General features: G+C 40.4%; 3 protein-coding genes across 3 annotated transcripts; 2 read left to right on the plus strand and 1 right to left on the minus strand.

Moving 5' to 3' along the window:
* Positions 1–8,402: 8,402 nt before the first annotated feature.
* Positions 8,403–89,784, minus strand: LOC135703995 (uncharacterized). Its single transcript, XM_065225356.1, has 6 exons — positions 89,612–89,784; positions 17,887–18,205; positions 17,679–17,824; positions 16,798–17,554; positions 16,530–16,617; positions 8,403–8,702 (listed from the first exon to the last, which is right to left on the minus strand). Exons 1-6 carry the CDS (start codon positions 89,691–89,693, stop codon positions 8,535–8,537), a joined length of 1,560 nt encoding a protein of 519 aa, XP_065081428.1. The 5' UTR covers positions 89,694–89,784; the 3' UTR covers positions 8,403–8,534.
* Positions 81,437–87,563, plus strand: LOC135704008 (uncharacterized). Its single transcript, XM_065225373.1, has 4 exons — positions 81,437–81,872; positions 86,428–87,032; positions 87,111–87,342; positions 87,397–87,563. Exons 1-4 carry the CDS (start codon positions 81,437–81,439, stop codon positions 87,561–87,563), a joined length of 1,440 nt encoding a protein of 479 aa, XP_065081445.1.
* Positions 89,785–112,289: 22,505 nt separating the features above from the next.
* Positions 112,290–118,489, plus strand: LOC135703968 (uncharacterized). The gene is made up of 5 exons (XM_065225324.1): positions 112,290–112,629; positions 113,222–113,414; positions 115,878–115,988; positions 116,912–117,121; positions 118,215–118,489. Exons 1-4 carry the CDS (start codon positions 112,627–112,629, stop codon positions 117,043–117,045), a joined length of 441 nt encoding a protein of 146 aa, XP_065081396.1. The 5' UTR covers positions 112,290–112,626; the 3' UTR covers positions 117,046–117,121; positions 118,215–118,489.
* The last annotated feature ends 25,690 nt before the right edge of the window (positions 118,490–144,179 follow it).

A 144,179-nucleotide genomic window follows, 5' to 3' on the forward strand; every position in this document is an offset into this window, starting at 1 on the left:
GCGTAAGATAGAGATAGACATAGATAAAGATAGAGATAGAGATAGAAATTAAAGAGTAAGATGCCAATTGTCACCTCTTCCTCTTAGAGCCAAATATAAGATCGATCCTTCAAGATCGATCTTTCTCTGAAGATCGCCCAATCCTAGATGGTTCCATCTTTAATAAATGTGTATGTATAATGTATAAGTGATTAAGTTTTGATTTGCGAGTCAATCAGCGGTGTGAGTGCAAAGCGACCTGTACACTGTACCAAACCACCGTCCTCTATTCAAATGAAACCTCAGACCATTCAAATCGAAACATCGGAATCGCCTTTTCGAATGACAGCTGCAACCGGATGACGGTTGTTTTGAAATCAGATGATTTTCCTCTCGATTATAGGATGAACATTGTTATGAGATGGGATAGGGCCTTCAGTTGGAATGTGTAATGCTCTCTGCAGAATGATAGTCATCCTAAATTGAAGTGCATTTGGTATTTCTTAACGCAAATCATTCAAAACGATGATGTAAATAATTCTACCGAACACCATTTGCTACTCTGAGCAGACAAACGAGGTGGAAGCATAGCCATCGCTATCAGAAGTGGTACGAACAACAATCAATTCGAAACTAACGATTTAAAATCGGCTCACTACTTGACTAGCCTATTGGTCCCAAGCAAATCGATTAACGTACCCCATTCTAGTCGAAATACTAGTACTACACTATGTTTGTTTTGATTTGCTATGTTGGAGGCGAACCAGCCCCAGGCTGAAAGCCTCCCTAATAAAGATAAATTAATTAATTAATTGATTTGCTATGAAAATTTGACAGATAAAATGTGGGGTTCGTGGACAGTTTTTATTCTTGCCCCCCCCCCCCTCCCCCTGCGTAGACAATTGACCATACATTTTTTTTTTAAATATGTATGGGCCGTGGATAATTGTCAAACCAGACCCCCCCCCCACATAAACTGTCTACGTAGTTTATGAACAGCCCCTAATGCAATAATCATTCGAAGTATTGCGTATTCTTTCGTTCAGTGTATATTGTTTGATTGACTTGCGTGAAAAAAATCGTTACACGTTTACTTCTGGTTGCTCACCGGGTTAGTCGATCGTACTCAATTTCGTCTGAAGCTTACACGGAACCGAAAAATTACCCAAAATTAAGTTCTTTTCACTCATCTCGCATGTTCCGTTCAATAAGCTAATTTTCAGTAAACCGCTTAAAGTAGTTTACATTTGACTACGGCAAAAATATTTACTTACTCGTGAGTATTTTCTACCCAAAATTAAGTTCAATTGACTCAAATTTGAGAATATCTCATATACTCACTAATAGCTTATTGAACGATAGCATGAGAAAGTCGAATCTCTCGTTCCGTTTTTGACAACAACAAAAAGTGAGAGTGGGATGCAAAACTCAAAATTACCTAAAATTAAGTAAAAAGAACTTAAATTTAGGGTAATTTTTTTTTCTCTGTGTAGGGTGTCAAAATCTGAGTAAACGAGAAATCTCGATGAACATTTCAAATTCGACAGTGAGCATGCATAAGGGCGTATACGCGATGATCGATTCTCTTCGTCGATTTTCTCTTTTGTTAATAACTCGCTAGATTTAACGTTTCTCGGTGCGTTTGCTGTTGCTTTTGATAGACAATACAACCTGTTACTACTCTGCATTGAACAAATTCTAGAAAATTGTGTCGCTTAGCTGTAGCAATGCAAAGAGAAAATCGATGAAGAGAATCGATCATCGCGTATTCGCCCTTATGCATGCTCACTGTCGAATTGTCCTATTTGCTTTGATCGATTCTCTTCATCGATTTTTTCTTTTGATAACCACTGCTATGCAAACAGATTTCGCACTTATTTTACAACATAGTTTGATAAATGAGATTCTTATCTATAGAATCCAAAACGTCAAATACAACAGGGAAAGGTTTTGCAGCTGAGTTATTAACGGAAGAGAAAGTCGATGAAGAGAATCGATCAATGCAGATAGGACCTTTTGAAATGTTTATCTAGAAATGTCAAACTGAGCAAAAGTCCACACGCTTATTCTGGTCAACTCAAAATTGAGTAAACGACGTTCTCACGTAAACTGATTCAAATCCACTCAGCGATATTTTCAGTTGGTTTTTGTTTTGATTTTATTTAAGGAAATTAAAATTGTCTGCTCCGGATTCATTCTACCGGAGCCAAGGGGTTGGTCACTCTACACAGTGTGCCAAAATCAAACTTGGGCACCCCCGGGCGTCGTCATTGACGCTGTTTGGCACCCATGGTTACAATTTTTATGATCTTTAAAGTTACTGGCAACACTGAACATTTTCTGTGCTTCAGTGTGCATGTGTCAAAATTTGTTATTGATGTTGCCACAATATAATCTAATTATTTTCAAAACAACCGTGAATCTCCACCAAGTCTCGCCATGGATTCTCAAAATCGTTACACCCGTGACGGCAGTCGCATCCACATTTCCTCCCAGACGAAGAACAGATGACAGCGGTATCTTGACCTGACCGAGGTTATGGCCATGGCTACACGAACTAGCGATGCAGCTCTCGCGGCTGTGGCTGCTTCCAATTCTGCTGCTGGTCCGTCTTTTTTTTAATGAATTTTAGAGGAGACGGACCAGCAGAAGGAACAGCAGCAGCAGCAACTTAAGCAGAAGCAGCATAGGAAGCAGCCGCAGCCGTGGGAGCTGAATAGCTAATTCGTGTAGCTGTGGCCGACGCTGGAAATCTCGGGCCGGTCACGCCAAGCGGTGCTTGAGTTTTAATCGGAAAGACAACCAAACAAAAACTATACCATCCGACCATAAGAACTGCTCGAATACATCCATCGCCACCGCTACTACACCACCAGCACTTCATGGTGGCGTTCACCGCCAGGGCTACGCTCGGGAACTCGACCAATCCGTAGGAGGAAATTACCGATATCAGCGGGAACATTCGCACTTGCGACGGGTGGCAGTCCTTGGTGGTGAATGCAGTCAGCAGCAGATCCTCGGACGGCATACGGGTGGGGTATTGAAGAAGTGGAGAATGCGATTTTTGCTGACCTGGGAAGTGATTGTTCTTGGAGGCGTTGTAGACCTTGAAGCTGATTGAATTGCGCGGCAGGGTGTACGTTGTCGACTGCGATGGCGTTCCCATCTAAATCATGGCGGCGCCCTCTTTGGTCCTTCATCAGTTCAAAGTGTGTTCCGGCCGGTGTTGGTTTCCAGTTCTCCGACGGTTGATACCCGGGCGGTGACAAATTCCGTGCAAATCCTCCGCCGGCTCCCAGAAGGACTGGTTGACTAATGATTCGTTGTGCGGGGTCGGCCTTCCGCCAAAGATGGATGTGTTTGAAAACATTGAAAATCAAAACAAAAACAAGAGTTGTTAAAATACCGGGTTGCCAAACAAGGCATTATTCACAAGCAAACAAAAGTCAGTTCAATGACTTTTCTTCTACTTCATGGCACTGCCGATACAGTTGCGGCACACTGAGGTACACTGAGAAAAATGTTGGCGCAAAATAAGTGTGTAGAGTGACCACCCCTTGACCGGAGCAGAAAATGGTTCAACACTATTGCCCTAAGCAATTTCTACTTACCTGCAGGAATTTCCACCCGTTTTGAGTGAAACATTCACCCGTTTTCTATGACGTTTCCTCCAACATGGTTGACTTTTTTTCTAAGTCCAGGATTTTGCTGACTGAGTGGCTTTTACTCAGCTTGACATTTCTCGTTTACTTAGTTTTTGACAACTCGATACATCGGACGAAAGTGAGTACGATCGACTCACCCGGTGAGTAAACTGAAGTTATCGTGCAGGACTTAAAAAAAAATACCAGCCGTGTCGGAGCCAACGCTCTAAGGCTCTGAACCATTTGGTGGATTATTTTAACTTTTAGTTAAAATTTGACAGATGGAAAGTTATCGATGAACCCTGCTATCCGAGCTTTGTTATTTCTGACAGACAAAAAGTTAAATTTTGATAAACGTGGGTTGAAAACCGGTCGATTTTCGAACATAGAAAATAACTTTCGAAATGTCACTTTTAACCACGAGTTAAATTTAACTTGGCAAATGGTTCACAGCCTAATAGCGAATTTGTTTATTATTCAGTTCCAACCTGGATCGGGTATCAAGATCGGGTCTGCTTGTTTTCTGTCAAACGTCAATTTGATCGTTTGTTTTTAAAACCTAACTCAGGTTGAGGTTCGCACTGGCAAAAAGTTCGGTTTCGCACTGGGTTGGAACTGGTTCCAACCCCGATAATAAACAAATTCGCTATAAGAAACGGCGAAATTATTGTATAACACCGGCCGAAAGGTTTAAAGGTAAGTATGAATTGCGTGCGGAGACGGTTTTCAGTTGTCTTCAGCTCCAGTTAATGAATCTGGAGCAGGTAATTTCAATTTCTTATCAAAACAAAACAAAAACAAACTTTTCGGCTGAAAATATCACAGAGTGGTTTTGACTCACTCTGCGCAAGAACTTTGTTTACTCAAAAGTGAGTAAAAGTGCGTCTACTCACTATTGAGTAGCTGAAATGAGCATGTTCGACTCAATTTTGAGTTGTTGCGAGTTACTGTGAAGATGATATTTTTTTCCATGATTTGTTTTCCTTCCTTTGACAAAATACCGACGGCACCGATTGGGCTGGCAAATGTCATTTTCAATGAAAAATCTCACGCGATATTTACAGATATACTTCACTCACTATCATCGCACGAGAAAACGATGATAGAGATTTTTTCAAAATCTCATCAATTTTTTTTTCACGGCAGAACGTGACAGTTTTAAGATCATAGTAATTAAAAGGTCAACAAGTAAGGTTAACTATCCCATTTCCGGCCTATGAAGCACAACCCGCACTTAGTCTTTCTTAATCCAGCGCAGTTTAGCACCAAACGAAATGTTATTATTACTGATGGCTTCCAAATTTATTTACCTTTCAGTATGAACCGAAAGATTTGGTAAAGAGAAAACAATCGTTGAGATGATGTTAAAAGTCTAACACTGCTTCTTGACGCCAAACTCGGCCTACGGATTCTAAACTCGGCCTAACGCATTGAAACGCCAATGAACTCACTTCGGCCTATCAGATGAAGATAAAAATTGATTCGGTCGAAGCGCTTCTTTTGTTTTTGGGAATAATGGGTGCAAACCTTCATATCACGCGTTCTCATTGACCTCGTTCCGTAGCTTATTAACTAAAGTATCACACCAAACGCATAATTCACTTGTTAAATCTGAAATCATGAATTTATTGGAAGTTTTCTGTTCGATAGGCCAAAAATGGACGATTAGGCCGAAGTAGTTCTCTACCCTACCGAGGAAACCTTAATAAAGGGCGAACACGAAATTATTGCGACACATTCAACAGGGCATAACTTTTATACCATTGGGTAAAAATCAACCAAATTTTGCACACTTTCTCATTGATGTGTATTGTGTACATGCTGTCAAACTCGAAGTCGTGTTTTTCGTTTCGACGAAAATGGAGGTGAACCAACGCGAGTTGAGAGAACAAATTCTTTTCAAACACCTGGAATTTCCTGACCTGTCGCACCAGCAGTTGGGAAAAATGTTGAACATTCACCATTCAACCGTCTCCAGAGTGTTGAAGCGGTTCCAGGAGCGGTTGACGTTGGACCACGGCAAAGGAGCTGGAAGAAAACCGGGACCGGAGATCAAAAAGACGGAGGGAAAGGTGAAGCGGATGATTAAAGCAAATCCCAACGTCTCAAGCCGTGATTTCGCTAAAAAGATCGGCATGTCGCAGAGCTACGTCCAGAATGCAAAGAAGAGAGCTGGACTACATACATACAAGGTACAGAACTTCCCAAACCGCGATGAGCGGCAACAATCGACGGCTAAAACTCGGGCACGGAAGCTCTACGAGAAGATGCTGACAAAATATGGCTGCTGTGTGATGGACGACGAAACGTATATAAAAGCCGATTTTAAGCAAATTCCGGGGTTGGAGTTTTTCACCGGCAAGAGCAAGTTCGATGTGGACGACAAATTTAAGAAGAAGAAAATGTCGAAGTTCGCCTCCAAATATCTCATTTGGCAGGCCATCTGCTCTTGCGGACTGAGGAGTGAGCCTTTCGTGACAAAGGGCACAGTAAATGGCGAGATCTACAAATCTGAGTGCCTCGAGAAGCGCCTTTTGCCGTTCTTGCAGCAGCACGACGAAGCTCCGCTATTTTGGCCAGATTTGACATCATGCCACTATTCGAAAAGTGTCCTGGAGTGGTATGAGGCCAATTCTGTCCATTTTGTTCCAAAGGACATGAATCCGCCAAACTGTGCTTGATCATTGAAAAATGACAAGAAAGCTAATGATATATAGTTTCGTCTGGTGACAGTGAGAGGGCTTCTTTTCTCATTATCAAATGACGGCCCTTTGGAGTGAGAGGAGGCAATCCCGCTTACCATTACACCACCAGCGCCGCTAGCAGATAACATATGTTCACACATCAAATTTCAAAGGCATGTAAACAAATCTTTTATTCAATACGCCACCCTGCAATGCATCCTCGCTCTTGAAACTCGTAGCATCGAAACCATCCAATATAGTTATGTTGAAAGCGGTGAGAACATTTTGTGGTGTGACAAAATTATATTGCTGGGGATCTAATCTGGGACAAAATGAGCAATACTTGAAGTCCTTAAATGGACCTCTATATCATGAAAAACAACCTTCTCCTGGAAGTGTCACAATATGTCCAATATCCAAGGTGAAATTCTTAGCACTAATTGTTGCTTCAGATCATTGTACGTTATATGGTTATAATAATACGATCAGTTCCTGCCTCTGAGCTGAGTTGAAAACAAATGAAAAACAAACAATAATAAACAAAGCAAAAATTGTGGTTTCGGATATCATAAAATCACATCAGCCATTTAATTTACACATTTATTTAAATAAAAACTTCTTTACAACAAAATTTATTTGCATTTGTACAACAGCTTAATTCATTGATAACCATGACCAACACACTACAATGCAGATGCTGCTTTCATTGTTGGTTTTCATGTATACAGTAAAAACTGACTCTCCCCATCCGGGAGCATCATGGCAATGAAATCATAGCATAAACCTACTATAATCCGCAAAAATTATCAACCAAAGCTGTGGTTATTACACTTCTGTACTTTCCCGAGGGGAAATCTAAAAGCCAGCTGGTAGGATTTCAAGGGTTCGCTATCTGTGTGTACCTACATACGTATGGAGCAGTGGTAGCACCCTCGATCAGTGCGGTTTTAATAAAATTCAACATAAATACATACAACAAAACGAAAACAATTTCGGGGGATACAAAATACCATAAAAATAAATATAACTACGTACGTTTAACAAACAGTAATAACAAACAATAACGGAATGAAAAAAAAAAAACAAAAACCCTAACAAAATCAACAACAACAAAAAATGGTACGAGGAGGCAAAACCCCACTGGGAGGAAATAAAGGAGCCCCAAACGGGCTGAACACAGTGGTGGCAGGAGAAGAGGAAGTGCGGAAAAATGTATGCTGTCAATGGAGAAAACAAGCTGCTCCCATCCACGGGCAGTAAACGCATTTGGTGCAGCAATGAAAAAAAAAATCAGTTCAAATAAATACAGCAGCAAATTGAAACTGGAGACCGACTTCACAGCCTGATACCTCGGTGCTTGGAGTATTAAAGAGTACTTATAGTATTAGGTTCACTATTTCATTCGGTGCTGACACAATATGCATGTTTTGAACACCCCAAAATTGACGATGTGCATGTTTGGAACATTTCTAGGTAGAGCTGGAATTAGGGCGTAAAAGAGTTTGTAAACAATGAGTTCTCTCGATGATTTTTCCGGAAGTCATGGCTCTCCTTGGCAAGTCGACATCACCATCGAGTAGAGGAAGACTTCTCTTACTCGATAGAAATGTTGATTTGCGTAGGCATGCCTTGAATTTCGAGAAATCAACGTGAGAATTCATTGTTTACAAAGGCTGTTACGCCCTAATTCCAGCTCTATCTAGAGGAGAAAAGGGATCTTATCTGGGAAATGGAGAACCATGCTCCATCACTGATCCATTGCATGGAAGAAAAAACTTTAGAGCTGGAGCGTTCCCTACATTCAATTCACAGATATGACCCTTTTCACTCAATACAATGAATCGTATTGCTCCATAAAAAAAACATCGTCAATTTTGGGTGAATATATGTAGTGGTTATAGGCTTTTTCAAAGAAGCAGAACACATTTGTTTGATTTGAAATTCAACATAAAAATGAGCTTATGATGCAGCTCACATCGATCCCAAGTAACATTACAAGTCTTATCGAGGTTTTAAAGCACGCTATAAGTCTAGATTATGGTCTGCGGAAGCATCGTAAATCCAAAATTGTTTCTTGGAATATTCTCCAACCAATTTGACATTTTCCCAGTGCGATTTGCCCTTACGACTAAATATTAATATCACAATATTTGGTTTTCCAAAGCAGGTGGTAACAGCTATAGTAACTTCTAATTCAACAGGAAACGCCACGTCTCTTCATTTCCAGTTAGTTGTTTGATATCGTGTCCATTATCCACTGACGATAGAATGCGATCTTGGTGTACACGTCCGGGTAGTTCTTGAAGGCACAACCGGATCCGAATGAAGTGATCCCAACCAGTATCCACGGTCCATGTTTGGTGATGCGGCACTGCAACGGGCCACCAGAGTCGCCCTAAAAAGAAAAAAAAAAGATCGGTTACTGTTTAGCGGAAACAATATTTGAAGTTTATGTTTGGAACAATTCGCATCTTGAACAAAATTGAGATGTTTTTTTTTTCATTCATTGAGTTGACATAATCATTTTTAAGTTCACGATCAATATAAATCTATCGTTTGGATTATTCTCGCTTATACAATTGAATGTGGTTCATGAATAGCCAGTTTGAATAGGGTTTAATCATGATTTGTTGTCTTTTATGATTAACTGAAAGAGATATGTATTATGATTCTTCTGGGTTCCAGGCCAAATAGGATTTAAAAAGACACAACCGTATGGTTAATGTAGACTACGTTAAGCTGTTTAGTGAAATTCTCGTGCATTTTTCTAGATATTGATGTAAAATACATTAGAAGTAACCTATGATTCCAGTCCTATGTATATGTTTTGAATTTCCTGCTTAGTGAAACTTGATTAAATTAATGAACTCATAAAAATTAGAATACATATTGTCACCAGATGTCCCACCGGAAGAACTGGAACATCCGTTAAAATTATTGTGATGAATATTGGATCAAAGTATGCCTTGATTTATGTATGTTACCATAGACGAGTGCACGGATGGATTTGAGTTCACTCACTCGACAAAAGGTGACACAACAGCGGGGCCCTGTTTACTAAAAATGAACACATATATGTTCATTTCTAGTAAACATGGCCCCGCTGTTATGTCACTTTTTGTCGAGTGAGTGAACTCAAATCCATCCGTGCACTCGTCTATACGGAATGCAGGCCAATGGTGATTTATGAAATACCAACTCGTCATTGACTCCAATTGGTCACCAGATGGCCCACGGGAACATGGAACTGCAAATCGCTCGGCTTCCCAGGCTGCGATAGGTTTACCTATGACGAACTTCGAAGTCGTAGCACTGCAGGAACTTTGCTGGCCGAGACAAAAGGTATGGAAAAGCGGACATCGAGTGGCTACTTTCTACCAGAGCTGTGGCACCACCAACGGGCTGAGGACCGGCTTTGTAGTGCTGGGTAAGATGCGCCAACGCGTGATTGGTTGGCAGCCAATCAACGCGATGATGTGCAAGTTGAGGATTAAGGGCTGTGAAGCGTTCTATGCGCAGCTGGAGCAGGTGTACGACGGCTGTTCGCAACGGGCCGTCAAAATCGTCATCGGCGACATGAACGCTCAGGTAGGACGGGAGGCAATGTATAGACCGGCAATCGGGCCAAACAGCCTGCATGCCGTATCAACGGCCAACGATGCGTGAACTTTGCAGCTTCTCGGGGTATGGTATTTCAAAGTACCTTTTTCCCCCGCTAGGCCTTGTGGATATCCTAGCGGGGGAAAAAGGTACTGATCAACACACAGAAAACCAAATCGATTACGTTCTAATAGACGGGAAATTCTTCTCCGACATTATCAACGTCCACACGTACCGCAGTGCGAACATAGATTCGGACCACTACCCAGTTGCAGTATTCATGCGCTCAAAACTATCGACGGTGCAAAACACCCGTAGAAGTCGAACGCCGCGACCCAACATTAAGCAATTACGGAACGCCAGTGTTGCCCAGGACTACGCGTAGCAGCTAGAAGTTGCACTACCCACGGAAGAGCAACTTGGTGCAGCTTCTCTTGAAGATGGCTGGAGGGATATCCGTTCCGCCATAGGTAGTACAGCTGTAGCGGCACTAGTTAGGTACTGCGGTCCCGGACCGACGAATTTACTGTTTTGACGGCGAATGCAAACTGTTAGTAGAGGAGAATAATGCTGCAATACCATACGAGATTGAATAAGGAGGAATACAGACAAGCGCGGAACAGACAAAATCGGGTTTCCGAAGGAAGAAGCATCAGCAGGAAGATCGAGATCGCGAGGCGATGGAAAATCTGTAGACACACGGAAGTTCTGCGAGAAGCTAAATAGTTCACGCAAAGGCTACGTGCCGCAAGCCGATATGTGCAAGGACTTGGACGGAAACCTTCTCACGAACGAGTGCGAGGTGATTGAGAGGTGGAAGCAGTACTATCAACAATCAATACGAAACTAACGATTTTAAATTGGCTCACTACTTGACTAGCCTATTGGTCCCAAGCAAACGGTTAACGTATCCCATTCTAGTCGAAATTCTAGTACTACGCAATGTTTGTTTTGATTCGCTATGAAAGTTTGACAGATAAAATGAGGGGTTATTGGTTTTTCCTATGTTACGAGGGGTAAATCGATTAGCTTGGGACCGAAGAGAGTACCAGAGCTGAGCCAAAAAGTTGAGCACGTTATTTCGGGACCTTCTAGTCTTAGAGTTACCTCTATGGTACTATCATTGAGGTAACTCTAAGACTAGAAGGTCCCGAAGAAACGTTCTCAACTTTTTGGCTCCGCTTCGGTACTATTTTTGGTCCCAAGCTAATCGATTCACCCCTCGAAACATGGGAAAATCCACGAACCCCTCATTTTATCTGTCAAACTTTCATAGCTAATAAAAAAAAGTGTAGTACTAGAACTTCGACTACAATGGGGTACGTTAGTCGATTTGCTTGGGACCAATAGGCTAGTCAAGTAGTGAGCCAATTTAAAATCGTTAGTTTCGTATTGATTGTTGGTACTATGACGAGCTCCTCAACGGTGAAGCAGCAGAAAACGAAGGTGACACGGCAACAGACCTTGGAGCACGCACAGAAAACGACAGGCTACCGGGTCCTGATCTTCAAGAAGTTGAGGAGGAGATCGGTCGGCTGAAGAACAACAAAGCAACTGGTGTAGATCAACTACCAAGTGAGCTATTCACTGGCTAGAGCGCTGCACTGGGCAATTGCCAAGATTTGGGAGGAGGAGATATTACCGGAGGAGTGGATGGAAGGTGTCGTATGCCCAATCTACAAAAACGGCGACAAGTTGGATTGCTGCAACTACCGCGCGATCACACTGCCTACAAGGTACTCTCCTAAATTCTAATCGACATCTTGGCACGGAATTTTGAGACGATGGTGGAAACGCACATCAGACTGAAGGCTGAAGCTAGGTGGGTTGGACTTGCCCTCAACACATCAAAGACAAAATACATGAAAGGAAGAGGTTCTAGGGAAGACAATGTTAGCCTCCCACCCGAGTTCATATTGACGGTGACGAAATCGAGGTGGTCGATGAGTTCGTGTATTTGGGCTCACACGTGACCGCTGAAAATGATACAAGCAGAGAAATTCAAAGAAGCATTATGGCAAGAAATCATGTCTACTTAGGACTCCGGTCGAATAAAATTCACCGCCGCACGAAGTTGACTGTCTACTAGACGCTGATTAGACCGGTGGTCATCTACGGCCACGAGACCTGGACTATGCCCGTGGAGGACCAACGCTCTTGGTGTTTTTGAACGGAAGGTATTGCAGATGGATGACGGAACGTGGAGGAGACGAATGAACCACAAATTGCACCAGCTGCTGGGAGAACCATCCATCGTCCACATTGCAAAAATTGGAAGACTACGGTGGGCTGGGCACGTCGTAAGAATGTCGCACGACGACCCAGTGAAAATGGTTCTAGAAAGCGACCCGACAGGAACAAGAAGAAGAGGCGCGCAGCGGGCAAGGTGGATCGACCAAGTAGAAGGCGACCTGCGGACCCTTCGTAGACTACGAGGCTGGCGCGAAGTGTGGCCATGGATCGAGTAGAGTGGAGACGACTTCTCCGGACAGCAGAGGACAGCAAGGCCTTAGCCTGATTGGTAAGGTAAGGTAAGCGTAAAAGTAAAACTTAGTGAATGGATAAGTGCTTTTAGTAGCTCATGTCTCCCGATTTGACAGATCGTGGGTTGCCACGGCTTGTTCTGATATAAAGAGCTCCACATTCAACCCTCGTTAGTTGCCTCTTTTCTTTGTATACTTAACCATTTTATCCAACATCCCAGCGATTTCTCGTGGACGTGCAGAGGTCAAGACCCAATCCTTTCTTGACCTACATTCAGACGCTGCCGGCACTGGTATTGCTTTATTTTAGAGCACCAATTTTAACACATTGAGGATGATTGATAGTCCCTGTTGGTTCTATGTGTAATTACAGCTGATTTGGCAATAACGGAGTAGCATCCGTGAGCGATCAATCATGACCATGCTTACCGAAGTAACAATTCAGGAGCCATTTGGCATCCAATCTGATTTATGATGGTTTTAAGACGGCAATGAACAATCCATTCAGTTTAAATACAGCATTTCAAAGTGCAAAGAGGCAACAGGCAAATTGAACCCACGCCAACATGCCTTTCGTGCCGGCAAGGGCGTCGACTAACACCTCGCCAAGCTTGAGTTCCTTATCAGCCTTGAAGAAAACGATATATCGAAGGCCTACGATTCAACATACAGACCCAAAATATTATGTACCTTAGCAGGATGGAGAATTTCTGGACGAATGATGAATATTCTGTCCAGTTTCCTTACTGACAGATACTTTCAAGTAGCTGCCAACGGATCACTCTCAAGTATCAGAAAAGCTAAAACGGAGTGCCACAAGGCTAAATCCTTTCTGTAACTCTGTTAATCGTAGCTATGCAGCCAATTTTCAATGTCACACCAAGTGGAGTTGAAATCCTCCTATACGCAGACGATTTCATTCTCATAGCAAGAGGAACCAAGCATGAAACTATTCGTACGGTTCTTAGAAAAGCTGATGTAGCAGCTTGTGACAATTTCCTTGTAACTTGGATTATTGTCGGATAATTAAGTTATCGATAATACTGAACGCAAATAGGGTCAATTCAATAGCGCATCGGTACCACATAAGAAGAACGTAAAGTCTTCATTCATCAAACATAACTCAATGACAAAAGATAGAGGAAGGTGGGGTGTGCTGCTAAATAATAGTAACGGATTGCACAGTAAGCTTACGTCTATTCTTTAACCATACATACGATTTTCTCCTCTCACAAAAGCATTTCTACTTTGCACCAGCGGTGGGGGCCCCGTGATGATGATGCAAGTGCACTTCTGCCACCGATGTCACTCGTCGCACTGTTGACTGTTGCGCAACATCCATGTCGTGGCGTTGCTTGCGCTGCTGCACCGTCGCGTGATGTTGTCGTGTACCACCAATTGTCGCGTAACAACTCACTGTTGCACGAATTTCGCACGTTCCGGTGCTCTCCAACAGCTAATCGGTCGCAAGCGACGGCAGTCGCAATGCACTACCCACGACCACGTATTGCGAGTTCCTCTGTGCGATGCGGTTTAACCGCTCTTCTGTCGTCTCGATACCGCTATTCTGGTCTCCTGCAGTCTTCCACGACGACAGAGAATCGCCACGGATATCGTATGGGCCGAAGCTGTCAATAAAAGGCCCTTTTTAGAAGGCCTTTCGTATTGTACGTAGCTCACGGTCTTTCCTGACCAGCACATGCGTTTATTGAGCACTAATGGCGATGATACGAGCTCCTGCGTCCATTTATGATTGTGATGTATGGAGTCATCCTCTTATTGCTTCAGGAATGGCGGTCTGATCATGAGGGAGGGTGCATGCAACTATCCTTGAGAGACAGATCACGCTAATTACTCCTTCTGTCAATCAGGTGTGTGGTCCTCCTTCACGGGAACTTGATCTATCGCCACGCACTTTCAGCAATCACCGAAATTATTTCGCCAGCACTTTTGACGCCAACCACACGATAGTAGTGCTTTAACAACAATACCCCTCCCATTGTCTACTACGGGTATTTGTTCTTGCAAAACGGCTGTGTGGACAGGAGCCGATCTCTTCCTATCGATGTAGGGGAAAAGTTGGCTTCGGCAATGCCTTAACCTATTATCGTCAGGGGGGTAAACAACGTCCTTGAGAGCTCAATTTTAGCATGTGGATACATTGTGTTTCAGAGCAACTATTGGCCAAATTTAAGTGCTCTAGGACTTTGTTTACCCCCCTGACAATAATAGGTTAAGGTATTTCCGAAGTCAACTTTTCCCCTATTTGATAACGCCGTGAGAGAGGATGCATAACAGATGATGAGTTGGGTAATTGGTTACCATAAACGGGATACACTTGAAGAAATTGGTGGCGCATTTTGTCGGCATCATCTCGAATTTTTTTGTAACAAGCTGTTGAGTGGGTAACTACTGTTGGCCTTGCCCTCGCTCCAAGCAAATCCAAACACCTGCCACCTTCGCCACCGAAAACGCGGTCGGGCTATAAAAATCAACAGAACTCCAATCCCACTAGTGAGAAGTATGACAATTTCTGGGGTCCTCCTCGACTCTAAATTAAATTTTTAAGGCACTTTGTAGCCACTAAACAAAGCCGTCGCAGGAGAATCAACATTCTACGAATACTCGGACATCGCCTCAAAAGGAGTAATCGATCAACTCTGCTTAGAATAAGATCAGCACTGGTCTTATCGAAACTTTTTTATGGCCTGGGAATCACGAGCGCCAACATCGAAGCAATAGAACGAATCCTAGGGCCCACTTACAATGACGTAGTTCGCCAGGCATCTGGTGCATTTCCAACTAGCCCCATCATTTCTATAATGGCTGAGGCTAGTTGTCTCCCCTTCCGTATTTCACTTATCCAACGTTTATGTCAGCTAACTGTCCGACTAACGGGAAAAAAAAAATCCATGAAGAACCCGAGTATCCTTTGACAAAAAAAAATAAAAAACCTTCTTCTTGAAACAACCGCATTTTTCCCAGATGTATGCAGAATTCTAAGAACTGCCGATAGAGAGTGGTATGCACCAGTATGGAATAGTTGTGTAAACACAAACGTTAGTTTCGGCTTGCCTGACATATGCAGCGTATTCTCAGCCGATGCATTTGCCCTAAAAACAGCTGTATCGAATATCCAAGACCAAGAAAAAACCCCTAACCGATTCTGCTAGTTGCCTCGATGCACTAGGTGGTCGGTCCAATCACCCATGGATACAGTTCATCGAAAAAAAAAAAAAAAACATATAGGAACGAGACATTACGTTTAGCTGGATCCCTGGCCATTCCGGTATCGCTGGCAACAAAACAGCTGACGAACTGGTCGAACAAGGACGAAGCCAACCGCAACTCGAAATTCCGGTACCATCCCAAGATGTTGTACATGCGATAAAAAGTAGGATTTGGGCAGTAAGGGGATTGGAATGGCATCAAAGTCAGGCCCAATTGCAACGAATTAAGTCAACACCTGATAGATACAACGATCGAAAATGCACCTCAGAACAACGAGTCCTAACTCGAATTAGAATAGGACATACCCGGCTTACCAACTCACATTTGATGAACCACAACCCCCCACCTGTATGTAGGTTCTGCGGAGTGCAGATATCAGTTCACCATATACTAGTGGAATGCAGAGGATATGCACAAACTAGGAAATCTTGCGGTATCAATGGATCACTATGCATGATATGTACTAGCTAACACTACCGACAAAGAAGAAGCAATATTAAAATTTCTAAGGGATAGCAACTTGTTCAATGAAATCTGATTAGGTAGAGTAATCTAGTGTAGTATTAATTATCCTGACACGAATGCCACACAATAATGTGGTAAAGTGTCGTAAATAAATTATAATAATAATAATGGGATTCTTACCCAAATCACTCGAAAATTGAATGGACCAATCACCAATTCTGTTATTATTAGTGACTTATTCCCACCGCGTGATTAAAAAAAAATGATTTGAAATTAATAATACAAATACATCAATAGTAGCAATTGAATTATACAATCCTTACGCAGGTTCACTTACGGAAACCTTGATACGACTCTTACTTCCTCTAAATCATCAAGTTTGATCAACTTCAGTGAGAAAATGTCAATAAATGAGCTTTAATATTTCTCAAACAAATAGTTACCACGCAAGTGCCACCAGTCCCATCGACGTTTCCCGCGCAAAGATGGCCTCGATGCAGTTTGATGAAATCTCCGTACGCTTCTTCGCATCTAAATGAATAAACATCACAGAAAAAAAATAGCAATTAAAAGAGAGTGAACAAGTTGCATTGCACGATGTTCAAAAAAACACGATGGCAATTGGCAAAAAAAGCGTGTTGAATCGATGACATTCGATTCCAGTTAAAAGCAAGCGACGAGAACAAAAGCATCGGAAACAAAATGCAATACTTTTTACTGCTCTGGATGGGGGCCTTAGTCTGCAGCAGGATGTCAGTTAATTCATCATCGATAGTCGATTTGCCCCAACCTGTTGCCAGGCAGTCCACATACTGGGACGTATCGGGCATGGCACTGATCCCTGCTCTATTGTCCTGCTCTCCACCGTACTCGTTTCGGTAGTTGTCATTCCGATAGAAGGCCCCATGGGCAAATTTATCGTTTCGTCGCCGTTTTCCACCGTGACGCGTCCCTCGACGCAGCTCATCGTCATCGTATTCGTCGTCATTTCCATTGTCATCATTGAAATCGGTCGTCTGGTATAGCCGACGCCCCCTTCGGTTTGATTTTGGTATACTCCTGGGCCTGGTAGAATTTCCCCTGTTCAGCAGGTGTTCTCGTATCAGAGTGCTCACCACGATTCGTGCCGTTCGAGGTCGACGGGGTAGCTCCCCTAGGAGTCGTAACCGCCGAAGGTAATTGTCTTCCCGCTCGGGGAGTGGCTCAGGGAAGCTGGATTCCATTTCACCATCAACGTTTATGTTACCATCACCTTCCATTGTAGAACTTCCGCTACCCTTATCCGGTGGGCGGCCTAGATAGTCATAGAAAAATAATGGCCCAGCGCTTGGTTTCGACTTTGAGCGGTCTAGTTCTGGCCGGGGATCGTTGACTAAGGTATTGACTTTGATGTCGGCGAATGGCAGACAGATTTTCTTAACTCGTGAATTTGGTGCAATGTTTGCCGGTTTGTTCAACTTCATGAGCACTGAAAATAGACGTAAAGAAGTTTTGAAAGAATATCGATACCACAGAATAAGCTATGAAAGGACCAGCAACATCCCCATGCAGAGGGGGGCATGATTGAACCGACTTCCATCGTTACCACATACCAAGGTCATGCTTGAAATTGTGATACTTGTCGTGTAGGATAATCTTGTCAACGGAAATCCGCTGCTCATATCCAGATTCCTGCGACCTATCGTACTCGCCCAGTACTACAGTCCAAAGCGGTGGTAGTGGCAAATTGAATAGGTCACTAAAATGTTTCCAAAGTTGTAAAGTAGTAAATCGGGAACTAAATAATACGATAATTGTTACTTGTGAATACAATGCGCCGCCGAAAGGACCCAATTGTGGTCGATGAGAACCCCTCCACACCAGTGACCGATGAATCCATACGAGGGATGCATCAGCTCTAGCGAGACCTGCCAGGGATACTGTCCTTCCAGCGTAGGAACTCCGTGCATAATCTTTGGATTGCGGTTTGCATCATCCGAATCGTTGTCCATATCGGATTGTTGCTGTTCTGAGGAAACTGTCGAAGATCTATTGTAAAAGCTGCTCCATTCGTTGTCGTTCTCCAGATTGCTGCTGCTGCTGCTTCGAGGTTGTCGACGAGATGTGCGAACTCCGCAATCTGTTGAGGATTTGATAGAATAAAAAAAAAAGGATTATTTTTCATGGAACTAAACAAAAACGACACTGCATCGATATAGTACTATTTATTAATGTAGAATTGATTTTTAAGACTATCTGCTTAAAACTTCTAATACTGGTAAACCCTCCCCATGGACATGGAGGTTGACGGTACTGAAGCAAAGGGTTATGTTTAATTTCTTTATATTTGCAACGATGATGATTTCCTATAGTGACACATATCACCTTCTTAATGCTTCAGTATGCCTCAAACGATTAATTCTTGGTTGTTAATAGAACTTTCTTGATGAAATCGGCTGCTTCATGCAGACTGAGCAATTCTGATTGTAGTATCAGATTTGTTCTGTATACAGAGGAACTGGGAGGGCTTATTAGAAACTTCTCACCAATAAAGTAATGATCTTCTAGTAAATATTGCATATCATTTTATTAATATTTTATTTTATTTAAGCATATTATTTTTGTTACAGTCAATTTGCATTAGCATATCATACAAGAGATTTAATATTACTTGCTCGGTTTTGCGTAAAATAATCAATATTTATTTTACTTGTAATTACCTTTGAAAGTTTTTTTTTCAAGTTTTTTTTTGTGATCTGAAAATTTACCCAGATTGGTAAGAAGTTTCGAAGCTAACGCATGTCCACAGGCCTAATAGAAAGATAGACAGAAAAAGTGTATCATGAAGAATGGTTGCATGCAGGGTTGCTTCCACTCACTTGCTATAGATGAGTGATTTTCGGAGTTTTGAATTCGTTAGATATTGTAATGGAGATTTGTGTTGTTAGATGCGGGGGGAGATTGGAGGGCGGGTGTTTGACGCATAGAGCCTGTCAATTTCGCTTTCAGAGTGTCGCAGTCAGCGGTTTTATGATTCGTGAGCGCTCGCGATTCGTAGAATCGTTGATTGTGACTGCAAGTGGATCTGGCGGGTTTTGTGTGTCGGACGCTTGCTTTTTGGCCTCTTCTTGTGTCTAACATGTGCAGATTATCATTATAGCGTCTAATGGTTTTGAAATTCCTGGTTGCGTGAAATATATTTGTGAGAATATCTTTTTGAGATTTTAGTAGTCACGTTTTGTTTGTAGTTTATATTTTATTTATTTCATGTAATTATCGTAAATAATAGTTATTCAATAATAGATAGTTCATCCATATATTCGTACTTTGACGCGAAGCGCTGTGGATTATAAGATGCTCGATGACCCTCGAGGGATCGATTTTGCTTACTGAGCAGAAAATCATGGATTTAACCCCAAGCTCTTCCACAGCACAATGAATCGCCACCATCATTTATATATTTGATATTGAACACTAACCTCGGAAGCTATTTGCATATCAAGCGAAAACGTAGTCCTGTATTGTCGCGAAGCGTTATGGTTCTGAGATGCTCGATGACCCTGGAGGAATCGTGTTTGCTTACTGAGCAGAAAATCATGGGTTTAATCCCAAGCTCTCCGTCATTACTCTTAAAATTCATTATCACTAAACAAAATTAATATGTTCTTTCGATAGATTAAATAAATAACAAATAAACAATACATACTTTTGGTTGCATCGCCAACTTGAGGTGAATCCTAACCGAATACCCTACCCAACCCTCCAACTCCGTAGCACTTATGAGGGTGTCGCTAAGTCGGTGGCCTCTCGTTAAGTAAGTACTACATCAACATTTCCTTCCCTATCCCTAGTTATGGTAAAGATGGGCGTGGCCGGGAATAACGACAGTCATGCTTCTGTTACTCTTGTTTAGATTGGAACCAATGTTTACTCCTCAGCATTATTCCTGAAAGTAGTCTAACTGAGAATTTCAGAAGAGACGTGAGTGTCGCTAGTATCCAATCTACGAAGTATATCATAACAACGCTAACGCTAACGCTAACGCTAAAACTTCTAATACTGGTAAACCTCACCAAACGAATTGAAAAAATCAGCAGTTATTCTCCAGAGAAGCGTTTCTCAATCTAAACGTCCCCAGCTGCTTCTTTGGAAAAAAAAAAATGTTTTTACTGCTGGTAAATAATAGCAAGCATAATAGCTAATTTTACAACATCCATTACCATTCACCCCCTCCCCCTCTAGATTTCGCCACGAGATTTTATGAACCATCCAGAGTTGCGACCTATCACGCTTGGTGCATTCCTATCAATGTGCTTGTAGAAGTACCGTGCCGATTCAAATTTCGGACACTTAAACTCGAATTTCGGACACTTTTAAAAGTTGATTATCTCGGTCGAATATGATCCACATGTCTTGTAAATTTTAAATTTTTTTGACTAGTGCCCTCCACGATCATCTAACATTATTACTTTGTTTCTAACTGGATGTAATATTTAATTAAAAATGAAAGTGTCCGAAATTTGAATCGTCCGAAATTTGAATCGGAACGGTACTCTCCATGACCATCCATCAAGTTGACGAAAGAAGTACGAAGCAATTGGTGAATGTCGTCTTCTGTGGTGATCCATCACCGATCTGGTCATTCCCGACAATCATCTGTGCTCGTTTTGAACCAGTTGCTGCTTTGCTTGTTTATATGAGTATGTTGGTGAGTGAGCCCAATAGCTTTCGTTTAATTTTGCCAGCTTTTATTGTAACTCACACAGTCGTGAGTGCCGAGACGAACTTGGAATGCGTGGGCATTGTTTTCTTTTTCTTCTGTCGTTTCGCTTTTTTCATCATCGTACTGCAGAAGTCTTCACTGTTTTCGTTGTACTTTACATCGTCAGCAGCGAGTGTTACGTTTTGCCTGTGAGCAGCGACTATTACTGGCGATTGTTGTTTGCCATGACCTCTCACTGCGTGACAAATCGTCTGTCAGCGATAGTCGGTTGATGCGTTGACGAGTGTCGAGTGAGTGTCATGATATTTTGCATCACTGGAACCATCATTTAAATTTTTACTTTGTGCGGCATGTTATTTTTTTTTCCAGACGCCCGAAAACAAATTAAAGATATTGGAAGCTTTCGATTTTCTCCAGTGCCTGCTCAGCTACCGTGAAATTGGAACGGTTTTCCGTGTTGACATCCAACGATTTGGTCTTGTTGACGTTGATGGTTAGACCTGCTTCAGAGGAGCGTTCCACAAGGTCGTCGAGCTTACTAATATCGCAACATCATCAGCCAAATCGAAGTCGTTGAGATGCTCCATAGTAATAGGCTGCCACAGCAATCCATGGTTCGGCACACGGTCACCGGCTCCAACCATGATCTCGTCGATTACGATGAGGAACAGTAGCGGTGATAATATACACCCTTGCCTCACACCCGCGATTACCCGAATCGGGTCAGACAAAGCTCCGTTGTGCAACACTCTGCATGAGAAAGCCTCGTACTGCACTTCGATGAGGTTGACGCTCTTATCAGGGACTTCCTTGCGTCTCAGAGCGCCCCACAAGTTTTCGTGGTTTAGTCGGTCGAAAGCTTTTTTTGTAGTCAATGAATACTAAGTACAGGGACTCTTGGAACCCATTGACTGACAGGGACTCTTGGAATGCTGCCTGCTGTCGTCGGAGAGTCGCGTCGATCTTCTCCTGTATCCGATTGAGGATAACTTTATACATAGCTTTGAGAGCAATACACAGTAACATGATGCCTCGCCAGTTGTCGCATACAGTTGGATCCCTCTTCTTGGGGACTTTTACCAAGATGCCCTGCATCCAGTCAGTCAGAAAAGTCGGGGTGTTCTAGATATTGACGAATAGTTGATGCAAAATTTGTGAGGATAGCATGGCGTCAGCTTTGAGCATCTCTGCTGACATGCGATCGACCCCTGGGGCTTTGTTGAACTTCATACTTCGGATGGCTGCTTCTATCTCCTGCAATGATGGAGCTTCAGTGTTGACGCGAGTAACGCGCCTCACCCTTGGCGGATCATGCCGAGATGTTGATGGTTGGTTGACCGTTGAAACTTCGAGTAGTTGTTCAAAGTGCTCAAAACAACCTTTAAACTGGTCAGTGTGTTCGGTGAGCAACTGTCCAGTCGCGTCTTTCACAGGCATCCTTAGGTTCATCCTTGCCCCGCACAGGCGTCGTGAAACATCATAGAGAGGGGCAGATAACACCAGTTGCTGCGGTTTTCTCCCCTTCATCAGCCAACCACCCACGCTCGCTTGTCCCGTATACAGGAACGCTTAACTTCCCTCTCTAGAGCCGAATACCACTGACAGGCCTCGTTCTTGGGTCCTCGGGTCCTTGCTCGCTCTATCGCGGCTTTTGCTTCTCTCCGCTCCTCGATATTCCTCCAGGTTTCATCGGCGATCCACTCCTTCCTCTGAGTGTGCAGCTCACCCAGGTTGTTCTCGCTTGTTTCAATAAAGGCATTCTTGATGCTCGTCCACTGTTCTTCTACGCTGCCACCTTCCGGAATATTAGCTGCGCAAGCCTCGAGTTATTCAACGAACGCTTCACTGCTGGGTCTTCCAGTCGGCGTGTGTTGAATTGCCGCCCGAGTCTCTCTTCCCGCATGCGTAGGCGGATCTCACCGACCAGGAGATGATGGTCAGACGCGATGTCAGCGCTGCGTTTATTCCGAACATCAAGAAGGCTTCGTATCCATTTTCGGCTGATGCAGATGTGTATATCCATCACGGGAGACCCATGTGACTTTATGCACTGGGCGATGGGGGAAGAGCGAACCCCCGATCACCATGTCGTTGTTGGCATCAAACTCTGCAAGCAGCTCGCCGTTCTCGCTGATATCTCCGAGACCACGGCGTCCCATAATGCGCTCATAGTCCGAGTTGTCGGAGCCGATCTTCGCATTGAAGTCGTCTGTGTAGATCTTGATATCACCTTCTGCAGTCTTATCCACGACAGCATTCAGTTGACTGTAAAAGTTCTCTTTGTCCTGCAATTCGGCCGCATCGGTTGGCGCATAACATTGGATTATGGTAAGGTTTCGGACCCGTGTTCTGAATCTGGCAACGATTATTTTCTCATTGATAGATTCCCACTTGATGAGCGCAGGGTGTTAAGCAGAAAGCCAACTCCATGATGTCGCGGAGCGTTTTCACCTCGCATACCAGAACATAAAAGAACCTGTCCCGAAGGCAGCGTTTGTTCTCCAAAGTTCGGCTAGCGGACTTCATTAAGTCCCAGAATTTCTAGCTTCATATAGCGGGCCTCACTGGCAAATTGTGCCAGTTTACCCTGTTGGGCTAGCGTCGTTGTCGTTGCCATAAAATCAGTTCGTAATCTTTCACTATAGGTTTCTGTAACAATTTGAAGGTTTCACAATAGACACCGGGACTCACCTGCCACGAGAAACAAGAATCACTGTTCATTCAGTCAACCAATCACTACAATAGACACTACGAATTAACTTCTTGTCCAGTCAACGGTTCAGTACAAATTAGAATTTGGAATCAAAACATTTGCCCTCGCTTTTACCGCGCGCTGCTTTGCAACACATACCCCAAGGTGACTACATATAGGTGTTCTAATGTGTCAAATTCATGATTCAGCCATGTTGGATTTTTGTATGGGACAGCTACCGAGTTTGTTTACAATTTGCTCTAAACCCGCACTTTTCCCCCCCGCGACCTCCTCGCCTATATAGTGACAAAGCTGTATCACCATTTATATACCCACCATGACATACCCTTTTTTGCATGCCTACATCGATTTAACACCAAAAGTAAGTGACGTAATAAGGAGCTGCTCTACACGGTAAGAAAAAAGTACCCAAAAGTAAGTTCTTTTCCCTCATCTCGGCACTATAGTGCAGGAACCCAAAAGTAGGTAAAGCGGGCCAAAGTAATTTTCATTAACTTGTGTTCAATTCGTATGGAATTTTAAATTAGATTTCTACCCAAAAGTAAGTTAGTTGTATCCGAAAGTAGGTAAATATGATTATACTCAACGTTGAGTTCCCACACTTTGCTACCCCTGTTGGGTGGTTTTGCTACTCCGTTTTTGACAACATTAGAAGGAGAAAAGGAGACAAACTAGTCAAAAGTAGGTAAAAGTGAACTGACCGTTGGGTACTTTTTTCTAACCGTGTATGTATGCAAGAAAAAGATTATCTGTGCACGGTTTACTATAGTTTGGTAATAAGCAGATCGGCAGAGAATACTAAAGAACTAATGATTTGGTATGCATTGGGTAGCATATTAAGTATACTTTCAAATGTAATTAGCCTGGTTTGCCCAATTTTGCCCAACTTCAAGCTGTTGGCCTTGGAAATGGTGCTAATTTTGGGTCAAAACCTTGAATATCTTAAGAAATATTGACGATAGGAACTTGCATCCCAAAACAAAATGGCGAATTTTAAAAAACAAACATACTAATGTCTAAAATTGCTTCCTGAAAATTTATTTGCGAAACATTGATTTTCTGAACGCTCTTACCAAAAAAATTACGTATCACGGTAAACATAAGAGATAGTGGGTTGACCAGGCATACCAAAAGTACCGCCTCATAACAGTATTCCAACGGCTGTTGCTTTATTTTTCCTACGACAGCCTTGAGATTGAGCTATAAGCGACAGCCCACAGTGAGGCTGTCATACGACATGCTACGTTGCCGTCTTGTGCAGTACACGACAGCTCGTTCTTATTCATGTATTTTGTTCGTTCTGCTATGACAGCTTCGGATGGTCATTCGTAGCGTTCCTCGTACATACAACAAACAGTTCGTCAAACCATAGAGGTAACTCTAAGACTAGAAGGTCCCGAAGAAACGTGCTCAACTTTTTGGCTCAGCTCTGGTACTCTCTTCGGTCCCAAGCTAATCGATTCACCCCTCGAAACATAGGAAAATCCACTAACCCCTCATTTTATCTGTCAAGCTTTCATAGCGAATCAAAACAAACATTGTGTAGTACTAGAATTTCGACTAGAATGGAGTAAGTTAATCGTTTGCTTGGGACCAATAGGCTAGTCTAGTAGTGAGCCAATTTAAAATCGTTAGTTTCGTATTGATTGTTGGTCAAACTGCCTATTCGTTGCTGCTGTCTTTGAAATTTTGTTCATATGTCGTGAGACTGCTACTACACTACCAGTGTGACGCCGAAGCTCGGTCGGTTACTATCACGGTCGTGCTGCCCATTGCAAAATTTTCATCCGATATTTTTTTAAAACGCGTGATCTTGAGCAGATTAGACATTCCGACATTCCGGCGAAAAATATAAGCCTACCCGACACCAACCTGACTTCTACCAAACCCCAACCCGATGTTGACCTGACATTGACTCGACATAAACACAGAATTGACCCGACATCGACCCGAAATTTGGCTGACTTCTTCTTCTTCTTCTTCTTCTTCTTCGCATTTCAAGCTAATTGCATATCGCATATTTAGCTTATTGTGTGCTCTCAACTTAGTGTTCTAGATGCACTTCCACAGTTGTGAATTGAGAGCTTTCGATGCCTGTACCATTTTTGCATTGGTATAATTGTGTGGCAAGTCCAATCATACTTCTATGCCCAGGGAAGTTGAGAAATTTTTCAACCCGAAAAATTCCTAGACCGGACCGGGAATCGAACCCAGCCACCTCCAGCATGGTCTTGCTTTGTAGCTGCGCCTTTACCGACTGAGCTAAGGGAGGCCCCGGAGGCCAACATCGATCGTAAATTGACCTTACATTGATCCGACATCGGGCCGACATGTCTATTCGGGATAATTTTTCTGGGTTTCTTTCATACTCCACTGCCGTATATCAATTGTATACAATGTCTCGTGACAGCCTTTTCGTGACAGCCACTTGGGTAAGCTGCGGGATGTCGTCGGTTTGTAAAGGCTGTCATGATGACAGAAACATTGAAAACCTGGTCATACAGAAATGTATTTCAGTTCACTACGTTCCAAGCACGATGATTTTAGAAAAGTAGGTATAGATGCAACTGTTCTAATACAGCTTTCATTCGTTCGTGCGTGTGCCAATACACCTCTAATTCAGATCTGTACGTACGGTAGCAAGTGGTAGTAAAGCTCACAAAGCAACAGTCAATTCAGGTATAAACCAACTGTTGCGAGAATGCTTTATTATTTGGAAGCCTGGGGTGGACATCTTCAGCATAAATGTTTGTTTTGATATTGTCTAAAACTTTGCTGAAGATACCAATTTACTACCTCGACAAACAAACAAAAATATCTCCCTGCTAGGTAAATTAATCATGAAATGGCTAAGCCCAAAAGAAGGGGTTTTTAAGTGCACAAACTTCTCTCAAGACACTATATGGCTTAAATTTACCGTTTTTTGATAATCTAAAAAACGCACGTTTTGGCACTTTTAGCCCACTGTGCGCTGTTGCGCATTTTTACTGCAATGGCAACTCGTCAAATCTGGCCAAAACTGGATGATGGGACCAGTGCTGCAAAATCTCGAAAATACACGGTGATATTGACAATTTTGCTTTGGTCATTAATTTGAGCTAACAGTGACAGTCAAGGCAAACTTTGTCAATTGTCAATGACAATGATGTCAGTGACGAACATGAGGAGTTTTTTTTTTATTAACTAAATTTGTAACGAAATTAGATGACTTGAGCAACATAATTACATGGAACCGTTGAAGTAAACAAGCATCTACGTCCTGAACTACTTGGATAACAATAATGTGACACAGAACGCACGAAATTACACTTTTTGTTACCAGGTGAATCTTTGTCATTGACGATATTAATGATATTTTGACGAAGGTTTTTTTGAGAATCAAGACTGTCAGTGACTATGTGATTGTCAATATCGTGTGAAAGTCTGTCATTGACAATGACAAATCTCAGCACTAGGTGGGATCTAATGAAGTTCAATTTGACATACGTTTTATCGTCCATAAGTTTGCTTATTTAAGAGTCTTTCAGCCTAAAGGCTGGTTCGCCTAGGATCGCCCATAAAGATGCATCCGTTGAATTTGGTCAGCACCTGGTCATAAAGCTATCGAGCCCGCGTTTTGGCTGTAATGTTTTGCTTTACTACTTAATACCCCAACACTTCAAGAAACCTTCCCGAATGCATATATTCCAAAGTGTACTGCGAACAGCGTCCGAAAGCTCTGGATTGGCTTTGAAAGCCTTCATGACGTTCTGACGCAGTTTCCGGTCCACTGTACCACTTCGACGCCTTGATTGCACCTTCCAGGAAACAGAAAAACGTTCGTTGAAACGTTTCAGCACTGCACAGACGGTGGTTTTGGTCATTTTCAACTTCTTTGTGATCCTCGTACCCGACCATGCCGGGTTTCCATATCTTGTGTACAGCGTTGATTCTCTATTTTTTTCTTCACGCGGCACTTGGGTTCTTTAATTTTGAAAAATATATCGGTTTTTAATATGTCATCTGAAAGAGCTTCGTTTTCTGAGCACAGCGATATTTTTTTCGTACCTACACCTTTTCATCTCGATTTTTAAATCAAGATTTGAACTTCACTGTTTGACACTAAACTAACAAACTGACAGCTCGCTTCCATACAAAGTGACACCGAGGGGCGCTAATAAGGTGATTTTTGCAAATGTAATCGTTCTTATTTAAAATATATCAAGTGTACCAAAATTGATGAAATTGTAAGCGTGGGTTCCATTTTTAATGCAGATTACAAATATGCATTTACCTCAATACCCTTAAAGAATCCAATTCAAGAAAACATAAACTTTTTTTAAAATGTTTGCATAGGATTTCAACACAAAGACATTGTAAACAAATTTCTGTCAAAAGATTCCAGAGCTGACCACTAGGAGCGCTGTACCGGACAAAAAACAGCATGCCTATCCTAAAATAGCAGGGCTTTATGAATTTCCAAATGACTAAAACTGCAACATCGTTTTACGCACTCATCCAACTAAGTTCAAAATTAAGCCGATAAAAGTGTACCCATCAAGCATTCAGTATTAGAGCATATCCGTGAACATTATGCGCGGATACTGCATATCCGCAAAAAAAAAAACAGGTCTTTAAACCTTTCCACGAGTAGAAAAGAGTTCGTTGTTATACACTAAGGCCAGTATTAAAGGTAGAGAAGTAGATTTCCATGTGTAGTCGATTCCAGAGATGCCTGCGGTAATCGATAATTGACCAGATACGTGATGCAGGATGATAACAAATGTGTTGGCACTCAGACAGTGGGGAAAAGGTTGAACTTTTTCCTGTTGTTAGTTAGGCTCACATAAATTGGCATTACACGATTCCGGGTGTCAGACGACGCACAGTGGGGTATTTTGTCATTCTAGCTGCCCAAAAATATTAATGCACCCCTACTTGTTAAAAGCACCCTTTTATTATAGAATTATCAGGTGCGGGGTTGTGTTTTGGGAGAGAGGTTTTTATTTTGAAGAAGTTATTTAATACATCGATAAGAGTTTTTCGAATTAAGTTGCTGTCTAAAGACGTAGTGTTGAGAGCAGGTTTTGAAATAATTTTAAAATGTAAATTTTATCCAAAATAACGTACTAAAATCCTATCTCTCAGACTGTTATTTTGTTTTCAACCTAATTAATTATAAATGAAAAGTATAGAGCATCAAAGAATTTGAGTGTACAATGCAATTTTGCTTAATTTTGAATCAATTTTGCTTAATTTTGAAAAATCGACATTTGGCCAGCTAGATTGAAGAAATACCCCTCTGTGCGGCGACGCTTGTTCGTTTCGACAAGCCTACCAGGGGTACTCCCACATGTCTGATATCTCTCTTTCCCTCTTTACACCTCTAATATATGCAATCGAGTGGAACATCTGTGATAGATGGTTATTGGTTTGATCAGGACGTATGTACATACTACGATTTCGGCTCGGCCGAAGCAGGTTTAAATGCCCTTTACTACCACCTGACGTTCAAAACCGTTAAGTACGCGCAAGATCAGCTGGCACAGGAGAATCATCCGCGTGAGGTAACAACTTGTTTTCTTTTGCTTTCGTTTGCTTCGTCTGGTATGAGGCTAGAAAGGAAAAGTGAATTTCGTAATTTTCATCGCACGCCCGCTGCTGCAGCTGAGGAATGTTTATGCTAAACGATTAGGAAACTCGTTACCAGGTTTGCTCACTTTGTTTGTAATCAGATAGTGGAGCCATGGTGATGATAATGAGATGCATTTACGCGACTTGGCTTGATAGCTGGGTATAGAGAGGGCCAGTTTTAGCTGTGATGTAACTGAGTGCAATCTACCTTGGTGGGGTAGGCCTACGTGGGCAAGGGCACCGTGATCACCTCGGCTGGTTTGCTCAGAAGTGGTCGCTAATGATCGTAAAAATCGTGCAAAGCGATCATCGGCTGCATATCACTTCCTTTGGAAACATTGTGGATTTAGTCTTGATAAGTGGACATGATGATAGATTGGCGAAAGACGGAAGTAGGTATCAACTAGTGAATGCAATTTAGAAGAAGTGAAAGCAGTATTTGTACGATGGTCCTACTGGTTGAAAGAGTAACATGAATAATTATGCTAAGTTTTGAAGGTTAACATTAAGCATGTCTTTATATAGTTATTATGGTAAATTGAATTTAATCACTCAGAATGTTCAATAAACATGCTGATAGCTGCGCATTGACGTAGCTTGTAAAAATTGTATTGGAGTGATTGACTGTAATGTTTCACCTTGCTTAGTTACGGCTTTGCAGTGTGGTAATCTAAGATTAGAACGAATGAACGGACGGCATAAAATTCGTTCGTTCTAATCTTCCATTACCAGACTGCAAGCCGTAACTAAGCAAGGTATCTAGGAAATATTTCTGAATAGTGCTAAGGAGGAGCAATTTTACAAACAACGTGGATCATTCGCCTCTTCCACGTTTCGTCTTCCATCTGCACTCTACCGTAAATGGTCCGCATCACCTTCCGTTCGAAAACACCAAGGTGCGTTGGTCCTCCACGAGCATAGTCCAGGTCTAACCAGCGTCTTGTACATAGTTAACGTCGTGCCATAAAGCGTCTTTGAATTTGTCTGCTTGATTTTTGGCGGTCACCAGTGAGCCCAAACCCACTCGTCGACCACCTTGATTTCGTCATCATCAATCTGAACTCAGGGTGGGAGGCTAAAATTGTCTTCCCTAGAACCTCTTCTTCTCATGTATTTCGTCTTCGATGCGTTGATAGCAGGCTTGCCTAAACTCCTCGAACTCAGATTTTGCCGTATAGATGCTCATTCATCGTGAGCTAGTTCATCTCTCACATATAAAGAGCAATGGTCAAATCCAAAGAGCGCAAAAGAGCTCGAGCTCAAATTGATGCTCAAGCTGGACTGGTTCGTTCTTGAGTGAGGCGTGATTTACATCGGCTCTGCTCACCAAACAACATTTTGAACTTCGGGATGGACTCGGTGAAACCGTAAATATAGAGCTTCGTTATGCATTCGGAGAGAGCTCGCACGGGCTTTGATTTATGCACGGTTCTTCCTTCCATTCAATATTATGATACCCAACAATACATACAATGGACTTTAGGATCATTCCCAGAGAACGTAACATTTTCAAAGATTGATGTTTTTTTTAACTCGGGGACCACTTTTTGGGTTACTCAAACTCAGTCACAAAAATCTTTGATCGTTTTTTTCCGCTAAGTGCTTTATGAGTGGATAAACGAAATTATATTTCTGACTTAGAATGTACGAGGGAAAAACTAGTAAAAGCACTAATTACTCCGTTTATGGATTATCCCTTGATGCTGTCTTTGTATTCTCCTGTTGTCTTATAACATGTTCATTAATTCAATTCACTACCCTCGCTGCACACACGGTAGCTCGGAAATCTTTCTGTCCAACAATTGAAATAGGCAGAACAACCAAACGTTAGCAATGGCTTTAAACACAAACTTCTTGAGAATCAAAACACTACTACGTAAACTAAAATTTCCATTTGATAAAGGAAGTTTACTCCATCAGATGATGGCGTTAGATTTTTTGGATGTCCTTTGATTTTCGAAGAATTTATGTTTAGAGCCATTGTTTACATTTTGTTTTTCCGCCTATTTCAATTGTTGGTCTAGCGTTGTTTAAATCAGGTGGAGTCTGAATCGATTAATTCATAACCTTCATTGGTTGCAAGATGTCTCAGAAACGCAAATTAAATTTTGATACGGCTCTGTTCTTCATCAAGTTAGGAGATTCAGCAGATGGTGAATTAAAGTGTAAATCTTGTGAGAAAAAAATTAAAACAAAACACAACTCTAAACATATGAATTATTCAAAGTAAATTGAAAGCATGTTTTAAACTAAAATATTGATGTTTGAATTAAATTCAAAAACATGTTAATTTCAACAATATAGGATTTGTGTAAACGGTTTTTAGCGTGTAATGCCTTTTTATTTTCTTCTTGTTTACATTCGGAAACAAGTTGCCCCAAGGGTCCAAAATCTTCATCTTCAGGAAGTTCATTGAGATTTTTAAGATCTCTGACAAACTGCTATGAAGTTCCCTAAACTTAAACGAAGATCCCTGAAGTCTTCAATATTCACGAAATTCCCTGAACTTTTTCAAAATGCCTTGTACTTCTATGAAGTTATACGCAGTTCCTCGAATTATTACGCAGTCCACAAAACTTCATCAAAGCTTGCTTCACGTCTACGTTTCTCGTTGATTTTCCGCAAAGTTCGACGACGAAATTTCCTGAATATGTGCGGAATTCTCTGAACTATTTCAAGTCCATGAGGTTTCATCAAAGCTCTGAAGTTATAAAAAAGGTCCCTGAATAATAAAGAGGTTCCCTGCCATTAAACAATAAACTTCTACGAAGATACCTAAACTTGTATAAAGTTCCCACTTCTACGAAGTTTTCTGAACTTTTCCATGATCTCAGAACTTCAAATAATTTCACTAAATTTAGGTCATGATTCATCTGCAGATGTTGGTCTTAATGCATAAAACAAAATATAATAATAATACCAAAGAAACATTCAAAATTCAGTTAAAGGCACATTAGAGTCAAACGAAGCATAAGTGTCACTAATCACATTAGCGACAGTATGAATAGCCTCATTCAGCCCATACTGTCAATTACGAGCTGCGAGATGTATGAAGTGTCGTTGTCTTATAACTTTTTCAGGTACGTAGAAGAAGAGTTACCGAAGCAGTTCGATGAAACTCTACGAAGTTCACTGAAGTTCGGTGAGCTTCTACAAAGTTAGCTGAACTTTAAAGAAAAATCTGCACTTCAAGAAAGTTTCCTGAACTTTTAAAAAGTTCCCTGAAGTACCACGAAGTTTCTCGAAGAACTACAAAATTCCTTGCAACTCGGATAGCAGTTCGTACCCTGGTGTAGTGGCTATAGGTGCATTGTATGACAGCACCAGCAAATCAACAGAGGAAGTGGTAGAGGTGCTGCATGAAGAGGTGGTGATAATGGACGTGCCCTCAGGAGGCCGATAAAGCATGCAAAAACGAACATCAGCATCCTCGGCAGAAAGGGTTTGTGGATCTGTCGAGATTCGATGCGTTGTAATCACAAAAAAATATAGGAAATCGATTTAGATCTCCATTGTAATATTTGTTTAGTCCTTCGGCTCCGCAGAGCTTTAAAAGATATTGAGCCTACTAAATAAACATTTTGGAAAACATGGTTTTCGATTCAGATACTGACCGTTGAGTGTGACAAATATGTTGGATTCATCCCAAACTTTACAATCCAGTTTTCTTATTTCTCATCATATTTTCAGGTTGACTACTACTTGGAACGAACACACCATGCTTTTTGTCTAAATATATTTGAACAGTTCTCAAATTTAAGTACATGTTTGAATTAACTAGTGATGTCGGCTACAGCTTGAAAGGCTGAAAATACTGATGGATAAAGTCACACGAATCAATTTCAACAACGAAGTTTTTTTAAAGGGCTCTCCGAACTATTGGTTCTCTGCCAGCTGCAAAATACCTATCAATTTGATCCACCAAGATTAATCGAATCCAAATTAGGCTGATCAATATCCCAAAATTTGAGCAAATTTGGTGGCGAACTGATTCTGCACTGGCTCTTTGAAGTTTATATGGGAATTACTATAAGAAAAGTGTATTTTTTGTCCTCATCGTTCTAGCCCTGCACCATAATGATTTACGGAAAAGTTGTCCATCAGAGCCCCCCCCCCCATTCCCCCCCTCTTACGTGAAAATTTCCCAGCTACAACTTTGTTGAAAACCACTTTGTCAAGAAAATTTGTATTAATTAATTTCCAAGTTGATAACTTGCTGGTAGGATTAATCGGCTGTTTTCAGGGCAACACTGCATTTTACTCTTATGACATAATAGCCCCGATGTTTTGTCCTATTATTCCAATGTTGTCTGCTGAGTAGAAAATGAACCATGTCAGAAGAACATCATTTTCCTAATCAATTAATAACTAATAACGTTCAATTTTTCAAGTCCCACATAAACTTCAAAGGGCCAAGTGCAGTATGAGTTCGCATCTTAATGAGAACAAATTTTGTGAGAATGATCAGGAGCTGATTTGAAATCGTTTGAACTTGGTGGAGCTAATCAATATTTTGAACCATGAAAATTCCATGCGCATGGATCGGTAACAAATAACCCCGCCGGTAATTGGTTCGTAATCGTTTAACTCATCTTCCGCTTGAAATACTGCTATAAAACCACAATCTCTCAACCCTCAAAAACTGAATACCAACTGATTGAAATCAATCAGTTGTACCAGCAACACGAGAATGTGACAGGACTACTCGATCAACAGTTCTCTGTTGTTTTCTTTAGCACCAACCAGCCACTTTTAGCATGCACGCAGGACGTAGGTACGCTGCCGATCTCCCTGGAGCTCGCCGAGCTTAGCTCATGAGACACAGCACATGTGACACGAATGAGGCACGTAGGAACAAAAAAGAAACGCGAAATAATACGTCTCGAAATGTACCAGGCACCTACGATCTTATAGAAAGCGTGTCTCTATCACGCGGGATGGATGCACGTGTACATTAACTCTGCTTGTGACACTGTACCGGCGAACTTATTCCACTGTAAACGCATTTGTTGTGCATTTGTCACTTCTTTACCGCATCCTCGAAGTTTTCGCTAGATTTTGCCCAATATTTTTCGATCAGTGTGAACTCAGGGCAATTCGGAGGATTAATCTCTTTGACGACGAAATTAACATTGTTTGCAGCAAACTATTCTAGTACCTCCATAGAGTAGTGGAAGCTGGCTGGATCCCGCCAAAACATAACGTTGGTCTTGTGTTGCCGAATGGAGGGTAAAATCCGCTTTTTCAGTCACTCTTTAATATAAACCTTCGACGTCATTGTATGAGATGTGATGAAAACCTTAGTTTTGAGGCCACAACTGCAGATTCCTTGCCAAATCATTAGTTTCCGAGCAAACTTATCAGCAAAAACAAATTTATACCTGGAAGGGACATCCCCACGACCAGTTGCCAGGTAAAATTTTCGTCCGGGTATTTGTTTATAATCCATTTTGACATACACACTTAGAAATACCTAATTTAACACGTGACGGAATCCATCTTTGACAAAAAGGAAGAGACGTAAACAAACATGTCATGAAAAATTAAGTGCTCCGAGACTCAAAAGTTCGTTACTCGACGAAAAATACCATTGATTGAGCTAATTTTCGCGTTTATTATGACACAGTTTTATCTCAAATTTGACGCTCGTATATGTCAGTCTCAGAGCACCTAAATTTACATGAATTTTTCTAAGTGTGTATGTTTCGGCATCCATTAAAATACAGCCATCAAATTTCGTCAAAACTCGTTCGTATAGTAATCGTGCTCGCTTTTTGGCCACTAAATTTTGTTTCAGGGAGCAATTCGGATGTTTACTGGCACAAAAAGACTTATATCCTTCTCTTAAAAGGATGTTACGTACGGTGGAAAAGTTGAAATCGTATTTCTTCGCCAAATCACGTATGGAGACACCTGGGTTGCTCTTCACGTACCCCAACACCTTTCTCTTCAGCTCTTTGTCCCTAGTGCCACTTTTATGATAGATGCGCTGTGCTCTAACCACATTCAGAGTATCCTTGTAACGCGGTGGTGTATTAAACCGTGCGTCCAGATTTACTTTGAATCGAGCTTTAGTAGTGCGGGCACCCATGAATCCCGCCTGATATTGCCCCACGAACTCTTTTGCAAATGGTGTCAGGCGTCGCTCATCAGTGTGATTTGTTTATTTTGTTTCTTTGTATATTGAAAAATTCAACTGAAAATTATTGTCTAAATGAATAAAACTTATACTAAATAGTTACGGTCAACGGTACGGAAAAGGCCAAGTAACCGATGACGAAACACGTCAACTAATACATTGAAGTCGAACATATAAAAGAAGTTGTTGAATTGCCGGCTGATTGCTCGAATTGGCTCGTGTTGTGTATAATTTCGGCGCCGTGGTTCCAAAAACAGAAAGTCGCGTTGACGTAGAGACCTCTCAGGGGCATACATATTTAGCTGAAACAGTAGTGTTGGGCAGTCAATGTGGCAGGTTCGTTGGGTCACGCCAGTTGAGTAAACGAAGTTGACTCCAATAAGGATCGCACAAGCGAGCAGTAGAGTGACCTGAGGCATACCCGAGCAAAGTCGGTTAACAAAATGAAAGTAAATCGATATTAAAGTTTGCAGTTCCTATCATAATGAAAACTAATTTTGATTTCAATTGTCACGAGAGAAGTCTGATTTCATATTGTGCTTTCATTATGCAGTCAACTAACTAACCTAACTTGAAGTTCTGCTGTTAATTTCTTGTTTAAAATTTGATTTAAGTTCATCTGTCGTTGAACTAACGATTATTGTTTATTTGTTTTGTTTAACACATTTACGTCATACGTGACTAAACCTTGGTGAAATTTGAGATCAAGTCTTTCAGCGTAAAAAGCATGGATGCTAACCATTAACGCCGTATTCAGTTAAACATTATGAATGCAAAATCAGTAATCAAATTGATTTCATTGAAAGCAGGATTAGTTTTCCGTTTGATTCAACAGTGTAAAATGTTGGTCTCAATGAGATCAAATGGAGTATTCAAAATAAGTTACTTCATAATAGCAAATTCTGTTTTCAATTTGATCTCTAACTTTGCTCTGGTAGCGGGTCACGGAACTCGTCGGCAATTTTGAAAATAATTGATCGCGCGGTAGTTGCAGCAATTCAAATCTGCTCCTCTCAAATCAACCGAACCCAGTGCAGCGCTCTAGCCAGTGCTTCACCACCATATTTTAATGGTTCACTTGGTAGTTGATCTACACCAGTTGCTTTGTTGCTTTTCATCCGATCGATCTCCTCCTCAACTTCTTTGAGATCAGAGACTTATAGTCTGCCGTCTTCTGCGCGTGCTCTAAGGTCTGTTGTCGTGCCACCTTCGTTTTCTGCTGCATCACCGTTGAGATGCTCGTCATAGTACTGCTTCCTGCTCTCAATCACCTCACACTCGTTCGTGAGAAGGCTGCCGTCCAAGTCCTTGCACATATCGGCTTGCGGCACGTAGCCTTTGCGCGAACTGTTTAGCTTCTCGTAGAACTTCCGTGGGTCGTTTACGCAGATGTTGAATCGCCACGCGATCTCGGTCTTACTGCTGGCGCTTCTTCCTTCGAAAAACCGATTTTGTCTGTTACGCGCTTGTCTGTATCCCTCCACATTCAATCTTCCAATTTTGAGGCATTCTTGCTGTGCTGCGTTCTTCTCTTCTACTAACAGTTTGCATTCGCCGTCAAACCAGGCAATCGGTCTGGGATCGCAGTACCTAGTGACGCTGCAACAGTACTACCTATGGCGGAACGGATGTCCCTCCAGCTATCTTCAAGAGAAGCTGCACCAAACTGCTCTTCCGTGGGTAGTGCACTTTCCGGCTGCTGCGCGCAATCCTGGGAAACTCCAGCGTCCGATAATTGCTCAACTGATTATAGCTTTAAAAAATATCAATAAATTTACAAGGATATTTTAGATATTTGAAAGAGAATTTCACTTCGTAACGTCAACGGCCATTTTCTCAAAGCCTCCTTTTTCCATATGGGCTGATATGCGATTATAAGCGTTGAAGGTATGCGAAATACCAATGGTAAGCTTTGTCCAGCCCATATGATTTGTCGTATTCAAGGAAGCAAATAAACGGAAAATCACTTGCCTGCCACTGTTACGGGGACAAGATAATGATTTGAGGACCACGCTACAGATGTATTTAATCGGCATTATGCAAAACATTGTCTGAATTAATTTAACAACTAACATTATTGCAAGGGTTGTTATACACGTGACCGAATCAATTGGTTTTCTTTATTCACTTACAAGTGATATAACCAATGGATTTTCCCGTTTCACAACTCAAAAGCCTTGCCAATAAAATCGATTCAGTAAATAAAATAAAACCAAAATCACCGAATCTTAAATTGCTTTGACTGATATCGAGCAGTAGGTTACTGGTGGGAACACCATTATCACTGCTTACTTCTTCCATTGCCGCACGATAATTAGCTATACTATAACAAAACCACGCGTCCATTTCCTACCAATTCGTACCATATCGCACTGACTGACTGGCCTACAGAAATGCACGTAAAACAGTCGACGGAAAAGAAGCAACGATAACACACTTTTCTTCAATAATGGTAGAAAACCCGAAACACAACGAAACGATAAAAAAAAACGCTTACACTGCAACATTGATTGTTTTTAAATTTGCTCGCATAATTCCAGAGCAATTGAATGATTAATCTATTACACAATTGGACCTAAAAGCGTACAGGCGTAAGAGATGAAAAAGTGTTTTTTTTTTTTGTTGGCCTAGGCATGTTGCATTTCTGATCAGCGATGGGTCTGTCAGTCAACAGGGTGTTAACGAGCTACAAAAACAAAAGAGTAAAGCAAGAAACGTAGAAGGAAAAAAAAAATAGAGAAGAAAAAAGCCGGATTGAGCTTTGGCGGATCATTTCTGTTGTTGATGCACACACGTACGTCTGATTGAATGATGATGATACGGGTCGAAATTACTGCTTTTCAGTGGATTGATTGATTGATTGATTGGTTTGTTTAGTGTTTTCGGTTGTTTTTTGTTTACTTTCTTTGTCGGTTTGTCGGATGCAATGAGACACAAAATGAGTTTAAATGATGTTAATGGAAATTATATAATCAATTTGCATTTTATAAACTGGGTTAAGAGGTGACAGGATAATTTTTCCCACTAGTGCAGCTCCAGGCTGAATAGCGAAAAAAATAGTCAAATTTCAGATTTTACCTCTCACAATTCCATGAAACTTCGCACAATCTTTGTTCGCTAGGGACAACGAACCAAGATTGTACATGAATTCGGCCATTTTGACACACGTCTAATTTTTCCAAACGGTGTATTCGATATTTTTCAGTAAAACATAGCACAAACACGACTCATCTAATTGAAATTGGTTACGACAAAAGTTGTAGGAAACTGGAATCCCTTTTCAAAACATATACACACTGAAAAACAAATCACAAATTTTCGTCAAAACATTAAAAAAAAAACACTGATGAAAACTTCAATCACAGAAAAGGGAATTTATAAGATTTATAAACTTATGTTTATCAAAACTGCTAACCTTTCAGAAGTGGACACAGTGGACGCTTCAAAATTTACCAAAATATGATGTGATTTGTGCATAAGATTCGATTTTCTGGACAAACAAATTTGTTTTTGGCATAAAAAAAAATATTTTTGGGAAAAAGTACAAACTTTGTAATAAGTTTTCAACAGTTTTTTTTCATAATTCAACTCGAGATTTTTTTCCAGTGCTTTTTTCCTGAAAAGGTTATCCTGTTTCCTAAAGTTTTGTTTCAAAAATCATTTCCATTAAAATGGATCGAAGAGTGCTGTGCTTGAAGACGGAAGCGAAATTTTTTCCTTGCGTCATATTTTTGGATTTTGCGCTTTTCCGGATTTAGGCATAGTAAAGTGATATTGGTGCAGTACAGAGACTTGAATTTTCTGAGTATCGATCCTACATTCACGATGTTCTATAGAAGCTCTACCACAAACCGGATTAGTTCATATCGGTCCCCGTGAAGCAAACCGTCTACAATTGGGACATCTTCTTCAACAAACACATAAAGGCAGCTTGTTAGGTTTACTTGACCAGATTTCGTGAGTTCGTTCCATTTTTTTTTCTTTTAATACTTAATTTCCGAGTACTAGTGATATCGGCGGTGGAATGGAACGTGTTCGCTATCTAGGTCGGAATCGGAAATCATGTTGATTTTCTCTCAGGAGGTCATTCCAAGTGAATGGCTTCTACCGTGCGGGACCGAAATCCGTACAGCACCGAAATCCGTACACCGTGTTGAATTTTTTTTATTTGTATGCATCATAACAATGTAAATATTTCTCATGAATACATATTCATGTTCATTCATGCGTTAGCTTGATGTTTACGTCAACAATTAAGCAGTAGGTCATGCAATTAAAATAAGAAAAATAAAACCCTTTTTACGTGTCGGGCTTTTCTGTCAATCGGTTGCGCTTTTAACGATTTTCTAAGAAAATCTCTATGATTTACTTCCAGTTGTTAAGCGTATTTAAGTGATTTTTGCAAGTAGTTTCCTGAAGGTCGATCGGAAAGGTAAGTGTACAGGGTGCGTGACGAATTTTTGCAGTAAATGGCATATTTGAGAAAAAATACACCAGTTAGTTATTCTAGCAATGACTTTTGTGCGATGTTTTTCTTTCGCAACATATGGAAGTTGTAAGTAAATTTATTCAAAAAAAAAATTGCCTTCCCTTTCGACGACTGTAGTTAGACGCTTCCGGAAACTGCAGTATGCACGTTTTAAAAAGTTTCGATCCATAGATGTCATCACTGCCTTATTTTAGCTTTTAGCGACTTAAGTGTGGTGTGAGGGGTTCTATTGGTATCCCGTTGGACGACGCCCTATACAAAATAATCCAACGGATTGATATCGGGACTGCTTGGGGGCCAAATTTCTTCCTCCCAAATTTACGAAATATTTTCCGTAAGCAATTTCTGTGCTTTATTAGCAGTATGAGCAGGTGCTCCGTCTTATCACTTTCCCAAGCCTTTTTTAATAATATACACTGTTCTTTCAGACACATTTACCGACCGAATTATTTCTTTCATGCATACTCCGGCGCGCAACAAAGCGATAACGGCTGACATATTGCTCTCTTGTTTCGACATCTTTACGTTTACTCAACATTGTTTGTTTAAATCTTACACCTAACATTATAAGCTATCCAGTGCTGCCAAATATATCTAAATCATGATGCACAAGCATGAGAAATTACTATTTGAAATTTACTGCAAAAATTCGTCACGCACCCTGTATATCGTTTTATATCTTAATTCTAAGCAATGGATCATTCATATGGTATTTATTTATCAAAACTCGATCCATATTTAACAGCTAATTCTAGATCCGTAGGTGAAATGGGGGTAAAATGCCCAGTCGGGGCAAAACACCCCATTGCTATGTTTGGCGAAAGAAACATTTTCAAACGGTGTGTGATGTGCCAATCTCTTCTTTTTAACAATAAAAAGACGGTTTTGATAACATAAACATTTTATATAAGATGAATCCTTGCAAAAATGAAAAACATTTTTTTCGGCCTTTTTTATACAATTTTCACGATGCCTTGCGTAAGGTTTTACGCTTAAAACAATCAAATGACATACCTGTGCATTGTCCTCCTCACGAACAGTGGCCCTGGTATTCAATTGCCAGCAACAAATCTTTCTCGTTTATCAGTTTTGGTTTTAATTGATCGAATTTACTTCAACGACTCTAGGCGGGTCAAAATGCACCATGCAAAAATAAAATAAATCTAATAATGGTTGCAGTGCAACCAAACATTTACATATTGTTTAATTTACACTTGCATCATTACATTGTTCAATATCTTTAAGGTTTTACATAGCAGATGATGTAAGAATTATATCAATACGTTTAAAATATTTCACAAATTTAACAGAATTTGTTTTAAAAGTAAAAAGTTTTCCAATATGACACTTTAATCTGGATTCAGATTGCATCCGATAAAAAAAAAATCTTCATAAATCATCATTCTAGCAGCACTGCGCGTAGCAATACATAGTGCGCGTAGCAATGCAACTCAAGGCAAACGTCAAATTGTAAAAGAAAGTTGATTATTTTAGGCTCTGAACCATTTGGTGGATTATTTTAACTTTTGGTTAAAATTTGACAGATGGAAAGTTATCGATGAACCCTGCTATCCGAGCATGGTTATTTCTGACAGACAAGAAGTTAAATTTTGACAATGGTGGGTCGAAAACCGGTCGATTGACAACACGGGGATTTTCGAAAATAGAAAATAACTTTCGAAATGTCGCTTTTAACCACGAGTTAATTTTAACTCGGCAAATGGTTCACAGCCTTAATCGGTCAAAATGCCGCGGAAATACATACGAAAAACGGACCGGCGGCTTTGGACCGAGGTCACACTTATGGCGGCAGTGAACGTGGTCAGGATGGGTCTGTCGAAAAGGCAGGCCGCAATCATCTATAAGATTCCGAGGAAAACACTTTCACGGTACCTAAGTATCGACTCCCGCAACGAACACGGACTGAAGTTTTTGCCGCTTTTCTCCTGTCTTCAATACGGTCCAGGAACAGGAGCTGGTGCAGTTCATCATTGAAATGAACCAGTATGGCCTTGGTGTGCCAAGACAAGAATTGAGGAGCGTCGCTTTTCAATTAGCGGAAAAAATCTAGTGAACCATCCCTTCTGTCGTGAAACGGAGCTTACAGGACGTGATTGTTTGGAGGGATTCCTGAAGCGACATTCGGAGCTTTCACTGAGGTCTCCAGAGCCGACGTCTCTTGCTCGATTGAAGGGATTCAACCGGGTCAGTGTTGATCGGTTTTATGAGCTTCTTAAATATATATATATATATGACAGCGCCGATTTTCCACCTATCCGTATGTGGAACGCAGATGAGACAGGTTTTAGTACTGTAAGTAATTGATTGATAAAACTGACGATTATTTCAATTATTTACATATACCTTTGGTTTACGGTCTCCGGTGAGCGAGGAGTAAACACAACAACCATAATGGCCATGTCAGCAGCTGGACAGTTCCTTCCTCCCCTGTTGATTTTTCCGCGAATACGTATGAACGAGGCTTTGCAGGTTGGAGCACCTCAGGAGACTATTTTTGCGTGCAACACGAGTGGTTGGAGTACAACAAAAACATGTTCAATGTGGTTTGACCATTTTTTAGCATACACACGACCAACGGCAGATGCTCCACTGCTCCTTATTCTCGATGGACATTCAAGCCACACAAGGAATCTGGAAATGCTTGAAAAAGCAAAGAAAAACCATGTTCGGATTCTAGCCATACCATCTCATACCTCGCATAAGCTGCAGCCTTTAGACGTGGCCTTCATGGGGCCGCTTAAGGCTAATTATATCAAGGCCATCAACAAGCTTCAAAAGCAAAAATCCGGAAAAGCTGTTGCCATCTACAACGTCTATGCCTTGATAAATGAGGCATTCATTGCAAGCTCGTCTGTCACGACCGCTCAAAACGGTTTTCGAGCGACCGGAATTCTCCCAATCAACCGCCACATTTTTTCGGGAAGTGATTTCGCAGCGTCTGAGTTTTTGAATAGGGATCCTTCCAACGACGTCATGGTTGAACTTGCTGTTGGAAATAACGAGGCATGTCCTGAGGCTCAAGGCATTGTTGATTCTGCGTATTCCGTAGATTTCACCGAATCGTTTGAGTAAAACATTGTTTATACCAGCCGAGACAATGATCTTCAATATACACATCATATATATATCTGATATGCTTGTTTTGGATCCAAATGTGTACTACAGTGTAGAAGAAAACGGAAACATCGTTGTCCATTCCATAGTTAGGGGAGAACAGTACATAACGCACCCCTGGGGTAAGACGCACTTTTTCATTTTATTTTCAGTTTTTCTTGGAATTTTTAATCCAAATCTAGGATTTATCATGCAGGATTTTGAGTTTAGATGCTATGCTAGAAGTGCTGCTTGATAAGATAACAAAAAAAAAATACATAAAGGCCATGAAAAACACAAATGAAAGTCAGCTGGTGCGTTCTGCCCAGGGGTGCGTTGTATACCGTTCTCCCCTACTGATGATCACATTGTTGAAAACAGCCCATGTGGATTGGAATCCCACAGCTGTTTCGGAAGAAGAGAAGGAATTTACTGCTGATAAGCTACTAAGCAACGGCGTTGGGATTACAATAGAGTGCCAACAAAAGGAGAGTTGAAGAGATTTGATGTTCCACCCATCGCAACTGCACCAGTAACGACGGGTCATAGCGTTAAACGAGGCAGAAAACCTAGAAAGCAACAGAGTGAAGAATTGACATCATCTCCGTACCGCAAGAAACTGTTGAAAGATAACGCATCCAAGGAAATCAAGATCATTAAAAAGAAGGATGTGAAAAGACAAGGCCGGCAACGCAAATCTGTAGCATGTAATACGATGGATGATATTTTATGCTCTTTCTGAGGAAATGTTTTCAGCTCGTCCGAAGATGGGGAGGGTTCGATGATGTGCATTCAATGCAAAACATAGTTCCACACTGAGTGTGCAACTAACCCTGATTCAATAACATGTGACATGTGCGTTTGAAGCAGAGGCCGGTTTTCGAACTTGTAGTTTTTTTTTATGAATTTAATATTCTGAACTTTCAAAGAACCTATACTTAATTAATTATTTTCAAACCCCAAATATATATGAATTTCAGCTGAAACTGTCTTATTTTAATGTATTTGTCACAATTTCCAGGTCCTTTTCATATAATTACATCAAACTGCCCGCAGATGTTTGTACCTAACGAGGAAATTACATGCGGTGCATTTTGCCCCTTTATTGTGGGGCGTTTTGCCCCTTTGTTGTGGTTCGTTTTGTACATACATATGCGCCTTTTACCCCTAAAGTATCTTAAAACGAAATTTTATGATTTCAACCAATTAAATTAAACTTTCTTACCTCAGCAGCAGTATATAAAACGCAAAATTGTCTTATCTTTCAGACACACGTGTTAATTCTTGACACGATTTTTTTATTTACAAGGAATAAGAGCTCCTTCTTAAGGTGGGCATTTTACCCCCTCCTCCCCTACACTTGTGCATTAACAATAACGATTCGACTTTATGCAATGTTTTCAGCAGATCATGGAAGTTAAATACACACCGGAGGATTCGGAGAAGGCTGTGGCAATTATGCGTGCGAGGAAATCTTACCGGGAAGCATCCAGGGATTTAGCCGTTCCATTCACCACCATAATATATGCTGTATTGAATCACTACTCTCTAATTAGATTCGTATTGTAAATGTTATATTAGTAATATCTTTTAATGAAGAGCGTCAAGAACCAGCCGAAAAGAAAAACAACGCAGCTCCTCTACAGGATATCACCAACACGCATAAACAAATTTCAGTAGCCACCAGCGAGAAATGGGCGGAAATATACATGAAAGGAGAACGGGAGAAAATTTATTAAGAGAACGCAAAGAAACGAAGGATTGTGGAACGACAAAAGAAAAAAAGGTTGAGTGACAGAAAGAGGAGGAAAGAAAGTTGGCAGCAAACAGAAGAAAGCATTAAAACTTGAAAAAGCAATGGCAACAAAGGAGAAGAAGCAGAAGAAAGCTGCGGAAAAAAAGCAATGAAAGATTTGAATTTTTATGATTGTTACTCTCTTGACGTTTTAAATTAAATTAAGTTATAGTCGTTAACTTACCAATTTTATTTTTCATGCACAAAACAAAAAACTAATCCTTGATACTTTAACTATATGTTTTGTATTACTTTTGCGTGAAGTCAACGATTTACATGGTTGACGATGCTAATTTCAAATAACAGACTAAAGTAGCAATTTTTATACGATAGATGAGGAGATGAAAGTATAGAGTTGATAGTTCCGTTAGAGTACGGCAGTGTGAAAATTGTATATAGAGAGTAAAAAGTGAGCAAGGACAACTTTTTAAGAAAGTACAAATCGGATTGATCATCTCTGTTTACCAAACTCCCCCGTTGGAGAGGGATGGTGAGGGGTATTCCTCCAGGCCACCACTGGCGTAAAAGAGATGATCGCCGACTCGCTCATGTACTGACGATGTGTTTGAAACAGTTCTATCGATTTACCGCACCTTTGAATCAAACTCTGTATTATGATGTCCATACCAGTCAACTTAGTCAGCTAGGATCGAAGCAATTCAGAGAAAATTCGTGAGATATGCCATACGACGACTCCCGTAGCGTGATCCGTGAAACCAACCACAATACTGAGATCGATGCACATTATTGAGACTACAGACACTGGAATAGAGAAGGAATTTGCCCAAGCTGTGTTCGTTTTGAAAATTCTGACAGGAGAAACTAACTCACCGGAACTCAATCTGTACGCGCCTGAACGTTCGCTTCGCCGTTTGAATTTTTTGCTGCTTGAGCCCCGAAACTCCCTATATGGTCTTCTATCCGCTTCATGTCGGCTAGGTATAACGAAAGGTGTATATTTTAACATTACTGTGAAAACATTTAAGCGCAGACTGACTGAAAGGCATTGTCTTCCACCATGACAGAATGGACGTTGTTTCCTTAGCAAATAGGCGAGTAATATTCCGAGCAGGAACGAATATCTCGATATTGTAATTTGGTATGGATTAGGCTGACATAAGAGGTAAAATACCAAACAATAATACCAATATCAAATTATGCAAATGTAATACCAAAACAATACAATGTACGTATTCATCTGGTACCGTAAGACGGGGTGGCATTGGGCCAGAATTGATTTTTTTTTATTGATGCCGATATCTTGAATATAAAGAAAATGATTGCTAGAATATGTTCCTTTAATTCCTGAAGTAAAGTGTAGATAACATTAATCAGTTGTTTTATTTAAATAGTGCTGTAAATTAAAATGTCATAAATAGCAGCGAAAACATGTTTTCAAAAATGTCCAGAGGCAAACAAAAGATTGAACCAAGGGGTTGGTAGCTCGGCACAGTGTGGCGAAAACATATTCGGTACCATATGGGCACATCTGGGCACACTAATTGGCACCCATGGTCAAAAATTTACATTACATGTAAACCAAACTAGCAACACTACTATATTACTATCATTGTTTACATTCCGGTTGATTTTGCAGAAAGAAAAAGGTGTTTCAAACAACTAAAATTGGATTCGTTCAGAAACATTTTCACATTAAAGCCACTTTCAAGGCCAAGATGGAAACAGTATTCTGCATTTTTCAATCGTAAAAAAGAATATGATTATATATTTACTAGAAATAAAATTAAACTGAGCTGGAAAAACTGAGTGGGGTTGGAGAAACCGGTATGGGAGTGGTTAGTCAAAACCTGAGTCGTGAAGCATAATGTTCCGGATATAAAGGGATTACTGTGGTGGTGGCTGATATCATTTGTGTTGGTCAGCGTGTTTGTTATTCTTAATGCTACTATTGTCCTCCCCAGTCCTTATCAATTCCACTAGCAACCAGTTGAAATTTAAGCAAAGTTTCGTAGCAATTCCAGTCTCGTGCTGCTTCGAATCCGTTTCAAAACATTCGAACTGTCAGAAATACCGGGTTGCCAAGCATACCCAAATGTTCACAATACACTAAAAAATACAATAGGTACAATGACCGGCACAGCTGCGGCACAGAACGCTCGGTGCGGTTAGTAATATCAAATAGTGTTACATGCAAACGAAAAAGAGATACAACCACAGGAAATAAGGCTACTAGAAACTCAAATATCTAATGGACGCCCTAATAAACAAATACCATAAAAGAACTGTATCCCGGATGGGTAAACTATCCCACAAATGGTTTGGACGATACCCCGAACACGTCGTTAAGCTCTCTTTTATGGTTATTGTTATTAGGGCGTAGGGTTACTAGAAGATCAAATTAAAAATGAACCCCATTAATATGCACGAAGTGTCGTTCAGATTAACGAGGGTCCACGGTATTGTAAGATATTTAGACAGCGCACAAAACTCCCTTTCATACCGGTGCCATTGTAAATTTAAGAAACATGCAATTAAAACCAGTTGCGCAGAACCTGGGTAGATTTTACTCATCATAAAAAAACTAGTTGACGCAGATTTTGGCTCACTACTTGACTAGTCTATTGGTCCCAAGTCTATTGGTCCCAAGCAAATCGATTAGCGTACCCCATTCTAGTCGAAATTTTAGTACTACACTATGTTTCTTTTGATTCGCTATGAAATTTTGACAGATAAAATGAGGAGTTCGTTGATTTTCCTATGTTTCGAGGGGTGCATCGATTAGTTTGGGACCGAAGAGAGTACCAGCATAGAAGTAACTCTAAGACCAGAAGGTCGTGAAGAAACGTGCTCAACCGGTAATAGAACAGCTGTTTAACACGTAGTTCAAATGGAAAGCTTGCCGAGGAAAAAGAGTTGCCGACAATAGTCGTGAGTATTGGAGAAGTTTGGAGAGTTGTAAAAACGTGTTTAAACCGTTTTGGACAATTCTGTTGATTGGAATGGATAAAATAGCAAGGTGCAGATAAATGTAAACATCTTCTTTTTCCTTGTCTTTATAAATGTAAACAGACAAACACGTTATATGTGTGCGTGACGCTGAGAAATTGCTTCTAGAACTGCTGAAGCTGCTTAGATAGACGAGAATTCGTAAATTCCCCTAAAACCTTTTTTTTTTGATTTTTTGAAACAATTGCCATTATGTTTGATTGCAATTTGAGGTCAAACATAGGGACGAAAAAAATCGAGTTAAAACAGAATTGAGTGTATTTAGGTATTAGCGAAAACTACAAATCAAGCAAACTGGCAACTCTGCCAAAAATTCAGGAGACAGTAACAGTAACGCCTCTTCTGAGCAAAAGTGGAACCTGTTTATTATGGTGTGTGTTAATTCACGAGTGCATTCACACACATAGGTAGAAATAAAAATAATAGAAAGATGGTTTTGTTATGATTGTCGTAAATAGTGAAACGTTTCTTTTTTTGCTTTATGCTGACAACGAGTAAAATTCCAGCTGAAATTGAAGAGAAGCGTAAGTAAATTTGTTTAGAAAATTAAAACTATGGCAATGATGCCATTCACAATGATGCTGGGACCTACCTCGATCATTAATTTCCTATCTCAGAACTATCTTCCACTTTTCCTAAGCCTTTTAGTGATGCATTTATGGACACATCTGCACGACTTTGCCACCTGGCTACAGCGGGGGAGCTAAGTTGTGACTTGGCACAGTACTCGCTAACCCTTTGAATGTCACTGGCGAATCCAAAACTGTTGGTATCATTCTCTGGAAGGGGTCGGTCGATTCCAAGAATTGTTAAAGCATACAGAGGATCACTATCCGGTGGTTTCATGTTCTGACAAAATGAAGAGATGAACTAGCCTATGGCTAAAAATCTCTTAAATAAAGATTTAAAAAAAAAATGTTCTGACAACATCTAAAATAGAACTATAATCTTTATCATTACATATCGTTTGGGATTGTAGTCCTTCAAGCTTTCATTTTCATTTTGTGCAACATTAGATCCCGCTACGCCTTTCGTTGGATCGTGATGTAGGAACCGGATCTTTCTTCTTTTTGAATCCTTCAATTTTCAGCAGCTTCCGAATGACGATAGTTCACTCAATGGTGGTGGAAGCTGCCAATTCCTTAGAATTGATTGCTTCCAACAAGCAAAATAAACAATATTTCGGTTCCTCGTTCACAAGTAAAATTTACATTCACTAGGTATCGATCCGAGTTTCAATCCTCTACTTGATCCACCATGACAAGTTTTTCGGTTTGGAGTTGGAAAACCACCGGTTTGCTGGGATTAGGATACAAATTGACGTGAAATTTTGTAGAGCGAAATAAAAACAACGAGTACCGTGTATTTTTCGGTATTAGTAAAGATTGTTTTTCAAACTAGCGAAAATCACCTGACAAATTTAAGAGCCAGTGCAGTGCACAATAAGTTTTTTTTTTCAAGCTATGCCATTTGATTCAATATATCAAAATGTGGCTAGATATGATGGGAATTGATACACCAAAAGCTAGCTTTTTATGAGTAATTGAATGTCTAGTTGGTTGTTGACGGCCCGAATAGTTTTTTGGTAGTTTGTGGCAAAAATAGAGGTATAACCTCCTTCGCGTCGGTAGCACTGGTACTCAGTACGAAAAACAAGATCGACGGAAAACAAAACAAAAGACAAAATTATGATGCGATGTTTTTATTTCAAAGAAAGCTTTTACTATGAAAGAAATAATGGCCTAGGTGGTTGTCCACGGCCGGAATCATTTTCGGGTTGTTTGAGATTGAACCCAAGCCCTTTGGAGTGAGAGGCAATCACGCATTTTGAGGTATTGAATTTAAACTTGTATTGAAAAAAATACCCATTGTGCAGTGGGTAAACAAAAGTAATGTTTGATAATGTAACACTGTTTTCATTATTTGCTTTTGTAAGATGTAAGAATCAGAAGACATGTAAAAACCTTTATTCAATAACAACAACAATTAAAGTCAGACCCTTTCTGCTCTACAAGGATAAAAATGAATGCTTTAGTTGCATAGTTAGTTAAATAATAAGAATAAAATACACTCGTGACCTCATTTTGCCCAAACCAAATATCATGTTTTGTTCCTTAGGGCTAGTTAAATAATGTACTAATGGCAACTCTACCGTACTCGATCTCTCTCTAACTTGATATTTTCCCTAACTCGATGGAAATTTCCAAGATTTGCCTAAGTAATTCGATATCCTCCATAACTCTCAAAGGTCCCTTCAATATCGTGATACGGATGGGATCGGACTTTTTTTTTTTAAATTTAACCAAATTGTATAAAATATTACTGGCTTCCATTATCAATTTCTGAAAACTTTGCTCAAGACTGCATTTTTTTTAGGAATTCATAAAAAAAGTTACATATTGATTAGGTCCAACAAACATGTGCAAATAATCGACGCTTTAAGGTAAAATCTCACAAATCTTGAAATGGCTGTATCTTGTGAAACCCTTAACTGAGGAGAATACACAGATTACGTTGCACATTATTTGTTGATAATATTGGTTTTAGAGACACTGTGAAAACGGAAGTGCTATTGGTCAGTAATTACAAAGTAGTGCAGCTGGCAGAAACCACCGTTGGGTGATGATCGACAACCAGCTTAACTCCAACAGCCACTATGTCTGCGAAAAGTCTACGAAGTAGTTGGAATCATGCCAAATAACTATGGATTAAGCAGTAGCAAGAGGCGCCTTCTGGCTAGCGTATCTTTGTCAATATTTAGGTAAAGAGGTCCAGCCTAGGTTACATAAGTGGAATGCGTATGCGTTATTGCCAGAATGATCCCTATATGTATCACCTTAGGGCTGTCCAAATTCATCGTGGACAGTTTTTGAGTGATTTTAAACCCCCCAGCGTGGACAATCATCCACATATCATTTTTTTATTTATATGCACCGTGGATATTTTTCAACCCCCTCGCCCATGAAGTGTCCTCGCGGTATATGAACTGTGCCCCTTAGTGGAGTAAAGGGACATGGTGCAGAATAGTGGATGGATCCATAGTCTAATACCGAAACTCCCAACCTGGGATAGCAGAAAGCACGGAGAGGTAAATTTCATTTTGCAGATGTTATCTTCTTGCTACAAAACAGAACACACATGCACACATTTCTCGTCCGTGGTGATTGGTATATGATACATGGCCCTGCGGGATTAGGATTGAAAGTAGTTTTTCCAAGTGACATGCAAACCCTTCTTTGAAAATAGAAGCGTAAATAGATACATTTACCTTTTTGGAAAATCAAATCCTCACTCCATGGCATACATCATACGTTCTTAACCGCGAACCTTGAACTAACTTTGTTGAATTTACTAACAAAAAAACAGAATATTGTAAACTTAGCTCCCAACCACAAGCATATTTAATGCAAAGCATTTTCTAATGACACAATGTGCTTAAATGCACATCAATCATTCACGCTATCACCAACTTATAACCATAAATACACCGATGAACTCCTGTTTAAGAAGCACCTAAAAAAGTGATAAAGTGTTTTTCATTTATTTTTTTTTATCTATCTTGCCCCCAGCTTCGTTGAACCAACCACCTTCAAGTGCAAACTCTGTTATTATGTTTTCACACACTTTTCTTCTTTCTCGAGGCCATCCAAATCTCCAGAAGCTGGTCAGTCGTGTGTAACCCATTATCCGACATCATTACCGCTATCATCTACCAATCGTGATTGCTAGTGCACCCCAAGGTGTTACAGCATCGTTGAAAATCCGTGTCAATGGCAAACCTCCCAACCCACCCGCGTCATTCCCACTCGGCCAACCGATTGAATTACGTCAATTTGGCTCACGTTTGGCGTGGATTTTTCTTGCACTGCTTTCGTTTTCATTCATAACGCGGTGGAAAATTATGACCGGATCGGATATGGTACATTTTTTTTTCTGGGCTCGACCCAAATTATGGGGTTCCCCTCTTGATGACACAGCAGCTATTAATAATGATCTAATGGTGCGAAGTACTAGGGAACAGCTATTTCTGAGGAGCTGTGCGATGCGGTAATTCACAATTAGGTGATTCTATGCAAGCCGACTACTTATCGGGTTGTAGCAACATATGCCCCTACAGAGGGTGGGGCCTTAAGGCTTATGGGACACGGAAATCGCATTTCGTCACTGCACTGATACTCAAATTAATGACAAAACTTCCAGTTCATTGATTTTAGACATCCTTTTGAAGAATGTTTTTATTTATTTTTCTAATGCATCGTTACCGAATTTGAAAATGAGCGAACTGTGAATGCATGTGTAGGTTATAATGTCATATACATATATGATTTTACAGTGGTAAAATTCAAACCCCAATAGGGTAGAGCGCTTCTTCGTCGTAATCGCCCATTTACGTTCTATCGAGCATAAATCATCAATAATATCCATGATTTCCCCGTACACAAATCAATAATACATTTGTTTCGATGCGTTAGCTCATAAGCTACAACACAAAGCTTATACGAGAGCGTTGTATGAATATTTAAACTCATTGTTCTCAAAACAAAAGAAGCGCTCCTAGCAAATCCAGTTTTTCTGTCTTGATTCGTAGAACGAAGAAAAACATAGACAAACCAATGGCGTTTAATTGCGTTACGACGGAATTGAAACTCGTAGAACGAATTTGCAATCAAGAAGCAGTATTAGATTTCTTACAATATCTCAATTAATTTGTAACTCTTGATCAAATCCAACGGTACGTATAGAAAGGTAAATAAATTTGGAAGTCATCTAGAAACACTCTATTTTTAAGTTCATATCCGTTCGAAAAAGAGAGATGAAGTGTGGGTTATGCTTAGTAGGACGAAAATTAGATTAAAAACCCTACTTTCTATATTTCCAAACTGCTCACATGAGAAACAAATATCTGCATTTCACACCTGATACTGCTACACTTTTAATGAAATATAGCGCTACGCTTATCAATGGTATGTTTTTTCAACATACTTGTTTTGATAGAGGTTTGATTATGATCAATTTAAATCATTTGAAAATTTTATTGGAATAATTTTAGTACAGAAGTCTTATATGTGGTCATTTGTAAGATTCTATTACAGATTTGCATGAAAAGTATCCTGATGAATGTGGGAGTCTTAGTGGAATAGTTGTATAAAGAGAGAGAAGCAAAGTATTAGTAATTTCAATTAAATTCCTCTACCTTATTTGCTCATCCTAGACAAATATGCGTATTTCGTCTACAATATGCAGACTTCTTCAGTATCTTGTACCAATTCTCGACGAAGACGAAATACGCGTATCAGTCAAGGATAAGCAAATAAGTAGTGGAATCAAAAGGAAATTACTAATCATTCTCTCTCTCTCTCCTTTTTATTTATGAAAAGTATGTAGAACTTGCAAGACCATACTGGAGCTGGCTGGGTTCGATTCCCAGTCCGGTCTAGGAATTCTTGACTTCCCTGTGCAAGAGTATTATTGTACTTGGTACACATTATACTAATGCAAAAATGGAACAGGCATCGATAGCTCTCAATTAATAGGGATACCATATCAAAAACTTGAAAAGGAGCACATTTCATTTGAGGTTTTGAGGAGATTAAGGAGGACAATGATTCCTTTTCTTAACATTAAAGTTTAACATTGAATTTTTATCAAACGTTTTAATAATATGTGCACTATCACAAATTTATGATTTGCAAAGGTTCAATTGAGATTGTCATAATTTGTATTCGTTACCAATTCAATTAATCTTCTCGTTATACTCATGAAAAATGCATCAAACTAGCCTTCATAATTCATTTTTGATACTTGGAAATGCTCAAGTCTAGCTGATTTGCATGAAAACTACAGCTTTACAGCCTTAAACCCATCCCAACTATTATCATGTACAGACGTTAGGATACATGTCATCGCTGATTGAAACCAATATGGAACATCTAAACAACTTGCTACTTTTACCATTGATTCAGCATAGGACTCCAGACCGCTGCCATAGAGGGAGCGAAGAGGCGTGCTTAGCGTTCTATACAAATGAATTCCTATTATTTATATTATTCCTTACATTCGATTCCACGCTTCGTGCCACTTCACTCTCAGTATGACAGCGGCCTAAACAAATCAAGCGTAACTAATCAAATCGACGTATCTGCTTTTGTAAACATTTTTTGTCCTAACTGCTAACTCACACACGCAAACAAACACCATCATCAGGTAGGGGAAACTTTCGCCTACTAGCTGGTGTTGTTAGTTTCTGTGAGTGAACTTGCAGTTGCCACAAATCGTCGATTGAAGTGATTGTTTACAAAATCAGATACGTTGAATAGTTATGCTTGAATTAACTAAAACCCCATAGAACCAGAATGTCAAAATCGAACGCATGTTGGATTCAATCTGTGTGGCTGTGTTCCATTTGGTGAATTTTAATTTAATTTTGACAGATAGAAAATTTTCAATTAAACCTGCTATTAAACCAGATTTTATTCTGGCAGACCAGGAATCAATTTTGACAAAAAAATTTCGAAAATCACACGATCAACATCAGAAAGATTTTCGAACATTATAATTTATTTTCGAAATGAAAATTTAAGTTAAAAAATAATTACAATGTTCGAAAATCTCCGATTTTCGAGAAATTGTTTATCTAATAAGCAATAAGCAATTAGCTTGAAATGCGAATAAGAAGAAGAAGAATATGTAGTACTTGCAATGTTCCACGACAGGAATAAATTATGTAATGTAGTCGTCAGAAGGTTTTTTGAAAATTTTTGGATTTTTTACCCAAATGCATGACATCTAGAAAATCATCTCGTGAAGGTCGTCAAAGATATGCATTCTGAAAAAACTTGCTGGTACACTGCAGTCGATTACAAAAACTGCCAGTATATTAGATGTATAAAACATATGCAGAGGATGTAATAAATCCAACCTTACATTGAATGTAAGAGAAATTTGTGGTTTGTGTTCGATTGACTTGAGTTCCTCGTTTCTTAAAACTGATTCTTATGTTATAAGGGCTACTTGCATGTGTCGGTTGCCTACAATGTTTCGAATTCATGAATTAATTTATTAGTTTTTGGGCACATGAAGTGCAACATTCTTTTTTAATTGATTAGTACTCCGTGATTGAAATCAGTTAAATTTTTCCGTGAATAAATTGTATTCTTCAGAGCATAGGCGGGGCTTCAGGCCTCAAACAAAACAAAAGGGAAAGGTACAATCCTAATGGAAATGATCCGTCCCTTCATAATATTTGATTAACTTTTTACTTTGCTTGGAATGTCGCAGCTTATTTTAAATCACAAATCTCCAAAAAATCCAAAGACTCTAAGTTTTGAGTTTTTGTTGGAATCTGATTTCCATACAACCGTTCGTCTATTTTCTCCATGAACTTCATCTAGAGACTGTCTTTCGCTCTCATCATTTTCTTCATAATACTGCATGAATTATCTACAGGTTACTCTTGAAAATCACTATAAAATAATTGTCGAATTTCTAACGAATATTGCAATTAACTCCAAAATTCTCCTCATAGATTTTCAACTTGCCTTCAAACCCTCAAAGAATTACTACCATCGAATACTCCTCAGAATTGCTCTGGAATTTTACTTAGAACTATCTTGAAAATAACATTAGACTTCTCACTTCAATTATAAATTCTATAATTATTTTGGATTTTCTGAAAATCATGCTTTGTTGATAGAGTTTTCATTGAGTTTCTCATAATAATTCCCCAGCAATGCTCCCAGTATTTCCTTGAAATTCTCTGTATTTAGAAAGTCAAGAAGGATGCAAGAGCGTAGTGTGTGGTATAAGAATGCCAGATAACAGTCCCGCAAAAACGGTGTTTATCTCGAATCCGGTCAGCACAAAACAAAACGGAGCAGATCGAGCTAGGTGATGGAAAATACTCCTTTGAGATATCGTCAGAATATTATGAGATATAAATTTAGTATGCTATTAGAATCACCTTAGATATTTAATTAGAATTAATTTTAATATTCAACCACAATTGCTTTAGAATTGTCTTTGAAACTTGGCATTATTCTTAAGCTTCACCAGGTGGTCCTCAAAATTACCTTAAAAGTAATCCTTATATTTTTAGTTAAGCTTGCATCACAATCATCTTTAATCAATTAATATGGAGTTCCTGAGAACTATCAAGAAATTCGTGAAATGTTTGGGAAATCCGGCGATTTTTTTTTATTTATGTAGATTTTATATCTATACTCATACTCGCCCCAAATTCACTAGAAGTTTTCACTGTAGTGCTACAGTCTTAATGATTTCACTGAATTCAAAATCTCAAAAAATAGTCGCAGATTTCCATTAATGCAAATTAACGGCCCATTTATGATTATGTAGTTCAATAACATTTAAAATAGAAGAAAAATACTAAATATAATTAAAGTCTTGAAAAAACAACGTGCTCCCCTTGCCCCTCCTGGAGCCTTCAGTGCTTAAGTGGTTGCTATTTTGCCTCGAAATGCTCTGTTGCATTGTTGCATTAATTGCACTGCATTACTACTCCTAGATTGAATTAATTAAAATTTCCACGTGAATAAATTAAATACCAAAGTGGTTGGTAGTGGCCACACACACTCAATGTTCAATATTCAGTGGCTATAAATATTTTGAGGAACAATAAAACCACCATCCCCGTGTTTTGTAAGGGAAAGAGGTGGAAAGCACTATCCATTTCCATTGACAGTACAAAATGCACTCTTGTATAATATGCCTAATGCGGTTTTTCATTGCTTGTCCATTCTTAATTCACGTATAAGGACTCAATAGGGTCGCTAATAATTTTTGTCTTTAGGGATAAAAACCCATATTGATCCACCGGGCAGGTGAATAGAACCTTTGTTACCCAGTATAATCTCGTTTTTGATATTATCGATGGATATACGAGGCCTTAATGGATATTTCTATTTTTATTGGTCTCAGTTTCTGCACTTCTCAATTGCTGCAAACAAAACAGCAATTGCTAGTTTGAATTGGAGTCCAAATCATAAATCAGAGCTTTATGACTTTATACTTAATCTGCCTTATTGTGCTCTACATACTTTAAGCACAATCTTATTATATACAATCTTATCATATTCCAATAATATTTGACGAACCAATAAAGTTAAATAATCAATCAGCCTGATTCTCTTCATGGGTTTTCTCTTTCGCGAATAACCCGACTGCAATTGAGTTTCCCATTCAGTGTGTTGATCCAGGCGCAAGCTAACTATCGTCACTATATTTATAGTCTGGCAGATATAATTTCGATCTATCAAAGAGCGGAACCAATTCAATATATTGTAGACCAAAAATTGAAAACGTGCTATCAAGTTTTATAAACAAAACGTTGATTATGCTTTCCTCGCCAATCGAACACAAATTACCGGCATCATCGGATAGGGGAAATCTTAAGTCACGAGAAAACGGGTTCCGAAAGTTTTGTTCGCAATAGCTTATGTGCTCTTTTCTGTTGTTGGTCGTGAATTGACAGCTCAATTCTCGCGTCACTTTTCAAATAGACCAATGTAACAAATGTAAACAAATCGAGTTAAGCGATACAAACTATTGCTCTTCTGTCATTGTATGTGATACAAAAACATCCATCCAAATTTACTTTCATTTATTTAAGATAATCATTGATCAAAAATTGTCCAATGTACAGTTTGAAATGCTGGATACATGATTGTTACTTCGGTCATTTGGACTGCCTAACATGATTGGTGCTCATTTTCCAAAGGCGGGGCCAATGTAAAGTTAGGTACTATACTCTGAAATCTGTGAAAGGGAATCTAGTATCATGTAGACAAAACGTCCAATGTAACACTCATTGATTATGTCATTGAGAAAAATCGTCCAATGTAACATGTCCGATGTACAACTCGACTTGTCAAAACGTCCTATGTGGTTTTTTCTATGTTGTAGCATGAAATTCAAAGTAAAATTGTGATTTTACCGTTTCTCCTGAATTTTCATCGTTATTATACACTGACTACATTAAAAATAGTATTGGAAAATGTATTGTTTTTAAACAGTTAAAATAATAATCTGTCGAACTTCAACTTCGATTTTCTCAAAATGGTGGATATGTTACATTGGTCTATTTGAAAAGTGACGCGAGAATTGGTTCCTGAGATTCTCTCTGCCAGGCTATGAATATAGCGACTACACACCAAATTTTGAATTCGCCTTCCAGCAATTTGAATTGCTGAATAAGGTTCAGCAAAACGATTTTTTACTGGATACCAGCAACGCTTATTTTGAAGTGCTGGAAATCAGTAAACGTATTTGTATTGCTGAAAACCAGTAAAATATGCAAGTGCTATCTGTTAGTTGGACTTATACTTTTTCACGTGATTCACAGGTAAACAGTTGTGAAAATTAGGTAACATTATTATTGATACAGTATATATCTAAATCATATATCTTCGAGTGGTAAAATCCTCATGAAAGTAAGTTAAAATTAACTCTATTATGTGTCAAAAGATAAGCAATTATAACGGAATTAAAAGGAAATAAACCAACCCACTCAAAGCTCTTCATAAAGGGATTCCGTTAAGAGGTTCGACAAATTTAAAGGATTTTCTATTATGAATGTATATTTTCCAGATGCTGCCTAAATCAGGTCCAGAAATGATCATCGGCAGATTCATTACCTGGTGGTGTTCATCCATAGGCTTCCATTGTGTCATAAAATGCGGCAGCAAAGTAACTGTCAAATTGGATTGCTGAAAGGTCAGTAAAATTCATTTTTGCTGGATGGATTGTTGGAAATCCAGCTCGGCAAAATCCAGCAAAATTTTGCTGGTTTCCAGCTAAATACAAATAGTGTGTACAGCTAACATCATCTTGTGTTGAACTGTCCTGTGAGCTTAGCGAGAAATTCGTTCATGTTGCCGTGGTCAATCAAAGAGACAGACCAAGGATAGCCCCTTTTCAAATGTTCCGCGAGAATATAGAATTAAATTCGAAAAAATGTGGCATCATTCCCTACAGCACCCTCCATAGCTGCGCTAGCGGGACTAATAGGTTAGAGTTTCCTCATTTGTTTCACGATGTACCAGTTCTAAAAGCAATTTTTAAAAATGAGGGTGATGTATAGATCAAGGTTTACACCTGGGTACTGCGGACTCACTGAATGTGATTGTCACTTGGGAGCCAGTCAGAACTGTCAAACGGGAGCCAAACATTCAGAAGCAACAAACTCAGTTACTGTTCTTACCTCTCTCCAAGCACTGCAATCTCATAAAAATGATTAAAACTTTTTCATAACACATTGTTAATTGTAAGCTCAAAGACAAAAACCAAAGTATATGAAAGTATAAAAATCAGCATAGTTTTTGTAACTCAGCTGTGTTTTCAATTGCAGTAAAACATACTTTGGCGAAATATGTATGTAAACAAACTTTGATAGAGTCATGGGGGCTCGAGCACTTCTGGCTCAGAGCATTTGGCGGGAATCAACTGAGAAAGAACAAAACAATTTTAAACTTGAACAAATTTTCAAGCAGTTTTCCATTGGCTTGCAAAATGAAATCGATTTACTCCGCAGTACTCAGGTTTACACTATCCTCCTAGTGAATATATTTTTTCCTTTTTTTTTTAAAGACAATTGACACCGTCTTCAACCAGAGGTTATACAGACTGAATACTTAACACTAGACAACGGACAGCACTCAACACCCAGTAGACCAGTAGGGAAATTTCCGGGTTGCGAAAAGTTCCACCGGCTGGAGCGGGAATCGAACCCTCACTTCGTGGCACTCACAATACGCCTGAACGACGGGTGACGCCGCTAACCGCATGACCACGAAGCCCACTAGCCCATATTGACATGTGTAACGTCCGCTTTAGATGTAAAGATGTTTAGATGTATAGAGCTTTTTGATGTTTAATCGGTACACACTACTGCTGTTGCTATTGTCCAATTAAATCGAATGAGCGCGAGTAAGAGGGAAACAAATTAGTGGGAAAACAAAACGGTCCGTTCTCCATGTGTGCTAGATAGAGAAAGACAATTAAACGTCAAAAAGGTCTATGGGCAAAAACAGCGCAAGATGCACGCTATTTCTAAATAACCCAAATTTGAGTAGGATATCCACCAAAATTGAGTAAACAAAGTTTGGACTGACAAGATGGCGAATGAACAACATCGACCTTTTAGGTTATTTTTTATCTTGTCAGTTACAATCTAGTTTGCTCTATATTTTTTAGCCCTACTTCTCAAGGAAATGAGTAGATCTTACTGAAAATTGGATTTTTTTAAAATAACATGTGCAGACAGGTGGAAAAACTCGCGAGATTAACCCAAATTTTATTTTACTTTACTCATAAATCGCAAAAAGTGCAGGAATTCAGAAAAATTTACTGCATGTTTTTCCAGTTTTTTCGCGCTTTTTCAAGGAAAAAATGCCAGAAATTGATAACACTAAGGATTGGATTTTCTCGGTCAATTGGTACTACTACTAGACTGTGTAAAATTTTCGTAAATTTTCTTCTTTTTCCAGTACATTATTAAGGCTTTTATTTGGGTTGATCTCATCGGTCGTACACAAATTTGAAGGGACAACATCTCACTGGTATTAAAGAGCTTCTTGACGTCTAAACGGCGCACACTACTGTACCATTTGAATCCAACGAGTGCAAGCAAGAGGAAAACAGATCAGTGGGAAAATACACCGTCGATTCATGCATATGTGATAGATAGAGAAAGACGATTAAGCATCGAAAAGGTCTATTGGAATATATAGGGTAGGATGGTTCAAAACGCACCCTGGGGTAAAATGATCCTGCGCTGTTTTTCATAGCTTTCCAACTGTCAATTCGTGAATTTAACAATAAGCATTGCTATTTCAGTGCTTGAACAAACATTCTGGCACATGATATATCCAGAATTAGTAATGGGAAAGCAACGAAAAACTGCACGGGGTCATTTAACCCCAGGGGTGCATTATGATCTGTTCTCCCCTACATTCCACGATTTTGCGTACGATTTCTTCTTCTGATGCTAACGCCCAAACTAAACATAAAGCCTTCCCCTGACTTAAAAAAAATACAGGGGTTAACCGACATGCACGTATCAACTATATTGATCGGATAAGCCATCACTGGGAATGTTTTATACAGGTGAGATAGCTTGTGTGGATGGCTATCGGGCGCAGACGGCAAGACGTGTGAAAATCGATTCTAATAACTATGTTACGCTAGTAACAAAGGTAATAAAGGACTTTTTGCATAAATTAGCGAGCCGGTAATTGCCTACGGCCAACTATCTCATAAATAAAAGATTTGAAATTTAACAAATAATAAGGCACCGATAATTTTTTTCAGAGCCGTGTACTCTATTTTGAAGTCTGTGATAGGGAAACCACACATCGTGAATCATTAAAGTACATAACATTTTGTTAGATTGAGCTCACGAAAAAGATTTTTTTCACTCTGATTTGAATTTTTGGCTGTTTAGTACCGAGCCAAAAAATTCAAACCAGAGAGTAAAAATAAAACGGGTTTGTTATCAATTATTTCCGGTATGAAAACTGAACACCAAAGTCCACGAATGATTTGTTTAGGTTACCAAGCACTTTTTTATCTGAATATGTATCAAAAGTGTATTATGTCCACTTAATAATTTCTATAAGGGAATTTTAACTTACTGTCAACGCGAAACAGTGTCACCTGTGCGGAAAATAGCCCAGCGTTTCATTTTCTCAAGTTTAAACTGCAATACTAATGCGCTTCGTTTAATGTTTCCAAATCCATGTTTAATCACCCCATAAGTGAGATAGAAAATGTATTCTATAAGTTTTTCAATTAACCTTCCTAATGCATTAGAAAAAAGTTACACATTGTGCATTAGGGTCAAGAAAGATTCAAACTGCAACTCACTCCCAAAAATCTATTTCTTAACCGATTGTTGATCTATTGGCCTCAGTTGAAAGATAAAGGTTCCTGAAATAGCACCCTGCCCAAGATTTTTCTAATACGGCCATTTAGGCTACCTGGTACCGGTTTCGATAGGGCCCAAAAGGACACTTCCAAAACCTCATGTACTGGTACCGACCGACGGCTCAAAATTTATGATTTTTATCAAGAAGTAAAAAAAACACCGTGCCATGGACCGAAAGGTAGATCTAGCCACATCTGGAAACCCAGAATCGATTGCTGTAGGATTCCAAAAAGGACACTTCCAAAACCTCATGGACTGGTACCGTCGAACGGTTCAACATTGATGATTTGTCATCCAAAAGTAAATAGACATAATATCATAGACCAACATGTCGATCTAGCCTCATCTGGATATCCGGAATCGGTTCTGGTAGGGTTCATGAAGGACATTTCCCACCCGAGTAGCACACTTTCATCACAATAAGTTACAGCAACTAGTTTATGACTGAAATAAGTCGTATATAAGTTTCTACAATTGATTTGTGACAAGCGTGCTACTAGGGTAAGCCCCATGTACTGGTAGCGTTCGACGGCTCAAAATTTATGATTTTTCGTTCAGAAGTCATGGACCAACAGGTAGGTCTGGCCACATTCAGATACCCAGAATTGGTTTCGGAAGGGCCTAAAGGCTTCATCAGCCTGAATCGGGTCTGGGTATCGGATGTGGCCAGAATCACCTGTTTGTTCGTGGCATTATGTCTATTTACTATTAGATGAAAAATCATAAATTTTGAGACGTCGCACTTACAAAACCTCAAGTAATGGTATCGTCGGACGGCCCTTAATTTATATTTTTTCATCCATAAGTAAATATACATAATGTCATGGACCACCAGGTTGATACCAGGAACTGTTTACGGGAGGGCTTAAAATATAACACTGCCAAAACTTCATATACTGGTACCATCTGACGGCTCAAAATTTATAATGAGAATGATAACTAATAACACATAATTATGGCGGGGCCGGTAGTGTAGGGGTAAGCGCGATTACCTCTCACCCCAGCAGGCCTGGGATTAATCCCAGTCGGCGCCGCCGGGATGTTGTGAGACATAACATCTCTGATCTCTGAGGGAAGTAAAGCTGTTGGGGTCCGGTTCATGAGTTGATGGGTCGATAGGTAGGGTCCAGATGTGTGAGCTGCCTCGCTGGCATCGGTAGCATTGGAGCTCAGCGGAAAACAAGATCGACGGAAAAACAAAACACACAATTATGCAATTTTTCATCAGTCCACATCGTGCTCTCTTGCCGAGCGGATCTATTTGCTTTTTGCTGAGGGAAGTGTTACTGCTACCTAAAGCTACAACAAATTTAAACAGCACATTTCAGTGCACAAAATTATCTGAATTTTGTTTTACCTTGTTCGACTATTATTCCTCTTCGATCCTTGTTTGGACCCTACCCGAGGTAAACCTGCTTGGATATCGATTTGGAAAATTCCTCTTCGATCCTCCAGATTCTTATAGTAATCTGCTTGGAAGTTGGAAGTCGATTTGGTGAAACGTTTTACTGCCGCCATGGTGAATAAACGCAAAAGAAAAGGGCAATCTCTTAATCCCCTTTCTGAAGAAATTAATTTGAACAATCAATTTAATTTGCTCACGGATGATGAGAATGATCCAATCGGTTTGGTGTCTTCGGCAATATTGCATATAATGGATGAGACTATTTGAAAAAAAAATGCTTTCTAAAAAAATAACCCAACTTTTCTTTTATTTCAAATAAAGTTTTATAAACATTTTTTCTCAAAAAAGGATATTTTGTATTTTTATTTGTTGACGGTTCTCCAGTTCCGATTTTACAATAGAAATGCTCTTGGTGGCTCATCGCGAGTAAGAGTCGTCGAGCGGGCAGAAAAGTGATATGGACCTTTAAAAGACATTGGTATTTCGCCAAGTCTGTGGCTGCCCCGCTCAATAATGGTGCATGCACGCTTGATTTTATTTCTTGATTTGTTTACCGTCGATCTTGTTTTCCGTGCTGAGCACCAATGCTTCCGACCCCAGGAAGGCGGCTCCCACACCTGGACTCTACCTATCGACCCATCAACTTATGGACCGGGTACCAACGGCTTTTTTTTCCGAAGGAAGGCGTGATCAGCGATTTTAAGCCTCACAAAATCCCGGTGATGCCGACTAGAATTGAACCCAGGCCTTTTGGAGGGGGGAGGCAATCACGCTTACCACAACACCACCGACACCACTAGATAATGTAATTTGTGAAAACTGTCAATTTTGCCGTTTCCATTCTGCTTCCGCCCACATTGCGTTGGGGCCTTAAACATATACAGTGTGGGTCTGATTTTGGCACCATGTCTCCAATGCCTTTAATTTAGACATACTATAACACTATTTAATATTATTCATTGATTTTCCGGATAGTTGTGATGCTTTGGACCAGATTAGATAATCTGGTTTTCAATCATTAGATTTTGAGAAGAGCGTAGAAGTCAAAAAATGTGTGGAGTTATTAATTTTTTTTTTACTTTAACTATTTTGTTTGTATTACTTCTGCGTGAAGTTAATGCTTTACATAGTTTAAGATGCTAAGCTTCAAATAACCGACTTAAAGTGGTTAGAGTATGGCAGTGTGAAAATTGTACATACATAGAGAGTAGAAAGTGAGCAAAGGTCAATTTTGAGGAAGACACGTATCGGGTTGATCATCTCTCGTTACCAAACTCCCCAGTTGGAGAGGGATGGTGAGAGGTATTATTTGTTCTGTATGTTGTAGGTATCATCACAGAGAACAGACGTTGACGCTCGAACAAAATTTCTCTAAAAACTAGTTTAAAGATTCTTATTTGACTTAAGCGCCACTAACGGTGACTTCCCCACTTAAAACCCCTCTTTGACAACCTGATGACGCTGGCGTTGCACAACTTACACTAGACACTAAGTGCTTTTAGCGCCAAGTGGCAATTTTCTACAGAAAATTTATCGATACTAGCACCAAATTGGTCGAAAGTTGAAAATTTATAGACGAAATCACGAGATGCTAGCGCCACGTAACGGCAATGTTACCACTTATCTTTACACAATTTTCTGACCGAAGTTGGACGTCTGTTCTCTGTGGTATGTTTAAATATCATCATAGAATTCCCCCTGAGATCGTTTCAAAATTCTCTAAAAATAATCCAGCATGTTTCTCCGGTAGTGTAACTTTGAAATTGTCTCTAAAATTTTGTGACATTTCTTTGTAGAAAACTCAAGAAATGTATGTTAAAGGTTTGTAGGATTTTACACCTTCTGCAATCTTTTAGGATTTTTATGATCTAAATTTAAAATTTAAAACAATTGTTTTTTTATACTTATGCAAAACCAATATATGTCCAACTGCACGCATAGCTTAATCACGTTGAAATCAATTGGCATTGATTTTAGTTAGAAAAGTTAAAGTTAGCAATTAATATTTGCTTGAAGCTTCGATAATCATCATAGTATCTAAACATAATCTCATAATGATAATGGTAAAAATAAGCATTTCACGTAAGCTCCCCCTAAGAATAATATTGATAACCCGATTAATAAACTATGTTCTGGATAATTTTCATTTAACTAGGACAGTTTCCATGTAGAATCTTGCAGCTCTTAATCATTTGAACCTTACAACATAAGTAGCTAGGACAAATTTTTCAGTATATCCTGAAAATTCATAGAAAATATTATCAGAAGCATCTTCTTATCTATCGCCAACTATCTATTTGCAAAACCTTTGGCACTTTTCTACACAGATGTGTTACTAGGGGGTCAGACGGACCCTCCTACAATGCCCTCGATCCCTGGTCTTTCAACGGGGACCATTGAAGGTGGGCTCTCAAGGCCTATTTTGATTGCTCCCGGCAAGCTCGAGCTTGAGGCCCTTCTGCGCTCAGGGTCGGCTTTTACCAAGGGAATTTGCTAAACAAGAGTCCAGTCACCAGATAAAAAGCTACACAACCACCAAACTACGGTTAAACACATTTTTATTTTTTGATTTAATGGTATGTGCGTTTGTGGGTACGATGGGCCTGCTGCTGCTGCTTCTGAAGAGCGTAGTGGGACGTCGTAGATTCGCAATCGGTTGTTGGTTATGCGGACCGAAAAGCACCTGATCAGTTGCGTTCGTTGATCTGCTGGCTGATTACGATGGCGTATGTACCCCTGGCCTAACCTCTGCGGACGGAGGCCACGTGGTGGGCTGTGGGTCTATTCGTGAACCTGCGATCACAATGGACCTTTGGCTGGTCGACGTTGGGGTTTGGTTACGGACCTCGCACGGGACTTTTATTCCGGGTCAACTGCCTTAGCTAACCGATAACCGAACGGCTTCAACCGGAATACAATGGTTCGACTTTCTCCAATTTAGTAATATAAATTGAGATTATAGTCACTTTTCCACTTCACTGTGCACTACTTGTCTTATGAATTTCGTATGTAGTTTCTAGATGTTTCTCACTTGAGGTGTTACGTGGTGTTACCGCGAGGCAATTAATTTAAAACCAAAACCATAAGATAACCACATAGTTGCATCTCGTTTGCATAGCCCTAGCTGACGTTGATACCAAGACCAAGAATATGAAATGAAAAGTAGGGCAAAAGGAGCGAGAGCTCGTTTTACATAATCTAACTGCAGTATTTACTTAAGAACGTTTCTGCGTTCAAGTGGGATAAACACGCCCACGCATGGCATGCTTGCGCATCTAGGTTAAGTTTAGCTTTCCCTTTCTGTTTATCCTAAACGAAGGATATAATTATAATGTCACATTCTTATTTGTAGAGCCATATCAGATCTGAGTTACAAAAATAAATAAACTTACAAGATATCTGAGAAATCCCAGATATGAGAGGGCATAGTATATAAGGTCTAAACAACACAAATTTACCCTTTCAAGGGCGATCGGAATCCTAGCTAATTAGAATAGGCAAATTAGGTTAAAGTTCGGTATTGAAAGGGATATGTTAAACCCTGGACAAATCATGTAAAAGTTTTACATAATTATAAGTTTCTAATGCAACACAGAGCCGTAAGATCACTTTGTACAATTTTGTTGAATAAAATTAAGTTTCGTAGGTTACTCCAGATTCTTCTCTTTTTGAATCCGAAAGAACTTTCGTCCTAGAAGTGAAAACTTCTCTCCTTAACCGGAGAAAAAAGTAGCTCCTAGAATCGAGAAACAGTGTCTGACCTAGTAAGCGAAAGACTCTCCCTAACCGGAGAAGAAAGTAGCTTTTGGCGGCGACACGTGGAAAAGAACATTCCATCACTAATAGGCCCACCAGTAGCCTCTCCCTTTCAGATATACCATTTTTCATCGTAGTGCTTTGTCTCCTCTGTGGTAATGCATTTAGCTCTGCAGCAGCTTTTCCCAAGGCTATCGGTTTTCGTGTAGTGTAGTGTAACAAATTGTGTTCTTAGGTTATCAATTTGAATTTGTTTCTTGAGTGTGCATGCAATTAATTTAACCCTAGCTAGGCTTTTATTTATGAATTCTTTAATATAGTTGTAAATAATATCCAATGTGTAAATAAATAAACAATATTCACTTAGCAACAATAAAAGTTTTACAATTTGACTGACAAACAGAGAGGGAGAAATATATTTGGACCCTAAAAATCCTCTTTCAATTCTGCATAATGATCCTACAATTCCTTTCAAATTCTCATACGAAGTCAACTAAATTTCTCTTCATAATATTAATAAAAATCACCATTCTCTATAAAATACTTGGCTGTCAAAAGTGCTCCGACCACTAAGAGCGCGGTGAGACATTGAAACTTGCGTCCAAATTTAATTTTAACCAGGGTTTATTTCAAGTTTTATTTATTTTTAAATTTATTGTTTACTTGTCCCTCCAGCCAAATTCGAATGAAGTGTGACAAAAGTAAAAATATTAATCTGTTCTGCCCATATAGATAAAAAAAAATATTCATACATACATGCTATATTTATATCTTACTTGGTTCGCCCATACTTGGAAATTAATCAGTTATTACATTGTTCAAACTTGTTATGCTTTTTTTACCACTGAATGAGTGACACCTAAACCATACCCATCCAATCCACCATGCTGAAAAATTTGCGACAGATCGAAAAAAAAAAGTCAAACGCTACTTCAGTGAAAGTGTACTACCACATTCGAGCAAATTGCGCAATCATTGCCATCTTGAAACACAACCTAATTATAGGTCAAAGCTGATGTAATCGAACCAGCACCGGCCGCACCGTAGGTCAGGAAATTTTGCAGCGCGAAAAAGAAATGTTAGCACCACGAACGGTTCGTTCCATTGCGCCACACCGAGTGCGACTAAACACGATGTGATGCATAACTAATCCGTGCAGAAGGTTTCCAATAGGCGGAACTCGGAGTCTGAGATTGTGTAAAATGTTACCAGGCAAATACCATCGACAGGAAGTGATAAACCTATCCATCGCGTCACACGTTGATGCTGAGGTTAGATAGATCCCCTCTGAAGAGTAATAGACACTAAATTGAAAGTTAATAACAGCATTCGGTGACCTTCCTCGTTCGTTGAGAGACCTTCGGATACATGGCGCGTGCAACCGGACCGGATTCCTTCATCGGTGGCGAACGTCAATGTTAGGAAAGGTAGGAAGCTCGCGCACACGTCTGACATAATAAATGAGTGCAATCTCAACTTCTTCGCAATCATCACGATTTGCAACACTAATCACTGAACTGGTTCATAGAAAAACATGACAGTGATTTAATATAGACACAGAGAACAGACTTTGAGGCTCGAACAAAATTTATTTAAAAGCTAGTGTAAAGATTCCTATTTGACTTAAGCGCCACTAACGGCCAATTTCCCACTTAAAACCATCTTTGGCAACCTGTTGGCACTGGCGTTGCACAATTTACACTAGACACTAGACGCCAAGTGGCAATTTTCAACAGAAAATTTATCGATACTACACGCAAACCAAAAATCTATTACAATGAATGTTAGTTCCGTTTCCTATCATCCTCTGTTCATGAACATCGCAACGAATGTTAGAAATTGACCGTGCAGGCCAGTGCGCAAAACAGTCAGGGTTCATTGAGTTATTTTCGTATGGATATGAACTGCCATCTGCCTCATCATTCACTACCTCGTGAGAGTCTGAATGATTGAGAGGTAAACGAGTCACTGACAGCCGAGCACTTAGTCAGTAGCTCATTCAGTACGTTTATTTAGCCGTGATGGTACTCAATACTTGTTTTGAATGACTGAGCGTACATTTTCTTTGGAAAAATGACTCAATTACATGCTGTGTGAACGAAGGCAAGCGGTGTGAGTCGCCTGTTCGTGAGTGACTGAATGTTTTTGTTGGCTCTTTCATTGCCTCGTCCTGTACAGTTTGGTACAAACGGTCTGCATAGAGCAATGGATTAAATAGTGCAGTGCTTCAGGGATGCCATATATACAGACAAGTCTGTATTTATACAGACATTTGATCATGCATACAGACTTCATACAGAGTACAGACATTATACAGCCATAGGTAAAAAGTTACAGATCTATACAGACATTGATAGTTATCCATTAACATCCAAAAATAGTTTCAACAAATCGATTCGCATAAAACATACATTTATTGTACAGCAGATATTTGCTAAAAAGCTGGGATCTTTCTAATACTCGGGTAATAAGAGTTTAGTGATTGCGTGGATTTGGCTCGAATTTTCATTTGAATTCTACTCAGCCTGAATTAAAATATGTTTCAATTGTAATTTTTTGAAGACTCCATTCCAATAATTTGAAGGACATATTGTATACATACATAAATGTCTTCAATTATAATCGTTTTTTTAAATGGAATCATTGAAATAATGCTCTGGTTTTTTAATGTCGCAGTGTTTGATGAAGTTTTTGAAAGTTCCCTAAGTTTTCAGAACGTTTCTTGAGTTCCCAGAATGTATCTGGGAATTTCATCAATAATCAAACCTCTCAGGAGTTGTTCATGCTTGAAAGCTCCTTCGTTTGATTATATCCTGATTGTTTTAAAATTTATCTGAGAAGTTCAGTGAACTCCAGACAAGTTCAGAGAGCAGCATAGAAATTTGATGATTTCCTGAATTCCAAAGAACGGCTGCGGCCTTCTGATAAAGTCAGTGAAATTTGGAGAATCTTAAGGAACTTCATTGTAGTCTGAAAAATCTCAGATACACACCCCTAGCAGCACACTTGTCGCAAAATGGTTGAAGCAACTCCTAGGCAACTTACTCCGGTCTCAATCAAGTTGTCGCAATTTGTCGAGACGGAAGTGTATTGCTTTGTATCAGGAAATACCTAAAATATGTTTGAGTGAATAACGTAAGAGTTTAAAATTTAAACTTCAAAGAATTTCAGTGAACTATGAAGAAGCTCAAGTAACATTATTGTATTTTAGGTAATATCAGAAAGGCTCAAGGAACACCTCAAGGCAGCTGGGCAAAACTACGGATTTTTTTTATTAACCCTTTCGAAGACGTTCAAATGATCCTCAATCAAGATTAGAGTAATTTCAGAGAATTTCAAATCAACTAAAGAGAAGTGCTTAAAAGAAGTTTAGTAAACTTCTAAAAAACATGGAATCTGGAAAATACTTAGGAAATTGATATTACGGTCTTAGAGAATGACTGGAAATTTAAGAAATTCAGTACTTTAAATTTGTCTAGCGAACCAAAAAAAAACAAAGTACGTCAAAAATGATTCAAAAACATAAAAAGAAAACTTCAACAATACTCATAATAATTTCGAGAATCGTATGGAAGAGTACGACCCCTTGTGTAATTTCAGAAAGTTCTGGAAAATTTTATGAATGGCTTTTGGAGGTACACAGAACTTCCACAACCCATTGAGATATTCCTCGTTGAAAATTCCTAATTACAAAGTTTTTTTTCACTGTTCGGGACCTAACACTACTGCGACCAGTAAATTGATCTATTGTAGTATATCCCGTGTCCTTAGTTTAGTGCATGTCGTATGTCGGAGGGGATGAGCGAGGCCCCTTTATTGGAATCTCCCCGGCGACGATGGTGACGATCACATAACCAAATACTCCCCATAGATAGTCCCGGTAGTCACCGCATGGACTACCCAGGCGAACACTCCTTCGGTAGGACCTGCTTCGTCTCTCCTTGTCTCTTAACTTCGGTGGCGAGACTGGCTCTACTGGGTGTTCGGGGATCCTTGGTGGTTAGCCGGGAAGCGAAAGATTCCTTTACGCTTAGCTTCCCTTGGTGGCGATCCGACACCCTTCTCTTATGCAGCTCACGAACCACGGCACTTTTCGGGGAAACGACGTCACTTCCACGCAACAATGCTGGGAATTATTCCTCCAGCGGACACACGCCACGAAAACGGCACTCCAACTTCCTTGTTTCCACTAAAACAGACGGGGCAAATAAAGCACGTCGAATTCCAACCGTGGCTCGTAACTTTCTTCCCTTTTCCTACTAGCTGACAATCACGGACAATACAACAACTGCCATCGTTCTCCTGCAACCGCACTCGAATGTTATGCTGCTAATGTTTTTCGCCTTCTTTTGCAGCGGGAGGAGAAACGGGACCTATCTTTATTCTAGACGCGAGACAATTTAAAACGATAATTCTTACGCTACATTCTAATCCTAATAACATGCCTACATGAATAAAATCTACTAAGAAAACAACAAATTAAAATATTTACAAATAAAGCAGTGGTGAGTATGTTGCCGAGCGTGTGACCAAAACAAAAACAAATCATAACAGACAAGGCACACGCTCACGGCAAACACGTTAAAATGGTGGGTTATTACTTGTCACCCTAGACGAGGGTTACAGGTTATGGTACCCATTCCTTAATTGACCTGCATTCGGACGAGCATGGCCTTTTAGAAGTATGAGATCACCAGATTTTACACATTGTGGATAAGTGCTAGTCCTAAGTCTGTTGGTTCTCTGTGTAATTACTTAATCTGGCAGTAACGGAGTAGCCGACGCGGGAGGTCAATCATGCTCATGCTCATATTTCATGCAGCTTCTATCAAATCCCTGGCAGGTTCGTTTTGATGTCAAGCGTCTACAATCATAATTATCACGTAAGGAAGAAGGAGATACCTGCGATGGGTCGAAGAAAGTCTACGAGGAGGCCTGTTGGCGTAGCTCAACTTGGTTATTTAGGTGAGATCATTCCTTTTTCACTTATCGTTCACCAAAACGAACCTTCCTGCAAACCCTAACCTCTTACCCAACATACCAGTGATTCCTAGTGGAAGTGCAGAGGTTTTCTCGGCTTCCATCGAAGCGAGTGTTACGTCAACACATTCCTACCCATTATTTTCTTGACCTGTGTTCGGGCACGGCCGGCACTGGTATTGCCTAGTTTGAGATCACCAGTTTTTACACATTGAGGATGATTGCTAGTCCCAAGCATCGTCTATTGGTTCTCTGTGTAATTACAGCTGATCTGGCAATAACAGAGTAGCAACCGTGGGCCGTCAATCATGCTCATGCTCAAAGATGTTTCTTAATGTCCTATATGTAGACTAATTTTCTTATACGTTACGTCCCTGATCCTCGACACTCCCAATTCAATTTACTACCAATACGTCACCTTTCGACCGAGCGAATAAAGACCGAGAATGTTTTAAACAGGTGAAATAGCTTCTGTGACTAATTACTGGTCACAGACGAAAAGACGAGGGGCATGAAGTAGTTCGCCTCCTCGTGGTGTGCCCTGGAAACGATATTTATCGAACCCAAGGGAGAGATATTGCGGCTAAACGAACTACAACAGAGTAAGGACGCTGGAGCCCCACCCACCTTGTCCCAGGAGGTCGATAAGCGGAAAGCCCTGCACGAACCCTCGTTGTGCAAAGGCAGGAGTGACAACGGGTTCTTAGAGTGTAGACGACTCTGGCCAAGTCGCAGCACACGCAGCTGGCTTACTGCCACGTCTGTCCTTGAGCTCGGGCGAACGATTAAGAGGAAGGCCCTGCACAGCCGCTCACTGTGTAGTAGCGAGAGTGAAAACACTAGTGGTGCGCCATAGCGTTATCTTCTCAGGTGTCTGCGAGCAGAATCCCCCCTGAATAAAAAAAAAAAAAAAAAAAAAAAAAAAACGGAAAGACGTGTTGAATCCAATTTTAAAACCTTATACTTGATACTTGAACCCTACCTTACCCTAATCCTAAGATAGCAATGTATCAATATTTAAAAAACACCTATTGGTTGAAAATTTGTGGTTAACTGCGCAGGAGTAATATAATTGATTTAAATTGTAGCTAGAATCATATAACCACTGGTACGGCTTACTGTAGGACAATTACCATTTGTGATTATCTATGATAATAAAAATGGTTTCATCCAACAATCATAATACATTTTGAACCTGGAGTTTTTGAAGAAAAAAAGTACATATAGCTACATGTTTCCACTCCCTCGTTAGTTTTGATTCACCGCCCAGGCGCGCCTTCCAAAAACCGTCAATGTCCACATAACAAGAGTACTCAGTGCCAAAGACCCCAAGCGGAGCAAATGTACTCAACTATTTAAGAGCGCGGAACGGCTTCTTGCATCCCGGGCGGTTGCCGGACAAACAATGATGCGAATAATAAACTAAGAAAAAAACGGAGGCGATTAAACTTTTAATTTGAAAGCATTTCACCCGACAAAGCCTGCATAAAGCCACCACCCTCACTCAACTAAGCACTGCATGACAAGACATCGATGCATACCTAAATAAATTGTGAAATGTCCACTCGGGCACCGCGCAATGGCGCTATGCTTGTTGGCGGAAGACCACCACCGGGAGGACGCAATTAAAAAAGCATAAACAAATAAAATGAAAGTGATTAGTGGAAACAGTGTGGCACGGTTTAAAAACACGACGCGGGAACCGTAGAGACTGGAAGTGCACTTGCATAATCAACAGCTGCTTCTTCTGGTTTATAATGAATTCAAAACGAGAACCAGCTGATGATGCACTTATTGAATCGGTTGTGAATGAAAGTACTCTCAAGACACGAGCTGAGTGATTCGCGGTAGGGACATTACATTATGAATAGCAATCATTTATGTAACGACCAGCTGTCGGATCGGAGTATTGATAAATAGACTTCCGACCGGCGCGCGGCGTTATAATTATGACATCGTTGCCCGTTTTGAGGCGAATCACGGGCCATAAATACCTTTGATTCAAAATGAAAATGGATATAGGTAGCAAAAGTGATGACTCCACACGGGCGAAAATATTGTTAATTCTCAAAAGTATTGGAAGTCATATTGATGAAAATATGGACCTCGAAAATGTTGATACCAAATAGTTTTCATTCGGGTTTTAATATTTCCCCTGCTATCCAGCTCAAAACTACACAAATAAAGCCACTTTTGTTCCGACCTCTTCAGATTTGAACGAAGCTTTGCTCATTTGTTGGGTGCTTCCCAAGATGATATTTTCCATGAAAAAATTGCCAATTGTTCCGGACTAATATTTAATGAGATTGGATGGTAAAATGTTTTTTTTTTTTTTTTAATAAGTTTATATGGAAGACCCAATCGCATTGGCCGATATTTTTTTATTCTTAATTTGTTATTCAAGTTGGTTCATGAAGTCTTAGAAGAAGAGGGTAAATTTAAGGTTGAAAAAATTCTGCTTCGTGGTGGTAAATAAAAGAAAAAGATTTTTATTGAATATTTCAGGTGTAAAATTAACATCAAGGTGGTGCATGGAGGGACTAATCAAAATGAAAATCGGAAAAAAAAACTGAATCACGCTAAAAATTTGGAGGCGCCCATTTAATTGAAAATTTCTAATGGAAAGTTCGCTACACTGTGGTGAATGTAGAAGCAAAGCTTATTCATTTTTCTGGTGCATAATTTGCATTGCTTCATTTAAAATTCATGATGGAAAATTTGCAGCATTCTGGTGCATGAAGAGGCAAAGCCTGAAAATTGCACCACAAAGGTGCATGGTGAAACAAACTTCCCTGAAAAACTTTTGGTGCACGGTTCTGGTGAATGGAGGAGCATGCTTTATTGAAAAATTCTGGTGCCAAATTTGCATCGTTCTGATAAATGAAATAAACGGACTATTTCTGGTGGAAAACTTGCACTAGTCTGGTAAATGAAGGCACAAGCTTTATTTAAAATTAAGCTATATTGAAAATTTCTGGTGGAAAATCTGCACCGTTCTGGTGAACGGATGGGCAAGCTTTTTGGAAAAATTTAGGTCTTTAATTTACATCCTTCAGCTGAATAGATTAACAAAATTAAGTAATAATTTCTGGTGTAAAATTTGCACCATTCTGATGATTGGAGGGAAGATGTTTCCCTGAAAATTTATGATGAAAAATCTGAAAATAGGGGCAAGCTTTATTTGGTGGAAAACCTGCAAACATTCTGATGATATGAGAAGCAAGCTTTATTGAAAATGTCTGATGGAAAATGGAAAAAAAAAGGAAATCGTCACCAATCAGAAGGTTGGAAAAGCAATTTTTATTGAACATGTGGAAAACTTGCATAGTTCTGATCAACTTAAATTTTCTGACGTAACATTTTTTGGGGGCAAGTTTGCATTGAAAATGTCTGGTGTAAGATTTGCAACAATCTGCTGCATGGAGAGACAAGCTGAATTGAAAATTCCTTATGTAAAAATTGCACAGTTCTGGTGAATGGAGGGGCAAACTTTATGGAACATTTCTGGTAGAAAAACTACAACGTTTTGGTGAATGGGCGGGCAACTTAAACTTGATTTCCGAGCAGAGATGCCAGATTTTTTTTCAGAAGTCTGCGAAAAATGTATGTGAATTCCAGAAATGTCTGTGATATTGGAAAAATTAAATGTGCATTCCTAATGGAAACTAAGTGAAAGCTTTTGTTAGTGTACATATGAAATTATTACACTGAAAAAAGTTTTCATGTAGTTTCCATAGGGAACAACATTTTTCCATTAACAAAATCAATGATATCTATCTGAATTTCACATAACATTCATGCGTTCACATGAGTTCTATATGATTAATCACTTAAATTTCATGTGACATATAAGGTTAATGTGATTTTGTGGTGCGATTCCCAGTTTAAGTCGATCTTATTGCCATGTAGTGTGGAAATCCGTTAGTTACTTATGTCCATTTAGAATCCAGAATAATAAAATTATCTGTATCTCGGTAACGGATTGACCTACAAATAAGGTTAATTCATAAAAAAGGTAATTCACTGTACTTTTAGGAAAAAATATCAATACAAATCATTTCTCTTCGGTTTTAATGAAAACTCGCATTTTCTTCATTATTCCTACTATCAAACGCTGCACACCTCCGGAGTCAACTTCCTTGGCACATTAGTTCCAAATTTTAGTTATCTGAATCGCGTCCCGAGCCGTTTTTCCACTTTTCTTAAGCTTCTGCTTATTTTGGTGGATTTATGTTTTTATTGATGAAATCTACGTTATTATCACGGTACCACTGGATGACTTCCCGGCTGTAGTGGCAACTCGCCAAATCTGGCCAAAACTTCACGGGACCTTTATGGGCTTTAATGAAAGGTAGTACGCGGTTTTTGAGGCATTCTTCCTTGTACAGCTTCGAATTCATCGTCTTATTCGTCGCGAACACTTTGGTCTTTGCTCCGCAGCTGCATATCCCTTGCCAAATCATCAGTTTTTTGGCAAATTTGTCCATATAAGCAAACTTGAACTTCGCAGGAACATCTCCTCGTGCCGTCCATTTCGACGTAGGTTTCATCGTCGATGAGCAGGCATCCTTGGAACTTCGTCAAAACCTGCTGGTAAAATTTCCGAGCTCGAGTTTTGGTGCCGAAACTTTGCTTCAACGTTCTGTTTGGTTGCTTGCTGGCTCGATAAGAATGATATCCTGCTCGCAAAAGAATTCTACGAACGGTACTGCGAGCAGCAGCGTATTTTTGTGCGATTTCATTATCTGATAGTCCAGGGTTTGCTCTGACGGTTCTCACCACCTTCTGGTTCAGCTTGCGGTCATATGTTCCACTACGACGCTTACCTTGAGGCACTCGATCCACGCTCTTTCGCTCTCTGAAACGTTTGAGCACATCATACACGGTTGATTTGGCGATTCTGCAAATATCTGTTAAAAACTTAAAAAGTCTGTAAATGTCTGAATCGAAAAAAAAATATCTGTGAAAAAAAGCCTGTAAATTTACAGACATGTCTGTAAATCTGGCATCTATGCATCCGAGAAAAACCTCACGGTATTGAATTCTGAGGATGATTCCATGAAAATGCTGCGAATAATTTTTAGTGTATCTTGCAGATAGTTCCAAGATAATTTCAAATTCCAAAGGGATTTTAAACAAAATTTCAAGCGAATTCCAAGCTCATTCAGCTCCAATGTGTTTTGAGAAAAAATAACAAATAGTTCAAAATATAATTCCAGTGGACATCCGAGAAAAATTTCAAAAGCGCTCTAAGGAGAGTTCTGAAAAAAAATCCGAGAAGAACCTCAAGGATGTTTAATTCTGAGGACAGTTCCAAATGATTTCTGGGGAGTGTTCCAAGAAAATTCTGCGTATAATTTCTAGTGAATATTTGCAGATGGTTCCAAAATAACTCCGAAAAGAATACCGAGAAAATTGAATTTGAGTGAAATTCCAAAGGGATTTTGAGGAAAATTTCAAGGGAGTACCGATAATTTCTGGTTCATTCCGGAAATATTTTGTTGAGGAAATTCTTCTGAAACTCTAAGGGAAGGCTGTTCTGAGTAAAAGTCAAGAAGAGTTCTAAAAATAATTCCAGAGGACTTCTGAGAAGAATTTCAAAAGAGCTCATAGAGTTCTAAAAAATTCGAAAAGAACCTCAAGGAATTCTGAGGATGGACTTTTTTGCAACTGTACAAAGTTTAAAGACAGCTTATTATTCTCTAATTGAAAAATGGGTATTAGTTTGCCATTGAACCTCGGTTATTGTTGTCTTACTAAAAAATCGTATAAGAATCTTTTTGAAAATTTCAAGTCATGTGCTCAAGCTGCTTATGTGCGTTGCAATAAATTCGGGTATGTCCTTTATATCATTTTTAAACATGTTGAATTTTCGGCATCATTTTCTGTCACCCTGACTGGCGGTACTTTGGGGCGATTCATCATCGACATCATCGATGTGATTAAATTGTCAATTTCCTTGCTGTCTGAAAGCAGTTTGCATTGAAGAAGATGAACCACCACCGGAGCAAAAAATAAATAAAATTACTTTGACTATATGTTAAGTATTACTTCTGCGTGAAATCAACGATTTACAAAGTTGAAGATGCTAATTTCAAATAACAGATTAAAGTGGTAATTTTTTTACGATAGATGAGGAAATGAAAGTATAGAATTGATAGTTCCGTTAGAGTACGGCAGTGTGAAAATTGCAGCAAGCAAGGACAACTTTAGGAAGGTATAAATCGGTTTGACCATCTCTCTTTACCAAACTCCCCCGTTGGAGGGGGATGGTGAGGGGTATTCCCCCCGCCACCACTGGCAAAAAGAGATGATCGACGACTCGCTCATGTACCGACGATGTGTTTGAAACAGTTCTATCGATTTTTACCGCACTCAAGTTGTTATCTGTGTGTTCCTATCATCGTTGACTTGACGATCTCGAGGGACACTGGTAAAGTAGGTGCTGCTACTGTACCTTTCGACCAATGGCAGTTATTGATAGTATGCTCCCCTCCAGAGCTATGTACTTTGACTATATGTTTAGTATACCATCTGCGTGAAGTCAACGATTTACATAGTTGAAGATGTTAATTTCAAATAACAGACTAAAGTGGTAATTTTTATACGATGGATGACGCTCCTATAGTTGTGGTACGTTAGAAACGTTTGATTCCTATAGTTGTGTATTGAGTCTCCATGCACAACTATAGGAACCTAACGCTTCTAACATACCGCAACTATAGGAGCGTTTCCTCTATACATTTCTTTAAGACCAGGTTTTCAATGTCTCTGTCTTCATGACAGCCTTCACAAATCGACGACATCTCTCAGCTTACCCAAGTGGCTGTCACGAAAAGGCTGTCACGAGCCATTATATAAAATTGATATACGGCAGTGGACTATGGAAGAAACCCAGAAAAATGAACTCGAACAGACATGTCTGATATGTCGAGACGATGACGGGTTAATGCTGTGTTTATGTCGGGAAAATGTCAGGCATCGGGTTGGGGTTTGGTAGAAGTCAGGTTGGTTTCGAGTAGGCTTATTTTTTCGCCGTAATGTCGGAATGTCTGATCTGCTCAAGACCGCGCGTTTTAAAAAAATATCGGATGAAATTTTTGCAATGGACAGCACGAACGTGATAGCAATCGAATGAGCTTCGGTGTAACACTGGTAGTGTACTAGTAGTCTCACGACATACAAAAAATTTTCAAATACAGCAGCAACCTTTAGGCTGGTAAACGGCTGGACAATGCGTACCATTGATACTTCGCGTATCTGCACGTATAAAATAGACCCCACTAGCAGTCCTTATCCTCTTGTTCAGTAACTCCTATTCCTACCTCCCCGCGGTGCCGGCTGGGGTACGAGTAACCATAGGGAAGATCGGGTAACCAACCCCGGTGGGACCTTGGTTGAATGTTGACATGGAGGGGGGGACTCCTCTCTCCGGAGAGTGCAGTCTTCGAGCGTCTGTTTACCATGGAGGTGCGGCTCAAAACGGCGTGTGTTCTCTATGTTAGGAGCGGCTGATCAACGTCCTGGTGCCATCGTGGGACTCTAAACAGTGCTTTGCACGAAAGTCCCCCGGCGAGACAATAGGGGTTGGTGCAGGCCCTACAAGCCAGCCGTAAAAAAACAAAAGTACAGAAAACAAGCAATGTAAACCGGACCGGACCGGAACAATAGGCATAGACCCAAGCAACGGAAACGGACTAACGATTGGAAACTCGGAACATGGAACTGCAAGTCTCTCAATTTCTTGGGAAGTACCCGCATTCTTTCCGATTTATTGAAAGTCCGCAAGTTCGACATCGTAGCGCTGCAGGAGGTTTGCTGGAAGGGATCGTCGGTACATACGTATAGGAATAGTTATACCATAGAGGTAACTGTAAGACAAGAAGGTCCCGAAGAAACTAGCTCAACTTTTTGGCTCAGCTCTGGTACTATCTCCGGTCCCAAGCTAATCGATGCAACCCTCGAATCATAGGAATATCCACGAACCCCTCATTTTATCTGTCAAACTTTCCTAGCGAATCAAAACAAACATAGTGTAGTACTAGAATTTCGACTAGAATGGGGTACGTTAATCGATTTGCTTGGGACCAATAGGCTAGTCAAGTAATGAGCCAATTTAAAATCATTAGTTTCCAACCGGTGGTTATACCATCTACCAGAGCTGCTGCAATACACATGAGCTGTGTACAGCTTTTATTGTGATGGGCGAAATGCAGAAGCGCGTGATTGGGTGGTGGCCAATCGATAGCTGAATGTGCAAGTTAAGGCCGTTTCTTCAATGTCAGCATAATCAACAAGCACAGCCCTCACTTAGCAAGTGACGATGACGATAAAGACGCTTTTTACGCGCAGCTGGAACGGGAATACGACAGCTGCCCAAGCCATGACGTCAAAATCGTCATCGGAGATCTTAACGCTCAGGTCGGCCAGGAGGAGAAATTCAGACCGGTTATAGGAAAGTTCAGCGCTCACCAGCTAGACTCATCGATTAAGCCGCCTCTAAGAACATAACCATACGTAGTACCTATTTCCAGCATAGCCTCCCATACCCGTACACCTGGAGATCACCGCAGCAGACATAATCGCAAATCGACCACGTTTTGATCGACGGAAGCCACTTCTCGGACATTATCGACGTCAGGACCTATAGCGGCGCAAATATCGATTCGGACCACTACCTTCTAATGGTCAAGGTGCGCCAAAAACTTTCCGTTGCCAACAACATTCGGAACCGACGCCCGCCACGGTTCAATCTGGAGCGACTGAAGCTGCTCGAATCCGCAACTGAGTACGTGCAATGCCTCGACGCAGCGTTGCCGGATGAGGGAGCACTCATCGAAGCCCCTCTTGAGGACTGCTGGAGCAACGTAAAAGCAGCCATTAACAGCGCTGCTGAAGGCGCCTGGATTCATTGAGCGGAATCGACGGAACGATTGGTTCGACGAAGAGTGTCAGACGGTTTTGGACGTCAAGAACGCAACACGGGCGGCGATGCTGCAGCAAGGAACCCGTCATAATGTGGAGCGATATAAACAGAAGCGAAGACAGCAGACCCATCTTTTTCCGGGATAAGAAGCGCCGCCTGGAAGAGCTGGAGTGCGAAGAAAAGGAGCAGCTGTATGGGTCGCAAGAAACACGCCAGTTCTACAAGAAACTCAACGCATCCCACTAATGCTTTGTGCCGCGAGCCGAAATGTGTCGGGATAAGGAAGGGGGTATCTTAACGGACGAACGTTAGGTGATTGAAAGGTGGAAGCAGCACTACGATGAACATCAGAACGGCGCAAAGGCGGAGGACCAAGGCGGCATGAGGAATGGCTTCGTCGGTACAGCGGATGAGGGGGACATGCCAGCTCCCATGATAGGTGAAGTTAAGGATGCTAACCGACAGCTTAAGAACAACAAAGCAGCTGGGAAAGATGATATCGGAGCGGAACTTATCAAAACGGCCCCGGATAAGATGGCCACTTGTCTGCACCGACTGATAGTCAGGATCTGGGATACAGAACAGCTACCGGAGGAGTGAAAAGAGGGAGTAATATGCCCAGTATATAAAAAAGACGCCAAACTAGACTGTGAGAACTATCGAGCGATCACTATTCTTAACGCGGCCTACAAAGTGCTTTCCCAGATCATCTTTCTCCGTTTATCGCCGCTAGCAAGCAGATTTGTGGGAACTTATCAAGCCGGTTTTTTGGACTGATCGGGAAGTTGACCAGACTGATCAGGGCTACGATGGATGGTGTACAGTGCTGCGTGAAGATATCGGGTGCCTTATCGGACTCGTTTGAAAATCACAAAGGACTTCAACAAGGCAATGGTCATTTCTGCCTCCTGTTCAACATTGCGCTAGAAGGTGTTATGAAACGTGCGGGCTTTAACATGCGGGGCACGATCTTCAATAAGTCCAGCAAGTTCATCTGTTTCGCTGACGACTTGGACATTGTCGGAAGAACGTTTCAGGCCGTGGCGGAGCAGTACACCAGGCTGAAACGTGAAGCAGAGAAGGTTGGATTAAAAGTGAATACGTCGAAGACAAAGTATCTGTTAGCTGGAGGAACCGAGCGGGATACGGCTCGCATAGACAGAAGCGTGACAATCGATGGAGATGAGTTCGAGGTGGTGGATGAATTTGTGTACCTCGGATCATTGGTGACGTCGAATAACAACTGTAGCAGAGAAATTCGTCGGCGTATTATTGCCGGAAGTCGTGCTTACTACCCGAATAAAAAAAAACCATAAGTTCATTAGTATAAATTGTATGAATACATTAAATTGTATTGGAAACAATTTAAAATATTGTTTTTGTAATGTTTGATTTCTTCCACAAATAATCTTTTTATGGTACATACCATAGATTTACGAAATTTCTTATTGTTACAATATATTTTATTGTTTTTTTTATGTTTATTAATATTTTATGAATTTTGTGAAAAAAGGCGAACGTTCTGTAAGATTAATGCTTGGCTGAGCTATGAAGGGATATATGAAGAAAATTGCAAACTTATTCTAAGTAGGGTGTTGAATATTTGTTACAGTTGATGCTTGTGTATACTATAGTGATGCTGCTCGTAAACTTGTTGCAGAATTGTACATTGTAATACAGATGATGAAAAATATGATTCTTACCATTTCCAACGGAATTAAATAAAAAAAAAAACAGATTAACAATACCAATTTATTCATTTTTTTAGTTGAGTTACACCTGATACAAATATTTCCTTAATCTACCCACGGCACAAATTCAACTGGGCGAATGTACATTTTATCGAAAGCAAAAATTCTCACACATTTTTTCAATGAGCTGTTTGTTTGCACTAGTTGTAATTCTCTCTGTTCTTTTCCCGTTAACAATACTTCACTTTCATTGTAGATCGCTAATGGTTTGTACAATAAATAATAAGTCGGTTCCGAGAATAAAATATGCACAATAATTCCATAGATATGATTTCCATTAGAATACATAGTAAACGTGGAGTCATCTGATTTTGTAATTTTTTTAGTTTTGTTGGGAGTTATTTTACTTCGTTTGAACAAATATCTATTTTTAATGAAATAATCTCTTTCCTCAAAATATTGATGATTGTATATATTTTCTACATTGGGAGGGATAGTGAATTTATTAGTCAAACATTTGGCTTCCCTTCTACCAGATTTGTTGAGATTTTGGCAGAAATTTTTTACTTCATCATGGTGAATTGAGATATAATCAGTATTTTCTTTAATATGTGCTAATGTGCAACGCGTTGCTATTTGCAAAATAGGCTCCTTTGGGCCTTTAACATATTTTTTCAAAACTCCGTTTATATCCTCGAAATTAAACAAAGAAAATGTCCACATAGGACCATAGTTACGTACACATAAGGGTATGTGTAGTAACAAGTGAACATTGTATTTCATTTCTCCTACACCGTACAATGTTTCAAATTGTTGAACGAATAAATTCAACTGAGTTTCACAATTTTTAATATCATCCTCCGTTATAGTTTTTGATAATAATGTTTGCATGCTCACAGTTAATAGTAGGTAATGATCGTAATATTTTTGTGGTAAATATTTTTTCAAACAAACTGAGCTATACAGTAGCAGCCAATTTTGCCACTCATTTGCTTTCCATGTTTTCCTGTCAGACATCTTGCGTGGTTTACGAGACATTTCATTGAAGGAGTTTATCGAGGTGAGGATGTGATCAATGTCATCCATATGTTTTTTTATGTACCATTCGTGGCCAAATCCACCTAACCACAAGTTGCACAGTTGTTTACAAACACCTAGAAGGACTGCGTGCATGTAATCTACAGGACAATAAAATATTACATCGAAATGCGGGATTGCGATCAAGCAAGAAATTCCTTTTATACCGCCAACAGGTGCACCATATTTAGAGCAGAGGTCCATGGCATTTATGGTCTCTTGATAGTTTCGTAATTGAATAGTCTGCATGAAACTATATCGAATCTGTTTAGTTTCTGTTAAAGTACCTGGATGCTTACAAAAGCTGCAGGCTTCGTAGCCATTAAACTGTTTAATTTGTTGCAATTTGCAACGTGCAACACTGTCCACGCAACACGCAACAGTAAATACTTTATACACCAGCCCTTCAAAAATCTCTAATCCTTTGGAAGCTAACTCCTGCAACTGGGTCAAGAATGGTTTCATAAAAATTTCCAAATCAGGGTCACCACTACTGAGCCACAATCCTGAAATTATGGTATTTCTACGTAAAAACCGTAGAGAAGGCGGTAAATCATTAATCGTAATGATAATGGGCCATAGAGATTTCTTAATATTCGAATTAAAAACTGCTACACCATCGGTATTGAAAGATATTGAAATCCGGTTCCCTTGCATCAAATTTTGTACGACTCGGCCTTGCCTAATATCATCAATGAAACGACCTGAGGTTGTCTGAACGTAATCAGTTATATAGCTCCAGTTTCTTTGTAAAACTTTTTTCAGAGCCGATAGGATGTCGAATGATACGAAATATTCCTTATGAACACTACTGCAAATTTCACACGATTCTGTATGGGCTTCTCCAAGATACAGTCCACATGATTTGCATATGTAGTGACGAGTGAAGTCGTTAGCCGCAAAATATTTGGAGAAGGAATAAAAAGTCCTCGGTAGCGAAGTGTAGCCTACAATTACATTGATCATGTGCAGCAAATCCTCAAGTGCCACATTGGTTAGATTATGTCGCATGAAAATGTGCAGAAGCATTAACATAATCTCGCTCTTTGTAATCGTTAAATTCTGGTGCAATAGTTCGGCTGGGTTGATATGTTCGGCCCTAGGTTCGTCCTATAAATGAGACAATAATAACACAACATTACAAATCTTCGAAGGGTGTTAATTTGCTCTTTCAATACTCATGAATAAAGTTTAAATTTAAACACATCAAAGAGTAAAAATAACTAACCGCTTCATGGTCGGAATATTCAAACGTATCAGAATTAAAATCCGATATTGACGACGTTTCACTGAGGTCTGAATATGCATCTGGTTCCAATAGGCCAGCATTCTGGTCCGATTCCAAAACACATGAAAAAGGTTGTGATTTTGGCATAGCTTCCACTTCAGCAAGGCTATCCAAATCTGTATCGCTTGGTATATCAACATTTGAATCCAGGCTTGAACCGTTTTCATCGGGATGAAATTCTGGTACGATTCGAACGGGAATCTAAAATGTTGTTTATATGTTTTTTTATTAAATATTTCTTCTGTTCTAATTTAATGTTCCATTAAGCTACCTGCTGCTTATAGATGTTAGCTGATTGTGCTGCTACATTAACTGGCAGAGCATCATTAGTGCCAGAGATACAAATTTCTGGTCGACGTCTTGGATGGTTTTCCTGGTGCCGGTCGATTGGTTTCTTCAAAAAAGTACTGAATTAGAATGCGTATTGGATAATTTATATATTACTACTTACCTTACGACACCGACGAGCATATGGTGTGGATTGGTTTTTGTAGTATAAACCATTTAGCCTCGAATTTCGCATACTATTAAATTAAAGATTACTATGATCTCAACAGAAAATGTCAGTAAACGATTGACTTGATTGTGCAGTAGCAATGTCACGAAGAACAGGTCCCACAATGTGAGTTTGTCACTTCTTTCTTTCTCCTGCTGATAATATGCAACGAAGAGTTTGACGTCACACTCATCGTTGCATAAGAGCAGCGCAAGAATGAAAGACATGGCAAATTTTCATTGCCGGACCTGTTATCCATGACATTGGTGCAGTAGTGTGCGCCGATCAAACGTCAAAAAACTCAATAGAGTAACTTTTGAATAAGTCTTATTGACATCCATTAATATCAAATCCAAATAATTCATCCATTTTAATACGGTGAATGGTGGTTTTGCAATGTGTGAATCCTCAATCTAAATTCTAATTATAAATTTGGCATACACTGGAGCCGGTTTTTACGCGAGGGAACGCGCCGCGTAAAAAAAAACTTCATTAGTAAAAAAACGTGTGCATCTACAAAACCGCATATAAATCTGCGAAATTTCCAAAATCCGTTAAAACAAAGCATAGGAATAGTGAAAAAATGCGTAAATTCCAATGGTGTCCACACGTCTTGGGTAAATATGAAAAAAAAAAATATATGTTCGAGTGACGACGTAATATCGGACCTTTTCAAAATGTATCCTATGCAGCCGTTGCTGTTGGAGATTTGCAGCTATCCGCCATTTGTAAAAGAAACTCGTCGGTTTTGTGCGTGAGCTTGAAGCCCAAATTAAAATGCCCCCAAAAAAGAAGGCACAGTGCGGAGAAATAACGAAAAATGGTAAGACAACTCCGAATATAGTAAGTGCATCGTTTTGTTATCATTTACTTTTAACTTTAGAAGAACCAGCTCGATCAACCAGATCATCAGTGCAACGTAACCTTGCCGGTGCCAGTGAGAGGGCCCGAGCGAGGGCTTCTAACCTTACTTTTCTGCAGGCAGCTGTAGGTATTTGCAAATACTTGTTTATTTACAATTTTTGACACTTATGTTTTTATTTATTTAGCTAAATGCAGTTAAGACAAAAAATCGCACCCAAGACAGCAGCAGTGGCCTAGCGGCAGTGAATCAAGCTAAAAGCTCCAAAAGTTTTGGACAAGTTGGTGATGACGAACATGATCCGCTTAATTTGAGTCAAAAGGACTACGAAGAGATTTCGGAAACTCTTCCTTCAGTGGTAAAACCACTGATTTTTCATCCACCAGCATCACCATGTGCCCAGTTGTCAGCACCGAAGTCTACATTCCGTTATCCCGAAGTCTGCATTCCAGTGTCTCAAACTCTGTATCCCGGTGCATTGGCAAGCACATCGACGTCACTCCCACCGGCATCATCGCAAGCATCAACCAACCAGTCTCCACCAGCTGCTCATTCTGCATCGCCAGCACCAACATACCAGTTATCGACACCACTCCTACCGACATCATCGTGTCATCCACCGCCAGCTACTCCTGTTGCAGCTGCTTCTTCTTCGAAAGCTTTCAAAGCGTTGTCAATATCTCCAGCAAGGTCTTCGTTGGTACCCAATATTCAACCCGAATCTCTGCCATCGCCTTCGCGAACTGCGTCACCACCACAGTCACCACTACAGCCGATGAATGATTCAACAGACGATTCCGATACAGACGATGGAAGCAAGGATGAAAAATATGCCAAACTTTTGGCCAAACATCAGAAGCAAGCGGAAATGTTGAAAGCATCACGAAAGAAAAATGTAAATTTCAAGTTACAGCTGGCCGAAATGAAGGATCTTGTGGTACATGCGGTGGCTGAGGCTAAAAAGGCGAGAATGGGTGAAAATGTGAACACTGTAAGTATTTTGGTTTTATGATTTGTAATTATATGTTGGTTTCTGATTGTTATCAACTACGATTTGTTTTCTTTGTAGACATTTCAACCTGATCCGGATATTAATATGCCCGTGGCGCAAATCGAGAACATTAACGGAATTTCGAAATCTGTTGCCTCATTTGCACAGAATCTGGCCCTTCATTTGTATGGAGCTCAAAACCTTCGAGAGAGATCAGTGAAGGGTCGTTCATCAAATCGAATGAAAAATGTTCCAAATGACAACCCTATTCGTCCCGGCATTTCACCAAAAAAGTTGGAGTTCATCTACGGTGAGTTTTTTTTATATTATATATTCTTACCCATCTGAAATTTCTTGTTTTCAGCTAAAGCACGAGAACGGGTGGCCCTGGAGGTTGGATCGAATAATTTAGGGCAAATCAAAACTTTGTCCCATGAAAGCGTTGTGAACAAAGCAATTGCAGAAAAAATTGCTAATTTAAGAAAGGCTGCAAAAAATTCCGAAAGGCTCATCAATAATAGTGTCGCTTGATTTGAAATCTTTCTTGATTTTACCTTTGCAGAGATGCTGTTATTTTTATTTTATTAATGGACGATTTTTGTTATACCTAACCTACAGCTTTGGTTGGAACAAATAAGTTGTATTAAGTTTAATTACACCTGTTATAAAATTTGAGATCAAAACATCAGAACAAATAAAATTAGTATCGCAAACAGTATCAAATTTTTCTTGACTTTTATTACGATTTCACAACATTCATTTGTATTGTTTTATAAAAGACTAACAATAAGGCTTTGCATTGAAAAACAATTATTTAACCATCAGTTTTATTGTTCATTTTAAAAAACTGGTACAATAACGAAACAATAAAAGTTATTGTTTTGCTTTCCAAAATGTATGAAAAAAAATTTTTTTTTTAACTGTTACGGTAACTAACAACCCTACTTTGTTATTGTAAAAGTCCCATTTACAATAAATTGTATGGTTCAAAACAATATTTTGTATTGTGATTTTATTGTAAAAGTGACATAGTTTTTTATTGTGCTTTTATGGTTTCCTTTTGTATTGTAACAATTAGATTTATTGTTTTTTAATAGTATTTTTTATTCGGGTACTGACTCCACAAGAACCTGAGGTCGGGTAAACTTCACCTCCGTACTAAATGTACCATGTACAAGACGCTGATAATACCGGTAGACCTCTACGGGCACGAGACGTAGACGATGCTCGAGGAGCATCTGCAAGCACTGGGTGTTTTCGAACGACGAGTGCTTAGGACCATCTTTGGTGGGGTATGTGAGACCGGTGTGTGGAGGCGAAGGATGAACCACGAGCTGGCGAAACTCTTTGGCGTACCCTGTATCCAGAAAGGTGCGAAAGTTGGACAGGTACGATAGGCGGGACACGTTTTAAGAATGCCGGACAACAATGCCGCAAAAATGGTGTTTGCCTCGAATCCGGCCGGTACAAGACGAAGAGGAGCACAGCGAGCAAGGTGGTTAGACCAAGTGGAGCAGCATCTTGGAAGTGTGGGACGGTCAAGAAATTGGAGACAAGCAGCCACGGACCGAGTGAACTGTGGCGGTGTGGTGTTGGATATTATTGAACCGATTCCCATTGTCCATGTGCCCATGATCCTCTGCAACTGCTACCAATCATTCAAGGGAATACGTAACATGGAGGAGCAGACATTCATCAACCTGAGAATCTTGTCGTATACGAGCTGACGATATCGGCCGCGACGCTGACTACGGTTTGTTTTACTTGCTGGAGATCAACATGACAGATGCGGTCTACTACTACTATGTTGCCATCCAAGTGTTCAAGAACTACAGCCGGAACGAGTAGTTTACGGTCCTAGCGGTTCGGGATACTTTCTAAGATTCTGGGACGTGTCTGCGGCCGAGGAGCCTCCGGTCGACTTTCTTCTAGGGCTTCAAGGTGTCTCGACCAAAGTGGGTCTTGTTTATCGGTGCGCTCGATATGGGGTTTGATTTACGCTGCTGTTTCCAGATATCAGTGCATAAGAATGTAGTTTACAATAAAAACACATTTTGAATTCCAAAAATGAAGAATGTATCTCTTGTCTCTTCGCATTGTTTTTCGTACAATATAAACACGTTGTTTTATGAGTATACGAATGTTTCGTATTATTTTCAATCGATCGATTTTTTCTCACGAATAACTTTATGAAACATTCGTAGCGCGTATGGCAGAGCTTCGTAAAATATAAGAATGTTACGAAGTAGATTTTGGGAAACCTGCTTCATAGATATTACGAATCTATTTCATTACAGATAGCAACGAATGCATTCGTTTAATAAATCAATTTTTTTTTTTTCAGTGATTGTTGGCTCAATACCAACAGTAATATTAATCATCATTTACTGTTAATATGCAATTAAAGAGAAAAAAAAACATAAAAATAATTACACAGTGAGCGGTGAAGGGAGACTTACGGTACATCGTACATCGTTATATAGCATAACCATTGAAATGGTCTATGTGAATAAATTGTACTAAATTCTTAGCCAAAGTTTTGCAACAAACAATCAATTACATCAATAAGGTTAACTCACCTGAGAATAACAAGTGCTCAGCTCGGACAAATCCTACGATCAGCAGCAGAATGGTCATGCACATGTTGTATTCATTTTGCATGTTTGTCGGCCGTGTTTCCTTCCCTCGAAGTAGAAGGTCTGCTTGGGCCCAAGCACTTCGACAGATCACACTACTCCGCTACTCCGAGAGGATCAATCCACCAGTCAATTGACTTGTTGTTTGATGACTTATTTTTCTACGTGCTGTTAATTCGAGTTATTCGACGATTCAAATGGTGCTTGGTATGATAGCACTTCTCGTCCTCCACTGTGTAATCATCGCGTGTTGCCAACCGGTGCAAAATTCCATTTCACTTCATCTCAAAGACACAATATTCGGCAAAAATGCAATGATGGTTACTTCCCGCGGGCTTTTTTTTTCTTTAGCATCTAATTTACATAACCCCGAGACATTTAGATAATATTAATCCATCGGCTGGAAGTTCAAGCAAAACCGCGGCACCAAAGGCAATTCCCATTGTTTGAGCCCCCACTCAGCACTCGCAGTCCGTTCACCACCCGAAAAAGAAACACGAAACTGAAATGAAATCATACACGGGTATAATTTCCTCCGAATGCACTTGGATTCACTTTCGGCTCGCTTCTTCGATTTGAATCATTTGCATATTTGCATGTTTCTAACGACGCTGCGCTGGGAGTTCACTTTCTTGCGACACGATTTCGGAAGGTTATGGCATGGGTCGTTGAGGGTTAGCTGCCGAGATGCCGCTGATGCCGGCTCGTTTCAGGTGATCTGGTGTCGGTATCTGGCAATAGAACAAAGTGGAAAGGAAATTATGAGTTAAAAATATTACCTTTTATTATCCATCGTGGCACAAAATGATAAGTTCGGTTGATGGACCGGGAGTATTTACGTGTCATAAGGAAAGGTTTCGCGAGGGATCTGCTTGCGATAGGATCTAATCAAGGGACATCAAGTTAATTTAGTATCAATGAATTGTTGCCCATATCAGAGCGAAAATAAACAAATCACAATGACATAGTCTTCTAATTGGATGTACCTTGTTGATATGAATCTCTCGACTTATTTGATAGCGTAAATAATGTGTAGTATGCAGCAGAGATAAAAACAGGAGACAACTTTGGATCATTTTCATGGGATAATTTTCATGGGATAATTTACTCTTCCGATATTATTTGTAGCAATTGTAGTTGGTATTGTTGCTTTTTGCTACTAAATTATCTTATACACAGGCAGCATTTCATGCAAACTTAAAAAAGTAGTTTCATAAATTGACCGGAAATATATTATCAATGTCATAATGAAAATCTAACATATCTGTTGGAGTAAAACGTTTATAAAAGTATTCCTCTTCACAAATTTCAAGTCAACTACTAGCTTCAAAACGGGTCTAGCCAATTCGGGCGGTAGGAGGACCTGAGCAAAGTCGAGCATCAAATTGAAAGCAAAATAAACAAATTATGCGTTTAACATTGAATTGACATCACAAATTGATTTCAGTTTACGATTATCGAATGTTAATCTCAAATATTGTTTTCCTTCGGCTGAACTTTTCAAACATTATTGGATTTTTGCTCTCAGTCACATCCAAAGAAGTCTTCATTTTTCTTTCATTGCAATTGAAAGGTCAAATATACAAAGGCCGAAATTGAGTAATGGTCAAAATTAGAGGTGGGCAAAACAGCTCATCTGGCTGAGTGGATAAAACCCATCCAGCTCACTAAAGGGAGTCGATTCTTTTGAACAGTTCTTCAGCTCACATTGAAATTTTAAAAATTATGACACAAATTCAAAATCGGGAAATTAATTAGTGGTTTTTGTGCTTAAAACTGCATAAAATCGTAGAAGTAGTCTAAACCAATAAATCCGTACCTTATAACATGGCTTTACTTTTCAATGGAAAACGCTACTAACGCAACAACTGATCAACCATCGCGTACACACTTAGAAAAAATTCATTTACGGAATCCGCAACAGCTAAACGGTCGGTAATGTTTTCGGTAATCGAGAACATTACCGAAAAATCTGTAAACTGAATCAGCAAAATTAGCTATCGATTTAACCGAACGATCGGTAACGTTTACCGAAAAAAACAAGCTTTATTTGTAATTTATTTTACCGGAGAACTGTAATTTTGGAGTCGAATTAACGAAATTCGGTAATTTTATTTACAGTTTACAGCAATAGAGCGAGAAAATACCGAAACATCTGCAATTTTTAGGATTACCGATCTAAAACGGTATTTTTTTTACCGAACGCCGAGTCTCTGTTAAAGTGTGTAAACCAAAATGCGCGCAAAATGTGCCAACAAAAAATGTATGCGATAGAACTACACCTTTGTCACACGTGATGATATGATTGACTTCTTGGCACACGCTGATACGCCTTTTCTCAATCTATGCAATCCAGTCTACATTAAAATTTTATTTTTGATATTAATTCTCCAGCAGAATTTCTCTAACTATTCTCTACATCAGCTCCAGATCATCAACTCAGATCCAAATCCGGAGTTGAATCGTGAAGAATCGAGAAAAAAGAAAAAGACCCGAAGAGCTGGTGGGGTCCGAGAGCTGGACGGGTCGAAAGTTGTCATCCTAAAGAGCTCCCAGTGAATCATTCGAGTCGATGATTCGGATCCGGAACTGAGCTGGTAAGGTGAAAGTTAATGCTTTTCTGTTGATACTGAGTCCACACCTGTTCAAATCACACCCAAATTCGAAATGCACCAATACCAACAAGCATTGCAAATTAGAAAAATGGGAAGTATTGAAATTTTGAACATATTCGTAAACACAATATTATTGTATAATTATAATAATTCTACTACTGAAATGACAACTTCAATTCCAAGATTCCAAGTTCAAGGTAGTCCTACTAATGCTCAGAGATGTCTTGCCGTAGTTGAGGGATGGCCTGCCAAACTTTAGCAAAGTCCTGATGAAGTTCAGGGAAGCCCTGCCGAAAGTCCTGCCGAAGTTCAGGAAAGTCCTTCCGAAGTTCAGGGAAGCCTTGCCGAAGTTCAGGGAAGTCTTGCTGAAGTTCAGGGAAGTTCTGCGGTAATTCAGAGAAGTTCTGTTGAAGTTCAGTGAAGTTCTGCCGATGTTCAGGGAAGTTTTTCCAAACTTTAGGGAAGTCCTACCAATGTTCAGAGAACTCCTGCCGAAGTTCAGAGAAGTTCTACCGAAGTTCAGAGAAGTTCTACCGAAGTTCTGGGAAACCCTGCTGAAGTTCAGAGAAGTCCTGCCGAAGTTCAGAAAAGTTCTGCTGAAGTTCAGAAAAGGGCTGTCCTTTCATTTCAATTCTTGGAAATCAGGGAAGTCTTGATGAAATTCAGGGAACTCACGCCGAAGTTCAGGGAAAGCCTGCCGAACCTCAAGGAAGTCCTGCCGTAGTTCAGGGAAGGCCTGTCAAAGTTCAGGGAACTCCTGCTGAAGTTCAGCGAAGTCCTGCCGAAGTTCTGCCGAGATTCAGGGAAGTCATGCCGAAGTTCATGAAATTATCTAATTATCTTTAAAAATACCAAGATATATCAGAATACCTTCATCAAAAGGGCAGAAATTTGCACAGAGTACCATGAAATACTTTTGAAACAACATGTGAAAATTGAGGAACCTTTTGATTTGAAAAATATTTCATTTAGCAATGGCAAAGGTGGGTGATTTCTAAAATAGTTCCATTTATCTTTAAAAATATCCAGATATATCAGAAAACCTCCATCAAATAGGCTGAAATATTCACAGAGTATCCTTCAATTAGCTTACACATACACACACTTGAATTTGTTTTTATTATTTTAGAAATACACGCTGGAGAGCTGCATTTTGCTTTTTGGTTATTTGCTTTTGTGCGGATCTTCCACTCCCCCAGAGAATGATGGGAGGAAAGGTGAGAGCACATATGCTGGAGGAATAACATCAGCAAAAAGAGGGGTAGGGTTTTCGATCTAATTTCCGTCCAACTAAGCAAAACAAAAAATGGAATATTTCTGTTAAAGATGATTTCTTAATTTATTCACCTTTCCATACGTACCGTTGGATTTGATAAAGAGCCAAAAATTGTTGAGATATTGTTTAAAATCTAATACTGCTTCTTGATTCTTAATTCGTTCTACGATTTTCATTTCCGTCCATACGCATTGAAACGCCATTAGATTTTCTTCATCCTACGGATAAACGTAGAAAAGGGGGATTCGCTAGGAGCGCTTCTTTTGTTTTGAGAACAATTACCGTAAATATTCATAAAATGCGCTCTAACAGAATTTATGTTGTAGCTAATGAACTAACGCATCAGAACAAACCTATTATTGATTTTTGCACGGTGAAATCATTGATATTATTGATCTTTTATGATCGATAGAACGGAAATGGGCGATTACGACGAAGTAGCGCTCTACCCTACATAAATAAATTGGATAATATTGTGTGTGGCAGGATAATTTCTCAAAAAATGATTATACCATCTGTTACCTGTTTATGGCCGTACAACTGCGCCCATTGATTTAACACACGGCGGCTCTTAATCCATAAAATACTATCAAAGTTACACACCTGTATATAATCCTTATGGGCGGAGTTGTTTCTCGCTTATGAGCGGCGTGCTTTGGCCGTCACCAAATGAGAATTTAACATAAGCGCGACAATACCAGTAGAAAATAAGGATCGTGTAGCACATGTACATATTTCTCTCTCTCTCACAAACAGCCGTTTGGAAATTTGATTTTTTAGTAGGCACATGTTGTATTTTGCGCGCGCCTTTCCCAAGAAACACATAAAACATCTTTTTGAAAAAAAAATAGATCAGCTTGTTGTATAAATGTATTATAAGTGATGCAGAAAACATCCCACGTTATACCGTATGCGTGATAATGTTTGCACCAGTAGGCAATGTCAAAATTTAATAAAATCTCAAAAATTTCGTTTCCGGGTTTTTTTTTTAATTATTCAAAGGGGGATGTTTTTCAGAGTCTTAAACTAATAATGTATTATACGGCCTCCACACGCTTCCGGAATGCACCGCAGGTTCTAATAATGTAGTCTGGATTCATTTCTCTACAGGTACGGGTAAATGTTTGTCTGAGGCTTGCTGTACTCGGTTGGCGTTTAGAACAGGCCTTGGCCTTCATGACACGCCATATTGAGTAATGAGTAATCCAGCGGATTAAGATCGGGGCTGGATGGCGGCCACATATCTTTCGCCCAGAACGGAAGATGTTCCTGCAACCACTTCTGAGTGCGGTTCGAGGTGTTGAAATACAACATTTGGCTTCGGACCGTAGTGTTCTTTGATCCACGGAAGAACATACTTACTTAAAATCCCGATGTAGACCTCCGTGTTGACCTTGTCTCCTTCTGGAATGAACACCGGGTCCATTTTTTGCCATCGGAAGCCACCAATCCAAACACCATAACGCTAGCAGGAAGCTTGGTCAGATATACGTTCTAGTGCTTGTCGGCCACGTCTTTTACCGGAAGAGAACTAATATACCGGTCGGTCCTGGAATTTGATACGGGATCGAAGGTAAACATGCTCTCGTCAGTGAACAGGATTACCGGATTTTATCGCTTAAGGAAGTTCAAGATTTTCTTGCATCGTTCAACTCATAGCTCCCGGATGCGGTTGGTAATCATGTGAGTTTTTTCCGTGCCTTCGACTTCGCCCCGCAATCTTCCTTTACGATCTTCCGTGCCGTAAGGCCACTGATCCCGTGTTCCTTTGCCATTTTCCTTATTGAACGCACTGTATTCACCCGAATCTTCCTTTTGATAGCAACGATAACCCTCGGAACCCGAGCTGACCTCGGACGACCTTTTTGCGACATTTGCGCGTGGGACAAATCACGAATACGCTGCCACTTCGTCATGGTGCAACTGTCAAACAAAAGTGAATCATTTTCTTTTATACACAGCCTACTACGGTTTGAGCTATAGGTTACGTGCCTGCAAAGAAAACCAAGGCATTGTATGCACAGGTGAAACGGGAACCTTATTTGTACGATGGTGCAAACATTATTACGCATACGGAATATGAGGTTTAAAAATGTTTTCTTCATACTTGCTAGATTCAACATTTTCCAAAATAGTTTTCTTTTGCTTTTATCTTTAAATGTTATTTAAACGTGCATCTTACCACAGGAGTGGAACTTCGGATCAGAAAGTGGCTCCACTTGTCATTTGCGAACACTAGCGCACCTAGCGGTAGAAGGCATCTTCTGCCTGCAGTGAAGATAGGCAGCATCCTATGATAGTGTGAGTGCACATAGAAAGCCCGTGGAACGCTACCACACTACATCGCTTGTTGAGCAGAAAAACGAACCACCTTTTGATTCACCGATTTGTTTGCACTTCCCCTTCTGTTCTGTGATCTTACTGTTTTAATACCAGTATAAAACTTGTCTTATACAAAATCCATCTTAGTTGAATTTATAAAGTTCTTGAAGAGATTCTGTACTTTCCAGATTGACGTAAACATTGACGGCGTCATTGAGTTGGACTGTCTCTTCAGGCAGTGATTGACAGTTTCTTAAAGGGTGATACGGTCAAAATTTGGTCAAGGGAAAACGCATGTAAATCGGTGAAATCGTTTATTTAAAAAATCAAATTAAATTTCTTTTTCAAGTTCAATTAGTATAAAATCAGGAAAAATATTCAGTTAGGCTTCCACTTTTCCAAATCCGAATTGCCGGGCCTTACGCTTGATCCCTGCCATCAGATTTTGTACAGCCACCTTGTCCACCTTCTTCGCCACAGAAAGCCAGTTTGCCTTGAACTGCTGCTCGCCCTTAGCAGTTTTTTTGGTCTTCTTTAGGTCCCGCTTGACAATAGCCCAGTATTTCTCAATTGGGCGGAGCTCTGGCGTGTTGGGAGGGTTCTTGTCCTTGGGAACCACCTGCACGTTGTTGGCGGCGTACCACTCCATGGCCTTTTTACCGTAATGGCAAGATGCCAAATCCGGCCAAAACAGTACGGAACAACCGTGTTTCTTCAGGAAAGGCAGCAGACGTTTATTCAAACACTCTTTCACGTAAATTTCTTGGTTGACAGTCCCGGAAGCTATGAAAATGCGGCTTTTCAAGCCACAGGTACAGATGGCTTGCCAAACCAGATATTTCTTTGCGAACTTTGACAGTTTCATGTGCTTGAAAACATCTGCTACCTTTCCCCTTCCTTTTGCCGTATAAAACTCCTGTCCCGGAAGCTGCTTGTAGTCGGCTTTGACGTAGGTTTCGTCGTCCATTACCACGCAGTCAAACTTCGTCAGCATCGTCGTGTACAGCCTCCGGGATCGCCAAAGGGCCGTCGTATTTTGTTTATCATCGCGATTTGGAGTCACTACCTTCTTGTAAGTCGATAGTCCGGCTCGTTTTTTGGCTCGATGCACGGTTGTAGACGATACACCCAGCTTATTTGCGGCATCTCGGAGAGAGAGGTTAGGGTTTCGCTTGAAACTACCGGCAACTCTCTTTGTCGTCTCAGCGGCTTCCGGTTTTCGATTTCCCCCCGATCCAGACTTCCTGGCTGTCGACAAACGTTCCCCAAACACTTTAATTACATTTGTAACGGTTGATTTGGCAACTTTTAGCGATTTTGCCAACTTTGCGTGCGAGTAGCTCGGATTTTCGCGATGCGCGAGCAAAATTTTGATACGCTGCTCTTCTTGCTTGGACGGCATTTTGACAACTGAAGAGTGAATTCCAAAATCAAAATAGGAGCAACATTCTACACACACACACCTTCAAAATGAGGGGTGTTCAGGTTTTTTAAATGCAAAATTGAAAGAAATACGTCAAGTTGATATTGACCAAATTTTGACCGTATCACCCTTTATGAGGTATTCGGAGGTTTGTTATAAAGAAAGTTGAAAACACTTTTTTACGACATTTGATAAATTAATACAACTGAAAATGTGCAGATTGTCTTATAAGGAGTTGAAGATATTTTTAAATAACATTCTGGCAATTAGATGTACGCTTTGAAGCTAACAAAACGTGTTTATGTCGTATCGAAGGCGTGTTGAACGAGAAAATAATGTTCATGCCATTGGCAAGAACATAATAGATACTTATAACAAACTTCTCATCAAGCGGAGTTGGTCTACTTAGGAAGTAATAAATCTACCACGCCAAGGACTAGTGTTTGAATCCCATGCTCAAGTTTTGACGTAGGACTACGTCTTTGATTTCTATATGGGGATACACTTTGTGAAAACCAAAAATGGAATATGCAACAAATTAAGAAAGATTTTGAACGTTAATAACTCAGCTGCCCCTGGTCCAATTTCAATAATTTTATCACCAATCGATCAGAAATATGGCTACGCATCGATAAAAATGCTTCAGAACGTTGATTTTCAACAAGAAACTTTTGAAAAACTGGTAAATGTCTAGCATTATCCAAAAGCGTCGAATCAACTAAAAAATCCAACAATTACCTACATGCATATGCTGCTTCCCCAGCATAGTCGTCAGAGAGTAGTAAGTAGACGAAACAAATCGAAGTGGCATTCGCCTCCGATCCTCGAGCGCGTGCGAATAGGGAGGATGGAACTGCGTAATATTTTGCACACTCATCGCCATATTCAGAACCAAACGCAAATTCTTCGAGATAACCACCATCCGTCGTCTGGCTCGCCGTTGTGGTGTCTGACGTATCTCCGGTCTGATTTACGAGGTGTACTGAAGGTGTTCCTGGAAAATGAGGTCCGTGGTGCTGTCACCTACACTAAACACGCCAATCGTAAGTGGCCATGGATGTCATCTACGTTTTGAAGTGACAGAGACGCACTTTGTTTGGTTTCGGAGGTTAAATCTTAACCAACTTTGGCAACAAAAGGGCTCTTTTCAGGGCCACCAAGCTTATTACAGTAAAGAGTAGGAATAGAATTCATCTGCCTGTTTGTCCATATTCAGAACCAACGACCACATACAATGCTCATGTAATCAAATTGTACAAATTTTTTTGATCAACCTTGATCAACTTTGAATCGCCTAGGCCGGATATTTTCGATGGAAGAAGCAACAATCTAGCATCTAATTCGACGAAGACGGCAGGAAACATTTGTTAAGCCGAGATATTTACGAAAGAGAGTGTCGATGAAGAGAATCGATCAATGTAGATAGGAGCTGTTGAAAATTGACGCGAGATTTGTTTTCCGTACTGAGCTCCAATGCTACCGACGCCAGGGAGGCAGCTCCCACACCTGGACCCTACCTATCGACCCATCAACTCAACCGGGGACTAACGGCTTTACTTCCCGAAGGAAGACGTGATCAGAGATGTTATGCCGTAGAACATGCCGGTGGCGCCGACTGAGATTGGACCCAGGCCTGCTGGGGTGAGAGGTAATCACGCTAACCACCGGCGCCGATATCTTTCAAGGTGATATCACGGCGAATGAGAACGACCCAAATTTAAGTTTAGTTATCTCAGAAATAAGAAATAAAGTGCAGGAACTCAGCGATGAGTAAATTTGCCTCATGTTTTTCCAAGTTTTTCCAGGATTTTCCAGGGAAAAAATCCCAAATTTGGGAAAAGTAAAAATTGTATTCACTCAGTCTATTGGTACTACTCTGAGACTGAATAAAATTTTCGTCAATTTCCTCATTTTCTGGCAGATTTTTTAGGTTTTCCACAGGAAACCATGAGACAAATTTATTCATCGCTGAGTTCCTGCACTTTTGGTGAATATGAGTGAACTAAACTCAAATTTGGGTCGTTCTCATTCGCCGTGTACGCAAAAGGAAAAGAGCCAGTGTCGCTACTTGATAGCAAACTACTCATAATGGGAGGAGTCTTTGTAGCTTTTATACCACTTGGTTGCACATCATTCTGCTTTAACCTGAAAAGATATAAAAGAGCCCTGCTGTATGGCATAAGCTCATTTTCACTTCGGACGGCGTGGTGAGCAGCAATAGCAGCAGTAGGAAGGTGGTGGCTAGTCCACTCCTTCACACGCAACAAGCAGCAATTGACTGGTCGTGGCAAAGGAGGAAAAGGTCTGGTAAAGGAGGTGCCAAGCGTCATCGCAAAGTTCTTCAAGATAACCACCATCCGTCGTCTGGCTCACTGTGCCGGTGTCAAACGTATCTCCGGTCTGATTTACGAGGTGTGCTGAAGGTGTTCCTGGAAAATGAGGTCCGTGGTGCTGTCACCTACACTAAACACGCCAATCGTAAGTGGTCATGGATGTCCCCTACAATAAAACGGTTCTTTTCAGGGCCATCAAGCTTACATCAGTTAAGAGTAGGAATAGAATTTATCTGTGCCTGTCTTGTAACCAAACTTGGAAGCGGGGTGCAAGTGATTTTGATTGATTCTCTTAATCAACTTTCTCTTTGTAAAAAATTACTACAAATTTGGTACACCTACAATTCAAAAACGGAAAAAGTTGAGATAGTAGATAATTGATCAATTAAAAGAACAAAATGCTCTTCACATTTATTCCATCCACAAGCGGTCCTACGCCAAGCTTCCGTTCGTGCCCCTAGGCACAGACCCTTCTACTTTTTTTTTATTGTTTTTTTTGTTGTCTTTGGTTTTTATGATGTTTCCACAACATGTTATAATACCAGTATTTAGTGGTATAAGCTCCACGTCTTGCGCTTTTTAGGTTGTATAAATGTATTAAATGATGTATATTTAAGTATTATTGATTCTTTACGTAAGTCATTAAAAAGTATTTTCAACTTCTTTATGACAAGCCGTGTTGCTTGGGTAACGCGGTGACTGTTCAATTCGTAAGTGGAGTAATAAGTCCTTTTTTGAAAAGTTCCGCTATGAGTCATGGATTGAATGATTAAGACTTGTGATATCAGTGAGCTGATGAGCTGCGGTTCCTAAAAAATGAATCGCGCGTCATCAGCTCCAACTACACCATCGGATAGGGGCAACTATCACCTTTCCGAAAGTGGTATTGGTTTGCGTGGGAGTACTTTGGTTCGCGTGTAAAGGGCCTTAGAAAGTTTGTTTACAAATGCTTTTGTGCCGTTACAATTATTATGCCTGAAATGATGATGAGCTGAAGAACGTCTTCGTTTTAAACATCCTCCAGATCCAATCGTAATTGTGTGAATGTCCACAGTCGCTTAATATACATCGGAACTTTGCGGACCATTTCTGAAGAAAGAATAGAACGTAAACAAAGCTTGTTTACTAAAGGATCATTGTGTCCGACCTGTGCAGGAATGCATTTTGCCCGAATGTAAATTTATACAACATGTCAATAGCTTGATGAAATATAGGCCATGGCACACATAGTAATGGAACAACATCATTTCTGGACGTTTCTGGATTTCCATCCATATAGGAGAAATGGATGTAATAAGCCTAAATGCCCCTAATTTGGGCCCATACATAAATTCAGCAATACATAAATTTTCAATAGTAACCAAAATATCCATTAGTACCGTTCCAACGACGCGTTCATCTATATAAAATTCATAAATAGCATATTTTTAGCTACGGGTCCAATATTAGATCCATAGGCCAACATTAGAGCCATAGCCTACTCTAATAAAAAAAAAATACGAAACGAATTATTCGTTGCGGTTTCGAAGGAATTCTCGAACTTTTCCCTTAATACGACCCATCAAGCGGCGCACAACGGTCGCGTCCACTGTTTTTCCATCTGAGCTGCCGTTTTGATGACTGTACCTCTTACCTTCAGTTTCTTTTTGATAATTACTCAGTAGTTTTCAATGGGCCTGAACTGAGGACAATTGGGTGGATTGAGGGTAGGGTTACCATATGGTATCCTAAAGGAGGACATGTCCTCCTTTTTCAATAATTTTTCTACGTCCTCCTTTTGCCCAAAAATGTCCTCCTTTTTAATCCTTGCATATTTCCAGTAACATATTAATAAAATTGTTTTCAAAAAGCGTTGTTTGCAGAGCTTATTTGTTTAATTATGTCGCAACTTTATCTTATCTAGCAAATGCCATTCGATGGTGGGACTAGGAGTATACTACAGCTGTCAACTCCCCACATTTAGACTGCGGTCAAGATTGCTGTCCATTTCGTGAATTTAATCTAAATTTGACGGATGGAAATTTTTTAAATAAACCTGAATATTTCAGACAAACCAGGTATCATTTTTGACAATCTATTTCTAGAATATCGGACGATCAACAACAGAGGGATTTTATATATTATATATTATATATTATTTTCGAAGAGTCAGTGAAAATTCATCAATTTTTTCTGTATTTTTACTTAAATTTGACATTTCGAAAATAAATTATAATGTTCGAAAAACTCTCTGGTAAATTTAACAGGTTGCTTAGATGTTCCATGTTGGTTTCAATCGCGATGACATGTATCCTGATTTTTGAACATGATAAAGGCTGGGGTGGTTTTAAGGCTGTAAAGCTGCAGTTTTCATGCAAATCAGCTAGACGAGAGCATTTCTAAGTATCAAACATGAATTATGAAGGCTAGTTTGATGCATTTTTCAGAAGTAAAACGAGAAGATGAATTAAATTGATATCTACCACAAGTTATGAACAATCTCAATTGAACCTTCGCAAATCATGAATTTTGTGATAGTGCACATATTATTAAAACGTTTGATAAAAACTCATTGTCCTCCTTTAATGTTAAGAAAAGGAATCATTGTCCTCCTTAATCTCCAAACCTCAAATGAAATGTCCTCCATTTCAAGTTTTTGATATGGTAAGCCTAATTGAGGGTGTTCGAAACAAACTGGACTCCGTTGTTATTGTACCATTGTTGAACTTCCCGGCTCTATTCGGCAAAATTCGCTTCTGGAGAAATTCGGTTTTGTAAACCTCCGACTTCATCATTTTCTCAGTGACGAAAACCTTTGTCGTCTGACCACAGCTGCAAATTCCCTGCCAGATCATATATTTGCATTTGAATTTATCCACAAAAACAAATTTGCATCTGCCAGGGACACCTCCTCGAGCCTTCGCCTTGAACAATTTTGTTCCTGGAAGCTGTCCGAAGTCGGCTTATGATTTCATCATCTATAAGTATGCACCCACCGGACTTGGTCAGCAGGTTGTCATAAACTTTCGAGCACGGGTTCTAGCTGGGGCATGAAGTAGTTCGCCTCCTCGTGGTGTGCCCTGGAAACGTTAATTATCGAGCCCAAGGGAAAGATATTGCGGCTAAACGAACTACCGCAGAGTAAGGACGCTGGAACTCCATCCAGCTTGTCCCAGGAGGTTGATAAGACCTGCACAAACCCTCGTTGTGCAAAGGCAGGAGTGACACCGGGTTCTTAGAGTGGTTAGCACACGCAGCTGGTAAGCGGTCACATCTGTCCTGTTTGGCCCTGGACAATTGGCTGGCTATCACGTCTGCTCTAGAACTCAGGCGAACAACTTACATCGATCAACAAGAGGTAGGCCCTGCACAGCTGCTCACTGTGCAATAGCGAGTGTCACACCTGACACAACACTTAGTGACGCGCCATAGCGCAACCGGCCCCCTCCCATGACGTAATGCCTTCGGGCGATTCTGGGGAGGGCAAGGGCCTAGAGCACAGGGTAAGGTTTAGTGGGTTGGGAGCGCTACATCTCCCATCCATCCCCACACCCTGAGTTATCTTCTCAGTGTCTGGGAGCAGATTCAACCCCGCATAAAAAAAAAAAAAAAAAAAAAAAAAAAAAAAAAAAAAAAAAAAAAAAAAAAACCAAGGGGGTTTTAGCTATGGTATTCTGCTTGAGTGCTCGATTTGGTTTCCTATTGGCGCGGTATTCCTGTAAGCGTTCGCTTAAAAGAATTCGCTGCACTGTACTACGGGCGGCATCATACTTTTTACTCAAATCGCGATCGTACATACCTGGGTTGCTTCTGATGGGCCTCACGACCTTTCCATGGAGCGGACGGTTGACAGTTTCACTCCGACGTTTACTGTGAGGCTTCCGATTCATCCCTGTACGTTATGAGCACCTGCCATACGGTGTTTCTAGGAAAATTCAACACTCTAGCCAGCTTGGACGCGGACCACGATGGATTTTTCAGGTGAAAGCACGTTAATTTTTCTTTCTACGCTCCTGTTGCATGGTGACTGTTTCCCAAACAAGAGCGTTTTATGAACTGAAAAAATCCACTGTTATTGTGAAGTAATGAAATTGGGTTGTTAGCGGAATACTTAAATAAGACAGCAATAAAAGGCTATCTTCTATTTAATTCCACTTAATTAAGTTTGGCATCCACGACAGATACGTATTTCAACTACAATGTGCAGTCTTCAGTGTCATTCCCACTAAAAACTTATCAAAAAAATAACCCCCTTATGTACTCAATGAAATTACAATGTGTAGAATCGGAACCTACCTAACTAATAATAACCAAAGATTTAAGTAAAGTAAAGGAGAAAAATCTATTCCAATCTCTAACAAGGAAAAAATTCCAAAGGCTTGGTAGCCATCATAATGATAAGTCTTTAGTGGGAATGACACTGATGAAGACTGCACATTGTAGTCGAAATACGTATCTGTCATGGACACAGTTATTGTTATTGTTGTTGTCAACAAATAGACGCCTAAAACTCCAGAAAACGTCCACTAGTAGCGCTGTAAGCAAAAGAGTTTGTTCTATTACTAAGTGGGCCATGGTGTATAGCCAAGACGATAGAAAAAGAGCACTGAAATGGCTCATCCATGAGCTACGCTAAAATTAAACTAATAATTAAATAATTAATTATTTATCACGGAGCTGAGCTCACTTGTCTATAAACCATGTAGATTTGAGAGGCTTGGGTTGATGATTTTCCTTTGCTGACTGAAGCTATCAGAGGATGTAATCGTCTACGTACATTAATTTTAGTTCAAGCAGTATATTTTACGAATTTCGTCTCATCCGTTACTCCAGCTGAAAGTTTATAATGCAATTCATTGCAGACATTTGATCTTTTGCAGAGATTGCACCAACGATTATAACTATCATAACTATCGTAAACAGCACAGCATTTACTTTCGCATCTTAAATCAAATTACTCGTACGAATAACGAAGAACCAACGTTTAAAATTGCATAAAACTTTAGTCATCTTTTTGATCAACTTGATAAAACAAACACCCACTGTCACTTTCTGTAGAGTGTTCAGTCCAGAGGAGGCACCCTCCTTCAATTCATTCACCAGATAATCATCTTTACACCTCGGATACCTCGGAAGATCAAGTTTACTCACGTTAACTCGACCAAAGCCATTCGGAGCGGCAATATACCTAGTAAACAATAGTAAATAGTACCTTTAAGCATCGAATGCGGCGAAGTAGACAATCCTCTAAAACTGCTTTTTAATGTGAGAGCTTGAATTTGTAAACAAAACGCAACCAGGCACGCAGTTACCTCCTAGACAAAGTCGTGCGAAATAATTTGCTCGAAACGGCGTCAAAATGCGCGAAGAATGTGAAACAACGAGCGATACCATACCAAATTCAGCCGACAGCAAAAGAAATAACCGAAGACCGTTCCCCAACAGCGTGGTTGCTTGCTGGAAACTTGATAGACAGTGGCCAGCGGCATGCGCCACACCGCTTTGACGGCATTTGGACAGGTGGGCGCTCACTGTCATGCTTGCACGTCTGACCCGCAGGGTGGAGGAAAATAGAGATAGCCACATCAACAAGCAATCGAATGCACAGTGATTATGATCGAATAGATAGAAACGTGAATGTGACGTTCGATGGACGGCTTAATCCAGTTTTTGATGTTTGGCAATATGTATACTTTCTATGATAACGGTTTTACCAGAGCAATTCGGCGGAAATGAACCACCGTCCTCGCCCAAAAGTTACACCGACTCAATATGTACTCAGTGCTAGACAACGGACTATATTGAACCAGTGTAGCAATAGAGTTATGTACCTCTCAATTTCGGAAAATAAATAGTCGTTGGGATTTTATTTTAACAGCAAAAAAAACATTGGGGGATGCCGACCATGTGGAAAATTCTCCAGCAAAATCACTTAGCAAGGAAATATTTTTTTACAGAATTTAAATTATGGTTATGCTTAGTTTCGAATAAATTCAGATTTTCCTAAATACTGGATACAGCATTGTGCAGCAAGTCAACAAATCATGTTTTCAGTCTTTGATCAAACATAAAGAAATTATAATAATATTACATGATGAGGATTTTGAGATGATAAAACATGCATGGAATACCATGAGTAGCGAATGAAAACCTTTCTCTTAAATCCTGATGAATGTGGGCGTCTTAGTGGAATACCTGTATAATGAGAGAGAGAAGGATTAGTATTTTCCATTTAATTCCACTACTTTATTTGCTTAACAAGGATCTGTCAAGGATAAGCAAATAAAGTAGTGGAATTAAATGGAAAATACTAATCCTTCTCTCTCTCATTATACTTTCTCTTAAAGATTATTCGTGACTTGATAAAAATTGGAATGTTTCTCTGGCACAGCGTGAGGGAGCTTCATCGAAGATTGAAATAACTTTTTTTTAGAATAATATAATAAATTATGCTCATCATAATGTGCATAATTTACGATAAATTTTACATAAACTCAATTAACTTTCAGACACATTTCAATGGTGTGAGCAGCTTACACTTGTTTACTGCCACTCAAAGAAAGTCGGTCGACGGTAGCAAATCTTAGCAAGCCGGGTAAAAAGCATTTCAGGATTGAATCGCTGCCTATAAATGGTGAAATGTCTTGCACATGAAAGGGAGAAGAATGCATCTCAATTGTTTTTGTGGGTACTATTATATTTATTAGAAAATGAAGATCTAAAAGAAAAAATGTACATATCACTCGTATCAAGCCGTTGAAATAGAAACGTGAAAAAAAACCAGGTTTCATATTTGATACTTAATTTTAAAATCAGTAGGTATTTTTTTTAATTTTCACAGCTAGGAGATCTGACAGACAATCATCCGATTATCTCTTTTGGTTACTCAAGTAACCAAGAAGCCCACTAATTCGCCTTTTTGCAATATAACATCCCTGCAGACATGCTGACTGATAACATGCTCCAAAGCAACATTCCGAGCTTTATCGTAGCTTTAAAGCATTATTTAAGTCTAGGTCATGGTCTACAAAGAGTGTGATAAATCTGGTCTCCCAAAATTGCTACGTCATTTCTGGATCTTGCCTTAGCGGTTTGGCTAATTTTTCTGAAGAAAATGGCATAACACGTGAACATTCAACATGACCCTTTTTAATCATTTATTAATTGGCGCTAACCAAACATGCACTACTTTGTAGTACAAAATTTAGAAATTCAAAAGAGCAATTGATAGTATGTCCCAGTTTGCCACCTTCTCCCAAAAAAGGGTAAAATAATGTTATAAAGTGATGTTACCTTACAAGGAATGCACAAAGCCACATACTGTAATGTAGTTTTACTATGTTTTCAATTGCTGCCAACATTATTTACTGGAAAAATGTTATATAAAAAGTTAATAATAAAAACTGAATTTAAAGGGGTAACCATAGAAAACGGCCCTATCCTCTAAACTATTAACCATATTTATTTGACTTTTTAAACAAAGTGTCATATTTTGAGTAGTTTGCCGAGAGAAGTATCCTTCCATCTCTTTAGAGGAAAAATTGAATTTTTTTTTATATAGTAGGCCATAATAATTTTTTGAAATTGTCAAACTGTGGGGAAATCTTATGCGAACAATTCATTTGAACACACTTTTTATTAAGGCAATAGTTTATACACAATTCAATTAAGTTCTTGATTCCAAGTTGGAATCAGAATCGGAGTTGGAGTGACCCTAGTGACCATGGCCTTCATTTGGACATATTAAAAACAACTACTATTATAACTACTACTAAACTGCTTAGGGAAAAGAGTTCAACAATATCTGGCTAAGCTCGAGGTACGATTGACAATACATATTGGGTATATGTCCCTAACCTTGTTCTAATATGACACCTTCAATTACATTTTATACCGTATCTTATGCAATAATTGAGCTGCAGTCGATATTTCACTGTCAACATGTAAGCACATGAAACAAGCAAAACATGAATTTTAATATTACATCCAAGAGGATGCACTTGAATCGTGTCGAAAATCTCATGTAAATTTTAATGGCCACAAAATTAAACAAATGCTGTAAAAGCAGCGTAATTTCAGTTCATGCACTGTATTAATGATAAGTTGGCAAGTAATATCAAAGAAGAATACTAAGATGAAACTGTCGTCGGAAGAAAAACTTTATATTTTAGTGTTTTTTCACGGTCCCTTTCTTCCAATGAATAACTCCCGTATGCAAGGTAATTTTGTGGTTTTGCTTCCTTCTCGGTAGATCTGAAATTTTGCGCACTTTTTTTTTATCAAAACAATCACACCAAAATCAGAGATGTCCCATTTTTCAATTACTCGATTAATAACTAATCGATTATTTTTTGTTAGCTGTGCTGTCATTTTTCCACCAATGAGAGTGCAGCACATGTTTGAAACGATCGGTGATGATCCTCTGGAGATGTTAATGTTTATATCGGCATGATATAACCGATTACAAATATTTTACTTTTCGGTTCGTTAATCGATTAATCGATTATTCGAATGAAAATCGGCCATCGCTAGATGAATGTGAAACGTCATTTCAAATATAAGGACCGTACATAAATAATGATACAAATTGAAAGGGACCGGAGCTAATCACAAATTACTTCACCACGGTAACTGAAATAAACACGACTGTTCACCTGTTGCTTTAAGTGGACCCTACACGTTTGCTTTTATTGACAATAATCGTATTGTCAATGCAATCTATATTGACGTCAATACATCGGTTGCTCCAATATCACGCGTGATATTGAGAACGTATGAGAGCGGAAAAATATCAATTTGCAAATGAGTAAAGGGTGATACGGTCAAAATTTGGTCAAGGGAAAACGCGTGTAAATCGGTGAAATCGTTTATTTAAAAAATCAAATTAAATTTCTTTTTCAAGTTCAATTAGTATAAAATTCAGGAAAAATATTCAGTTAGGCTTCCGCTTTTCCAAATCCGAATTGTCGGGCCTTACGCTTGACCCCTGCCATCAGATTTTGTACAGCCACCTTGTCCACCTTCTTCGCCGCAGAAAGCCAGTTTGCCTTGAACTGCTGCTCGCCCTTAGCAGTTTTTTTGGTCTTCTTTAGGTCCCGCTTGACAATAGCCCAGTATTTCTCAATTGGGCGGAGCTCTGGCGTGTTGGGAGGGTTCTTGTCCTTGGGAACCACCTGCACGTTGTTGGTGGCGTACCACTCCATGGCCTTTTTACCGTAATGGTAAGATGTCAAATCCGGCCAAAACAGTACGGAACAACCGTGTTTCTTCAGGAAAGGCAGCAGACGTTTATTCAAACACTCTTTCACGTAAATTTCTTGGTTGACAGTCCCGGAAGCTATGAAAATGCTGCTTTACAAGCCACAGGTACAGATGGCTTGCCAAACCAGATATTTCCTTGCGAACTTTGACAGTTTCATGTGCATGAAAACATCTGTTACCTTTCCCCTTCCTTTTGCCGTATAAAACTCCTGTCCCGGAAGCTGCTTGTAGTCGGCTTTGACGTCGGTTTCGTCGTCCATTACCACGCAGTCAAACTTCGTCAGCATCGTCGTGTACAGCCTCCGGGATCGCGCTTTGGCCGTCGTATTTTGTTTATCATCGCGATTTGGAGTCACTACCTTCTTGTAAGTCGATAGTCCGGCTCGTTTTTTGGCTCGATGCACGGTTGTAGACGATACACCCAGCTTATTTGCGGCATCTCGGAGAGAGAGGTTAGGGTTTCGCTTGAAACTACCGGCAGCTCTCTTTGTCGTCTCAGCGGCTTCCGGTTTTCGATTTCCCCCCGATCCAGACTTCCTGGCTGTCGACAAACGTTCCCCAAACACTTTAATTACATTTGTAACGGTTGATTTGGCAACTTTTAGCGATTTTGCCAACTTTGCGTGCGAGTAGCTCGGATTTTCGCGATGCGCGAGCAAAATTTTGATACGCTGCTCTTCTTGCTTGGACGGCATTTTGACAACTGAAGAGTGAATTCCAAAATCAAAATAGGAGCAACATTCTACACACACACACCTTCAAAATGAGGGGTGTTCAGATTTTTTAAATGCAAAATTGAAAGAAATACGTCAAGTTGATATTGACCAAATTTTGACCGTATCACCCTTTATGCCATCACTGCTAGGCATTATCAAGCCTTTTTGCTATAGGGAGCTGCACCGTCGAGTTAACCTCACTTATTTTGACATCTGGCAGTGGTTTGTTTACATGGACTTAGAAAAAATATATTAAATGTTTTTTTTTAGATTTTTTTGAGAGGAATATTTTTCAAACAAACATAGGGGAAATGACGGCTTCGGCATGACAGACTATTTTCGGCAACCCAAATTGAAACACTATTTTCACTGGATTTTCTTAAGAAAACACTTCGCTGAATGCATGCAAACGATTCTTTATGCTTTCAGCTTCAATTTGGCTATATTTTTACCACTGAGAAAAAGCAATCTAGCAGGGTTTTCTTGAAATGAAACACACGCACTATAAATTGTAGCTGATTTCGAGTTGCCGATAATAGAACAGCAGATTTACATGCAGTTCAAATGGAACGGTTGCCGAAGAAAAACTGGTTGCCGACAATACTCGCTCTCACTAGAGAAGATTGGAGCTTTGTAAAAGCGTTTCAAAACAGTTTTTGACAATTCTTTCGACTGAAATTGTTAGAACAACTGGCAGCAAAAGATTTTAAACAAACCAATACTGCATATGTGTGCGTTCCATAGAGAAAAAGGCTATAGAAAGAAGGTCACTGCTTAGGTTGCCGAGAATACGTAAATTCCCCTAGTCGAATATCATATCTTTTAATTATTTTTTTTTTAAACCTCAAATTCAAATGAATCGACTAACAAGCAAAGGTAAACAAACCACCACTGGATGTCAAACTGATGAATGCGGGTTCATCGCGTTCATTCGTGACGTCAGCGTGCAGCATCCTATAGCTTTCAGGATTCATACACAATTAAAACACTATATATTGCCTTTGTGAGGTCAATTCTGGAATATTGTAGCATTGAATGGTTTCCTTTTTCAATCACGCACGAAGAAAGATTAGAATCTGTAACAATTGGGGTACTCCCTGCCCAGCATTAATGAGACCCCCCTCTACACTGCCTCAGGGTCGGCATACACGTGTGACTATCGCGGCCAAGGAAACACTCAAATACTCTTTACACACCCCGATGAACTCTCACACACAGGTCTCGTTTATTTCCCTACTTTCCCACTTTCTTATCGGTTATCTCCTACCTTAACCTTCGGTAGTTCTTCCTTCGTCTTCCGTTGTCGATGGGGGCCCCCTTCTCCTCCGTTCCGCTACACCTTCACCTTCACTTTCTCCTTTCCTTTGCTTCTGTTCTTCGTCCCTCGGTTTCGACTGTGGGTTGCCCAGTCGATTCACCTCTTAACCCTTCACTCTCCTCTTCTCCTACGGGTGCTCCCACGGTACCGTTTGCCGAGCCGTTCGCGAACTGTATAACGTGTCCACGACGCTCAAGGCCGATCCACAATGGCGATGAACACGGACTAGTAAACGCGGCTGGTTCGCGCCGTAGATAATGATAACGGTAAACGGTAAACTACGGGGTCCTGGATATTTCAGTAGGTTGGCTCCTCCTCCACTACTGATCGAGTTTCGCGCCTCAAGACTCGTGCAGGCTACTAACTTTAACTCGAATAACAATCATTCACTTTGATGTATATCACATTCGATTTGGATTTGTCTAGCTTGGTTTTCGACTACCACTTTTAACTTTTGCCAGGCAATTCGCTAGCAACGATGGCGGGTGATTTCCTTGCGCTCTCGATCGTTAATCCATTTTTCTTCAGCCCAATTTCGCCCCATCATGGCCCCTTTTACACCACCTCCCGATGGCCTCCCAATCCTGCTGTCAGCGGCATCTGGCTGTGAGTAGCGGAACTTCGTGGAGTGGTTGCGTGCTGTCCAGTGGGTGGTGGGCGGTGTTGGCACTAATATTTGAATCCTTTCCTGGCATTCATAACATTTAAATCGAAACACAATCGAATCGCGACAATCTCAACAATCTTAGACAGATAGACACACCACTGGTTACACTCTCCCTCCGCTCGGGTTAAAAAAAAATGTCGGTGAAGCCGAATTTTTTTTTTTTGTTTTCATACACAAGAATTCCAAAATTGTGACGCGTACCTCTGAACCAGCATTTTCCCAAGCAAAACGAAACTTACTCACACACTTTGTTTTTAACACAAACTAATGAATTAAAACCTCAAACTTGTTCAAAAGTATCGAATCACGGATGTTAGCTAGGGAAAGAGTAGCGTTTTATTTAACAGTGAATAATTTGGGTCGGGGTCATAAGTTATCATCGTTGGTAAACCAACTCTACTCAGTTTCAAGGTTAAAACCTCCTACTGACCATCAACATCTTGCGATTCCGGTCTCCAGCGAACCCATTTACACTGTCTTATTTTCGGGACCAACATTTAAGCAAAACGAAATAAAATAATCACAAATCAAACTAATCTAATATTCTAAAAACCAAACTACTTACTTAACAAATTATTATTTATAATCATGCAAATTTAAAATATACCATGGCAATAATATAAAGAATTCCGGAATAATAATTACAATATGTACAAAGTTACTCATGAGTACGGTGTGAACATTCATCACCTTTAGAAACGTTTTTCAAATGTCGGAGTAAGCCATTATCAGTATTGATCAACTGTGGCTTTTTTAATGAATCGTTATCAGTTTTAGCAGTGTGTGCGTATGAAAGACTGTGAACAACCAAACTGACAATCCTATTATTCCGTGGCTATTGTGCAACGTGGTGAGTAGTAAGAATTTCTGGCTAAAGTCCAGGTCAAAGTGTGCTCTTTAGAAGAATTAAATATCAATTTGATGACATTGTGTCTAAATTGGGCCCAGTGATCATTTTGGTGTCACTTCTTCCATAAGATCCTTTTGACCAGTGAATTTAGATGGAAATTCGTTTATATGAGGATGATTGGTATGGTGAACACACAATATGGTAAGTATACAAAAGCTATGTGAAGTGATTAAAATTGGATCTATGGTGATAATGGATTGGCTTGACGAACATTGTATTGGACGGTTGTTGAAACTATGAAAACTATTGATTATGTTTTACATTTAATGGTCATGTACTATTTTCTCAAACGTTCACACTCTCATATTTTGTACTGCAATTATCAATTACTTACGATTCAATATCACAAACTTGTTTACGATATTGTTTGTAAGTCAATTGATTGCATTAGGTGCATAGCCGAGCTTTTAGAAATGGTCACAGCTATTCTCCAACAAAATGTAAATAAAAAAAAAACCCAAACTACTAATATTTAGGCCTGAGCTTAAAATAAATTCTTACGATTTTCTCTATGAATGCATTCATTTATGGATGTGTTAATAGTAAACACTATATCTCCTTAACAATTGATTCTCTCCTCGATTCAGAATTTCGCAATAGGATTAGGAAAACAGCACCAGATGAAAATGTTATCGGTCCAGCTATCCTCCTCACCATTGACCTTCTATCACTCAAGAATCAACGTTAACTAATCAGTGGTACCACGCTGTGTTTCTATATTTTTCTATTTTAGGTCTTTAGATCCGCTGCTGAGAAGACTCCTAGCGATCTTCCGTTCAGATCTGCGACCTCGTATGAACTATTGCCCTTCTTTGCCACGATGACGCACGGTCTATATTGTGGGCCTATCTTCGCGTTGAAGTCCTTGTTGGCTGCTGATAAGGTGAAACTCCTTTTAAACACCCGTTGTCCGACAGTGAATGTCGGTGAGTATCGTTTGTGGCGTAGATCATATTGCCTTTTCGTGTTCTCGTGGGCTCTCTTCAAATTTTCCCTCACGAGCTCGAAGTTCTTTTTGCTGACTACCTTCATTCTTTCCGCACGGCCTTCTTCTGAGAGCTCGTTCTCATTCTCCCTCCGATGATCTGATCCTCGTGTTACCATATCATGGCCGAAGATCACTCGATGAGGGGTAAACTTCGTTGATCCATGTACGGTGTTATTCAGAACAAACTCAATTTCTGAAATTTTTGAGTCCCAGAGTTTCTGGTCCTGGCGAACGTACGTGCGGATCATTGAATTTATTGTTCTATTTAGACGTTCTGCCGGGTTCGCTTGACATCGATGTCGTGCATTGGCCCAGTGCTGAATGTCGTATTTCCTTAACAGTTCTTGGAACTCTTTTGACAAAAAAGTAGTGGCGTTATCTGTAATAATGTACTGCGGGACAGACAGCCTTCGAAACCACCTTTCCTCGAGGATTGTGCACAGACTCGAAGCAGAGATCTTCTTCACCGGAGCAAGTAGACAGTACTTAGAAAAAATGTCTAAGACGACTAACAAGTGGGCATTGCCTTGCTTGCTTCGGGGTAGAGACTGTATATAGTCCATGCACACAATCTGAAAAGGTCTGCTAGTGATTCGTTGATTTCCCATTTCTGGCGCAGTCGATGTTGTGGAGTGTTTGCTCTCCTTGCACGTCTCACACTTCCCAACGTATTTTTTCACGTTAGCACTCATTCTAGGCCAATAGTACTTCCTTTTTATTTTTTCGATGCATTTCTCAAATCCAATGTGCATCATTTCGTCGTGTTCCTGCCGAATGATTCGTGGACGTTCAGATTCAGGAACGCATTCCTTCCATTCAAATCTGTAGTCCAGCACATCGGATTGAGCAGCTACAAATTTGAACAATTTCCCATCTTCGATCCGGAAGTCGACGTACTTTTCGGGATCATTTTCCACGGCTTTGAATAGGTTTTGGTACCATTTGTCTGCCTCTACAACCTCAAGTGCCTCAATGGACCGGGATAGTGCATCAGGGACAATGTTTTCTTTTCCTTTACGGTGTTTGACCTCCATATCAAACTGTTGCAGCGTAATGCTCCATCGGCTCAAACGCGATGAGGATCTCCATTTGGCTCTCATTATGAAAGAGAGTGCCGATGAATCCGTGACGAGGGTAAAGTGAGTGCCCTCGATGTAGCATCGAAACTTCTCAATACAGCGAAGGGCAGCCAACCCCTCCTTTTCTGCTGCATGATAATTGAGCTCGGCTCCTTTTAGTTTCTCTGAGTGATAAGCTATCACTCTCTCGACCCCATTGTGAACCTGAGTGAGCACACCTGCGAGAGCGGTATCGCTAGCATCCGTCTGCACGCAAAATGACACGCTGAAATCGGGATTAGTCATAACAGGGGCAGTAATTAGCCTCTCCTTTATGGCTTTAAACGCATATTCTGCTGCTTCATTCCACTGCACTTTCTTCGGTTTATTTTTCAACAAATCGGTGAGTGGTGCAGTGAGTTCGCTGAATTTATCGATAAACCTGCGGTAATAGTTTACCATACCGAGGAATCTTCTCAATGACCTTACTGACTTCGGGGCCTCGTATCCCAGAATCGCTTGGACTCGATCAGGGTTAGGCCGTAATCCTTTTTCGGAAAGGATGTAACCGAGGTAAGGCAATTCGTAGCAGCAGAATTTCGATTTTTCTACATTTATGTATAAATTTGCCTCTTTCAACCTTCGTGCCAAATCCCTTAACTTCTGCACGTGCTCCTCAAACGTGTGGCTCGCTACCACAATGTCATCCAGGTAGACGAAAATGGCTGGTTCTAGTTCTCCATGCCCCAACACTCTGTCCATCAGCTTACTCAGCGTTGCTGGACTATTCACCAGTCCGAAGGGCAGCCTAGTGAACTGGAAAAGTCCCTTCCCTGGTACTGAAAAAGCAGTAAATTTTCGGGACTCGCAGTTCAAGGGTACTTGGAGAAAGGCTTGTGAAAGGTCAATTGTGGTCAAATACTTGAATGGACCCAATTGACTCAATATCCTATTTTGATGAGGGAGAGGGTATGCATCCCTCTTCGTTCGTTCATTGAGCTTTCTCGCGTCGAGACATAGTCTCACGTCTTCTCTTTCTCGTTTTTCAACGGGAACGACCGGTAAAGCCCAATCCGACTCGGATGGCTCGACGACTCCGTCCCTAACCATATTATCCAGCGCTCGATGTATCTTTTTCTGTATTTCTGGGCTCCAAGGGTACGGATTTTTGCGAACTGGGTCAGCATTTAAAAATTCGTCTTTCATCTCGATTTTGTGCTCGATGAGACTAGTTTTCCCCAAGTGGCCTGGACTCGCTGCTAAGAATAAGCTTTTCACCTGCTCCAGTTGCCGTTTTTGGTCATCGTTCAGCTCACTAACGCTTTCCCTTCGTTTTGTTTCAGCTTCATCGATCACTTCGATGGACTGGGAAATTGTTGGACGAATTCCAAAGGCCTGCCAGAAGTCATATCCCAAGATGCAACGACGATTTAGGTTGGGAGCAACCAAGACCGGTAAGAGTTTAGTTTCTCCGTTGAATGTTATTGGAATGTCGGTGGTCCCTACGACATCTAAATTTTGTCCTCCTGCTGTCTTTAAATTAACATTCGTGGATCTCAATTTCAAATTTAGAGAACTCACTAGCTTCCTACCACCTATTCCTAACACTGTTCTGGCTGCACCACTGTCTAACAGTCCTATGAGAGAAATTCCCCATATTTCCACCCTCACGAATGGTCTTGGGTCATCGCTGAGTGTCACGAGCATTGTGGCTATCTCTAACTCCTCGGCTGTATCTCCACTCACTCGTGAATAGCCTAGCTGTTCGAGAGTCTCTGGAACTGCTGGCTCTATGTGAGGTCTTGTGGAGTTGTTTTGAAGACTGTCTTGCCTCTCTAGGCAGTCTTCGGCCCATTTTTTGACTGGCAATAAGGACAATCCTTCGTTAGAAAGCCCGGGAATCCACAACGTTCGCAGAACATTTTCCGTTCCCTGGTACAGTCCCTAAAGTCATGCCCACCTTCATGGCAATTGTAGCATACATTCTTCCTCACCGGAATGTACGCACTAACGATCCTCTGTAGGGCACTAGTTCCACTGGGACCAGGATCTGTTCTCCTCAGTTGTTGTGTATTGTCCGGCTTCGTTTTCGGTTTGATGAAATTTGTGTACTTCTGGTTGTTCTGATTTTCCTTCTCTTGTTGTTGTTTCCAGTTACGCTTCTGATACAGCTGATTTTCGCCTGGTTCAAACTGGCGATTGGAATCTCCTCTATTCTGGTTTCTGTTCTGGTACCTGTCTCGATGGTCTTGGAACGACTGCTGTTGTCTAACCTCATCGATCTGCACTACCTCTTTCCTTGAAAACCTCACGTCTTTCTTCTGGTACATGTGCCAGTTTATCGAATCGAACCGCTTACCAAAATCTTTCATTTTAGGTATTGAATCGACGTTCGCAGCCAGCATTGCAATACGGCAGTCGTCCCGAGTATTGCGGAATAGGACGTCAAACTTCCGTTTTTCATCCCATGGAATCGACATGCAGCGAAAAATCCGGACCATGTCCAAGTAAAAATCCTGGAACTTCTCCCTGGAACCTTGCTTTCGGTTATTAGCTTGCCGTTCGTACACGTAATCGATGTCCACAGGTAGAAATTCTTTCTTCAATTCCTCTACCAGTTCATCCCACGTATTCAATTCCGTACTAACCTCCATGAACCAGGATCTCGCCTTCTGTGTGAACAAATGGTGAGCACCCTGAAATAATTCAGCTCCTGAAAAACCTTCTGACCTAGCATTGAATTCCACCTCCTTTAAAAATTCATTCAATCTTCTCCCATTATCCATTCCGTCATAACGTATTGCCCATTTATGGATTGGAAATCTACTACTACTGTTCATTGATCTACTTTTCTCTCTATCTCTGTCACTAATTTCGTTCTCTTTATTTGCTACTGTTTTCTTCTCTTCTGCGCTCTTCAGCGTTTCTATCGAATCGTTTTTTTGCTTAATCCAGTCTAAGAAATCTACTGGTTTAGGTTGAGTTTTTTCGACCCTTTTCTCTTGAGTAACTCTTTCCTCAATCCGAGTACTATTGTTGGTTTGGAGTGGGACATCCTGTGACTGACTCTGACTTACTGGTTGTTTAGATTCCAGCACTGTGATACGTTGAAGCAAAAGGCTCACAACCGACGCCAGTTGTCTGATTTCATCCGCCAATCTATCCTTCTCACTGTCCACCTTTTCAGACTCACTACCACCCACAGCACTCACCTCGTTACTCTCCTTTCCTCTCAACCCACTAACACTATCCTCAGTAGACCTCTCTACTAGGTTTTCATTTACGATTTCCTCCAGCTCATGATCAGCGTTCTCGTTCACTTCCTCATTACGAAGTTGGTGTAAGCTCTCGTTGATGATCGCCAACTCAGCTTCTCTCACTTCTGGAAGGTGTGAGTTTGCCGAGAAGTATACACTGAGCAGCTTTACACACTCTCCGGCTATGACCGCCAGACTGTTAATTTCATCCTCCTTTTTAGTATTGGCTCTCAGTCGATGCATTCGGAAGAGGATGTGAATGAGCCTGGTTTTAAACAGCTGATCTGGTGCTCTCTTCGACCTTCGCTTTTCTAAATGGTTCTTGATGCCATTCAGCTTTCCATCACAAACCTCCAACTCTTCTACTACGGATTCACTAACAAACTGAAATGCAACATCTGATTTGTCTTTTTCCTCTTTCAGGCGACATCTCAACGTTCGTTCTGATGCACTACGAGAAGCATCCGTCGTGCTACCGCGTATCTTCAGTTCGTGTTCCAGTTCATCTATGGTCAGATGACCTGGATTCATCGCATGGTACTGTGCCGTAATATGAAGCATCTCCATCGCTGCTATTGACATTCAACCACGAGAAAATCGATAAATAAAAATCAAAAAGAAACTTAAATTTTGCTCAAGTGGAGCTGCCAATCAAAATTAATTGAAAAATTCTATTTTTGCACACTTTCGTTGCTTGAAAGCAGTTAATTAAAAAAAAAAATTGGAAATTCTAAAATTTATTCACGCTCCCTATTGAAGCAAATAATTTTAAAATCCTAGTTTTAGTCCGTTTTAATAAACGTTTTTTTTTTTTGTTTGTTTGGTGTTTTTTTTTTTTTTTACAATCTGAAATTCACACAACACTACTGATTCCGGAATTCACCGCGAAAATACTCCAACAACTAGACTTGTACGATTTTAGTTTGCTTTACTCAATTGTTGGTAGCTATTAAGACCATTAACTGACATCCAAGACCCCTCTTAATAAACAAATTCTATTGAATTTTCTTTCATCAACCCGGTTACCTGTTTTGTGTGTTTTGGTCAAGTTTGTTCGCGAAGTCTGGATGTTTTCCCAGAGACTTCTGCAAAGACACGCAATCGGTATTCAAGTGTACCCGAACACTGATAGTCTACGCAAATTTTCAGTTGGGCGCCAAGTGTAACAATTGGGGTACTCCCTGCCCAGCATTAATGAGACCCCCCTCTACACTGCCTCAGGGTCGGCATACACGTGTGACTATCGCGGCCAAGGAAACACTCAAATACTCTTTACACACCCCGATGAACTCTCACACACAGGTCTCGTTTATTTCCCTACTTTCCCACTTTCTTATCGGTTATCTCCTACCTTAACCTTCGGTAGTTCTTCCTTCGTCTTCCGTTGTCGATGGGGGCCCCCTTCTCCTCCGTTCCGCTACACCTTCACCTTCACTTTCTCCTTTCCTTTGCTTCTGTTCTTCGTCCCTCGGTTTCGACTGTGGGTTGCCCAGTCGATTCACCTCTTAACCCTTCACTCTCCTCTTCTCCTACGGGTGCTCCCACGGTACCGTTTGCCGAGCCGTTCGCGAACTGTATAACGTGTCCACGACGCTCAAGGCCGATCCACAATGGCGATGAACACGGACTAGTAAACGCGGCTGGTTCGCGCCGTAGATAATGATAACGGTAAACGGTAAACTACGGGGTCCTGGATATTTCAGTAGGTTGGCTCCTCCTCCACTACTGATCGAGTTTCGCGCCTCAAGACTCGTGCAGGCTACTAACTTTAACTCGAATAACAATCATTCACTTTGATGTATATCACATTCGATTTGGATTTGTCTAGCTTGGTTTTCGACTACCACTTTTAACTTTTGCCAGGCAATTCGCTAGCAACGATGGCGGGTGATTTCCTTGCGCTCTCGATCGTTAATCCATTTTTCTTCAGCCCAATTTCGCCCCATCATGGCCCCTTTTACACCACCTCCCGATGGCCTCCCAATCCTGCTGTCAGCGGCATCTGGCTGTGAGTAGCGGAACTTCGTGGAGTGGTTGCGTGCTGTCCAGTGGGTGGTGGGCGGTGTTGGCACTAATATTTGAATCCTTTCCTGGCATTCATAACATTTAAATCGAAACACAATCGAATCGCGACAATCTCAACAATCTTAGACAGATAGACACACCACTGGTTACACATTCTTACGACGTTCCCAGCCCACCGTAGTCGCCCAGTTTTTGCAATGTGGACGATGGATGGTTCTCCCAGTAGTTCGTGCAATTCGTGGTTCATTCACCTCCTCCACGTTCCGTCATCCATCTGCACTCCACCGTAGATGGACGCAACACCTTCCGTTCGAAAACACCAAGGGTGTGTTGGTCTTCTACGAGCATAGTCCAGGTCTCGTGGCCGTAAAGGACCACCGGTCTAATCAGCGTCTTGTAGACAGTCAACTACGTGCGGCGGTGAATTTTATTCGACCGGAGCGTCCTCCGGAATCCAAAGTAGGCACGATTCCCTGCCATAATGCGTCTTCGAATTTCTCTGCTGGTATCATTTTCGGCATTCACCAGTGAGCCCAACTCATCGACCACCTCGATTTCGTCACCGTCAATCTGAACTCGGGGTGGGAGGCTAACATTGTCTTCCCTAGAACCTCTTCCTTTCATGTATTTTGTCTTTGATGCGTTGATGGCAAGTCCAATCCGCCTAGTTTCAACCTTCAGTCTGATGTGCGTTTCCACCATCGTCTCAAAGTTCCGTGCCATGATGTCAATGTCATCGGCGAAGTCAAGGAGCTGGATGGACTTCCTGAAGATCGTGCCACTCGTGTCTATCCCAGCTCTTCTGATCACACCTTCTAACGCGATGTTGAATAGCAGACACGACAGTCCATCACCGAGATTCAAAGGGACTCGAGAGTGTCCCCGATACTCGAACAAAGCACATCACTTGATGCATCGTCGCCTTGACCAATCGCGTCAGTTTATCCGGAAATCCATACGCCTGCATAATATGCCATAGCTGATCTCGATCGATTGTGTCATATGCGGATTTGAAATCGATGAACAAATGATGTGTGGGCACGTTGTATTCGCGGCATTTCTGCAGAACCTGCCGAATCGCGAAAATTTGGTCCGTGGTAGTGCCCCACGAACTCTCTTGCAAATGGTGACAGGCGGTGGCATAGAATTTGGGAGAGTACCTTGTAGGCGGCGCTCAGCAGTGTGATCGCGCGGTAGTTGCAGCAATCCAACTTGTCGCCCTTTTTGTAGATTGGACATACGACACCTTCCATCCACTCCTCCGGTAATATCTCCTCCTCCCAAATCTTGGCAATTACCCAGTGCAGAGCTCTAGCCAGTGCTGCACCACCGTAATTCAATAGCTCACTTGGTAGTGGATCTACACCAGTTGCTTTGTTGTTCTACAGCCAACCAATCTACTCCTCAATTTCTTGAAGATCAGGGACCGGTAGCCTGTCGTCTTCTGCGCATGCTCCAAGGTCTGTTGCCGTGCCACCTTCGTTTTATGCTGCTTCACCGTTGAAGTGCTCGTCATAGTATTGCTTCCACCTCTCAATCACCTCACACTCGTTCGTGAGAAGGTTACCGTCCAAGTCCTTGCACATATCGACTTGCGGCACGTAGCTTTTCGCAAACTATTTAGCTTCTCGTAGAATTTCCGTGTGTCGTTTACGCGGTACATATTTTCCATCGCCTCGCGATCTCGGTCTTCCTGCTGACGCTTCTTCTTGAACGTTCATGTCGCCGATGACGATTTTGACATCCCGTTGCGAACAGACGTCGTACACCTGCTCCAGCTGCGCATAGAACGCTTCTTTCTCGTCGTCGGGTCTCCCTTCGTGTGGGCAGTGCACGTTGATGATGCTGTAGTTGAAGAAACGGCCCTTAATCCTCAACTTGCCCATCCTCGCGTTGATCGGCTGCCAACCAATCACGCGTTGGCGCATCTTACCCAGCACTACAAAGCCGGTTTCCAGCTTGTTGGTGGTGTCACAGCTCTGGTAGAAAGTAGCCGCTCGATGCCAGCTTTTCCATACCATTTGTCCCGTCCAGCAAAGTTCCTGCAGTGCTACGACTTCGAAGTTGCGTGGTTGAAGTACGTCGTAGACTAACCTATCGTAGCCCGAGAAGCCAAGCGACTTGCAGTTCCATGTTCCGAATTTCCAATCGTAGTCCTTATTTCGTCGCGTAGGTCTGTGCCGATTGTTCCGATCCGTATTTCTTTCTTCAGTATTTGCAACTTTATGTTTTTTTCCAGGGCGGCTTGTTGGGCCTGCCCCAACCCCCTGTCTCGCCGGGGGACCATCGTGCACAGCTCTGTTTAGAGTCTCACGCTGGCACTAGGACGGTGATCAGCCGCTCATAACATGAAGAACAGACGCCGTTTTGAGCCGCACCTCCATCGTGAACAGACGCGCGGGTTTGGTGAAGCATTTCCTCTATCACCGTACTAAAGGGTGATACGGTCAAAATTTGGTCAATATCAACTTGACGTATTTCTTTCAATTTTGCATTTAAAAAATCTGAACACCCCTCATTTTGAAGGTGTGTGTGTGTAGAATGTTGCTCCTATTTTGATTTTGGAATTCACTCTTCAGTTGTCAAAATGCCGTCCAAGCAAGAAGAGCAGCGTATCAAAATTTTGCTCGCGCATCGCGAAAATCCGAGCTACTCGCACGCAAAGTTGGCAAAATCGCTAAAAGTTGCCAAATCAACCGTTACAAATGTAATTAAAGTGTTTGGGGAACGTTTGTCGACAGCCAGGAAGTCTGGATCGGGGGGAAATCGAAAACCGGAAGCCGCTGAGACGACAAAGAGAGTTGCCGGTAGTTTCAAGCGAAACCCTAACCTCTCTCTCCGAGATGCCGCAAATAAGCTGGGTGTATCGTCTACAACCGTGCATCGAGCCAAAAAACGAGCCGGACTATCGACTTACAAGAAGGTAGTGACTCCAAATCGCGATGATAAACAAAATACGACGGCCAAAGCGCGATCCCGGAGGCTGTACACGACGATGCTGACGAAGTTTGACTGCATGGTAATGGACGACGAAACCTACGTCAAAGCCGACTACAAGCAGCTTCCGGGACAGGAGTTTTATACGGCAAAAGGAAGGGGAAAGGTAGCAGATGTTTTCATGCACATGAAACTGTCAAAGTTCGCAAAGAAATATCTGGTTTGGCAAGCCATCTGTACCTGTGGCTTGTAAAGCAGCATTTTCATAGATTCCGGGACTGTCAACCAAGAAATTTACGTGAAAGAGTGTTTGAATAAACGTCTGCTGCCTTTCCTGAAGAAACACGGTTGTTCCGTACTGTTTTGGCCGGATTTGGCATCTTGCCATTACGGTAAAAAGGCCATGGAGTGGTACGCCGCCAACAACGTGCAGGTGGTTCCCAAGGACAAGAACCCTCCCAACACGCCAGAGCTCCGCCCAATTGAGAAATACTGGGCTATTGTCAAGCGGGACCTAAAGAAGACCAAAAAAACTGCTAAGGGCGAGCAGCAGTTCAAGGTAAACTGGCTTTCTGCGGCGAAGAAGGTGGACAAGGTGGCTGTACAAAATCTGATGGCAGGGGTCAAGCGTAAGGCCCGGCAATTCGGATTTGGAAAAGCGGAAGCCTAACTGAATATTTTTCCTGAATTTTATACTAATTGAACTTGAAAAAGAAATTTAATTTGATTTTTTAAATAAACGATTTCACCGATTTACACGCGTTTTCCCTTGACCAAATTTTGACCGTATCACCCTTTATGGTTATCGCACCAGTGTTCGCGTCGCACCTCTTCACTTTGCTATTGCCGGACTGGCAACATTGCCCAGGCTGCGCCACCCAGCTGTGTCCATGTTTCAGCTGGTAGGCTTTTGTTATCATATGACTCGTGGAGGCGTAAAGTAGAAGCTTGTGAGGACCAGGGCTAGGTATTCCGCTCCTTCCAGGTGTAAACTCACCATTTTGTAGCCCAGACTCACTTGCTGACTTGATCCTCAAAAAAGCCTTCGTCAAAATCTCATTCATTTTGTCTTCAATGACAAAGATTTACCTGGTAGTAAAAAGTGTAATAACTTACATTCTGTGTCACATTAATGTTATCCAAGTAGTTCAGGTTTGACATGGTTTGCCTAGACTGTGACTGTTAGCTCAAATGAGTGACCAAAGCAGAATTGTCAATATCACCGTGTATTGTCGAGATTTTGCAGCACTGACGGTGTGACTCGACCGCGCTGATCTATTGTTGGGTTTCTGTGACAAGCATTTTTTTGTGCAGTGGTTTGATGGGGAAATGGAATAAATTGCTCTTGTTTGAGCTTGGTCTGTGGCTGATCGCTGAAGAGCGTGCCAGTCGGGGAAAATGAAGTGATATGGATGAGAAGTTTATCATATACCGCACGACTAGAACCCAACGAAAAAAAATGGTTTTCATGTCGCTTTGTGAGGGTGGGGTTATATAACAAGCGGAGTGAGGTGGTGCCTCATAGTCTAGTCACCAAGCCGGAGGCAGCGGGTTCGATTCCCGGTCGAGGGAATCTTTTCGGGTTGGAAATTTTCTCGACTTCCCTGGGCATAGTGTGACTATGGCATGACCAAACACTCCCGGGTACCTAACTCAGAAGCATGAGACCCCTGAACTGTGTCACAGGGCCGACATGTTACTGGGTATTCGGAGGGGCTACGCGGGCAAAGTATGAAAACACAGGAACATTCACATTTTCTAAAACAATTATTGCCCTTTTCTGTGGCGTGTGGGTGTGGCTTTTCACATATATGTGACGTGTGTGAGAGGGTTTAAATTATGCAATGTACTCACTGCTGCAGCGGGATCCCCTACGGTGTCACACTTGCACTACCGTGTGGCCGGAAACATGCGGCGTGGGCTGCAAACAGCGACAAACGGCTCAGCAGGCGTTGCTGGCTCGTTTGGCTTCCGTCGTTGACGGCATCGGCTGACCGTGGCATGGCCACCTTGGTCGAGCCGAGACGGGACCCTCCTTGGCAGTTAAGGCCACCAGCCTAAGGGAATCGTCCCTGATGGACGATCGAAGATCATTAGCGATTAGGCTCGGAAGCCATCTTGACTTCCGAGCCGAGCCGTGTGAGACCGTTTTATTGTACGGTGCGAGGGGTACAAGATGTACAAAAGCACAAGAGGTCCTGAACGGAGGCAGTCCTTCCATCCCGAGCCCCTAAAAGGAGGGGGGGTATGAACCACGTCACTGCACTTCGCTATGGTATTGTTCACACGGACGCCTGTTTACTTCTCTAATTTTCCATCTCTAAGATGGCTCTGTTCAATCAATGTTGCCAATCCTCTTTTCAGAATATGCGTATCCATTTTTAGCTTAAGGTTCAATTTACTTTGATACATTTTTTTAAAAATTTAAAAGCAGTTTTTTTCTACGCATTCTTTTAGATTGCAAAAAGCTTGCGTCATTTTGTGTAAAATATCAAAAGGAATCGAATAGTGCGAGCTTTTTGCAATCTGAAATAATGCGTCGGAAAAAACTGCTTTTGAAATTTTCCAAAAAGCATCAAAGTAAATTGAACCTTAAGGCTACGATTTTCCTCCCTTCAGTATCCTTTGAGGAAGCGGCACAAGCCCTCTCTCTCTTGTGTTTGTCTACTGTTTTAGGTTTAAAAAAAACGCGAATTTTCCCAACCAACAATAACTCATACAGACGAAAATCCAATTAATAACTTTGGAAGTACATTTAGAACACTAAGTTGAGAGCACGCAATAAGCTTATATGATTAAGCAATAAGCTTGAAATGCGAAGAAGAAGAAGAAGAAGAAGAAGAAGAAGAAGAAGAAGAAGAAGAAGAAGAAGAGGAAGAAGAAGAAGAAGGAGAAGAAGAAGAAGAAGATATGAAAAAATGGTTTGCTCCGCCAAGTTGCCGTGTAGCTGTGAATTTGGTTGGAGGGCAACGTATTTGGGAAAACAAACTTTGTTCGAAGATTAAGCTAACAAAAAAAAAAAACAAATTATTCAAAAATCCGTCTAGCGACCATATATCAGAATCCGTTCATTCGGTCAAACATTGCAAATCGTGCATACTTTCATGCAAATTTGTAATATAATCATACATTTCCCGGTTGCGTGAATAAATGATATTCTTCCTCTTAAATCGACTGCTTTTCAATCATTTAATTCACCACAGCACTTCGTCAATTCAATTAAAATAACCTAACACATCTGTATTCGAATCTCACTGCCACCTTCCGCGGGATGCCAACTTTTCATAATCGCAGTGACGCACTTATTGGCAGTATAAGGACTCACGCTCTTAAATATATACCCTCTATAATCACCTACGCTTTGTTCAATTGTGCACGCGTGCAAAACTTTCGCGTCAACATTGTAATGCTGTACATTTGAACAAATTAAAAAAAAGCAACAGACAAAGCTGATCAAACCCTTTCACCGGTAGCCCAACATGATCGCATCATATTATTACCGCATACGCTTTCGCTGCTACCATACAATACATTCTATTCACCACCGTTGTGTTGCAAAGATGATGACGTTCGACAACGGTGACGGCAAACGTCGAACGATTACATTAAGATCGCGGTGCAGAAAAGATGTTCGTCTTCGTCGTGACAAGTGATTGTAGGTATACACTGTCCAACAATAGCCCGAACATCTTCAAGACCGTCCCCAAGTTGCCTTGTAACAATGACCTATTGAATAACATCTCATCATCATCATCATCATCGTGAGCTTCCCTTTACAGCATTGGCAACCCTGTTACGACCCAGCTTCCGTTCCTTTCTTTCACGGATCATTTCACTTTCAATTTGCAATATTCACTGTCTATCTAACAAAACAGCAGGAATGCCGGACTTGTGTGAGAAACTCCACTGTTGTCTGACAGCCAGCCTGGGCACAAAACAAAAGCCCCCAATGACCACATCAACGACGCAATCAAAAGGCCGTTATCATAAGTCAATGACGCTTCACAGTAGTTACCTGTGCTTTCTTCTCCCTCAGTAGTTGTAAGGTGCAAGCATGTCTTGTTGAACAACGGTCGTAATTTGTTGCAAATAGTAATTGAAAAAAGAAACATCTGTTGAATCGGTCTCCAAGTTCCTGCATGGACGAACATATACCCATTTGCTATCATCATCATAAATTAAAATCGAAAAGCATAGCTTGGTGAAGGTGGAGGACAACCATCGAGGGACGCCATCCAACCGACTGATACAATCGCGGAGGCACTTGATAGAAGTGGGTAGTGGATAGCGAAATCACTCAGACGCGCAAAGGAATGAGCACTTGAAGGAACAGAGGACTATAATTGATGAATTAAATTTGCAATAGCATTGGCAAATCGGATCGGATTAAATAAGGCAAGCAAGCTGGTGCTGGTGCTGGTGCTGGTGATTGTGGTGGTGATGGCAGAAGTAATCTTTCTAGATTATAAACTGAATTTAATGATTTGATTTTATGTTTCCGCTGCATACACGTGTACGGAAAATTCAGATAGGGGTTTTGAGTACACTCCATACCCAATAGAGAAATGTAGGATTTTACTACAGATTTTCATAAAAATCATGCAGACTTTGCAATGTTCCACCGCATGAACAGATTATGTAATGTAGTCTTCCAATAGCTTTTTAAGTATTTATTCATTCTTGAAAAACTTACTTGTACGCTACAGTCCATTGTAAGAACTGATATTACATTTGTTGTAAGAAAACATACAGAGACCCTTTCATTTGATGTTCATGCCATTTATTTAACGAGCAGCAGCCATACCAACTATTGCTAGGGGTAAATAATTAAGGAGCTCGATGACGCCATGAAACATTATACATCCTCATGAAGTAAAATGAGCTCTGCAAGATTTTATTTACTCGTCTAACGATAATTGACATAGTAACTCAGGAACACGTTATTTCCTCTATTAACGTAGAAACAGGTGCCTGGATTATAAGAAAGTGAAATTTATAAACATTCGAAAGGGAATTGAATTTGAAAAGTGAAATTAAATTCTGCGGAACAGTTCTACCAACCGGTGGAAACTAACGATTTTAAATTGGCTCACTACTTGACTACCCTATTGGTCCCAAGCAAATCGATTAAAGTACCCCATTCTAGTCGAAACTCTAGTACTACACTATGTTTGTTTTGATTCGCTATGAATGTTTGACAGATAAAATGAGGGGTTCGTGGATTTTCCTATGTTACGAGGGGTGCATCGATTAGCTTGGGACCGAAGATAGTACCAGAGCTGAGCCAAAAAGTTGAGCTCGTTTCTTCGGGACCTTCTGGTCTTAGAGTTGCCTCTATGGTTCTACACTTGAATGTTCCATGTTATTGATTTATTGCATTTTATTTCTGTGCAGTCAAAGTGGGAGTCAAATCAACAATTGGCGTCTTGATGTGCTTATTATCAAAATATAAATCAAATTGGCACACAGAGCTTTCAATCGATGCATAATCAACCCCTTGAATTGTTTACATATACAAAACGATGATGATTTCACCTTTCAGCTTGTTGTAAATTTTATCCCCAATTCCTATTGTTGACAATAATTGATCCATGCAGGGTTCGTAATTAAACATGTTATAGTTATTGCATCCCTTTTATTACATCGTGCCCAATATATTCTCATACACATTTTCATCTCGTTGTTGTAATACAACTACGGTACATACACTAACTAGGAGAAGTGGATGTAATGTCGGCCAAAATGCCCCTAAATTCAGCAATCGACAAAATTTTCAATAGTGACTAAAAATATCGATTAGCACCGTCCCAATGACGCGTTCATTTAGATAAAATTGATAAATAGCAGATTTTTAGCGATGGGCCCAATCCTAGATCCATAGGCCAACATTAGAACCATTTTCCCTATGTACTGTTGTTTTATGTGTGTACTATATTAAAACAAATGATTGGGGGCTATGCCAACTTATTTTCATGATGCACCCATCTGTAATCGTCAATGAAGCATTTTCGTGACACGGTGATAAAAAAAACTACAAGGGACAGCCATATGGGATTGTACGCAATGGCGACGTAGGACTACGTGGTCTTATATAATAAATGTTATTCGTTAACTGCAGCAGGAGCTTCTTTCTCTTATTACTTTGTTGACTATGATTGACTTAAAAAGAACCATTTGATATGAATTTTAGTTGGGGCATGTTCATAAATTCAACTCTTTTGGAAAATCTTGGTGGCCCTGAAAAGGGCCGATAGTAGTACAGGCTTAAAGCCTTTGGAAGATGATGATGACGTGTAGGCGGCTGGATCAGCAAATCGGACCGGACAATCCCATATTCTTCGGTTCAATGATTGGGCACTAGCAAGTGTCTCGGCCCGTCTGCTGCTGGACAGGGGTTGAACTGGTGTCTGGTTGGAAGGCCGCAGAATATCAGTGCCAACCCAGGTAAAGCTCCTCCCCTTTTTAGTTTTTCTCGTTAAACTCCTCCTCTCAACAAGTTGGTAAATCTTAACCTTTTGCAGAAAGACGCTTAACACTTTTTTTTTTGCGAATTTATAATCCTGTTTCACGTCATGGTTCTTCTCTATGCCTGTTCAGATAAAGTAGCACTTTTATTTATTTTCTCTACGCGCTAAATCAAACGAGTAGACATAAGAAGGGATGTCAGTTGCGCGGTTGAATAATTGAAAATTTGATAAATATTTAGTCGAATAGCTGGAAAAATCTTTACGATTAATCGTTAAAACCTTTTAAGGCATCCCTAGACAATAATGTTATTTCATGTTTTTTGGTGGTCCTTCGAAAACGTCGAACAACAGAATTGGAACCAGCAAGTATAACCCAAAAACCAAAAGCGGTGAGATGCTAGTTTTCATTGCTATGACGACGACTGAATTGAGGGGCTTAGAAGCAGAGGGGTGAAAGTCAATTATCTTCATCGATTTCCTCCACAGCAAAAAATAATTTTTAATATTACATCCAACATTATGCACTTCAATCATGTCGAAAATCTCATGTAATTTTTATGTCCTCAAAAATAAACAAATGCAGTAAAAGCAGCGTAATGTCAGTTCATACACTGCATTAATGATAATTTTGTCCTTTTTGGCAAGTAATATTACACCATATTTTTGACACGATTGAAGTGCATCCACTTTGATGTGATATCAAAATTAATTTTTTGCTGTGTCTTTTGATGGCTTAACTAACCTAACCTTCGCACTATTTCTGCTATGCTCTTCTATCATCCAGAACAATAAACGTACACGGCGAATGAGAGCGACCCAAATTTGAGTTTAGTTCACTCATAATCGCCAAATGTGCAGGAACTCAACGATGAGTAAAATTTGTCTCATGGTTTCCTGTGGAAAACCTAAAAAATCTGCCGGAAAATGAGGAAATTGACGAAAATTTTATTCAGTCTCGGAGTAGTACCAATAGACTGAGTGAATCCAAATCTTTACTTTTCTTAAATTCGAGAATTTTTCCCTGGAAAATCCTGGAACAACCTGGGAAATCATTAGGCAAATTTACTCATCGCTGAGTTCCTGCACTTTTGGCGATTATGAGTGAACTAAACCCAAATTTGGGTCGTTCTCATTCGCCGTTTATCAATGAATCTGTTTGCCGAGTTATTAACGAAACAGAAAGTTGCTGAAGAGAATCGATCAAAATCCTGCTTCTAAATTTGATTACAAGATTACAACTCTGGAGAGCATTTTGTGTGGTCGTTGGGGGCATGTAATTCTGAATATGGCGATGAGTGTGCAAAATTTTACGTAATTGCATCCTCCCTATTCGCACACGCCCGAAGATCGGAGGTGCATGCCACTTCGACTTGTTTTGTCTACTAACGACTCTCTGATCGACAGTTTTGAGGAAGCAGCATATGCATGTACGTGGATTTGTTGATTACTACGACGCTTTTGGATAATGCTTGACATTTATCACCTTTCAATAGTTTCTTGTTGAAAATCAACATTCGGAAGCATTGTTATCGATGCGTAGAAATTTTTCTGATTGATTAGTGATAAATTTATTGAAATTGGTCCAGGGGTAGCTGGGTTATTAACGTTCAAAATCTTTCATAAATGCGTTACATGCCCCAATTTCGGTTTTCACAAAGTGTACCGTCATATAGAAATCACATACAAAAAGTTCTTGAAAGGTGAGAGCCCGGATGACCGGAAGAGATCCGGTCGAGCATGTTCAGTGAGGACAGAACGAGGTATTAAAATAGCCAGAGATGGCTGACGATCTGTCGATTTCGCAATCATTCTTGCACAATGTCTGGAAACATGACCTGAGATTTCAAGCTTTCAAGAAACGGAAAGTTTATGATGTGCTGCAAAAAAAATGAGCAATTCTGAAATGCTGCATTTGGAAGTTGAGTTGGTTGGTTGGTTGGTGCTGAGTGGTTGCTATGATGAGTTTTCACCGTTTGCTCTCCAGTTTTCGAAATGACGTCCAAACAAGAGGAGGAGCGTGTCAAAATTTTGCTCGCGCAGCAAGAGAATCCGACGTTCTCCCACGCCAAGTTGGCAAAATTGCTGGATGTGGCCAAATCGACCGTGACAAACGTTTTAAAAGTGTTCGGGGAGCGTCTGTCGACCGCCATGAAGCCTGGAAGCGGTGGCAATCGTAATCCGGACGTGGCAGCAACGACGAAGAAGGTTACGGTGAAATATAAGCGGAATCCTAACCTCTCCATCCGGGACGTCGCTGGCAAGCTCAACGTCTCCCATACTACTGAGCAGCGGGCCAAGAAACGAGCCGGGTCGTCGACGTTTAAGAAGGTGAAGGTGGCGAACCGAGATTACGAACAAAACACGTCGGCAAAGCAGCGGTCCCGAAAGCTGTATACGAATCTGCTCACAAAGTTCGACTGTGTCGTCATGGACGACGAAACTTATGTGAAGGCGGATTTCAAGCAGCTTCCGGGACAGGAGTTTTATATCGCATCAGGAAAAGAGAAGGTGGCTGAAATTTTCAAAACCATCGAACTATCGAAGTTCCCGAAAAAAAATATCTCGTCTGGCAGGCCATATGCACGTGTGGTCTAATAAGCGGCATTTTAATTACTACAGGAACCATCAATCAAGAGATCTAGGTCCAGGCCTGGAAAAGCGGCTGCTACCATTCCTAAAGCAACATAATAGACCTGTGTTGTTCTGGCCGGACTTGGCAAGCTGCCACTATGGGAAAAAGGCAATCGAGTGATACGATGCGAACAACGTGGTAGTGTTACCCAAAGACCACAACCCTCCCTACAGCCCAGAACTCCGCCCTATGGAACGGTATTGGGCCTTGGTCAAACGGAATCTCAAAAAAAAAAAACTAATAAATCCATGAAAAACGAGCAGCAGTTTAAATCTAACTGGTGTTCGGCGGCGAATAAGTTCGATGAGACCACTGTGCAACATTTAATGGGAGGGGTTAAGTGGAAGGCACGGCAGTTTGGATTTGGCAAACCAAAAGAATTTAAATATATGAATTGAACTACCAAAAGAAAAATAATTTTTGTGATATGAATTTTTACTGAAAGAAACGATTTTTTGTCGACCAATTTTTGCGCGTTCCAATCTTTACATCGGTTTTCATGAAAAAAAATAAGCGTTAATATTATGACTGGATGTTATGAAAAGGAATTTTTAGTGAAGCTTGCCAAAACAAGTGTATAAGTAATGATTGTAAAAGATCATTACGCGCTTAAATAGGTTAGAACTCGATCATGGCTGATGCAGAGGTAATTTGACCAACTTTTTGGCCAAAGATAAATGGCCTCCCAGTTCAACAGATCTGAATCCCTTGGATTATTTCATGTGGTCATAAATACTGTCAAAGGTAAACGCTACAAATGGTGAGTCGACAACCTGGAAGGAGTGTTGTCCCATCAGCTCTGGTCCTCACAAGTTCCTACCTCACGCTTGTCACCACAATAAAAACATGGATCGTGGTGATACTAAAGTGAGGAGGTGTGATTCTCGACCGTCTATTCACCATAGAGGTGTTTCTCAAACAGCCTTTGTCTCGGAGCGAGCGGCTGAATAAGAAATGCTGTATCACGTCAGTTACACCAACATGATGTAGGTATCGCGACCCCGGTAAGGTAGCATACCGAAACCTCACCTTTACTCAGAGAAACGAAGAAACAGAAAACAATGAACAACATTTTCGGCAACCGACCCGGCAACGAAATAAGGACAATGAATGGAAACTCGGTTTTTGGAATGTCAGAACCTTAAATGAACCTGGACGAGTGGGCCTTTTTGCTCGTGAACTGCTATTCAGGAAGTACGGTGGCCTAGATATGGAGAACGTGAATTCCGGGTGGTGAATCCCATCGCCAACACTTCCTTCAAATATCATATCTATCACAGCAGTGGCGATAAGACAGAACATGGAATAGGGTTCATAATGATCGGGAAGCAGATGAAGCGTGTTATGCGGTGGAGACCGGTAAGCGGCCGCATCTGTGTATTAAGGATACGGGGTAAATTCTTCAACTACAGCCTGATCAGCATCTATGCGGCAACTAACGATAAATCCGATGACGTGAAGGACGCGTTTAATGACAGCCTCGATAAAACTTATGATGAGTGCCCAAAACACGACGTGAAGATTGTAATCGGAGATGCAAAATCGCTGGTCGGGAGGTAAGATTTCTTTCGTCCAATCAGAGAGCCTACATACAGTAATCAATGATAACAACCTGAAACTAATAGACTTTGCTGCTGCTAGAGGTATGGCCATCAGTAGCACCTACTTTGCACGCAAGAATATCCGAAAGCACACCTGGAGACATCCAAATGGCGAAACTTGCACTCAGATCGATTACATATTGGTGGATGGCCGGCACTTCTCAGATGTTATCGATGTAAGGACTTTCAGGGGGCCTAACATCTTGTTGTCCGCAAAATTTGAGCGCGTCTGTCAACCGCTACGAATTCAACGAACCGGAGATCGATGCGTTTCAATATCGATCGCTTGTCAGCAGAAGGTGTTGCTGCAGAGTATCACCAGAAGCTTGATAAGCGGATTAACGAAATCAACGTGAACGAGGACCTCAACAATCTGTGGAACACAATCCACGGAGTGGTGAACACAACAGCACAAAGAGTGATAGGTACAGCTCAAAGACTACCACGTAATGGATGGTTTGATGAGGAGTGCCAGAGATGGACGGATGAGAAGAACGTTGCTAGAAACCGGATGTTGGTGTCTAGTACCCGGCTGAACAGAGAACGGTACAAGGTAGCAAGGGCAGATGAGAAACGAACCCACCGCAGAAAGAAAAGGCAATACGAAGAACGCGCGACTGTCAATGGTGTGCGGAGTAAAACAGTGCCATCTCCCCTTGACGGGAATTTGCTGACAGATAAAACAATGGTGGTTGCAAGCTGGAAGGAACACTTTGAGACATCGTTAAATGGAGAAAGTCAAGGAGTATCAAGAAACAGAGTAAACATCGCAGACGACGATCAAGCTGTGGAGCCTCTAACGTTAAAAAGGCAATACGTGAGTTGAAAAAACAATAAGGCTGCTGGGAAGGACGAGCTCCCGGTCGAACTTTTCAAACACGGAAGTGAGCAACTTCGCAATCCACCGTATTCTAATGAAAATATGGGATGACGAAGAACTTGGAAGAACTGCCTGCTAGGTGGTTGGATGTCTCATTTGCCCATTATTCAAAAAAAAAGGCACAGACTAGAGTGCGCCAATTATCGAGGAATAACTCTTCTGAGTTCGGCGTACAAAATACTGCCACGCGTTCTGTTTAACAGATGGACACCGTTTGAGGAGTCCTTTGTCGGCGAATACCAGGCTGGTTTTCGCTAGGGTTTTCGTGAGGGCCGATCAATGACGAATCAAATGTTTACCATGCGTCAAATCCTTAATAAGTTCCGGGAGACCAACTTGAGATCTGTTTATTGGTTTCAAAGAAGCGTACGATTCAGTGAAGAGAATGAGATTGCGCAGATTATGCTAGAACATGGCTTGTCGGTGAAACTGATTAGACTAATTCGTTCAACGCGGGATGGATCGTAATCTAGTGTGCGGGCTGCAGATGAGATATTGACCTCGTTCGTGACCTTAGATGGATTGAAGCAGCCGAAGGTATTTTTTGAAGATCAGTGACTATGTGAAAAACTAATTTGTCAATATCAGGCAAACGTCTGCCAATGACAACGATAGATCTCAGCCCGGCCTTCAAGTTATAGATCAATACAAAAACTACGCGGGATAGAGCGGGAGTCTGAAATTCTATCGGTGAAATAAACTTCGGTGAAATGCCCTTCAGTGAAACATAGCCCTCACAACAAAAAATAAAAATTATAGTAATATCACATCGAAGTGGATGCACTACAACCATCCAATGGAAACTAACGATTTTTAAATTGGCTCACTACTTGACTAGCCTATTGGTCACAAGAACATCGATAAACGTACTCCATTCAGGTCGAAATTCTAGTACTACACAATGTTTGTTTTGATTCGCTATGAAAGTTTGACAGATAAAATGAGGGGTTCGTGGATTTTCCTATGTTTCGACGGTGCATCGATTAGCTTGGGACCGAATAGAGAACCAGAGCTGAGCCAAAAAGTTGAGCACGTATCTTCGGAACCTTCTGGTCTCTGGATTTGAATCATATTTGAGTTCCGTTCACTCAAATTCGCAAAAACGCAGGTCACTAAGTAAAATTTTCCTCGGTTTTCCAGGATAAACTTTTCGAATATGAGGAAAACCGAAAGAAATTTTACTCAGGCTATTAGATCTCTTTGACTGAGTAAAATTTTCGTCGATTTTCTTTATATTCGAGCTAATGAGGAAAAGGCGAGGGGGACGACTCTATATACGATGCAGGAAAGAAGATTGAAGACGATTTGAAGATTTCTTTCAAAAAGATGATGTGCGATGCAAGTAGATGCGAGAAATGAAAGAAGATTTGGCGAAGCGATTTCAGCTTCAAGCTATCCAAAACGAGACTGCTCTGAGGAAGTTTTTTTCATTAATCCGAATATTCTTGAAGAACAACATCGGATATAACCTCAAAATGTCAGAGGAATCAACACCACCGTTGAGTGAAGAACAGAACAGCGATCGAAACTGTACGCTTTGTTAAGGCCATGACCTCGTAGAGGAATCCCTAGACATGTTGCAGCAGGAGAAAAGCGCAAAGGAGAAAGAGAAATTCCTCCATGAAAAGCGATAGTAGGCTGAGCGGGAGATTTTTCAAACCGAGAGTTATCTGCCGTCACTCTTTAAACAAATATTTGGTTAGATTTAGGATTAAGGGATTCAATTATTATTTTAGTTAAGCACGCAAACGATGTAGAATGAGCTACTTACTAGTTACTTAGAGTAAATCAAGTATATAGAGTTTAGGAACAAATTGTAGGTTACCAGATTTTAGGATCAAATTGTAGTATCTAGATTAATCAAATATAGGGTTATTAATTCCTCATTTTTTCTCGTTCTTACTCCGATCTATCTAAACTCATAGTTCCGTTGAACCAAACCTGACGTCTGTCATTTCTGACAGCGACCGTTACCGTAGCTCTCCGAATATCCCACAGGGTTGTCGCTGGGCTTGGAGGTACAGGGTTATCCCGATATTCCGAACAGCCATGATTTATAAATTATACGTATATTATTCACGTTTTGGACACTATATTATTATTTTCGATCCATAAACCATGGAAAATCGCTCCATTAATGCGTAACTACTTAGATTTACCAACAATCAATACGAAACTAACGATTTTAAATTGGCTCACTACTTGACTAGCGTATTGGTCCCAAGCAAACGATTAACGTATCCCATTCTAGTCGAAATTCTAGTACTACGCAATGTTTGTTTTGATTCGCTATGAAAGTTTGACAGATCAAATGAGGGGTTAGTGGATTTTTCAAGTTTCGAGGGGTGAATCGATTAGCTTGGGACCGAAGAGAGTACCAGAGCTGAGCCAAAAAGTTGAGCACGTTATTTCGGGACCTTCCAGTCTTAGAGTTACCTCTATGGATTTACTGTCCTGCCGTGTTTTTTAGGTAGAGGTGAGCTCCGGTCAAGCGTCTAGCTTCAAAAGAAGCTTCTATAATAATATTCTTAACAAAATATGAAAAAAAAAATGTTAATTTTATGGATCATACCGAGGGTGGGTGTTCCAGTTATTGGTAGACGTTCCGATTATGCTGTATTCCAATAATAGCCTATGGGATATACATATGTTTTCAAAATTTGGACCTTTTTTAATTTGATCAATAAACCTTGGAAAATTGCTACATTACTGCGTAGCTACTCAGGTTTACTCTTTTTTTTTTTGTCAGAAAAGCGGAACGATGGGCGAGCGTGAATAGAATAAGCTTCTTAAGGAAGTTTCTAAATGAAGCTTCTTAAGAATATTTTTATAGAATCTTTTTTTGGAAGCTAATTTTAGACACTTGCCCGTTGCTTCGCACCTCTATCTAAAATACACGGGCAGGGCAGTAAATTTAAGAAGATATGCAGTGGAGCAATTTTTCAAGGTTTATGGATCAACGTTTTAAAAAATAGTATCCTAGACATGCACAGCTAAAAAAAGTAGTGTAAATTTCCGTTACTATGATGCACATCAATGGAGCGTCATATATCATACAAGTTTAGATTATAGATCGTGTAAATTTATGAGACATATCATGTAATGTCCCATATATTGTATGCAACTGTCCACTTTTGTTTGCAACATTTCTTGCAAGTTGCTAGTTTACGTGAAAAGGAAGTTTACATGTATGAATGTTTGCATGCATGGATGTTTACATCGCCAGTAAAATTCAGAATTTTTTGGTGTGTGAATAATATACGTCTAGTTTATGGATCATGCCTATATTTTTAAGTGCGCAAACTTGATTTTTTATGGATCACTTTCTTTAGTTTAAGGTTCATTGATGAATGTGTTATGAATCAATTGCAATATTTCATACAATTTCAATACTCATTCTTTAGAAATTTAGCGGCACATTTTTACAATTGATTTTACAATAATATTAATATTTTTTATGTATCATCCACACTTTTTTAAGGATTTTCTCCGATGTTTTATGGAACGTTTTTAATGGAACGTTTTTCAATATTTTATGGATCGTTCTAAATTCTAAAGGTGCATACTTAGGGCTGCCATTACTTCTAGAGCAACATGTGGTACACAGCAAAAAAATAATTTTGATATCACATCAAAGTGGATGCACTACAATCATGTCGAAAATTTCATGTAATTTTTATGACCACATAAATAAACAAATGCAGTAAAAGCAGCGTAATGTCAGTTCATGCATTGTATTAATGATAATTTTGTCCTTTTTAGAAAGTAATATTACACCATATTTTCGACATGATTGTAGTGCATCCACTTTGACGTGATATCAAAATTATTTTTTTGCTGTGTAATGTTCTATGTGCCGAATGAAAACAATGGCTTAAACGTCGAATGCTTATGAATCACAACACGTCCACGCAAACAATTAGATAGAGAAAACCTACTCTACCAGATGCTGCTGTTGGTTTTCCTGAATGAGTCTTAATCCGCGAGAAATCGACGTTTAAAGCCATTGTTTACATTTGAAACATAGGCCCTTTTCACATGTTGCTGTAGACGTGAATTGACAGTTCGTTGTATGTGTGGTAGTGAGATGATCTATTTGCATTTATTTTGATTCAAAAAGCATGTTATCTGGATGAACCGGAAAGAAAACACTGTCTCTTTCTTCCTCATCACTTCTTACGCGAGAAGTGTAAGTGACGTCAACAATGTGGCTACGTATGAGTGATAAGGAGTGAAGAAGAAGCGTGATTTCACATACCGGACCTGTGTAGTTCGAGGGTCATCTTCGATAGGCCAAAATTGCATCCTTTTATAGACCCAATTTGAGTACAGTACACACTTAAAAATTTTCGCCGAGATTCCAACAGCCGAGTAATTCTGTAATTTATTTTGCTGAGATTCAGTCAAACAATTGCCGAGACTCAGCTAACAAATAATATTTTGCTGAGATATCAGCTAACAAACAGATTGTTTGCAGAGATATCAGCAAAACTAAATGCCGAAGTAATCGGCTGTTGGAGATTTTACCGAGCTAGATTAAGTGTGTAGACCGACATTACATCCACGTACCTGGAGAGTTTTCATGTTAAAATGGGGACTTTTACAATTTTCTGTCTTGTCATCCAAATAATAAGGATATCGAAGCTTGCATGTTGACAGCGAAAAATCTTTTGAAACTCAATTATCAAATAAGATACGGCATAAAATGTAATTTAAGGCTGCATATTAGACCATAGCTAGGGGCATGTACCCTACTTGCCAAACTGAATTTGTTATTATAGATTAAGCCGTATATCAGGCGTAACATTTGATAATGGCACAAAAACTTTGTAAACAAAAGTTGTAACGCACTTTACACGCGAATCGAAGTACGCCCACGCAAACTAATACAATTATCGGAAAGGGGAAAATTTCTCCCACCCGATGATGTTGTTGGTTTACGTGGGCGTTCTTTGGTTCGCGTGTAAGGGGCCTTACAATTTTTGTTTACAAAAGCTTTTGTGCCGTTATCAAATATTACGCCTGATATAACGTTAAATTGAATGGCTTACAAAGTAATTTTAAATTTGCACGTATATGGCCTCCATTTTTGTAATTATAAGCAATATTATTGCATTCCATACGATTTGTTCATAGATATATTTGCTTGCATATAACAAAAAACAGCTTTGCTACACATGCATTCTGGTTGTCTGGGTAGTACTCTACCCTAGTCTGTCTTGCAATGAGTATACGACATATTATCTCTGTAAATCATATATGAGACATTTGAAAGCAAGACAACCTTTATTACGTTACATCTTCTATAGACTGAACAAGACATACGTTTTTTGCACTCAAAAGAGAGTTGCAAACTAGAGATTCGAGTTTCGAACGCCTTTGGATACGGTTGTATTTTAAGTTTGGTCTCTGTTTTGTGCGTGCGTTCGCTTTCATAGTTTTCAGCTGCATTTGTTAGTGCTGGCGTTCTGCCTCCCGGACGGTTATACGTGTGTGATTAGTAGTTTTCTTGCTTTCCAGGAAGTTTTAGAATCGAGAAAGAAAACGTGATTCATTATGTTTGCAAGCATCAGAAGAGATGTCGCAATCTACGTTGTTTGATTTTTTCTCCCAGACCAGAAATTAGTGGCATCGCGAGTGATAATTTGTAATTTCAGTTCATATACGCGCTGCATGGTGAATGACACAGTAGGCTGCGCTTGAAAGCTAGTGTTTTTCTTTTGCTGTGTATTTTTCGACAGCGAATTAAACATTTTTTTTTTTTTAAATTTGTTAATTTGTGTGCTGAGATTTACATTCAAGCGTTCATAAAGTTATCATTTAGTGATGTATCGTGTTTTGCCTGTGATTGCCTTGTGTGACCGGTTGACCTTGAATCTAACCTCCAAAATCTACGACTCAGCTTCAATTCTATTGTTCGGTGGAGGTTCTCATTGCCTCCCGGGAGCCCGATTCTTCGAGTTCGGATGGCACACTTTCGGCGTGTAGTTCTATTGAGAGATTCGTCACCGTGGGCGATTTTGAACCCGGTCCGGTTGGTGAATTAGCCCGGGAACGTGTTGATAATGTGTCCGTCGCGAGTTTTGGTCGTAATTCAGCCGTGAATCAGCAAGTTTTCCATTTGCAAAAGTGTTCGGCTGCTGGTCTCTCACCGGTTCCGGAGATTGCGAGCAATATGAAAGATGCCTCGCTGGGTACGCCCAAGACTGGACGGGTGGTAGCTGGTGGCCACGAACCACCTCCCAGATGACCATGGCAATGCAAGAAAATTTGTGTTCGCTGAAGGAAGTATTATGATAAAGGTCCATCACGAAATGAAACGAAAGCTTAAAGAAAATCAAAACTACGGAACGCATGGATTGGAGGATCAAGTGAGCATGGTGAGACCAGTCCAAATACATTTTACAATTTAAAAAAAAAAACATAACTAAATACGTGCCTGGTTTGAAAAGAATATTTTCTAACCTGGAAGCGTGTATGTCATACCAATATCCATTTGATAACGGTGATGCATACATACGGGGCTTATTGTAAGTGAAAGTAACCTCGGAATGGGCGTGACTCTCCAGACATTCTGACACACACACATCTTTTATAGGCTGAAGAGTTGAAAATGCCATAAAATTTACGTTCAGTTTTTAGCATAGTAGACATTGATATGCAACTATTTAAAGTGTCCATAATTATGGACTAACTGTCTGGATTTCGTACTCTTTGGTATAAATTTCATTCAAAAACCCCATATAAAATTTAAATTGACTACGCTAACTCTTGGGGAAACCAAATAAGATGAAACTTGCGAAGGGTGATTTTCTCACCTAAAGATACAAATCTGGGAGTTTGCCTGCCGGAACAGGTGATACAAATTCCTTTCCAAAAAATATCTTCGTTCAGACCGGGAAATGAAAGTACTGTCTTGGCAGTCGGGAGGCACGGAATTACCTCATTTCTAAGATTCAAGCTTTTCTTACAATCGATATTCCGAATCGCAAAATTGAGCCTACACCCTAGTGGAACATTTTTTTAAACATTCTGTATAGATTTTTTTTTTAATTTTGGCTTGATTTGTTTTCCGTTGATCTTATTTTCCGTGCTGAGTACCAATGCAACCGACGCCAGGAGGCAGCTCCCACACCTGGACCCTACTTATCGACCCATCAACTCATGAACCGGGGACCAACGGCTTTACTTCCGAAGGAAGGCGTGATCAGAGATGTTATGCCTCATAATATCCCGGCTGTGCCGATTGGGATTGAACCCAGGCCTGCTGGGGATCTTGGCTTCTTGTTAAACAGATGTTTATTGATTTATTGTTTTCGTTTTGGACTCTATTGGAATTACCTGTATGAAGTTAGATTTATTTTAGTAAAACGCACGATTTTCAACTAATTACCAAGTGGACGAAATTTAGTAAAATAAGTGGAATATGAATGATCTTAATTATCTTCTAAAAATGAGCAAAATTTCAAAACGTTTAGCTCATTACATTTCAAGATATTAAGGTTGCTCAAGGAAACGGCGCAACACTGTACCAATAATTGATAAATTTATGATGATTCAGAAACGTATCGCAGTCAGAAATTCAGAAATGTATCTCTTTACATTGTGCTTTTAAAGCTGTTTTTTTATAAATAAAATCTAAGGACAAATGTACGCTCAATTTTGAAATACACAGTATGTAGCTCAAAACATTACCCGATATTTTAACAGTATATTATAGTCACGTGTTATGACCAATCCGCCTACGTGATTATGCCTTAATATGTAACCATCAAAAACTCGTCCATTTCAGTAAGATGCAGTCTATAACACGCAAAAGCTCTTCACTTCCGCCACGTTTTTGCGAACGTGCTGAGCCATGTAACCAGCGCGACCCATTTCGAAAATGTGTTGTCCGGAGCTCAACCAAAATATAATCATGCCGTTTACTCAACACAGTCCAACAAGTTAATTTATCGGAAATTGACGTTCGCTGTAAAAACAAGTCAATTCCTGCCCTGTCGGATCCCGTGCAGGTTACCCTTCTAGTTGACCCTCTAGAAACTACTTACCACCAATGAACCGTCACTTGGGCTGATCACTCACTTAGCATTTATTCCAGATTTCCAGATTGCAGTTTTTCCACACCGTTATCACCTGCTTTCCCGTCTGTCTGAAAGCCGAGATACTCTAGAAGCCTGAAGCACCTGTCCAAGCTTCGCAATTTCGCAACTTTCACTTGAACTTCGAGAAACCGTTCACTTCTTCTTGTGGACCGCAACACACTTTAAACTACTTAAGGTTATTAAAGATTGATTGTGTCACGGAAGCACCGGCCCAGAATTCAGCACATTTTCCGGTCCAGCGATCAATTTGCAGCCGATTACTTATTAAACTTTTGAAATTTTCTTTTTCTTGTCTGTAAAAATTGCTTGCTTGCAATCCGTTCGATTGCCGCGGTCAATCGAGTTGACGCATTTTACGATAAACGGACATCAATTTCACTTCAATCCATCTGTGGCCGGTTTCAAGTTCCAAATCACCAACGACACCGATCAATCAGATCACGGGCAGCACGCTCAAAAAATTGATTTTTCCCTTCTGTTGGGACCGGTTTTCTTCTCTCGCATAAAAAGATGCAAATATCTGGCAATATCAAATATCAATTAGTCGGATTCTACCTTACGAAGCTCGACCGGAACGCAATCACAGGAGGTTATAACTTTGTTTATCACGATTCCGATCTTCGAAGTGCGAAAGTGCCTATCCGTGTTAGGTTGTAAATTAATCCGTAGACCTCAGCTAGCCTAAGCCACAATGCAAAACTAACAGTGTTGGATTCGCGCCACTTTTGTTTTCAAACAAAATCTACCGATCTTTCCAAGAAACTTTTGTTGCTGTTTGTTGGCTCGCGGATCGCGACTAACTGACTGAAGGTGTCGATCGCTGCCAGAAGCCTCCGACCAACTCCGCGGCATGTCTCCTTCTTACACTCACTCGGCGCGAACACCACTCTGCCCCGTCTTTCTTTTTTGGCCTCTGTTTTGATTATGACTTATGCTCTCACTCTCCGTTTATTTTTTGTCTTATTTTTTCTTTGCATCCTCCCTTCTCATAATGATCTTGCGCGATCGCGGCATGCAATCCGCCGCGGGATTATGCTTCTGAGATTGCATGCTTCTGGTTGAGGTTGTATCAAATTATGAATATCGAGAGCACGTTTTGCTTCTTTTTTTATATCGCTGCAACCTGTCCTCATGATGACGGTGATGGTGACGCTTAATGTCTTCCGGCTTTTCTTCAACGAGTGTATGTATTACTATGCAATCAGTTGGATTGTTTAGATGGTCTTATTTGAATATTTAATTTTTAATTAAATTATGCAACCATTTCGCGTCACAATACTCTACTACCCGAATTAACCCGAGTAACGGTCCGTTTACTCGAATTCGCAAAAAACACAAGTCACTTACAGGCTGAGTAATTTTTTTTTTTCATGTTCGGGCAGCATTTTGAGGACAATCAACCAACCAGCGTTGTTGTAGAAGTTGGTAAACGGAACTAAAATTTGTGTCTAATTTTTTTATTAATCATTTCGTCAAGCCAGTGTAGACTACAAAAAATGATTATTACAATGTTTACGTGCATACTATGCATTAATTCTATTCTGTTTTAGCTTAGTTTTGATTTGCTGCTTGGACATAGTGATGTCAATAGTTCCGCAATGCAAATTATACAGGCGCATTGATTGTGCTATTTTTTGCATAGTTTGTTCTGTACGATTTTTCAGAAAATAAATTCCGTGTTCTAAGATATCGACAAGGTATGTAAAAGTTTAGTTGCGCGAGAATTTCTGCCGAATCTATG

Source organism: Ochlerotatus camptorhynchus, unplaced genomic scaffold (genome assembly GCF_037179485.1).
Source record: "Ochlerotatus camptorhynchus isolate MF236.1 unplaced genomic scaffold, CSIRO-AGI_Acam_v1.1 ptg000228l, whole genome shotgun sequence".
Lineage (NCBI taxonomy): Eukaryota > Metazoa > Arthropoda > Insecta > Diptera > Culicidae > Ochlerotatus > Ochlerotatus camptorhynchus.

Excerpts from the sequence above, each read along its gene's own strand:
- LOC135704008 (XM_065225373.1), top strand. The coding sequence starts at position 81,437 with ATGGATGGTGTACAGTGCTGCGTGAAGATATCGGGTGCCTTATCGGAC. Across the intron at positions 81,873-86,427 it reads GGTGACGTCGAATAACAACT|CATCACCATGTGCCCAGTTG; the intron begins GTAGCAGAGAAA and ends TTCATCCACCAG. Across the intron at positions 87,343-87,396 it reads AAAGTTGGAGTTCATCTACG|CTAAAGCACGAGAACGGGTG; the intron begins GTGAGTTTTTTT and ends TCTTGTTTTCAG.
- LOC135703995 (XM_065225356.1), bottom strand. The coding sequence starts at position 89,693 with ATGCAAAATGAATACAACATGTGCATGACCATTCTGCTGCTGATCGTA. Across the intron at positions 18,206-89,611 it reads TGAGCACTTGTTATTCTCAG|ATTGCGGAGTTCGCACATCT; the intron begins GTGAGTTAACCT and ends AATCCTCAACAG. Across the intron at positions 16,618-16,797 it reads CCCATCCAGAGCAGTAAAAA|ATGCGAAGAAGCGTACGGAG; the intron begins GTATTGCATTTT and ends TTATTCATTTAG.
- LOC135703968 (XM_065225324.1), top strand. Across the intron at positions 113,415-115,877 it reads TTGTCCGACAGTGAATGTCG|CTTCATCGATCACTTCGATG; the intron begins GTGAGTATCGTT and ends GTTTTGTTTCAG. Across the intron at positions 115,989-116,911 it reads GTTGGGAGCAACCAAGACCG|GTATTGAATCGACGTTCGCA; the intron begins GTAAGAGTTTAG and ends CTTTCATTTTAG.